Raw genomic sequence first — 144,179 nt, 5'->3', positions numbered from 1 at the left:
GTTTTGGGGTTTCTGTGGCCTTATTATGATTTTAGGCAGCCTCTCTGCTAATGGGTGGGGTTGTGTTCCTGTCTTGCTAGTTGTTTGGCATAGGGTGTGCAGCACTGTAGCTTGCTGGTCATTGAGTGGAGCTGGGTCTTGGCATTGAGATGGAGATCTCTGGGAGATTTTTCACTGTTTGATATTACATGTAACTGGGAGGTCTCTTGTGGACCAGTGTCCTGAACTTGGCTCTCCCACCTCAGAGGCACAGCCCTGGCGCCTGGCTGGAGCACTAAGAGTCTGTCATCTGCATGGCTCAGAATAAAAGGGAGAAAAAAAAGAAAAAAAGAAAGAAGAAGATTAAATTAAAAAGTTATTAAAATAAAAAATAATTATTAAAATTTTTTTGAAAAGTAATTTAAAAAAAGAGAAAGAAAAAAGAAGAGAGCAACCAAACCAAAAAAAATAATCCACCAATGATAATAAGCACTAAAAACTGTACTAAAAAACAAAAAGCAAATGGACAGACAGAACGCTAGGACAAATGGTAAAAGCAAAGCTATACAGACAAAATCACACACAGAAGCATATACATACACACTCACAAAAAGAGAAAAAGGGAAAAAAAGTATATATTCCAAAGTCCACCTCCTCAATTTGGGATGATTCGTTGTCTATTGAGGTATTCCACAGATGCAGGGTACATCAAGTTGATTGTGGAGATTTAATCCGCTGCTCCTGAGGCTGCTGGGAGAAATTTCCCTTTTCCTTCTTTGTTCGCACAGCTCCTGGGATTCAGCTTTCGATTTGGCCCTGCCTCTTACGTGTAGGTCACCTGAGGCCATCTGTTCCCACCCAGCCAGGATGGGGTTAAAGAAGCAGCTGATTTGGGGGCTCTGGCTCACTCAGGCTGGGGGCAGGGAGGGGTACGGAATGCGGGGTGAGCCTGCGGTGGCACAGCCCGGCGTGCCGTTGCACCAGCCTGCGGCATGCCGTGTGTTCTCCCGGAGAGGTTGTCCCTGGATCATGGGACCCTGGCAGTGGCGGGCTGCACAGGCTCCTGGGAGGCAAGGTGTGGATAGTGACTGGTGCTTGCACACAGGCTTCTTGGTGGCTGCAGGAGCAGCCTTAGTGTCTCATTACCCTCTCTGGGGTCCGCGCTGATAGCTGCGGCTCGTGCCCATCTCTGGAGCTCCTTTAAGCAGTGCTCTGAATCCCCTCTCCTCGTGCACCAGGAAACAAAGAGGCAAGAAAAAGTCTCTTGCCTCTTCGGCAGCTCCAGACTTTTTCCCGGACTCCCTCCCAGCTAGCCGTGGGGCACTAGCCCTCTTCAGGCTGTGTTCACGCAGGAATCCCAGTCCTCTCTCTGGGATCCGACCTCCGAAGACCGAGCTTCAGCTTCCAGCCCCCACCCATCCTGGCGGGTGAGCAGACAAGCCTCTCGGGCTGGTGAGTGCTGGTCGGCACCAATCCTCTGTGCGGGAGTCTCCCCGCTTTGCCCTCTGCACCCCTGTTGCTGCACTCTCCTCCGCAGCTCTGAAGCTTCCTCCCTCTGCCACCCACAGTCTCCACCTAAGAAGGGGCTTCCTAGTGTGTGGAAACCTTTCCTCCTTCACAGCTCCCTCCCACTGGTGCAGGCCTCGTCCCTATTCTTTTGTCTCTGTTTTTTCTTTTTTCTTTTGCCCTACCCAGGTACATGGGGAGTTTCTTGCTTTTGGGAGGTCTGAGGCCAGCGTTCAGTAGGTGTTCTGTAGGAGTTGTTCCATATGTAGATTATTTCTGATGTATTTGTGGGGAGGAAGGTGATCTCCACGTCTTACTCTTCTGCCATCTTGAAGCTGTCTCCCCATGAATTCTTGAAAAATATTTATCCTCTGTTGATGGGGTACAGAGTTAAAAATATACATATATATGTAACAATTAAACTTTAAAAACTGTGCTGTTCAGATACCATATAAACTTATTAATGTTTTACCAACTCAACATATCAAACACTAATAGAATTTTTATTGTCTATTTTATAGTTGTTTATACATTTTGATGATAGGTTATATACACAACCACTTATGTCTGTTATAGAGTTATCCTTTATAAAAACAAAATAATCAATCTTTCCCTCTTTAGTGCTCTTTCCTTACCTTGGGTTCTACTCTGACCAGCATTAATAATATAATATCTGCTTTTGTTTTTCTTTTGTCCTTTTTTTTTTTTTTTACTTTGTCTGACATAGTATTATTTTACTTTAAAACATTCTTATTTTGTTTGACAGTGTGACTCCTTGTAAAGAGCACATAATTGACTTTGTATTTTGACTCAATCTGAGAATATTTATGTATTTTAGTTGAAAATTTTAACCCATTTGATTGTTACCATCATAGCTGACATCTTTGTACATGTTAACATGTCATTTTGATTTTTTTTTTTTTGCGGTACGCGGGCCTCTCACTGTTGTGGCCTCTCCCGTTGTGGGGCACAGGCTCCGGATGCGCAGGCTCAGCGGCCATGGCTCATGGGCCCAGCTGCTCCGCGGCATGTGGGATCTTCCCAGACTGGGGCACGAACCCGTGTCCCCTGCATTGGCAGGGGACACGGGTTCTGATCTTTGATCTTTCTGATCTTTGATATTTCTATTGATTCTTAGTTTTATCTTATGAAAACTAAAATATACCTAATTATTCTAGCAATGTTGATAATACCCATTTTTATCATTCTACTAATGATTACCATCATATTAAATAAATAAATTCATATTTCCTTATTGATTACTGTACCAAAGAAAGTATAATGTGTAATACAAAGAAATTAATACCCTATCCACCCAACGTCCGGGTTATTCTTAAATGTTTTTATACTATACGTCCTTTTTTAAAAGTGATCTTTGCTTCTTGTTTTGAAATCATTTAAAAAACTTTTCATTAATTCTATATTTCATTGTCTCTGATGTTTACAACTAATCCTTCAATGCCATTATTAAGTTTTATATTTGCCTTATCTCTCATTTAGCTGAAATATGTCTTTTATTTTTTTATCAGTTTATTTGTTTATTTTATCTCAGTTTATTTAAGGAGAACAGATGAGTGGCATATGTCCTAAGGCCTTTCATAACTGAGACGTATTTCTACTGCCTTCACACACAAATTTGTTTTTGTATGAAATTCTTGAGCCTCAGTCTTTTTTTCTTCCTGAAAACTGTGGATGGTGTTCTGTTTTGCTCTAGTTTATTACGAGATGTTTATTTTGTTTATTATAAGGTGTCTAAGACAAGCTCAATTCTTATTCTAGGATAGGAAATCTGTTTTATTTTTCCTAAAGCCTTTAGGATCTTTCCTCTTGCTTGCAATTCCCTACCTAATGTCATGGGAGTATATTTAAAGAGGAGTCTCTTTTTATCATGATGTCTTTTCATTAAGATGAGACTGCTCAGTCTATATATATCAGTCTTTCTTCTGACCAGAAATTTTCTTCTATTAGGTCTGAAGTGTCACTTCTCTTTCATTTGTCCTCTGCATTCTATTTCTATGATCTTCTCTTTCATAGTTCAATTTTTCCTTTTTTTTAATTATAGTAGTTACCCTGGTATAGCTTCCTTATTGCCAGAACTTTTTTCTAAATCTGCAATTTATTACTTATGACAATGTCTTCAATTCTGCAGATACATTTTTTTGTTTCTTTCTGATCTTTCACTTTGTTCCCAGCCAACTCCCCTTTTATCCCAGTCTGTTGTCTCATCTTTTACTTCCTGATTCATAGAAGCTATATCTTCCTGGATTTGGGGAAATACAGGGAAAAGCTTTAAAAAATTTCCTGTAGTAAATGTTCTTCAAAACTGTGCTGTCTATTTGTATCATAAAAGTGATATTTGAATTTGACACTGCAGAAAATTTTCATAGGCCTCATTTTTATTTCTATGCATTTATAAATTAGGAAAAATCTATCTAGTCCAGTCTTCTCCTCATTGTCTATCTGGTTGTTCTTGGATCCATTGTCTTAAATATTAAGTTGGAGGGCTGGCTGATGTGTATAATTTTTATCCAACTTTCTGGATATTTAAAGTCTCTTTACTAATGTGGATCTGCTGGTCAAAGAAATACCTTGATCCTGCTGCCTGAGTATCTTACTATGATAAATGTGGTTTATGCTTGGGTAATATGAGGCAACTATGTGTTATTCTCTTGCCATGACTCTTCCTGGTTGACCTCCTCTTTAACATATCCAGATATAAATTGACACCCACTTTAAACTTCTGAGCCGTCTCAACTCTTCTTTTGGAGTTCCTATCAAGTTAAATAGAGAGATGAGTCTTCAGGAATGGGTGTGGGAGAAGTGGAGCTTGAGGAGGTTGCAAATAGAACTGTCCTCCCTAGAAAGCACCTTCTGCCCAGTGTGAAGGGGGTTTGCTTTTTGATGGTTGATGTGGACCTCTTGTCTTTAAGGTAGGGAAACACACCACAGGTGATATATGGAAATCTCCCACTATTTTTCACCCAGAGCCTGACCTGGCACTATAGCATCCTGTGCCCACATTTTAGAAAATGAAAATTTCCATTATTCTTGCTCCACTGTATTGCCTTTGCTCATTTGTCAAAGATAAGTTGACTGCATTTATGAGGTCTATTTCTGGGCTATCTATTCTTTTCCATTGATCTATTTACCTATTATTTGGCTAATACCACACTGATTTGATTACTGTAGCTTTATATAAAATCTTGAAATTGGGTAGTGTCAGTCTTCCAATTTTGTTCTTCTTCAATATTATATTAGCTATCCTGGGTCTTTTGCCTCTCCATATAAACTTTAGAATCAGTTTGTCGATATCCATATAACAACTTGCTGGGATTTTGATTGGGATGGCATTGAATCTATTGATCAAGCTGGGAAGAACTGATATCTTGATAATATTGAGTCTCCCTTTCCATGAACATGAAATACCTCACCATTTATTTAGTTCTTTGAATTCATTCATCAGAGTTTTGTAGTTTTTCTCACATAGCTCTTGTTCGTATCTTGTTAGATTTATACTTAAGTATTTCATTTTGGAGGATGCTAATGTAAATTGTATTGTGCTTTTAATTTCAAATTCCACTTGTTCATTGTTGGTATATAAAAAAGTAACTGACTTTTGTTTCTTAACCTTGTATCTGGACAACTTGCTATAATATTAGTTCTAGGAATATTTTTGTCAGTTCTTTTGGATAGACAATCATGTCACACATTACACAAAAATTAATTCAAAATGGATCACAAAACCAAATGTAAAATGTAAAACTATAAAGCTTTTACAAAAAAAAAAACAGGAGAAAAGCTCTGGGACACAAGGACCAGGCAAAGAATTCTTAGGCTTGATACCAAAAACATGATTCATAAAAGAAAGGACTGATAACTTGATTTGATAAAAGTTTTAAACTTTTGGTCAGTAAAAGACTCTGTTAAGAGGATGATAAGAGAAGCTACAGAGTAGGAGAAAATATTTGAAACCACATATCTGACAAAAGATAGGTGTATCTTCGACAAAATATATTCTGCATCCAGGATATATAAAGACCTCTCAAGACCAACAGTAAAAAGGCAAGAATCCAGTCAGAGCATGGGAATGGTAAAAGACATGAAGAAACAGTTCATCAGAGAAGATATACAGATGGTAGATGAACACATGTAAAGATGCTCAGCATCATTAGCCATTAGGGAAATGTAAAAAAACATAATTAATATCACTAAACACCTACCAGCATGGCTTAAAAAAATAGTGACACCACCGAATGTTGGTGAGAATGAGGAGAATCTAGATAACTCATACACTGCTGGTAGAAATGTAAAATAAACATTAGTGGTACAGCCATTTTGGAAAATAGTTAATTAGTTTAAAAATAATAAAATAATTTAATAGTGGTCTTAAAAATCTAAACATGCAGATATTTTCCAGCCTAACAAATATACTCTTGGGGATTTATCCCAGAGGACTGAAGACATAAATTCACACAAAAACCTGTAAATGAATATTTATAGTAGCTTTATTTGTAGTAGCCAAAAACTAGAAAAAAAAACAAAAACAGATGTCCTTTAGCAGGTCTATGACACGACAAAATGGTACACCTATACCATGGAACACTACTCAGCAATAAAAAGCAGCAAACTATTGATTCACTCAATAACCTGGAATAATATCACCAGAGAATTATGCTGAGTGAAAAAAGCCAATGACCAAAGTTTGCATATCTATGATTTCATTTACATGACATACTTGAAATGATGAAATGATAAAAATAGAGAACAAATTAGTGATTGCTAGGAATTGAGGAAGGGCTTGGGGTAGGTGGGAAGTGGGTGTGGTTATAAATGGGCAAAAGAGGGCTCCTTGTGTTGATGGAAATGTTTTGTATCTTGACTGTATCAATGTCAATATTCTGGTTGTGATATTGTGCTATATTATACCATATTGTACTAGTATCATGTTACTATTGGGGGAAACTGGGTGGGTAAAGGGTTACTTGGTGTCTGTATTATTACTTACAACTGCATGTGTATCTACAATTACGTCATAGCAAAAGCTTTAATTTTAAAATAAAATGTTTTATAAAAAGGATATTTGAACATTTACCAAGAAACCACAAGAGTGGCAAAATGGAAGGATTTTTAAATGGAGGTGGGGAGGGAGCATAGAAGCTGGAGAGGGAAGAGAGCCTTCCAAAAATAAAGAAACGCTCATAGGCAATATTCATGCTTACACTAATGTACATAAGTACAGTCAAGTACTTGCTCAGGCGAAATGAACTGACTCAGGTCCTCCGGTTGTGACCTACTAAAAGATTTTGTCCTGAGAGAAGGAAGGATAGAAAGTGAATCTCAAATTGATAAGCACTCTTTCTCCAGGGCATGGTTTACTTACCTCAATATGACACCTTTGGAAAAAGACCCCATCTGAACCTTCTAGGATTTAACTTGACTGAAATGCCATCTGATTTGCTTAGAGGTTATTTATTTTGCAGTTCTAAGCATATTAACTGAAAATTGCTGTGAGTCGGGAATCCTGTGTTTTTCACCTCCTATTTAGCTGGTGCTAAACAACTGTAAAAAAGCAGAATTTTCTGCAATTATTCATATAGCTTAACGGAGAAATTGATGGCTTTTTCTTCTCTGGCCTCTGCTACCACCTTTCTACATTTCACGTTATTTAATATCCGCTTCACCATTAAATTGCTACAGCCCTAATGTGATAGTTCTAATATGATAATAATGGCTAATCTTTACTGAGAACTTACTACATGCCAGACATATGCCAGGCACTATTTAAATACTTTACATTTATTAAACTCATTTAATCTTCCTAACAATCCTATGGGTTAGATTTTGTTATTATCACCATTTTACAGGTGAAGTAGAGAGAGGTGAATTAATTTATCCTAGGTAACACTGGTGCTACAAATAGTGAAGCCAGGAAACAAATCCAAGTGATTTTAACTCAAGAGTTCATACATTCAACCACTGTGCTTTATTGCCTTCTGTGAAACTGTACTACATAGTGAAGTATGACAGTCCTCTAATAACTGTATGATACAAACATAAGATGTGACAGTTCCTGACTAGTTGTATCTTGCATTTTGGTGTACCTGGGTGACTGAATTTTGTTAATGGTATGTGGGCAGAAGTGATACACATCATTTCCAGGACTGACCGTAAAACCTTCTGACCATGATTTTTCCATGTGCTTTCCTCATCTTTTGGCTGAAGGGTAAGGAGTTCAAGGACCTAGAGGGGGGCAAAGCCACAAGCTAAAAGGAGCCTGAATCCTTACATTGCTGCTGACGAAAGAACTGCTACACAAAAATATCCATGTTGAACTCTTGCATGAGTGAGAAATAATTTTTTATTGTTTTAACCATTTAAATTTGGCATTGTTTCTTGTTAGCCAATCTTGAAGAAATATAAGATGTTATTGGTAGTATTACCATCTGAGTTCTCTTCTGTCTTTAGCTCTTTTTTTTTCTTTTGTATCAAACCAAACCCTTAATTCCCCAAGATTTTGTTCTCAGCCCTCATCTTTAGTCTCTTTACTCACTCACCTGCCCAGTAATTTCATGCTTCAATGGTTAGTTCGTATGAATCCCAAGTTTCTCTCTTCTCCCATTCCTCTCACGTAGAGGGTATCTTTTGGTTACCTCTATCTAGATGTCCTCCTCCTAGCCCTTCAGATTTGTAATGCCTAAAACCTACCTTGTCTTCTTCACTAACTTGGATACTGCTGTAACCGAGCAGGACCCTATGGGGCCATCCCAGAACAGATCCTCCCACCATGTCTTCTGCCTGCCTCTTGTCTGTAGAACAACTTTAGCCTCCTAGGCCTTCCCCAAGTTCCAAAGAATAAATTTAATCAGAGAAGTGAGAAAATGCAGAAAGAAAGGAAAACAGTCAAGCAAGACAAAATAATAATAGCTTAGCCATTAAACAAAGTTAAGGACCTTTAGTTCCTCCTCAAGGGCTTTAGATAATATTCTGAGCCATATCTTAGAGCTACTGAAACCCACAGCAGGTGGAAGGAGTTAATTATATGCTGCCCACAAGCACTAGACCCCAGATGGATTGAAACCAGAAGGTCGATGATGTTGACTCCCAGTTACCTCACCACCAACCGGTCAGAGGAATGTCCACAAGCTGATCACACATCCCACACCCCCCTCTCTCACCCTGTCTTTAAAAACCTTTCCCTGAAATCCTTCAGGGAATTTGGACATTTTAAGCACTGGATACCTGGATTCCTTGCTTGTTGCCCTGCAATAAATGCTGCATTCCTCCACCACAACCTGCTGTCACTAGATTGGCTTTACTGCGTGCAGGCAAGCAGATCCAAGTTTGGTTTGGTAACACTACCAACCTGGCTTCACTGCACCCAGACTGGAAACAAAATTTAAAATTCATCTTTGACTATCTCTGTTCTTTGTCTCTCTCCTCACGATTCAATCAATTGTCCTAATATTCTCCCTCTAGAGCTCATCTCTTTCCTGGACTTTCTATTCTATGTCTACTGTCACTATTCTTTTCTGGATTACATAGCCTTCTCCTGAACTTTGTAATATCCTTCTAACTGGAATTTGGATTCATATCTGCTTCACTCCAGCCTCTTTATTTCCTGCATAATCAAAACTTTTAATCAAATCATAGCGAAGTCACCAACGGATATTAACTGCTGTAATAATTTTAAATGTCACAATTTAATATTCAAAGTCATTGAGACAATAATAAAAATAATTTTTAGTTTTATATCATTCTCCTATACCCCAGTATATACCTTATGCTTTAGCTAAGCAGTATAACATGAATCTAATCAGCCCAGGGTTTTTCCAACTACATGTCAGGATCTTGCTATGTCTACCCACACTCCTTGGTTTATGGAATAGTGCCCTTTTGTCAAAGTCTATCCTCAAATACCACTTCATTCATGAAGCCATTTTAAGAAGCACTTTTTATTATGAAAAAAATAAATGGACAAAAGGACAAAAATAATGTAATGAAGTCCCATGTACCCATTAGAATAGCTCAATAATTATCAATTCATGCCCAGTCTTTTTTCATCTCTACCCCTACCCAACCTCTTATCAGATCCCAAGCTGAACATAATCACTCCATCCTCTTTGTTTCTCTCTTGTAGCACTAACGTTGCGTGTGAGCATTTAATAACTATTGGCAGGGCTTCCCTAGTGGCACAGTGGTTGAGAGTCCACCTGCCGATGCAGGGGACACAGGTTCGTGCCCCGGTCCAGGAAGATCCCACATGCCGCGGAGCGGCTGGGCCCGTGAGCCATGGCCGCTGAGCCTGCACGTCCGGAGCCTGTGCTCCGCAGTGGGAGAGGCCACAACAGTGAGAGGCCCGCGTACCTCAAAAAAAACAATAACTATTGGCATACATTTTATACTCTCTCCTAGATTTAAAGTCTCTTGAATGTAAGGTCTGCATGTTGCTGCCCTTCAGCACCTATCCAGCACAACATAGTACCCTGAGTCTAAAAGGAAAAACAACAAAAATTTTAATTTGAATTGAAATATCTAACGCTATTTTAAAAGAAATTATTTTCCCCAGAGTTAATAATTGTATCTTTTAACAAAATTATCTCTATACAAAGCCAACATGAGCACCAATCCTATTTTTAAATTTTCTGAGAAGGAGATCCATGTGCTTCTTTAGTAATCCAATGCCCTGTTTGGATTATCTCAATAATCACTCAATTCTATGCTGAGCCTCAGTTCAGGGTGACATTGGATAAATCATGTGGAATTAGCATAGTGAATATATTCTCTTTGCCTGTTTCTTTATTAGCAAATTGCATCTTCCCATTCTAGCTCACAAGAGAATTATGAGATTAAATAGGGTAGTCACCTATTGATTATACAAGTTATGAACCATTCAGAATTTTTTTGCCCTTTTTAGATCTGTCGTCCAATTTTGTGTTTTTATTATTCACTAGCTCTCCCCTCAAAGGATGATGCAAAGGGAGAAATGGCATATTAAGCTTAAATTATTTAGCAGTGGGGTCAGTTAAAAATTTGGTAGGGTGGAAAATTACAGCCATTAACTAAAATGAAGATCATCTGCCCTTCATTAACATGAATGATAAAGAATCATCTGTGAAGCATTTTGAATTCCTTAGAGAAAATCTTTGTTAGTTTTTTTTTTTTTTTTGCATCTGAGTGTATGTGTATTTTTATCATGGACATCCTTAAGTTTTCAATTTTGATATTTCACTAATACAAAAATTTCATCATACCTTAAAAGTACATATAGAATTGGAACATGAACTTCACAAAATCATTCACTATGTTTCCATAATTTGTAATGCTGAAAATGAAATTGTGGGTTGTATTTAGTTTCTGTTATGCTTATGCACACTTTGAAATGAAATACTAAATCCAACATTAAGTCAAAACTGGGATTATATAAAAAATTATGCAAAAAACTCTTCCTGAACAGCTACATTATGCTAAGTTGATGTGACGGAACAAGTTACATAGGTAACAATGAGCCTAGGGAATTATCCAGCATTGTCATTTCAGGATGTTTCTGTAGTTTTCTGCTTATTTTATGTGCAGTAACTCTGATAAAATTATGCTATACTGGGTGAGAGGGAGTGTATGATCAGGCCACTCAAGATGGCTGTTCTCTTGCCCTCCTCCTCCGTACATCCCTTGTTCGACCAGTACCTGCTTCACCTACACCCTCCTCACAAGACTGACCTTCCTACATACTTGCCCCAGGCCCCAGCTGGTGATTGTTCTAATCTTTAGATCAGAACATCCTCACCTTGAGAGCTTATCAAAGGGGCGGTGAGGGGAGTGCCCTTCTGCTAGTTTCCCTGGTAACAGATGAGCCAAACTGACGTCATTTCCCCTACTACTGGTAACCTCCCCCTCCTGCAAAGACTGTGGCCCTTGTGCCACACACAGTGGGGTGTCACTCAGGACCTTGCTTCAGACATGTAAGATCCCCCCCGCCATCCATTAAACCACTGATGTCTCTGTTGCTGATTCCAGGCTCTTTCTTCAGTCTTGAAGCTGGGCAAGTACAGGGCTTGCAGGCCTGCTTGGAGTGCAGCCTAACAGGGAGTTAGTGGGAATAATTACATATTTCGGTGGTATTGGTTAATTTGGAGATTTGCAACAATCTAAGGACACACCTTTATAAAGGCCAGGGTGCTTTATCATTGATGAGGGAATATGGAGTAAGGCCCTAAAATTGTTCAGGGAAGCTTGGGGGCCATACTGAGACATGTTGGGTGCCCCATCCCCATGTCAACCAAAGCAGTTCTGCTTTCATTGGTCTTAGTGAAACGTTGTACATGGTTGCTTCTTTTTTATTTTTAAATTTAAATGCTCACTACTAAAAATACTTGAAAACTACTTATCACCACCACCCCCACTCGCCTCTAAGATTTCACTTGAACTTAAAGACTCTCTGACGTATCAGTTAGTATCCCATTCTGAAGTCCAATTATAGATTGTATGATTATTATTAGTACATGCCTGAGTTAGATACTGTCTTTCAAATTCTTCATTCTGAATTCTTTTAGTTACCAGTTCTTTACACTAGGTAAATTATTGAGTTCCTTTCCTAAGAATTTATTTTTTAATTATAACCCTCCCCCTATTTGCCTCTTAATCTTCAGTTGTTCTTCACTGCTTGACAAATTATGGGCAATCTCTGTATTCTGATATTTAAAGTCCTCAATCACATGGCACCTGAGCTATCTACCACTGCACACCACCACACACCTTGGAGTGCAGCAGAGTTAAAGGGCCAGGGCAAGGTCTCACGCATGCAGGGTTGAATGAAATCTCTTAGCAATAATATCAAGCAACCATATCTCTGTTATTGTCTCTGTTAATGCTTCCCATTATTAGCCCCAAGTAACTAATCTTTAAAAAAAAAAACTCTAATTGAGGGAGAAGAAAAATGTTTTATTTTTCTTCTCCCTCAAAAAAAAATGCTTCTTAAGTTTATGACTAACCTATTTCTTAGTTCTGTATTTCTTCTGTCTTTGAAGAACTCCCCATTTAAAAAAATTTTTCAGGATATACAAGCAATATATTTAACATTAAGTCTGATGTATCATTATAAGGTTAATAAATGCTTAATAAAATCACCAGTTTGTTTACTTTCTGAAATCACATAAGGAAATAAAAATATAATTCCTTTTTATGTGTATAAATGTAGTACTTCTGAAAGATGCCAAATGAAGGATTGAAATCCTTCATTTATGACCCAGATAAATAAAATAAAGGAATAAAACACAGAACTCTATCATAGTTATTTAAGCTATTAAGTATTTATGCTGTTAAGTTTTATTTTAGGAATAATTTAGAGGAGGCATTGTTCACATTTACCACCAGGAAATTTTAAATCAAAAGTTTAAAAACCATGTGGTACATTTTAGTTTAATATTAACTATAATTATGCAGACAATTAGACTTACCTGTTTTCTGTTTACTTCTATTCCTAGAATACTTCTAATACAGTCTTAGTGACCAATTTTCTAGACATAGCTTGCAGTTTATCAGCTTGCTTCTACTTAGTAATCATTAGAGCATTCAGATGCATTAAATACAAATATGAGGTATACCAGATTTTGATAATATATACAATTTATGTGGTGTGTGGTGATTGCCTAGTGACTGTATTTATGCATAATATATCTTTATATATATCATATATAAATACATATATATTTTAGAAACTATATTATAGAATGAGTGAATGTTATATGTCTTCTATTATAGTATATATTTTTCTTTTTCCTTGAATGGCTCTTTTCAGTTTATTGTATGAATCAGCTACTAATCACAGCTAAAAACTAGCATTGCTTTCACATTGCTTGTGTGTATGGGGGAAGTGGCAGAAGGGAGGGAGGTTGCAGGTTCTGGGAGCATACAGAATGGTGAGGAATCTCAGTGGCTGGGTCCAATAGTTTCTTTAGAAACCATAATCCAATCCAGTTCTCCTAGGCTTTGAATTTGCAATTATTGGAGGTTAGTAAATATTGTCTTTTGTTTAACGTAGTAACTTCTTTTTCCCAAGTTCATGTCCTCCTATGAATGTATTATCATAAAAAGAAATATATAAAAAGAAATAATTTGCTATTGCTGCTTTCTCTGGAGTACCATACCTAGAGTTGCCCATGTGGGAAGCAGCCAATTGCAAATCATCCACTGCTTGGAATCACTGTCTCTTAGAAACCATTGCTTATTTACTCCCTTCCATTTGCATCCTGTTGCCTGTGGCTTGTCTATCCCATTGAATAGTCACATGGGCCCCTTATTGTGCTTCAGTTTCAGCTGCCCTGAGGGATTATCACATTTTCGAATCTTTAGTTTCACTCAAGTCATCCCAAACATAATCTCAAATCTGGTGAAAATCAGTTCTTTTTTTTTTTTAAATAAATTTATTTACTTTATTTTTGGCTGCATTGGGTCTTCGTTGCTGCACACGTACTTTCTCCAGTTGTGGGGGCTACTCTTCGTTGTGGTGCGCGGGCTTCTCATGTTGTGGAGCACAGGCTCTAGGCACACGGGCTTCAGTAGTTGTGGCACGCGGGCTCAGTAGTTGTGGCTCGCAGGTTGTAGAGTGCAAGCTCAGTAGTAGTGGTGCATGGGCTTAGTTGCTCCACGCCATGTGGGATCTTCCCGGACCAGGGCTCAAACCTGTGTCCCCTGCACTGGCAGGCAGATTCTTGACCACTGTGCCTCCAGGGAAGTCGCGAAAATCAGTTCTTAAATGCTGTGCTATTTGTCACAAAATGGAAATGTTTTATTTATGTTATATCATTTTTATTTATTTATTTATTTATTTATTTATTTATTTATTTATTTATTTATTTATGGCTGTGTTCAGTCTTCGTTTCTGTGCGAGGGCTTTCTCTAGTTGTGGCGAGCGGGGGCTACTCTTAATCGCGGTGCGCGGGCCTCTCATTGTCGTGGCCTCTCTTGTTGCGGAGCACAGGCTCCAGACGCGCAGGCTCAGTAGTTGTGGCTCACGGGCCTAGTTGCTCCGTGGCATGTGGGATCTTCCCAGACCAGGGCTCAAACCTGTGCCCCCTGCATTGGCAGAAAGATTCTCAACCACTGTGCCACCAGGGAAGCCCTATGTTACATCATTTTATTTACTTTACTTATTCCTCAGTACAACCCTATGAGGAAGGTATTCTTATTATTCCGATTTTACATATGAAGAAACTGAAGCTTACAGAGGTTAATAATTTGTGAAGGCCACATGAATAAGAGAAGCTAGGAATCACACCTGCTGTATCAACCTTCAGAGGTCAGGCTTTTAAGCAATGCATAGTATTTATCCAGCCCTGGAGGTACTGAAAAATCTAATTAAGAGAGAAAGAAACAAAAAATGAGAGAATTTGGAACAAGTTAGTAAACAATTATACCCCATAGCATAAAACTGTTACATGGTAATAACTCGCTTTTCTAGTTCATAATCTGGACTATTATTTTAAAAAATTATATACACTAGGGAAGTAGAGCACATCTAACCATATCTTAAGAGAAGAAAAGTAACTGTAACCTCTAAATGTGGGTTTCCTCTGTAACTGAATACCTGAAAGTTACCTTGATGTCAATTAATTAACAATTTATTTTATTTTATTTTAAATTTGTATTTTATTTATTTATTTGGCTGCATTGGGTCTTAGTTGCAGCACACAGGATCTTTGTTGTGGCATGCGGGGACTTTCGTTGTGGTGCGCAGGCTCTTCTTTGCAGTGCGTGGGCTTCTCTCTAGTTGTGGTGTGCGGGCTCCAGAGCACACAGGCTCAGTAATTGTGGCATGCGGGCTTAGTTGCCGCATGGCATGTGGGATTTTAGTTCCCTGACCAGGGATTGAACCTGTGTCCCCTGCATTGGAAGGCAGATTCTTAACCACTGGACCACCAGGGAAGTCCCAATAATTAATTTTAAATGCTACCATGAGTTTGCTCTCGTATATCCACTGAACCTTATTCTCTGTCTCCCCAGGGAATTGCCTTTCTCCTCCTAGTCTCACTGCTTTAGGTACCCCCCATCATTCAGATTAGCACTCATTCTCCTTCAGTTCATTAGAGATCCCATCCATTCAACTCTAATTACTAAGCAGATGATCCTCTATTAGATTCAATGTGACAGTCTTCAAGAGAGAACAAGAGTTGAAGTTACTACTCCTTCCTTAGTTTTTTTTCTTCTTTCTCATTCTTTTTATCTTAAGCTGACCCCTGGTAAACTCTATCTCATAGACCTTTGCTATTCTACACTCCAGAGAAGTCTTATCTGGAGAGAAAATCTATGCTCAGTACAAGAGTCCATACTCTTATGCCTTTGGATATCATCTGGCAACTGCATAGTCCACTTTCCTTATTTCCATTCATCCAGTTCCTGAACTTGACTTGGAATGCCTTTTCCCTGACCATTTGCAGGTTCTCACCTCAGACTGCTCTTAGGCCATTATATTCTCTGTGATCTGTTTTTCCCCTGAGTCTCTCAGTTTAGTTTTCCTGTGTTTGCCTGGTTACATTTTAAATCAACTGAAAAAGAACCATATTCCGCTTTACTTCTGTTCATAACCCTGCATTGGTTTTCAGATTGTTGAACCTGGATTCTAGCTAATGAGAGATGCTCCAGGGGGAATCACACCTTTAAAGGAAAGTGCTTCTTAATTTTGGTATCAGTTTTATAGTTTTGTATAGGGTTAACCACTGGAGGAAAAAGAGATATTTTGAACGAGTAATCCCATTTTTACAAAAGAATTTATTTTATAATTTCCTAGGTAGGCAAAGTTACTTAAATAAAGTTAAGAATTGAAGACTAGACACCAAGTGTCCTGCTTCTCTTTTACTTTAAGGCAAATATCCCAGTTGCTGGATTCATTTTGGCATCACATCTGTGCAATAAGTATTGCATACACTGAACATGAAGTAGGGCATATGCTTAAAACAGGCTTTTTATACTACAAACTGTAAAATTTGCAGCCAAAATAATGATAGAGAAAACAATGACAGGCATTAGTATCAAGCTTTGCTATTTTAAATATGTATCTACTTAAAATTACTATTCTGAGAAAGACCAATTAAAGTCAAATACAATCAAAAGTGAAAAGATAGTAGCATCTCTCTTTGAAGTGAAAAAAATTCCCTTGGTCCAACTAGGAAGTGCTGATTTGGAAAAATTGGTAGTTTGACACTGTGAAAGAAATAAAATTGTCATGAACAAAGGTGAAAAGGGATTGTATTTGTCAAGAAGAGGCTCCTACTGGATGAACTCTCTGAGGGCTGTGGCATGTCACATCTTGTCTTGGAGAGTTAATGACTGGTAATGTTGAAGGAATAGGTCTTTTGTCAGATCATTACAGCAGTCCTGGTTACAACTGCCTCAAGTGTAGTGACTGGTTCAAATAAGGGGCCAAAATACTTCATGTGAAACATGACTTAATCCAATCACCTTCTCCTGATTAGGAGAGGGAATCCAAGGCAGTTTTACCTAGAAAGCACTGAGGGTAAGTCCTAGGGCACGAACATAGGAGCTGCTTTTGGTCCTCAGGAAATGAGGGCTGAAGTTTGCTTGGTCTCTGATTCTGCCCATGTAGTACATTGCTACATGTACTACATGTGTAGTACCTGTACAATGTGCAATATATTGTTCAGCCTTGCTCTATTATGACTATACTCTTATTGCTTAATCATTCTGAAAGAATGAGAAGAAAAAATTAAACTGGTAAATTGAATGAGGCTGGATGAAAGGTGTTATTGCTCCTGAATTAAATGAAACATTTTATTGCTCCTTAGAAGAAAAGACAAGATCCCACATAGTTTAGGTAACTCAAGAATATCAGGAAGACACAGGGAAATTGTCCCTTTCCAAGGTTACCAGAGGTTAAATTTAATGCCTGGGGATATTGAAGGAGCATTGGTTTTTCTCACCCATACTGCATATCAGATATTAATGTGTATCTAGAGCTTGCTGACTAATGTTAACCTGGGCAGGACACAGAAAGGCTCCTATTGAAAAACAAACAACCAACCAAGAGACATCATTATGATGAAAAATAAATATACTTTTAAACCACACTTTAACAGTTAACTAAAAAAATATTTTCCTCTGGTTTAAAAAATATCTAAAAAGTTTTAAATGGGATAGTGCCTAGTGCACTACCCAGCTCATGGTAGGTACTCAGCAGATGTTAGTGCTCTTTCATTCCCTTTAGTAAAAAAGAACTAATATCTTCATTTCAGTTATAAAGCAGTTCAATTACAGAGATTTGGAAAATTCTAAAAAAACATGAAGGAGAAAACAAATCATCTTATAATTCCACTATCGAAAGGTGAACACTTAAAATATTGCTTATTCATTTTCTTACCAACATTCTAAATACTTCACAAACACAAAAATCACCTAGCAAGCTTTTCTTCATGATTCCACCAACAGTAGATTTCAGAGCTAGCAGTGATCCATTCATATGCCTCTACTAGTTAATTATTTCAGGAAACCATAGCTACAAACTGGTGGATGTCACTTAAACACCTAGATTCATCAGACACCGTATAAGTGAGGGGCATTGTAACAGTTGTTATAAGCTTTAAAAATTAGCCTCCATCTCTGGCAAAAGGAGAGTAGCTACTATTGAGCAAACTGTTCCACAGGTAACAGTGATAAAATATGGACAGTATCTGAAAAACAACTATCTAAAGGCATGGGAATATGACCAAAAGTAATAAAAAACAGGAGTGAATCAGAAAAATTAATTGATAAAGTGAATGACACTAAGTGAACTTCCTGTTTTTATGGGGTTTTTGGCCATCTGGTGCCATGCTGGGTGACTAAAAACCAGATAAAAACTTGCAATCTTATAGGCCTAAAGAACTAATGTTCAGTTAGCCTAAAAATTGTGGATAAATAGACAAAGAAGAGCAAAAAGCTAATGGGACAAACAGAAAGCAAACAGTAAAGTGGTAAGAATAGAGACAGAATAATAGTTACATTAGATATACATTAGTTAAAAACTCCAGCTAAAAGGTAGAAAATTTCAGAATGGATAATAAAAAAGCAAGACCCAACTACATGTTCTGTAAAAAAAATAATTTACTTTAAATACATGGCTAGGTTGAAAGGAAAAAGATGGAACATTATATAAACCATGCAAACAATCAAAGAAGGCTGAAGTGGCTATGTTAATATCAGATGAAACAGACTTCAAGGCAAAGGAAATTAACAAAGATAGGGATAATTCATAATAACAAAAGGATCAATTCACTAAGAAGACATAATAAAAGACCTTTAAAGCACATGAAGTAAAAATTGACAATTAAGTGAAGAAATAGACAAATCTAATCATGGAATATTTAACACCCCTCTCCCAGCAATTCACAGAACAGCCAGAAAAAAATCAGTAAAGATGTAGATCTGAATACTACCAATTTCCTAACTGACATTTATAGAATACTATATACAACGACTGATAGAATATCCATTCTTTTCATGTGCACATGGTATGCTCACTGAAATAGATCATATGCTGAGCATATGATAAAACAAGTCTTAATAAATTTTAAAAGACTGAAGTCTTGAAAAGTATCTTCTGTAATCACAATGAAATTAAATTAAAAATCAATAATAATAAGATATATTTCCCCAAATGCAAATATTTGAAATTCACATTACATGCTTAATTAGTCCAGTGGGTTAAAAATGGAAATCACAATGGAAATTAGAAAATATTTCAAACTGAATGATACTGAAAATATAACATATCAAAATTTATGAGATGCAGCTAAAACAGTGCTAGGAGAAAGTTACAGTTCTAAATGCATATGTTAGAAAATAAATTATAAAAGTGGTAACATAAGTTTCCAAGTTAAAAAGTTAGACAAAGAAAAGCAAAGTAAACTCAAAATAAATGGGAAAAGAGAAATAATAAAAATAAGAACAGGAAGTAATGAAACAGGAAACTACAGAAAAAATTAACAAAGCCAAAAAAACAGCTCTTTGAAAAGATTAATAAAAGTGATAAATTCCTAGCTAGACTGATGAAGACAAAAAAAAGAGAACACAAGTTATCAGTGTGAAGAATAAAAGAGGGTGTATCAGTACAGATCTTAAAGAATTAAATGGATAATAAGGAAATATGATGAATATCTTTATGCCAATGAATTCAACAATTTATATGACATAGACCAATTCTCTGAAAAATATAACTTACTCGACTGACAAAAAATGAAGCAGAAAATCTGAATAGCGCTTTACTTGAAGAAATTGAATTTTTCACTGAAAAACCTTCTGGCAGAGAAAGCTCTAGGCCCAGATGATTTTATTGGTGAGTGCTATCAAACACTTAAACAAATAACCCTTGTCAGGTACAAACTCTTTTAGGAAATGTACCAGGAGGGAACACTTCCTAAAAAAATAAAATAAATGGTAGCCATTTTTAAAGTAGAGCAATATAATTCTAAACAGAGAAAGCATTAAACATTTGAGCCTAAAACAAAGAAAGAAAATATCCGTCTTAGTCCATTTGAGCTGCTACAACAAAATGTCACAAACTGGGGAGCTATAAACAACACAAATTTATTTCTCACAGTTCTGGGGGCTGGGAAATCCAAAATCAAGGTGCCAGGATGGTCACATTCTGATGAAGGCCTTTTTTGGCTCATAGCTGGTGACTTCTCTCTGTGTCCTCACGGAAGAGGGTAAGCAGCTGCATGGGGTCTCTTTTATAAAAACACTAATCCCATTCATAAGGATTCCACACTCATGACCTAAGCAACCTCCCCAAAACCCCATCTCCTAATACCATCATCTCTCGGCGTTAGGATTTCAACATACAGATTTCGGGGGGACCCGAACATTCAAACCATAGCAGTAACTTTTTCAGTTTACAGGTAAACAGCAGGAAAAGGTATAAGGAGAGTTAGCTGCATGGCTTAATGCTTTATGCTCTTGGTCCATCCATATTGTTGTAAATGACAAGATTTCATTTTTTATATGGTTGAGTAGTATTCCATTGTACAAAATACTACATCTTCTTTATCCATTCATCTATTGATGGGCACTTAGGTTGCTACAATATCTTGGCTATTGTAAATAATGCTCCAAAGAACATTGGGGTGCATGAATCTTTTCTAATTAGTGTTTTTGTTTTCTTCAGAAAAATACCCAGAAGTGGAATCACTAGATCGTATAGTAGTTCCATTTTTAATTTTTTGAGGAATTGCCATAGTGTTTTCCATAGCGGTCATACCAATATATTCCCACCAATAGTGCATGAGGGTTCCCTTTTCTCCACATCCTTGCCAACGTTTGTTATTTGTTGTCTTTTTGATAATAGCCATTCTCACATGTGTGATGTGATAATTCATTGCGGTTTTGATTTGCATTTCCCTGATGGTTAGTGATGTTGAGCATCTTTTCATGTGTCTGTTGTCCATCTGCATGTCTTCTTTGGAAAAATGTCTACTCAGGTCCTCTGCCCATTTTTGAATTGGGTTGCTTGCTTTTTTGATGTTGAGTTGCATGAATTCTTTGTACATTTTGGATATTAACCCCTTATCAGATGTACTATTTGCAAATATCTTCTCCCATTCAGGAGGCTGCCTTTTTGTTTTGTTGATAGTTTCCTTCTCTGTGCAAATGCTTTTTAGTTTGATGTAGTCCCATTTGTTTTTTGCTTTAATTTCTCTTGCCTGAGAAGACAGATTAAAAAAAAAACATTTTGCTATGCCTGATGTCAAAGAGCACTCTGCCAATGTTTTCTTCTAGAGTTTTATGGTTTCAGGTCTTATATTTAAGCCTTTAATCTATTTGAGTTTATTTTTGTATATGGTGTGAGAAAGTAGTCCTGTTTGATTCTATTGCATGTAGCTGTCCTGTTTTCCCGACACCATTTATTGAAGAGGCTGTCTTTTCCCATTGTGTATTTGTGCCTCCTTTGTCAAAGATTAACTGATAATAAAAGTGTGGGTTTATTTCTAGGCTCTCTATTCTGTTCCATTGAATGATGGGCCTGTTTTTATGCTAGTACCATACTGCTTTGGTTACTGTAGCTTTGTAGTATAGCTTGAAATCAGGAAGCATAATATCTCCAGTTTTCTTCTTTCTCAAGATTGTTTTGGCTAGTCAGGTCTTTTGTGTATCCATACAAATTTTAGAATTTTTTGTTCTAGTTCTGTGAAAAATGCCATTGGTATTTTGATAGGGATTGTATTGAATCTGTAGATTGCTGGGGAGTATGGTAATTTTAACAATATTAATTCTTCCAATCTATGAGTATGACACATCTTTCCATTTGTTTGTGTCATCTTCAGTTTCCTTCATCAATGTCTTATAGTTTCCAAGTACAAGTCTTATGTCCTTGCTTAGATTTAGCCTAGGTATTTTATTCTTTTTGATGCAGTTGTAAATTGGATTGTTTTCCTAATCTCTCTGTCTGATAATTCATTGTTAGTGTATAGAAATGCAACAGATTTCTGTATATTAATTTTGTATCCTGCAACTTTACTGAATTCATTTATTAGTTCAAATAGTTTTTTGGTGGTATCTTTAGGATTTTCCATATATAGCATCACATCATGTCATCTGCAAACAATGACAGTTTTACTTCCTCTTTTCCAATTTGGATTCCTTTTATTTCTTTATCTTGTCTGATTGCTGTGACTATGACTTCCAATACCATATTGAATAATATGATGAGAGTGGGCATCCTTGTCTTGTTCCTTATCTTAGAGAAAATACTTTCAGCTTTTCACTGTTGAGTATGATGTTAGTTGTGGGCTTATCATATATGACCTTTATGATGTTGATGTATGCTCCCTCTATACCCACTTTGTTGAGAGTTTTTATCCTTAATCGATGTTGGACTTTGTCAAAAGTTTTTTCTGCATCTATTGAGATGATCATATGATTTATATGCCTATCCTTTTAAAATCCTTAAAATATAAAATAGTTGAAAATATTTAAGTATTTTATTTGCTAAAATAATCATTTGATCACTTCTTGTTTCTTCTCTCAATTCCTCTCTGTTATACTTTTAAAGACAGATGGTATTGCATAGCTATGGATATTTGGGGGATTTGGACAGGGGGAGGTTGAGTTGAGAAAATCATTTAATTTGGATTTAGGGGAATATATTTAGGTGGTTCACTGTCAATTTGTGAACCGTTAACTTTTCTTCCATAGTGCCCCCAATGTAGGAAAGATCTTAGGAATCCTGCTTCCAACTTTGCTGACTCACCTGGCAAAGCTACAGAGCCTAGGGATGTATCATGATGTAAGTGTGTCCCATGGTACCCAGCACTGGAAGTTATGTAGACAGTGAGGGGGACAGAGGGATCAAGCATGAAAGATACACAGCTAGAATACAATTTGCTTCTATTAGCTTCCAATAATCAGAAATGCAAAATTATAAGAGAAAATGTAGGGAAAAAAGTATTATAGAAGTGTCCCAGACAGTTAATAAAAATATTGTTATTTTCTGGATTCTGTTATGTTTGTGGAACTATCATTTTTTAAAGATTTGTAAAATTTAAAAAATTATATTTTGTTCTGATTTCTTTTCTCATTCTAAATAAACATTCACTTTCTTACCCAATTTTTAAATTTAGAATTTCAAATTATTTTAAAGAGGATCCCCCAAATTGTATAAGCTTTGGACTGTACAAAAATTGGATCTTCCCCTATTTGAGTTGTAGGAGAAAGTGGGGGAGAAGGGCAGGATCAGGGCAGGATACAGATGCTACTTAATTCTACACTTTAAGAGCAAATATATATAACATGGAGATTAAAATTTAAATATGTAGGAGCAGAATATAAAATAAGACGTATACTTTCTAAACTACTAAAATAAGAAAAAAATCAAGCTTGATTAGTTCCACAAAAGGCAGAAAAGAAAAAAAAGTAGTAAATAATATAAATAAAATGGCAGGAATAAATACAGTCACAATAAATATAAGTAACTTGAATCCCCCTAATAAAATAAAGTCTTAATCTAATTGGGCTTTAAAAAAAAATCCAGTCATATGCTTTTTAAAAGAGTAAAGGAAAATAGACTTTTAAATTATGTTGGAACAAACTCGTATCAGAACCACCTAGAAACTTAATATCAGAATCACCTAGAGAAGTCATTATATTAGAATCAGGGGGTGGACTTTGGGATAAAGGGCTTTCTCTATTCAGGACCCTAGAAAGTTAAGCAGAGTTGTTGGCATATCTGGGCACTGACACTTGTCATTGCTTCTGGAGAAAGAGTACAGACGAACAGAATAGAAGGTACATTTATTTCTGCTCTTCACCATTTGCATTTTTGTACCTTTTTGAATTTAGTTTCTTCATTAATTTGTTTTGATTTTCTTACCAATTGAATGTATTGTTCACTCAAATAATACATTTAATAGAATAGTTAGGGAAAATCATCACACATTAAGAATTATGTGATTTATGACAAAGGTGCAAGTCAGTGGAGGAAAGGATAATCTTTTGAATAAACTGTTCTGGATCAATTGAATATTTATATGGAAAAAATTTAACCTGACCCCTTCCTCACATTATACATAATATTAACTCAAAATAGATCAAAGATCTAATGTAAAGGGTAAAACAATGAAACTTCTAGAAGAAAACATAGGGAAATACCTTCATGACCTTAAGATAGGCAATGTTTTCTTAAATACAAAAGCACAAACCATGAAAAAAGAGACTGATAAAATAGACTTCATTAAATTAAGAACTTTCATTTATCAAAAGACATTTTTAAGAGAATGAGAAAACGATACACAGAGTAGGAAAAGAAAAATATAAAATGACTATTGACAAAAAACTTACAACCAAGATATATAAGGCACCATTATAAATCAATAAGACAACTCAATTTTTTTGAAAAACGGGCAAAAGATTTGAATATGTATTTCATAAATCTAGATATCTAAATGATCAACAAGCATATGAAAAAAGATTCAGTATCATTATTTATGAGGGAAATGTAAATTAAAACCATAATCAGGTACCACTACATACTAAAATTTTCAGAATCAGATACTACTACTCTTGTACATTGCTGGTGGAGTGTAAATTGGGACAACTCCTTTGCTCCTACTGTTTCCATCTTCCCTATACCCACCAGCAAATTCTCATCCTGCCAAAAACTTCTTTGCTCATCACAAGGTGATAGATTTTTCTCACACACAGTTTTTCCTTTCCAGCTCAACTGGCAAATATTGAGCACATAATAATAGTTAATTGTATAAATCTGTACCAGCCTCCTTCCTTATCTATTCATCTTACCTTTACTTTTTGTATGTTCCTTGGTTCCTTGTTGCAAGACAAAGGGACCTGTGTTTCCTCACTTTTTAATGGATGGGGTCTCAATCTGTCACATTCAGTTTAATAGGTAAACAGTTTATGCATTGATGAGTGAATTACTGGAGAGAGGACATATGGAGAGCTTCTCAGAAACAGAAAACTTAAAAATTTTGTCTTACTCTCAAGATGCTCAATATATACTAATTACTCTACAAGTAAGGAATGAATTTAGCATGATTATGGTCATAAAAAAGCTAATGACCAGGATATTTAAGAAAGTTGAGTTGCTCTCACATTCTAGGCATGACTCTCCTGTTTTGTCTGTGTCATTTTCATTGTATCTCATCATATAGTAATATATTTTCTTTCTTCTATTGTAGATGCCCAGAGCAACAAATCAAAAAAGAAATCCACTTCTTTTTTCTCTTTCTCCTCACAGTCATCACACATTATAATCACTGTTTTCTATGGCCACAGATTTCCCTCTAGCTTCTCTTCAAACGTAACCTGTACTCTTCCAACCTTTTCTCTCCATAGCAGTCCTACAGTCAAATCAGAGTTTTCAGGAGTTAGTGTTACCTCTTGGTCTCAGTGCTTTCAAAATTCACTTTCAGGAAAAATAATTGATAGAGAATTCACTTTTTTCCACAGGTAACTGCTTTAAGGAATTACTGTTTAAAATGCAAACAAATGAATTTCTAATGGTGGAATTTTAAGTTCTGACAAGGTGGTAGAGGACTGGGGGTTGGTTTTTTAGGTTAGTAACCCCTCTAACCTTTCCTCTGTTCCTTATAACTATAACACATAATCTCTTTTCCAGTAAAGCTAGCTCTGTTTTCAACAGACTACAAAGTATAGCTATCTGATCTGCCCTTAGCCCCATGTATCTTTGATCTATTTTCTTTCAGAGGTATCGCCTTCTCAAAAAGCGAGGAGGAACTGGCAAGGAGTTGAAAAGAATTCTTTTTTTTCCCCTCCCAAACGAAAATGACCTAAGTTGCAAGGACTGGGTGATCTCAGTTTCTCTGGAAAGTACAGTGTTGTTTTTCATGGTTGGTAGTAAACAAAGAACAGAACACATCATTTGCAATACTTACCTAAAACAACCCTTCAGTTTATGACCTATTGTCCAAATTAATGGCAGCTTACAAGAGACCTATCTGTAGGTGGGGACCCTGAATATAATAAAGTGCAAGCATTCACAACTTCTATAAGAAGCATTAGCAGCTAAACAAGATCCAACCATTGCTGCCTTTGCACTAAGCATGAACATTTCCACTGTCAAGTAGGGAGACATCATTTCAACAGTTTATAACATATGGTGTTCAAAAGTTACAAACCTGTAGCTTTAACATTTTAAAGTCAGTGCCTCAAAGTATAGAAGGTCTATAATCCAAAGAGATCAATAGTATTACATATTATGTTAATATCTTGCCATTATTTGAACTACAAGTAGGTAACCAATGCAAAAAACTCAGAGAGATGGGGGGCTCAATTCTTTTTGGTGCGTGAACTGTGCCCTAGTAAAAGACAGCTATAGAACTCTTTGAAATTCTCATTTAAGCACTGCTTTGTCTTTTTGTATAAATAGGAAATTACCAAAGAAACACCAGTGATAAGGGGGTTAATATTAGTATCCTTATACCTAAGTCAAAACTGGACAGCTCAAAAAGATTTATAAGCTCTGCCCTCAGTTTGTGTCTTTTACATAGCTTCTTGTTTTTACATAGACACTTGGAATTTGTTATCTGTAAGAAAAGAATGAACTTATCCAAGGAACTGGTAGCCATGGCCTAAGGAACTAGCATGACGAAATGACTAAGCATGTTGATAACAATAATAATAATAATTGCACTTGCCATACATAGCACTTAATGTGTTGGGAATGGCTTTAAGCCCTCAATGTATATTAACTCATTTATTCCCTGCAATACCCTATAAGGTAATTATTATTCCCAATTTACAGAGGACAAATCTAAAGATCAGTGAGGTAAAATCTTTTTAACATTACATAGTTAGGAACTGCCAGAATTTGAACGTAGGCACTCTGGCTCTGAAGCAACATTTATACCCACCTGAGTTCATTCAATTAGTTAATCAGTTATTAAGTCTTTAATCAAATATTTATCAAATATGCAGTATGTTCTTGGGCTCCAGGGCATACATAAATGAGTTAAACTATATATGGTACCTGCTCTTAGAGAATGTATAGCAGTAAACACAAACATTAATCAAATAATTACACAAACAAATGTAAAATTGCAATGTGACAGGTACACAAAGGAGGGAATGTATGAGAGTCAATCAGGGAGATTGGGGGAAGTTTTGCTGAAGAACTGACATATGCACTAGATATGAAGGATAGGCAGACTTGAACTAGACAAAGAGGAAAAGGAAGAGATTTCAAGGCAGAGGAAACACCACATACAAATTCTCTGTTGTGATTAGGAACAGGAAAAGTACTAGTAATTGAAAGAAGGCCAGTGACGGGCAATCAAAGAGAGCAAGAGTGAGAAGAGTTCAAGACAACACTCAAAGGGTTGGCAGGACCAGATCGGGCAGGAGTTTGGTAGGCTATGTTAGGCTATGTCTTTGCCTTATGATCTTCTCTGAGTCCTAAAAGGTTTTAAATAAGGGCAGGGGTGGTGGTGGATTTACTTGAATAGATTTGTGTTTTAAAAGGATCACTTTAACTTTAATATTGACGGTGGGATGGAAGAGGATCAATGGGTATGACTAGATGAGTGAGAAGATTGTTATAGTGGTCCAGGGTGAGACATGAAGGTAGTCTGGACTGGACTGATGGTGGTGATAAAGAGAAATGGATAGAGCCAAGCTGTAGTAGGCAGAAAAATCAATAGGCCTGTCTTGCAAAATTAGCTAGGTCAATTTGGTCACGCACAACTATTTTGTTCTTTTTGACAGATAAAAGTAGCCACCAATTTTTGACATAAGTGAAGGGGGTGGTTCCTCTGACATAGCTTTTTTACTAAGTCACAGTGCAAGCAAGTATTAGACCAAATTCCATCATATAAACAGACATTTTAAAAAGTAATTAATAAGGAGGCTTACATGCAACAGTTCATACAATCTCTTTTATAAGTTCAATTAAGTTCCAGCTCTCTGTCCTTTTATGTACTATGATGTATTAGCTATCTATTGCTACATAACAAATTACCTCAAAACCTAGTGACTTAAAGTAACAATAAATATTTATTACCTCATAGTTTCTGTAGATTAGGGATAAATCAAATTGGCTGGGTAGTTTTTGTTCGGGGTCTCTCATGAGTCAAGATGTTGGCTGGGGCTGTTGTTACCCAAAGGCTTGACTAGGCCTGGAGAATCTACTTCTAAGACGAGTCAATCACAAAGCTGGCAAGTTAGTTGACTACCAGCAGGAGACCTGAGTTCCTCCCCACATGGATCTCTCCGTAACAGCTTCACAGCATGGTGGCTGACTTCCTCCAGAATAGATAATCCAAGAGAGAAAAATGCAGGGTCTGCAATATCTTTTAAGACTTATCCTTGGATGGCACTGTCTTCATTTCCAGAATATCTTATTCACACAGGTCATCTCTATTCAGTGTGGGGGAACTACAGAAAGGGATAAATACTAAGAATCATTGGTATTAAGGGCATTAAGGATCAGTTTGAAGACTGGCTACCATCTATGACTACAACATGCATGAAAGGTTCACTTAAGGTAGATGCAGTAATGTTTAGAGACAGGATACAGGCAACCAGAGTCCAATGAAACAATAGCTGCATACAGGACATTTTAGGGATCAAATATTGGTACCTTTCCTAAAGATACAGATTATGGTGCTTGCTAGATTTTTATACCCTATTCAGCAAAAGTGGAATGTCTAAAATATATTAGCCAATCCATATAACTTGAACAACACTAATTTCACCAATGAAAACTGATTGCTAATATTTATTATGCTAATTAGCAAAATTCTGGTGTTGGTCAAGATAAGGATGACTAAAGCACTTGTCGTAGCTTCCTCTGGAGTGTGGCCTTATGGCTAAATATCAGCTGACCATACCTGGGAGTGTGAGCTCCTAATTAGGGCAAGCAACAGCACTTATGATGTAGCCTAAATTAACACACATATATATTCACACATAATATCACATTATCCATGCTCAATTTTTTTAAAAGTAAATTAGAGACATCATAATGCCATCATGATTTAGAAGATGCAGCCCATGAAAAGAGTAACTATCTTGGCCAATGACAGTTACTGAATGGGACTGCTCATATTAGATAGAGTAACTTACAATGGAAATTACTGAATGGTCATTAGCAAAGCATTTCTGGGATTGGGGCATGTTGCAGAAAACACCTATATTGATTTTCATTTTTTTTTTTTTTTTTGGCGGTACGCGGGCCTCTCACTGTTGTGGCCTATCCCGTTGCAGAGCACAGGCTCCGGACACACAGGCTCAGCGGCCATGGCTCACGGGCCCAGCCACTCCGCGGCATGTGGGATCTTCCCGGACCGGGGCACGAACCCGTGTCCCCTGCATCGGCAGGTGGACTCTCAACCACTGCGCCACCAGAGAAGCCCTGATTTTCATTTTTGAAGGCAAAGCATTTAAGATTATATTATAGGGTTATTTTGGGAATTACATGAGTTGATAATTTCAGAGCACTTAAGACGTGCCTGGCACATAGTAAAATTGTCTGTAAATATGATAGTGATGATGGTGGTGGTGATCATCCAACAGATAGATAATGCCTCATCATGATTATCAGGTGTACTGGACACTGGGGTAGATTCCACTGACACCACATTCCTCTTCAGGACTTGTTTGTCCAGCTGCTGGGAATGCTGTGGCTCACAGCTGTCAAGATGTCAGCTCCATCCAGAAATTGCCTTACCCAAGGTCACACCTACTTCCTGGGAGCAGTCTTTATCCAATGACTGATCACTGATGGGTATACAAGGGCCCAGTACCCTTGTCTCAACTTGGAACACTTCTGAAGGGCCACCCTAGCTTCAGAGCCACCCTTAGGGTAGGGTTGGTTTAGGCTTTGTTATAACTATTTCACAGCCCAGCTTCTCCTCTATCTAATCCTGCATTTCACCACAAGTATTAATTCCAAGACAACCCCCTAATAAGTTTTCCTGCATGCAAATCTCTATCTCAGGGTCTGCTTCCCAGGGAACATGACTAGAAACATCAATGGTTATTTAATGAATTAAAATACTGCATAAACAAATGTATCCTTCTTTATTGGTTGGTAATGATTAGCACAGGGTGTAAGTTTGAGATATAGGTATATATAATTTAAAATATTGTTCATTTAGATTCAAAATTTGAGATCTTAAGTTGGTGGTAGAGACTAATAGAATAGGTTATTAATTAAAATGCTAATTATATTAAATATTATTGGAAAAGCTGTAACATATAACTATCATCTGACTATGGAAAACACAAAAGGCCATGAAAACCTTTAACATAGGCAAAGTTAGTATACAGATTCTATTTGTCAGGTTAGGCTAGGGAATGCTGCAGTAATAAACTATGCCAAAATTTCAGAGGCTTATCACATAAAAGTTTCTTACTCAGGCCAATCTGCTAAGAGTCCAGGAGTTTCTCCAGGGCAGCCCTTCATGTAGTGGCTCAACATTCCAGATTGCTTCCTTCTTCTGGTAACTCCATCTGAATGATACCTCAGGGTTCTCTGTGCCAGGAAAGACAGCATGGTGAATCATGCACAGACTTGTAAATGCTTTGGTCTGGAAGTAACACGTCAGCTCGGGTCACTGTTCATTAGTAGAACTAGTTACACAGTGCTGCTTAACTTGTAGAGCTAAGAAATGTAAGCTTTTGCATATCCAGAGAAAAAAAGAGAATTGAAAATATTGAGCATTGGTAATGTTAGCCACAAGAACAGTATTATACTGTCTGAGAGACACTAATATTTTAGTATTTGTAAGGATCAACTTATAAGAGAAATTCACTTTTGAGACAAACTCTGTGTAGATCTTATCCTAGGATAGGAATTAATTTTAAGCTTCTGTGTTTATTATGCAATTTGATTGGACGTAAATTTAGTTCAGTATAAATAGAATCAGCAGCTAAAGTAGAACCTGGCAAGGTGTGGACAATCTCTTAAGTCATATGATAAATAAAATATAGATCACATTTGAGTGAGCTGTGAAAATTTATATAAAAATATTTTCCAGGGGCTTCCTTAAAAATGGGATAGTAAAATTTAAAAATAAGAATAAAATATCAATAAAAGTGAGCTTTACCTGAATTTACTTTCACATTTGACCATTTATTCCTTTAAAGAAAAAGAATAAAATTACTGTTAAGTAAATACACCTTACACCCTATTTCTACAGCACTCTTCAATAAAAAAGTTTCATATGAAAAACATTCTATATTATTGATTATAAGACAGTCCAAAGCTAAACATAAAAAGTCAATGTAAACAAAAAAGTGAATAATGAAAATTTTCTTGCTTTCCAGAACCTTGAAGATAAATGTAATTTTTTTTGGTGTATAGTTCTATAAAATTTTATCTCATGTAATAGATTAATGTAGTGATCACCACAATTAGGATATGAAATTATTAATTATTCCATTACCCCAAAGTAACTTCCTCATGTTACCCTTTTATAGTCATACCCTCCCCCCAACCCTAACTCCTTGCACCACTTATTTTTTCTCTATCACTATAATTTTGCCATTTTGAGAATGTTATGTAAATGGAATCATACCATATGTAACTTTTTGAGATTAGTTTCTCATCAACACAGTGGCCTTGAGATCCATGCAAATTGTTGCATGTATCAAATTCGTTCCTTTTTATTGCTGAGTAGTATTCCATGTTATGGATGTACTACAGTTTATTCATTCATCCATTGGAGGGTATTGGGTTGTTCCATTTTTGGCTATCACAGATAAACCTGATTTGAACATTTATGTACAGATTTTTGAGTGAATGTAAGTTTTCATTTCTCTAGAGTAAATATCCAGTAGATGGATATCTGGGTTTTACAATAAGTATATATTTAACTTTATAAAAAACTACCAACTGTTTTCTAGAGTGGCTGTCCCATTTTACATTTTCCTCAGCAAAGTATGAGAGATACAGTTGCTCCGTATCTTTTCAGCACTTGGTATTATCAGTATTTTTTTATTTTAGCCATTCTAATAGGTGTGTAGTGGTATTTCATTGTGGTGTTAATTTGCATTTTCCTAATGTCCAATGATTTTGAACTATAACAAAATCTTACATAAAGTTTTGCATTTTTACAAATACTTTTTTAAACATCTAAATTAATTCTCACAAGTATAGTGTGATGTATTTCAAGTGATAAGAGGCTGATATCAAGTAAATCTGGAAAAATCAGCCAAACGTAATTACACCAATGCAGAATCAAAACAATTTAAAACTCAAAAGGAACATGGAGGTAATTTAGTCAAACTTCCCCATTTTAGAGAACTGTGTCCCAGAAAGGTTAAATGACTTCTCACACAGCTGGAATCATACCAAAAGTCATACTTCTGATGCTTGAATCTCTTCTATGTCCAGTCAAGTAGGTGACAATTTATGCTTGAATTCTTCAAGTGACTGGAAATTCACTCATTCCTTGCCCCATTCCATTAGAAAGTGTTTCCTGACATTGAGCTGAAATGGCCTATAAACAAATAAACAAGTCTGTAAATGTTTTGACATTGAACTGAAATGGCTTACTATAGCTCTTGCCAGTGGGTCTAGTTTCATCCTCTGAGACTTTCCTGAGGAAGTATGGACCCTTTTCCATACGACAGTACTTCAGATACTTGAAGACAGCCATCATGCTCTCACACATATACTCCAGGCCAAACATTCACATTTTCCTCCAATCATTCTTAGATGAGCTTGTTTACCATCCTTCTTGCTTGTATGTAAACTGGTCCTAGGTTTCTTATGGTGAAAAATACCAAACAAAATATTTTTTGTAACACAACCAGAATTATATACATTCTCCAGTTATATGAATTCACTACAGGAAATAATAAAATTTTCTTTTCCCTTAGTGTATTTCCTTACATCGTTAGGCAATATTTGTAAGTGTATTTTTAAAATTTTATGCTGAATACTTTTATTTTTAAATTGCGTTTCTTTTTTGGATGTATTGCAATGCAAATGGCACAAAACTCAAACCATTTAAGAAGGTTAACAGTGAAAAGTCGTGATCCCTAGACTTCTAGTTGAATAATAATATAATAAATATAATATATATAATGCAATGTAATATAATATTGCAGATACCCTCTTTTTAAGCACATAATTCTGATTATACATTCCATCATATGGTTGTACATTTAAAAAAATTATTCATCTTAATTTTTTATTAGTATTATTAAAACTTTTGTTATGGATTGCCTTATGTATATTTTAGATTATTTCTTAAAGTAGACTCCTAGAAGAAAATAGCTGCATTGCATAGTATGACTTGTCTTACTATAACTTTCCACAGTTACCATTTAATACACATAAAATGTTTATTAATATACACCGGCAGTTTATGCGTCCATTTCACCACACCTCTGCAAGCATGGAATACTACTATTTATTGATTTTTTTTTCAAATTTGTTCTCCTGATTTGCTTATAATTGAGAATGAATTTTAAAATACGTTTTTATATCTCTATTGGTTATTTGTATTTCCTCCTTAGGGTGTTTAAGTCCTTGTTAATTTTTAGAAGATCGATTTGTATGAGCTAGAATATCAGCCCACTCTCAATATTCTTAACAAATATTATTTTGTTCAGCTTACCAAACTCTTAAAGGCGTTTTACATATGCTAATGCCAGTCCATCCCAAACAATTAAATGTAGTTAATTAAAAAATTTTTTTGCTAAATACAAGGCCTTACAATGAACATTTATATTGTAATATATCTTATCTCTTTACAAGTCTGTTTCACCTACCATATTTTAAACTAGTGCAATTCAAGGACAATACCTTAATCATCTTTCTGAAGCTTAACATAGACATTTACAGAGAATAGATGTTCCCTAAATTTATGATATATAAATGAGTGAATAAACTTAAAAATCCCTATTAGTTTGTTGGATTCTGCTTGTATGTTTACAGATTCCCCCAATTTTTTGAATTCTAATTATGGCTATCTAGGATTTAGCCCAGAGTCAACATTAAGCTGTTCTAAGGTTTGTTAAACCCCCTACCCTTTCCAACTTCGAATCAGGTAAAAATTTGATAAATATGGGTTTTCTCAAGTCAGTGAAATACAGTGTTGACCCATATAGGGACCGTTGTTCTACCCTAAAAACCACTGGAGAGGATGACTGCCCTCCAGGAGTCAGTACCCTTTGGGTATTAAGTCATTGCCTGAAGGTACTATCATCTAGCCTTTTTTCCTCCCCAATTTACTTGTAAGTAAATGATGAAAAGTGTCACTAATGCCTGTTGGGCACAGATAAATATTGTCTACTGCATTTTATTGGCATACTGGTCTAGTATCCCTGTCAGGAAGAAAATAAAATTAGACAGATTCTGGTTGGTAAACCCATACTGTATTTGATTGATTACTGCTTTCTCTTATAGATGCTCCCAGAGCATCCTTTTAATAATTCCTTTTAGATTCTTGCCTAAAATCAAAGTAGTCCTGGTGGAGGGTTAGAGGTGTAATGGACTCTCAATTGAATGATTAAAGTCCCAATCAAGTAAAGATTGAAGGGAAGGTTTCCAAATGATATGGATTTCCATTCTATATCACTGGAACCCCTTTAGTTGTCCATGATCTTTTCTCTGATTCTGAGTGTTTGAGACTGCCAGGGACTAATGAAAAAGTACCTTTTCCTATGGGTAGTTTGGATAGGATTGCAAAAACTATTGGCATACAGACAGCTGTTACTCCTGCTACAGATCAAGGGAGTGGGGAGTGAAAAGCATTTGTCAGTCAAACAGAAACTCTTTTTGATGATATGAAATACTCTTTGAGGGAACTCTGAATATTAGATTGGCTGCCACATGGCTTTCTGGTTCTGGCAGTGCATGGTAACCCTGTCAGGTGTCTTCTAAACTCTAACAATCTCTGTCAAAGCAAAGACTGTGGGGTCTGTAATTTGCTAACTCCACCCTGGTTCACATATTTCCTCCAAGGAGTCCCTCAGACCTTCTTCACCCTCCACCATCCATTTCACAATCCCCCATTCCCTCCAACCCAGGGAAGTCTAATCTTGAAATTCTCTTTAAAATCTGTGTATTAACTTCATAGGGCTGCTGTAACAAATTACCACACACTGGTGGTTTAAAACAACAGAAATGTATTCTCTTACAGTTCTGAGGCCAGAAGTCTGAAATTAAGGTGTCAGCAGGGCCACAGTTTTGGAGGACCTAGGGGAGAATCTGATTTTTGTTTCCCCCAGAGTCTGGTAGAGCTGGTCAGTATTCCTTCACTTGTGGCTGTATTACTCCAATCTTAGCCTCGTTGTCACACTGCTTCCTCTTCTCTGTCTTCTCCTCAGTCTGTCACATAAAGATACTTGTCATTGGATTTATGGCTGAGCAGACAATCCAGGGTGGTTGATCTCTTCACCTCCAGATCCTTAACTTAATTACATCTGCAAAGACCCTTTTTCCAAATAAGGTAACATTCACACATTCCAGGGATTGAGACATAGACATATCTTTTTGGGTGCTACTATTCAACCCACTACATTTTGCTTAAGGATACCATTTTTTTCCTTCTTCTTTTAAGCTTTACCTCTTGAAGCTTTGAGGAAATTCAAGAAAACTCTTCTTTCTTCATCACCTTAGCTTTCAAGGCTGCGTCTTCACATTGAGCACTTTGGAAAATTCAATCTACTCCTTTGTTTCAGTTGCTTTTTTTTTTCTGGAATTTCCCCTTCCCTGGGCAAATGAATATTACACCAGTGGGAGGAAACATCCCAAATAATTCCAGGTTTTATATTTCCACTTTTCACCTTGAAGGCAGACATTTGCCCATGTTTAGTGTTCTAGCACCTATTCTGTTTCCCATAATTCCTCAAAGATGGGAACAGCTATTCTCAGGTTTCATTTGTACTCCCTTCCCCTCCACTGCCAAAAGCCTGTGATATAAGCCATTCATATCAGATGATGGATTCTAAATTGGAACCGTTAGGTACTTCTTAGAATTCCTTCTTCTATTTGGGAAGAGTATTGCTTCTTGTCACTATTTATATTACTCTTTTGAGTAATATTAATAAGTTCCTATTTACTGAGTCACTACTATGAGCCTGGCTCAGTGTTTTGAATGTGTTACTTCCACTACTCAGAACAATCCTATGAGAAAGATATACTTATCTCCATTTTACAGATGGGGAAAAGGAGACCCAGGGTAATATAACTATTAAGTGTTGAAACAGAGAATTAAATCCAAGTTTGCCTGACCCCACAAATACACATAGTTCTTTCTACTATGTCAAGCTGCTTCTCAAGTTTCCTTTGTAGAGAATGAAGAAAATAATATTTAGGGACTCTGTTTTCTCTCTCAGATCTAACCTTATACCAGCAGCTGTAAGTGGGCTATTCCCTTCCTTCATCATCTGCCTTTGAAGAGAATTTTAAAAAGCCCGTTCTTTGTCCTCTCAGCATTTTTTACAAGTCTCACCTCATTTGGGAGCTTCAGATTTCTTGACTATGCTTTAAGGCCCATGTTACCTTCTTATAATTATCCTTGGTATGTGGTTGTTTTCTCTCAAGGTTTCTGTCACTTCCAATTAGCCAAGCAATTCCTCCTTGTTGGTCAGAATTAGGTTCCCTAGTTGCTCTGCTGGGACATCAAATCATGAGAAAGGCAAATCAAAAACTTGTCAGATGTTTTGCTTTTAGCCCAATGAAACTTTTAGGAGGTGTCCAGCTATTTGAATTTTCTTTTTTGATTGTTGCATTGCTACATGTATTGACAAATAGTATACTGTAGGGTATTGTGGTATCAATAATGAATTCTTTTATGAATAATTGCATGTGACAGTACATGTTTGGAACCAGTTTTAAACCTCTTAAATAAAACACTCTAAAGCAGTTCCAAGCTTCCCATTGTCTGTGTGTACACCTAGTCATTCTAACACATTCCTGTTTCTCATTCCCCACTCAAGTCTATCACATGGAGAAATATTTTTTATTTCTAGTAAACTAGTTTGTGTATCTCATTTTGAGCATAATCCCAAACCAGAAAGTGGAAGATAGGCTGGGGAATATGACCTCTCTGAAGTAAAACATATGTTAGGAAGTCTATGAATTAAGGTCACAAAACAGAGGGCAGTGAATTTCTATGAAAAAAATATTATAACCTAATTTTTGCTAACCTCTAAGTGAAATTTAGCATTTCTTTCAATTGTGAACATAGGCAACAAACCAGTGTTACTGAAGTACTGCTGACTTTTTCACCAATAAAAATCACAAATATTTTCCCATCACATTACTATAGTTGTAGAAATCTCAAGATATAATTAGTGTTCACTACTTTAAAATTATAGATATTATTCGACCCTCTGCTAGATTTTGTTTTTCAACGCATTAATAAAGAAGCACATGTACAGCACACTTTTGTTGAATAACTTGATTACTGTATTTTAGTATAATTGGTTTCATTCATGATCCTATGCATATTTTATGCATTTAAAAATATGATTCTAAAAAGGGCTTTATAGGCTTCACCAGACTGCCAAAGGGATCCGTAGCACAAAAAATGATTAAGAATATCTATTATGGATTCTGGCATTGCGTTAAGAGCATGTAGTCTGGTGTCACATTGCTTAGGTTCAAATTCTGCTCTGTCATGGTATGACTTTGGCTACGTTTTGTGCCTCAGATTCTTCATGTGTAAAATGGAGATAATATTATAATACCTACCCCAAAATCTTGCTATGAAGATGAAGTAATATCTGTAAATGGCTTAACACAATGCCAGGCATATAGTATGTTATTTATCTCTACATATACCCAGATGATAAGGGTTTCATTCAAATCCTATTTACATTTATTCTACATACAGATTTTCTTTTTTTTAACCATGTTGTCACTGTCTAAAATTTAAAATTACATTATAAAATATTGGCTATTTTCAAATGGATATTTGTAAAATACACGTGTGATGTAAGGAAGAATTATACAGTGAAGATCCATAGGCCTTCCATCCTGTTAAAGGGAAAAAAGATACTTTAAAAAGGATGAACATATAATTTACTATCCAAACTAGGACACTTTTGAGAGTGAAAGAGAGTGCTATTAGTTATTACACCAGGGATATAGGCAAACCAGGACTGTTCTGACTAAATTAACACGTATAATCACACTACTTTTATGTTTCTTGTGTTCCCCTGCCTTAGTCCATTCCCTTCTTTCTGCAGCTAGAGAAGATCACTATCTTGATTTTGTGGTTACAATCCTGTTGCTTTATAGATTTACTTCTTATGTTTGGTCTCTTAAACAAAATATTGTTTACTTTTACTGGTTCTTTAATTTATAGAAGTGAAATCCTACTGTACTGTTCTTTTGTGAATTGCTTTTCTGCTCAGTGTTGTTAGAGATTCATCCATGTCCATGGATTTGTGATTCATTTTTCCCACTGTTGTATTCTACTGTATGAGTATACGTAATATATTTAACCACTCTACTGTTGATAGAGAGTTGGGTTGTTTCCAATTTTTACTGTTATGAATAATACTATTAGGAATTTTCTTTCTCATATATCCTGATACACATTTCTCCTGGGCCATAAGAGACATGCAACTTCAAGTTTACTAGATAATGCCAAATTGTTTTCCAAATGGATATATCAGTTTATACTCCAACCAGTAACGTATAAGTGTTCTGGTGATATTGTCAGACTTAAAAATTTTTGCTTATGTGGTGGGTGTGAAATGATATTCAGCATGTGGTTGAACATCTCTTCGGGTTTCCTCCTTTATGAATTATGAATTACCTATTACCTATGAATTACCTATTTATAGGTAATAGGTAATTATGAATTACCTATTTATAGTGTGGTAGTTAAGAGCATTATCTATTTTAAAAAATATTTAAATTGTAGTAATTCTTTACACAATTATTATTACAAGTATTAATCCCTTTGCCAATAATATGGGTTGTAAAGATCTCCCAGTTTGTATCTTGTCTTCTACTCTCCTTATGATGTCTTTTTTTCTTTTTTTTACTTTTTATTATGGAAAATTTTAAACATACATTAAAGTATAAAAATATGCAGAATAGAATAATGAGCTCTGATTTACCTATCAGCCAGCTTCAGGATTATCAACTCATAACCAATTCAGCTTCATTTATACTACCACTCACTTTCTCCATCTCTTAGTATTTTAAAGTATATCCCAGACATTATATCATTACATCTCTAAATATTTCAATATGCATCTCGAAAAAATAGGGATCTTTAAAAATTACTATTATAAACACACAAAAAAATTTACAATACTTCCCCAATATCATCAAATATTCAATAAGCATCCAAATTTCCAATCATCTTAAGCGTGTGTGTGTGTTTTAAAGTTTGAATCATGATCCAGATAAAGTCTTGTGGTAGCAGGCCTCCAAAATGGTACCCAATGATTCCTACTCCCTGGTATGTACACGCTTGTGTAATCTCCTATGTGTGATCAACCTGTGGGTCACATATCTGTGTAATGGTATGTCACCTTTTTTTAAATGTTTTTTTTGATATTCACATTGTTGATAACAAATCATATCAAGCATTTTTTTAAACTTTTAATTTTATATTGGAGTATAGCTGATTAACAATGTTGTGATAGTTTCAGGTGCACAGCAAAGTGACTCAACCATATATATACATGCACCCATTCTCCCCCAGACTCCCCTCCCATCCAGGATGCCACATAACATTGAGCAGAGTTCCCTGTGCTATACAGTAGATCCTTGCTGGTTATCCTTTTTATTTTTTTTTCTTTATATATTTTTTGAATTTTATTTACTTTTTTATACAGCAGGTTCTTATTAGTTATCCATTTTATACATATTAGTGTATACATGTCAATCCCAATCTCCCAATTCATCCCACCACTACCACCACCCCTGCCACTTTCCCCGCTTTGTGTCCATACATTTGTTCTCTACATCTGTGTCTCTATTTCTGCCCTGCAAACTGGTTCATCTGTACCATTTTTCTAGGTTCCACATATATGTGTTAATATATGCTATTTGTTTATCTCTTTCCGACTTATTTTACTCTGTATGACAGTCTCTAGATCCATCCACGTCTCTACAAATGACCCAATTTCATTCCTTTTTACGGCTGAGTAATATTCCATTATATATATGTACCACATCTTCTTTATCCATTCGTCTGTCGATGGGCATTAAGGTTGCTTCTGTGTCCTGGCTATTGTAAGTAGTGCTGCAATGAACATTGGGGTGCATGTGTTTTTTTGAATTATGGTTTTCTCTGGGTATATGCCTAGTAGTGGGATTGCTGGGTCATATGGTAATTCTACTTTTAGCTTTTTAAGGAACCTCCATACTGTTCTCCATAGTGACTGTATCAATTTACATTCCCACCAACAGTGCAAGAGGGTTCCCTTTACTCCACACCCTCTCCAGCATTTGTTGTTTGTAGACTTTCTGATGATACCCATTCTAACTGGTGTGAGGTGATACCTCATTGTAGTTCTGATTTGCATTTCTCTAATAATTAGTTATGTTGAGCAGCTTCTCATGTGCTTCTTGCCCATCTGTATATCTTCTTTGGAGAAATGTCTATTAGGTCTTCTGCCCATTTTTGGATTGGGTTGTTTGTTTTTTTAGTATTGAGCTGCATGAGCTGTTTACATATTTTGGAGATTAATCCTTTGTCCATTGATTCGTTTGCAAATATTTTCTCCCATTCTGAGGGTTGTCTTTTCGTCTTGTTTGTAGTTTCCTTTGCTGTGCAAAAGCTTTTAAGTTTCATTAGGTCTCATTTGTTTATTTTTGTTTTTATTTCCATTTCTCTAGGAGGTGGATCAAAAAAGATCTTGCTGTGATTTATGTCAAAGAGTGTTCTTCCTGTGTTAACCTCTAAGAGTTTGATAGTGTCTGGTCTTACATTTAGGTCTCTAATCCATTTTGAGTTTATTTTTGTGTATGGTGTTAGGGAGTGTCCTACTTTCATTCTTTTACATGTAGCTGTCCAGTTTTCCTAGCACCACTTATTGAAGAGACTGTCTTTTCTCCATTGTATATCCTTGCCTCCTTTGTCATAGGTTAGTTGACCATATGTGTGTGGGTTTATCTCTGGGCTTTCTATCCTTTTCCATTGATCTATATTTCTGTTTGCATGCCAGTACAATATTGTCTTGATTACTATAGCTTTGTAGTATAGTCTGAAGTCCGGGAACCTGATTCCTCCAGCTCTGTTTTTTTTCCCTCAAGACTGCTTTGGCTATTCGGGGTCTTTTGTGTCTCCATAGAAATTTTAAGAGTTTTTGTTCTAGTTCTGTAAAAAATGCCATTGGTAATTTGATAGGGATTGCATTGAATCTTTAGATTGCTTTGGGTAGTATAGTCATTTTCACAATATTGATTCTTCCAATCCAAGAACATAGTATATCTCTTCATCTGTTTGTATCATCTTTAATTTCTTTCATCAGTGTTTTAGAGTTTTCTGCATACATGTCTTTTGTCTCCCTAGGTAGGGTTATCCCTAGGTATTTTATTCTTTTTGTTGCAATGGTAAATGGGAGTGTTTCCTTAATTTCTCTTTCAGATTTTTCATCATTAGTGTATAGGAATGGAAGAGATTTCTGTGCATTAATTTTGTATCCTGCAACTTTACCCCATTCATTGATTAGCTCTAGTAGTTTTCTGGTGGTATCTTTAGGATTCTCTATGTATAGTATCATGCCATCTGCAAACAGTGACAGTTTTACTTCTTTTCCAATTTGTATTCCTTTTATTTCTTTTTCTTCTTGGATTGCCGTGGCCAGGACTTTGAAAACTATGTTGAATAATAGTGGTGAGAGTGGACATTCTTGTCTTCTTCCTGATCTTAGAGGAAATGCTTTCAGTTTTTCACCATTGAGAATGATGTTTGCTGTGGGTTTGTCATATATGACCTTTAGGTAGGTTCCCTCTATGCCCACTTTCTGGAGAGTTTTTATCATAAATCGGTGTTGAATTTTGTCAAAAGCTTTTTCTGCCTCTATTGAGATGATCATATGGTTTTTATTCTTCAATTTGTTAATATGGTGTATCACATTGATTGATATGCATATACTGAAGAATCCTTGCATCCCTGGGATAAATCCCACTTAATCATGGTGTATGATCCTTTTAATGTGTTGTTGGATTCTGTTTGCTAGTATTTTGTTGAGGAATTTTTTTTTTTTTCGGTACACGGGCCTCTCACTGTTGTGGCCTCTCCCATTGCGGAGCATAGGCTCCGGACGTGCAGGCTCAGCGGCCATGGCTCATGGGCCTAGCAGCTCCGTGGCATGTGGGATCTTCCTGGACTGGGGCGCAAACCCATGTCCCCTGCATCGGCAGGCGGACTCTCAACCACTGCGCCACCAAGGAAGCCTTTGTTGAGGATATTTGCAACTATATTCATGAGTGAGATGGGTCTGTAATTTTCTTTTTTTGTGATATCTTTGTCTGGTTTTAGTATCAGGGTGATGGTGGCCTCAGAGAATGAGTTTGGGAGTGTTCCTGCCTCTGCAATTTTTTGGAAGAGTTTGAGAAGGATGGGTGTTAGCTCTTCTCTAAATGTTTGATAGAATTCACCTGTGAAGCCATCTGGTCCTGGACTTTTGTTTGTTGGAAGATTTAACATCACAGTTTCAATTTCATTACTTGTGATTGGTCTGTTCTTATTTTCTATTTCTTCCTGGTTCAGTCTTGGTAAGAATTTGTCCATTTCTTCCAGGTTGTTCATTTTATTGGCATAGAGTTGCTTGTAGTAGTCTCTTAGGATGCTTTGTATTTCTGTGGTGTCTGTTGTAACTACTCCTTTTTCACTTCTAATTTTATTGATTTGAGTCCTCTCCCTCTTTTTCTTGATGAGTCTGGCTAATGTTTTATCAATATTGTTTATCTTCTCATAGAACCAGCTTTTAGTTTTATTGATCTTTGCAACTGTTTTCTTTGTTTCTATTTCATTTACATCTGCTCTGATCTTTATGATTTCTTTCATTCTACTAACTTTGGGTTTTGTGTTTTCTTCTTTCTCTAGTTCCTTTAGGTGTAAGGTTAGATTGTTTATTTGAGATTTTTCTTGTTTCTTGAGGTAGGATTGTACTGCTATAAACTTCCCTCTTAGAACTGCTTTTGCTGCATCCCATAGATTTTGGATCGTCATGTTTTCATTGTCATTTGTCTCTAGGTATTTTTTTATTTCCTCTTTGATTTCTTCAGTGATCTCTTGGTTATTTAGTAATGTATTGTTTAGCCTCCATGTGTTTGTGTTTTTTACATTTTTTTCCCTGTAATTGATTTCTAATCTCATAGCATTGTGGTCAGAAAAGATGCTTGATATGATTTCAATTTTCTTAAATTTACTGAGGCTTGATTTGTGACCCAAGATGTGATCTATCCTGGAGAATGTTCCCTGCACACTTGAGAAGAAAGTGTAATCTGCTGTTTTTGCATGGAATGTCCTATAAATATCAATTAAATCTATCTGGTCTATTGTGTCATTTAAAGCTTGTCTTTCCTTATTAATTTTCTGTTTGGATGATCTGTCCATTCATGTAAGTGAGGTGTTAAAGTCCCCCACTATTATTGTGTTACTCTCGATTTCCTCTTTTAGAGCTGTTAGCATTTGCCTTATGTATTGAGGTGCTCCTATGTTGGGTGCATATATATTTATAATTGTTATATCTTCTTCTTGGATTGATCCCTTGATCATTATGTAGTGTCCTTCCTTGTCTCTTGTAACATTCTTTATTTCAAAGTCTATTTTATCTGATATGAGTATTGCTACTCAAGCTTTCTTTTGATTTCCATTTTCATGGTATATCTTTTTCCATCCCCTCACTTGCAGTGTGTGTGTGTCCCTAGGTCTGAAGTGGGTCTCTTGTAGCAGCATATATATGGGTCTTGTTTCTGTGTCCATTCAGTGAGCCTGTGTCTTTTGGTTGGAGCATTTAATCCATTCACATTTAAGGTAATTATTGATATGTATGTTCTTATTACCATTTTCTTAATTGTTTTGGGTATGTTTTTGTAGGTCCTTTTCTTCTCTTGTGTTTCCCACTTAGAGAAGTTCCTTTAGCATCTGTTGTAGCACTGGTTTGGTGGTGCTGAATTCTCTTAGCTTTTGCTTGTCTGTAAAGCTTTTGATTTCTCCATCAAATCTGAATGAGATCCTTGCTGGGTAGCATAATCTTTGTTGTATATTCTTTCATCACTTTAAATATGTCATGCCCCTCCTTTCTGGCTTGTAGTGTTTCTGCTGAGACATCAGCTGTTAACCTATGGGAGTTCCCTTGTATGTTATTTGTCATTTTTCCCTTGCTGCTTTCAATAATTTTTTCTTTATCTTTAATTTTTCCCAATTTGATTACTATATGTCTTGGCGTGTTTCTCCTTGGGTGTATCCTGTATGGGACTCTTTGCTCTTCCTGGACTTGGGTGGCTATTTCGTTTCCCATGTTAGGGAAGTTTTCAACTATAATCTCTTCAAATATTTTCTTTGGTCCTTTCTCTCTCTCCTCCTTCTGGGACCCCTATAATGCGAATGTTGTTGCGTTTAATGTTGTCCCAGGGGCCTCTTAGGCTGTCTTCATTTCTTTTCATTCTTTTTTATTTCCTCTGTTCCACAGCAGTGAATTCCACCATTCTGTCTTCTGGGTCACTTATCCATTCTTCTGCCTCAGTTATTCTGCTATTGATTCCCTCTAGTGTATTTTTCATTTCAGTTATTTTATTGTTCATCTCTGCTTGTTTTTTCTTTAATTCTTCTAGGTCTTTGTTAAATATTTCTTGCATCTTCCCCATCTTTGCCTCCATTCTTTTTCTGAGGTCCTGGATCATCTTCACTGTCATTATTCTGAATTCTTTTTCTGGAAGCTTGCCTATCTCCACTTCATTTAGTTGTTTTTCTGGGGTTTTATCTTGTTCCTTCATCTGGTATATAGCCCTCTGCCTTTCATCTTGTCTATCTTTCTGTGAATGTGGTTTTTGTTCCACAGGCTGCAGGATTGTAGTTCTTCTTGCTTCTGCTGTCTGCCCTGTGGTGGATGAGGCTATCTCTGGTTATCCTTTTTAAATATAGCAGTGTGTACATGTCAATCCCAAACTTCCTAACTATTGCTTCTCTCTACCCTTCACCCCCAGGTAACCATAAATCCATACTCTAAGTCTGTGAGTCTGTTTCTGTTTTGTAAATTCATTTGTATTTCTTTTCAGGTTCTGCACAGAAGCGATATCACATGATATTTCTCTTTATCTATCTGACTTAATTCACTCAGTATGACAATCTCTAGGTCCATCCATGTTGCTGAAAATGGCATTATTTCATTTTTTTTATGGCTGAGTAATATCCCATTGTATATATATATATACCACATCTTCTTTATCCATTCCTCTGTCGATGGACATTTAGGTTGCTTCCATGTCTTGGCTATTGTAAACAGTGCTGCAATGAACACTGGGGTGTATGTGCCCTCTCGGACCATGCTTTTCTCCGGATATACCTGTGATCAACCTGTGGGTCACATATCTGTGTAATGTATGCCACTTTTGAGGGTAGATCAAAAAAGACATAAAAGGCATGGTAGCTTCTGTCTCTTTCTCTTGGATTACTTGCTTAAGGGGGAGGTAGGCAGCTCTCTGGAGAGGCATATGGTGAGAAACTGAGGTATTGTGCCAGATAGCTAATGAAGAACTGAGGCATCCTGCCAATGTGTGTAAGCCATCTTGGAAGTGGATCCTCTAGCACTAGTTAAGTCATTAAATTATTGTTGCCCCAGCTGACAGCTTTGACTGTTACTTCACAGGAGACCGTGAGCCAGAACTACTCAGCTAATCTACTCCTCGATTTCTGACCCTCAGATACTGCATGAGTTAGAAATGTTTGTTATTTTAAAAATTATGTTTTGGGGGTAGTTAGTTATAAAGCAATATAAAACTAATAAAGATTTTGGCACCTGGAAGTGGGGTGCTGACATAACAAAAACCTAAAACTTAAGAGCAACTGGGACTTCCCTGGTGGTCCAGCGGTTAAGACTCTGCGTTTCTACTGTAAGGGGTGCGGGTTCAATCCTTGGTTGGGGGAGCTAAGATCCTGCATGCTGCACAGTGCCGCCAAAAAAAAAAAAAAAGTGCAGTGGGCAGAAGCTGGAAGGACTTGGAGGAGAATGTTTGTAGATGCATGATAACCTTGAGGAGGCTGCAGATGAGGTCTTACAGATTTAAAGTCTTATTGGAAATTAGAGGAAAGTGGCAATAGTTTAGCAAATTTGTCACCTGAAGTTATGTGCAAAGTAGAGAATATGCCTAATGAACTAACTGGGTGATCTAGTTAAGGCAATGTCCAGCCAGAAAAATGTTAAAGATGTTTCTTTAACATCACCTGGTTTCTCATTGTTGCTTATAGTAAAATGTGAGAGGGAAGAGATGTTAAAGCAAGAACTGTTAAACAAAAAGGAGACAGAACTTTTGGGATTTGAAGATTCCCAGTCTCTCTAGGTGACAGATGATGTTAAAATTAGTAAATGGCTCAGAACAAGAACAAATACAGGGAGTTCACTGATGGCGCGGTGGTTAAGAATCTGCCTGCCAATGCAGGGGATAGAGGTTCGAGCCCTGGTCTGGGAAGATCCCACATGCTGCGGAGCAAGTAAGCCTGTGCGCCATAACTACTGAGCCTGTGCTCTAGAGCCCACGAGCCACAACTACTGAAGCCCACACACCTAGAGCCCGTGCTCTGCAACAAGAGAAGCCACTGAAATGAGAAGCCCGTGCACCACAACAAAAAGTAGCTCCCGCTCGCCGCAACTAAAGAAAGCCCATGCACAGCAACAGACACAATGCAGCCAAAAATAAATAAATAAATAAATTTATTTTAAAAAGCAAGAACAAATGCAAAGCACTAACAGGAAAATATGAAGTTGAGGATGTAGTTTTAAAGCCCTTTAAGACCTCAGAAAGCTCTAGCATGGTGCTTCAGAGTAATTTTATTCAGACATAAAGGATGTACCTGATGAAACTTCTCAAGTGATAGGTTCTAAGAATTTTAAGGGTGTGCTGCATCAAAAGCCCAATGTAGAGAAGGGTTTATATGGAAGATATTTATGGGTATTGCTTTGTCTAATGGCGTGAACTCAAATAAAATTCAGAGGAGATCCACAAAGTTTATAAAAGAATTATATGAGCAGAATATAATGTTTTAAAAGAGACTTTTAAAAGAGGATTATATTAGTATGTTGTTTGCCCGCCAGAATTGAAAGGGACAGAGCACCAAATCAAAAGAGGCTTTTGGATATCTAAGCTTCTATAGGCAGAGACAAGTACCTAGCTGTAAATGTGGAAAATGAAGGATGACTCAGTGGGTGGATCCAAGTGACTAAAGTAGAGTTAGACCTGGAGATTTACTCTCAGGCCTTGAATCTTAATGAAGAAACTGCCAACCTGTTCCTAGGTAGATTTCAGAATTTCTGTGAACATGTGTACCTCATTTCCCTCCTTTTAAACACACATCCATAGTGGTTGCCCTATTTTAAATTAAGTGTGTGGAGGCAGATACTGTGTGTCTTCAGTATACAGCTCTTCAGATCAAGAGGAACTCTATTTAAAGACCTGTGCCTAAGGAAGTACACACACAAGTCCTCATCTACACCTAGAATTGATTTACATTTCTAGACTTTGAGTTAATGCTGTAATGACATGAACGTTTGGGGGTGCTCAGGTGGAGGATGAGTATATTTGGCATACTGGAAGAATGTGACTCTTTGGAGGTCAAATTGTGGTAGCCAGGTTCCTGATATTAATGCTTTTGCATAATTTCCTCCCACACTCTTATCAGGGATGATCTGTGGGATTAAGAGAATACAGGACAAGTAATGCATCACTTTGAGTAATTTTAGCTTGTCTCTTTCTTGGATCAATTTCTCTGGGGAAGGCCAGGTGCCATGTTGTGAGGACATGCAGGTAGCCCTGTGAATGAACCATCTTGGAGGTGAATCCTCTCTGACCAGGTCAAGTGTTCAGAAGACTGCAGTCCAGCCAATAGCTTGACTGCAAACTCCTGAGACCCTGGGCCATGAGACCTAGCTGAACCACTCCTGGATTCTGACCCTCAGGAACTGTAAGAGGTAAGTATTTTTAGTTTTAAGCTGTTAAATTAAGTCTTGGGGCAATTTGTTATACAGCAATAAATAACTAATACAAGTTCACACATTGCTTCATGTGTCTTTTAGGTGAGTCTCTTTTTAATCTACATTTGTTTCCATCTTCTCTCCCTCCTGCAACATATTTGTTGAAGTTAATTTGTCCCATGATTTCCATAGATGAAAAATTTCTGATTGTACAGCCACTGTGTTTAACACATTCTCTGTATTTCCTAATATCAGGTTCAGTTTTTTTGGCACAAGTTTTTAATAGGTGATGGTGTGTTTTTCCATTAAGAGGCATATAAAGTTTCCTTATTTGTCATGTTAGCAGCTGTTGAGATACAATGAATAAACCTATTTATTCATTAGGAATCTTAAAATTTTCTAATTTTATCATTCATTCTTCATTTATTAATACATTTGTATAAAAAACTTCCCCTCATTTACTTACCTGTGGTACAGTTCATATAGGAAAGACAGGACAAATAATTACCTTTTTAAAAACTGGTTTTCAAAATAATGATTCCAGAACATCCTTCAGTGTTGATCAATTAGATGCTTTTTGTTAGTTTTATTATCATTAAGAACTCATGAATATAAGGACATTTGATAATTTCAGATGTTCCAATCCATTGCATATGGTATGTCCCAGTTTGTGCTCAAGGGGATTTCAGAATTTCTGTGAACCTGTGTGTCCTTATTGATACTCAAAGTGTTCCATCTTTGGCCAGAGGAATGCTTTTCAGTTGGCTCCTGACTCCATTTGACATGATCCTAGTAGCCTATGACAGCTTCCTTGCTAAACTGCACAACAAAATGTTCCAGGCTCATTGTGTACATTTCCTGTACCTAAATGAAATCAACTATTACTCCAAGGGCTTATGATATCTTTTGAACAGATTTTAAAAATGTATTTGAATGTAATTCTTTCTTTTTATAGGTTTTACCTACTATAAGAGCATAAAGATATCTCACTATCTTGTCTTCTGAAGTTTTAATAGGTTTTCCTTTCACATTTAAATCTTTAATTCACCTGGAACTGACTTTTCTGTATGGTGTTAACTAGGGAGGTCCAATTTAATTTTCTCCATATGGATATCCAGTACCATTTATTGAAATGCTCTTGCTTTTCCCATTGGCCTACAATGTCATCTGTCTTAAATCAATATCCTTTATAAGAGTGAATCCATTTCTAAATCTGTATTTCAGTACAGACATACTTCATTTTATTGTGCTTCACTTTATTGTGCTTCACAGATATTGTGTTTTTTACAAATTGAAAGTTTGTGGCAATGCGGCATTGAGCAAGTCTATTGGCACCATTTTTCCAAAAGCATTTGCTCACTTCATGTCTCTGTGTCACATTTGGTAATTCTCAAAGTATTTCAAACCCTCCACCAGATAAAAGATTACAACTCACTGAAGGCTCAGATGAAGGTTAGCATTTTTTAGCAATAGACTATTTTTAAATTAAGGAGTGTACTTTTTTTTAGACAATGCTATTTCACACTTAATAGAATACAGTACAGTGTAAACATAACTTTTAAATCACTGGGAAAAAAAAATTTATGTGACTCATTGTGATATTTGCTTTCTTGCAGTGGTCTGGAACTGAACCCACAAAACCTCCAAGGTATGCCTGTACTCCTTCTTCCGAGAACTAGAAAAGCTAGACAAAATATAAAACAAACATCTGAAGGCATCAGAGAGAGCCAAGAGGCAGTAGAAAATCCAGAAGAAGAAAAACGCAGAGTTGTTGAACCCAGCATTTACTATAGCTTTTTTCTGGGGTTACCTGATGATTCCTGAGAAGAAGATAGCTGAGAAGCTGAACAGACCATCTGATTAACTCAGTGAGTCAAAAAGACAAAAACTGGAGTTCAGAGCCTGCCTTTGTTAACTCTACAAGCTTCAAGTTGAGATCTCAAAGGTCTATACCTTAGGAAAAAGTTTGAACTAGAAGTAGAACTTCCAGTCTTCTCAGCCACTGACCAGATTAAGGTGATTTTGGATTACTAGTGCCCAGAGCCCCTGCCAGGAGACATAAATCCTTTCTATCATCATTTTAGACCTCAAAGTATAATTTCATATACCAGTTCTGGCATTCAATCAAAAATAACATAACATAAATTAACAAAAATTTTATAAATAAAAATAATATAAACAAAAAACTCATAAAAGTAAGATAATATGATAAGCAACAAACACAACAAAGAAACAAGGAAGCTTCAGACAACAGCAGACCCCACAGCTACTAGACACTTTTTTTTTTTCTTTTGCGGTACGCGGGCCTCTCACTGTTGTGGCCTCTCCCGATGCGGAGCACAGGCTCCGGACGCGCAGGCTCAGCGGCCATGGCTCATGGGCCCAGCCGCTCCGCGGCATGTGGGATCTTCCCGGACTGGGGCACGAACCCGCGTCCCCTACATTGGCAGGTGGACTCTCAACCACTGCGCCACCAGGGAAGCCCCTAGACACGAGTTTTAAAGTAGTTATGCTTAATATGTTTGAAAAGATAAAAGATCAGAATGAGACAGATAACTGGATAGCTAACTGGAAACTATAAAACAGAACCAAACAGAAATGCTTGAACTGATAACAACCAAAAACATAACTGAAATAAATGCTTCAACAGATAAGTTTCACAGGAGATTAGAGACTATTAAAGAGAAGACAGTGAACTGAAAGGTAAGAATTATCCAGAATGAACAGAGACAAATAAATGGAACATAAGGGATAAATTGAAATGACTGAATATTCATTTAAGTGGTGTACCAGGAGAGGAGAGGGCAGAGAGTGGGGCAGAAACAATAACTGATAAGAGCTGAGAACTTTCCAAAACAGAGTAAGACATGAGATCCCAGATGCAAGAAGCATTACAAACCTCAAAAAGAAAACAAATTAAAAAAACCCCAAAGAAAACAAGGTTTAGTTACATCATAATAAAACTGCTTCAATTTTACTATGGACATCTTATAAACAGCCAAAGGAAAAAACAGATCACTTTAAGGGGACAAAAATAAAACCAACATTTTTTCTCAAAAAAAATTGGAAGCCAAAAGCAATGGAATGTATCTTCAGAATGATAAAATACAATAGCTGCTAATTTAGCAAAAATGTTCTTTGAAAATGAAGGTAAAATAAGTAGTTTCAGGATACAAAAACTGAATTTGTTACCAGCAGCCATCTACAAAGGAAATACTGGAGCATGTTCTTCAGGAAGAAGAAATAAGATCCCAGATAGAAGCTTAGAAACTCAAGGAATTATAAAGTACAACAGACAAAGTAAATGTTTGAGTAAATATAAACACACATTAATTGTATAAAAATAATAATGTCTTAAGGAATTAGGAAGTATATATTAAGTAAACACAATATATATAACATGCAGTGGGGCAGTAAATTAAGTTGATGTGTTCTCAGGTCCTTACATTGTCCAGGAAGAGTATAATATAAATTTCTAAATAATACATAACTGTCAAGCTTATGGGGTAGAAGAAATGGATTAAAAATAATCAATCTAAAAGAAGGCAAAAAAGGAGAAACTGAACATAGGAGAGATGGGACAAACAGCAAATACAGTAAGTCCCCTACATATGAACGAGTTCTGTTCCGAGAGCACATTCCTAAGTCCAATTTATTCATTAAATCCAATAAAGTTAGCCTGGGTGCCCAATGAACACAATTGTCTATACATTACTGTACTGTAATAGATTTATAATACTTTTCACACAAATAATACATAAAAAACAAACACAAAAAATAAAGAAAACATTTTTAATCTTACAGTATAGTACCTTGAAAAGTCCAGTAGTACAGTACAACAGCGGCATACAGGGGCTGGCATTGAGTGAACAGGCAAGAAGAGTTACTGACTGGAGGAGGGAGAAGAGGTGGGAGATGGTAGAGCTAAAGGATCATTGGCAATAGGAGACAGAGGGCAAGCTGCAATTTCACTCATGCCTGACGTTGATGGCACAGTTCTGGTTCATTGCTAGACTCAATTCTATCGTTTTTTCTCTTGAAAAAACAATCCAGTGATGTCTGGGTAGCTATATAGTACTGTACAGTAAAGTACACAAAAGCACAACCACTTGTAGAGGATGCACGCACATGACAATGTAAGCCAGACACGTGAACTAACACGTGACTGGACATGTGAATGCATGGTCACATCTTTGAAAGTTCACAACTTGAAGGTTTGTATGTAGGGGACTTACTGTAATATGATAGATATATGTCCATGTATATTAGTAATTGTGTTACATGTGAGTCAACTAAACATTTCAATTACAAAAATATCATTAAAGTAGATTTTAAAAATATATTCTTGCCTATAACTCCTCAGGTTAAAATGCTTTTTCCACCACACTTAGAATAAAATCTAAACCCTTTCCTGGCTTTCAATGCAACCATAATTTAGCTCTTTCCTACCCCCAAACTTACTCTTCTTGTAGTCACTATGCTCCAACAAGGCAGGCCTTTTTTTCGTTCCCAAAATATTCCAAGATAGTTCATGCCTCAGGGTTTTGCATTTTTGTCCCCTCTGCAAGCAACGGTTTCCCCAATTTCTGCAAAGCTGGATTCTCCTGTCAAATAGCAGTTTAAATAAAAACACTCTTTTAGAAGTTTTCCTTAGTGACCTAATCTAAAATATTCATCTACGTTAATTCTCTGCCTAGCACTATTACTAACTTATATTTTTCTTGTTTATTTATTTATGGTCTGTTATCACTAAAATGTAGTAGGGACCATGTCTGCTCTATTTATCACAGTTTCCCCAAGTATAGAACAGTGACTAGGACAGAGTAGATACTCAAATACTTAAAGAATGAATAAAGCTAACTTAGGTTTTAAACTTTTCTAACGGTTTTATTGCTCTCCGTGGTGGCTGTTTAAAGACCTTCCTGATACCAAAAGGTATCAAATGATATCAAGATCTCATTTATGTACGTTAGTAATCCTTGAAAATGTGCACTGTATAATTTGTGTAAAATTTGCAGGAGTTTTTCTACCAGTCAGATATGTAGTACAGTCCTAGATATAACTATAATAACAATAGAGAAAAGTTTCAGAGGGAGGCTACTGAACTATCAAAAAGTTGCAATACACTTCTGAAAAACATGTGTGTTTGTATGTTTTTCCCAAATTAGAAAGGTGAGAGTAATATAGGTGGATGTTACAGAGCATAATTTTTTTGGGGGAAAAAAAGCTCCTTTCCTCTACTCCTAAGTAAAAAAAATAAAATAAAAAATTACCCCCTTACAGAAAGGTTGTTTTAGAGTGGTAATTCCAGTAACGATGATTGATATATTTTTGTTACTTCCTTTTTTACTCTTTGTTTATACTTAGTTTTTTCACGTCAAAGCAATCGTACTGGTCACATTTTCCATTAGAAAGACCAGTTTAATGGCTTTTAAAAAATAGCTAGATAATATTCCACTAAGTATATATGATAGAATTTGACCAATCTCTAATTGTTAAAGATTTTTCCTAATTTTTTATGATGATAAGTATTCCTACGGCTAACATTTTTGTCCATAAATTATTTTAAGGGCAGTTTAACTGAAGTGATTTTTGTCCACAACATTCCTTTAAATGGTATTTCTCAAGGGGAAGAGGGTGGGCAACACAAGAAGGTCCCAGGCATTTATGTCTAATTAGGAAAACAATATACATTGTGCAGAGGTGGGGGGATTACAAAGGCACTGCACAAGAAAGCGTAAGTTATTATATTTACTAAAGTAAGAAAAAGCAGTGGAAATTTATTAGGGGAGCTAATCTGGAAAACATTTTGCAAAGAATATGGAGCTAGACTTCAAAAAAGTGATAGGTCTTAATGGTTGAAAACGTTCCAGATAGGTGGAGGTCCTGAAGGACGAGGTAACTATTTGTTAGCGTTCTTAAGTACTAGGGAACAGTTCTCACTCAGGACAACTCATCTCAAAGCCTGAATAGTGAGCAACCAAGATTTTTTTAAATCAAAGATTCGACTCCTAACTCCCTTGACAAAAACAACCAAATTTCTTCTTAATCTCCATCATCCACATCTTTTCCCCCCTTTCATTAGTTTCCCCTTTTTTTGTACCTTTGTCTAAGACTCTCATCTATTTTAAGTAATGGAAATAGGTAAATTCCTCTACTTCAAGGCATGTAACCTTACACAACATTATAATTACTCTGTGGGATTAAAAAAAAGACTGGGAGGTTGCAGCTTTAAAACATGCATGCATTTTAATCTTAAAAAAATTACTTATAACAGATTTTTCATACTGTAACAGAAACATTAAAGGATATTAACCAAGAATTATTTATCAACTTGCCATATACCAAGTAAGGAACATAGAACCCCATGATCTATTTAAAATGATCAGCAGATAACAAACACTGTGCTTTCCTTTCGTTTACTCTGGCAGGAATGGATTCCAACCTAATAATTTCAGTCTTACTGCCACATAGGAGATGCTTTGTGAACCTCAATGAGGCTGCCAGGTCTAGGGCAGATGTAAGACCCACAGTGTCAGAAAGGAGAGTAAGACTTAGCAGGATGTGTTGTCACTGACAGACTTATAGCCACTTTCCTTCTCCACTTTTTCTTCCTCAAGGATCGCAGCTGCTTTCCACAGACACACCTGCCGACAGACTCCAATTCCTCTCTCCCAGTTACCATCTGCAGTGCCCTGGGGCTTGTCAATTTCCAACCTTGTTCCATACAGCAGAAGTGGAACGAACCCTCAGCGAAGTTCTGGATTCAACCGCAGCAGGATCTGTTTCACAAAATATTTCCCAGCCCCACTCCACCTCCAGCTGTTTCCAGTGTTAGTACTTATGATACTTACATCTTTTTTAACTGTCACACTATGCATCTCCCAATAAAATTTAAAGTGAAAACTAATATAGAGTAACTGCCCTATGCATGCTTCTTTTAGATGGCTGGGAACTCTGATTCTCAGGATCTTTCGACCATTTATAGCTTGGGTATCTGTGCTCTTCAGGTACTTTGGTAAGGAAGGTAAAACTTAACATCTCTAACCACCCCTGCCAACCCAATTTTCTTAAGTTCTTCTGAAGCTTCCTAGTCTTCCATTCCAATTCCAGCTTTACGACAAAACTAGACCCTATGGCAAAAAGAGATCCCACAGATGAAATTGCAGATACAGTTGAGACTTAAGCAAGGATCCCTAAATTGTGAGATGAATTTCTGGGTTAAAGGTACTCTGTATAATGCACTTCAAGCCTGCCATTAGTACTATGCATAACCAAATAGAGAGTTTATAGGTACAGAAAACAACACATTTTGAGGGTATATGGGAGTTGTCTTTTGGAAAAAAAAAAACAAAAACAGCACAACATTAGAAGGTATACGGGAGTTTGACTTTTTTCCATCTGATGACATATACTTTTTAATCTAAATGGAAACCCTCCATACTGGAATGTATTAAATAGGCAGAATTCTCTTGCCGGTTTCTCTGCTCTTGGTAGATGTCCTTCTGGCTTTAGCTGGTACCTGTAATGAAGAAACTTCTCACGAACAAATTCCACTGCCCTGAGGAAGGATAGAGCTGGAAGAGCCACTAAAGCAGGGAGCAGAGACGACAGAGGGACAGGTCTGTAAGGAAAGTCTCCAAGAAAAGGCAGCTAGAAAAACGAGAAGGTAAAAAGAGAAAGGGCGTGGCTGAGCTGAGGCAATTTCAGTGTTGTCTCAGCAAGAGCGGGGCTTAACTGTGGTTTTCTCCCGCAAGAAATCCGCTGGATCTTGAGTCGGCTCCCACCTCATTCACCAACCTTTACCTCTATCACCTTGTAGAGAGAGGGTGCGCTCTTGCCAATACCACCCAACCCACCTCTGGATCCTCACAGGCGCAACAGCGGCACGCCTCCCGCCCACCTACCTACCTGTGCTGCGCCTGCGCCTCCCGCGTGCGCTCTCAAGGTCAGCACCTCCCCCAGCCTCTAACCTAGCGCTCACGGAAGTGGCAATGAAGGACGTCTTGCGTAGCCTCACCTCTGCGTGGCGTGGGGTCGCCGGCGTTCAGCAGAGGGGAGGGACTTCCTGTCCCGCTCAGGCTGAACTTCCGGCAGAGCCGGAAGATCTTCTCTCTCGCGGTGTCGAGTGGATCCCGGCTGTAGAGTGGTGAGGGTAGGTCCTGGACGGCCCCGGCGACTCCTGGGCGTCTGTTCCACGACCTGTCCTTGGCGCCATGGTGAGTCTTCCTGTGAGGGCTGGAATAACAACAGTCGGGAGGAAGGGGCCGGGAGGTCAGTCCTGTGAAGGGAGCCGGTCGGGTGCCCAGCTGAGGATGGAGCGGGCGGGAGCAATGGGGTGAGCGGTAGGACAGGACCTACCACCTGCCTCGGGGCGCCGGGGCCCTAGAGGAAGCAGCATATGTCCTGCCCAACCGCGAGATCTGTTCAGGAGTACGAAATAGGTAGTCAGAATGTTCATGGCCCATTTACTGTGTATGGCCGTGGGCCAGGTGGTCCCAGAGTTGACCTTGCCTCGTTGATGATCTCCTCCCTTTACTGTCAGCTGTAGGGCAGTGGCCAAGAAGTTCATATCTTATAAATGCCTATAGGCTTTCCAGGTGGACACAGTACATTCCCTTCTTGTAAAGGATTAGCACCTGTCACTTAGAGAAGGGGCAAAGTAAAGAAACGGCAAAGTCAGTTTGTCTTTCAAACTCAGCCTTTGTGGAGTTGGAAAAGGTGTCAAATAAAAAATCTGGACTTAATAAGCAGGGTCTATATTCGAAAGGAATAGCAAGGGTGTGGGCGAGGGAACTATTGGAGTGGGGAGAGTGCCCTGACCATAAGATCTGCTAGAGTCTCAAAGATTAGGAAAAAGAGCTTCTCTTTTAAAAAGGGCAGGAGGAAACAAGGCTAGAAAGAACTGGGTGTGGGGAAGTGAGATGAAAGGGTAGTACGATTGGACTGTAAATCAGAGAAAGTTTTACCCCCACGCAAACCTGTTCTGAGGAAAAACTGTTGGGGGGTTATATCCTGTTTCAGACTGAGGGTGGGCCAAAGTTCAGGAACCTAGGGGAAGAGATCTTGGAATTTGGGTAATATTTTGTTCCGGTTGCTCTATGGGGACAAGCAGTTCAACTAGTCAGTTTTGAAGCAAAGAATGGGAATTTGCAGGTGCTATGTCTGCCCTTGTTATAGGTAAACAAGGTGGGTGGGTAATTCCTGAGTCTTGCTCACCTAAGTCCTATGGGGACTGTTGGTTCTTTGCAGTAAGCCATTTCCAGATCACAGAAGGGTGGCAATGGGAGGATTTCTTAACCTTTGCTGTTTCCCAATATCACAGGGATTTGGTAATGTTCAAAATTGTCAGTTACTTGACTATATAAAAGATTTCAAATCCTCATCTGAAGACATTCTGTCTTGGAATTTGGAGTTTGCCATATTTTTTCAGGATCAAATGTTGACATTGTTCAGCTGCTGTGTATGGTGATTCACGTTTGAATGATTTATAGAAACTTAACTGACTGTGAAACAAAAGAATTTCAAAATAATGTGGTTCCTGGTGCTCTCTACCAGCTAACCTCTGACTCTTTCGGGCACCGGTGTGTGTGTGTGTGTGTGTGTGTGTGTGTGTGTGTGTGTTTGTTTCTTTAAACCTCAGTGAATGGTACAATTTGTAATCGTTAACAGTTTTTTTTCCCTCCTTTTGTATCAATGAAATTAGACAAAGATAAGGAACAGTAGAACTGGAAGGCACCAAAGATAATAACTACCGTAACCACCTTCCCCCCTTCCCCCAACCCCAATTTAATAGAGGGAAGGATCTGACTTCTAGAAATAGGCAGTGATTTACTTAAAGTAGTGATAGTTTGGCACAGTCTGGACTATAACCCAAATCTCCAGTTCTTAAATTTCAGCTTAGTATTTGATATCTTGGTCTGAAAAGTTGAAGATAGGGTGTAATTAAAAACTTTAAATTGTCACAAAGAAGCTGAATGTGAACTTGTCAGTATTCTGTAGTAATAGAAGTAGAACCCCTCTCCCCCGCCAGCTCAAAAAAAGGTAGTTTTGTTTTAAGCTAAGGTAAACTCATGATGTTTATCAAAATGCCACTTAAGAGAATGTCACCTGGAGAATGTCACCAGGAGCCAGATAGTTTACTCTCCATTTTGTTATTGCTTATAGTTCTGAGTTAATTACTAAGCTTGCAGCTTTACCTTCCCCAACTATGAAATTGATAATGTCTGTATATGCAAGTGTGGTCATTGCCTGGAATCCTTCAAAGGAAAGGGTTTAGCTATTATATGAAGTGAACAAGGGTTGAATTTGTTTAGGATTCAGCTTAGTTGAATTGAGGTCTTGTGCACTGCTTGGTCCTAATATAATGAAAAGGGCACAGAAGTCAGAAAACCCAGATTCTGCCCATTATTATATGAATTGGGCAAAATCACTCAACATAGATAAGAATTCCAATTTCCTTCTAGATAAGAGAAGTGGAACTTGATAGGAATTAAAACACCTTTTAACTCTAATATTTATGATTTTGTGACTTCACCCAGGACTTTTTTTCAGAATTTTCAGAAAGTTTCTGATTAAGTAAAATTTAGTCTGATTTCCACTGTCCTGTCCCCCCATCCTCAAGTTTGATTTTCTTTTTTTTTAAATCATTCACCTTTTCATTTTTTAATATATCAGGTTGGTAATACTTGGAATCTTTGTCAATATGTTTGATCAAGTAATTTACTACTGTTTTAAATACAATTATGGAATGGAAAGCAAAGTCTTTTTTATTTTACACCTTGATTTTATTTTTGTTTTAGTCGATATAAACTCATGATCCAGACCAAGAATACTGAGTATTCACTCTTAATTTTTTTGCTTTCATGTTGTGAGAATGGATAGTCCATAGAAAATTTACTAAAGGAATAAAACTATTATCTTTTTGAAAGTTATAGACCAACTTTAATCAAATAGATCTTTACACCATTTAGGCTGATTTGTGGGAGAAAAGTAGATTAGAGCTAAGTCCTGGAATTGTAGGAATCGCATGGCTTATTTTATCTATGTAACATCCTCTAGTAACTTTTACTGTGGGATTGTGCTGTGGTGTGTTAGTTGTGAAAAAAAGGTTGTGAACCTCTGCCTTAATCAGAGTTAATGAGAAAGTTTTCTTTTTGGGGAATGGGGAGAGTGTTGGGAAGAGATAATGTTGTATAAGTTACAAGAGAAATACATGTAATGTGTTCAAAGAATAGTACAGAGAAAAGAAATTAATTCTAATGGGGGGGAGTCATGTAATAGGTGACTTCAACTGAGTTTTGAAAAGTGTATTAGGACACTAGTTCTCAACTTAAGTTCACATAGGATTCACCTGTGATGCTTGATAAAAATGCTTATCTGGTCTCCATTATTGGGGGGTGGAGTCTGAGAATTTAATTTTTAATGAGTTTTACAGTTAAGTCTGAAACTCGTGGTCCTTAAAGCACTTTGAAGGAACTCTAATGCAGACATTAGAAACTTTGATAGAGATATTGAAGTTTTTGTGCTGAGTGATAATCAGATGTGTGGTTTGTTGATGTGGTGGATTACTTTAATTGATTTTTGAGTGTTGAACTAGCCTCAAATACCTGGAATAAATTCCAGTTTGTTGTGGTGTATAATTCTTATACACTGTTGAATTTGATTTGCTGGTATTTTGTTTAGGCTTTTTGCATCTATGTTCATGACAGATACTGGTCTGTAGTTTTTGTTTTTCTTGTAATGCCTTTGCCTGGTTTTGGTAGTAGGGTAATGCTGTCCTCATAGAATGAGTTAGGAAGTATTCCCTCTGCTTCTGTCCTCTGAAAGAGATTGTAGAGACTTGGTATAATTTCTTCCTTAAATGTTTGGTAGAATTCACCAGTCCACCCTACTGGGCCTGGTGCTTTTTGTTTTGGAAGGTTATTAATTATTGGCTCAATTTCTTTAGTAGATATAGGCCTATTCAGATTGTCTATTTCTTGTGTCAGTTTTGGCAAATTGTATTTTTCAGAAATTGGTTAATTTCATCCAGGTTATAAAATCTATGGGCATAAACTTGTTCATAGTGCTTCTTTATTATCCTTTTAATGTCCATGGATCTGTAGTGATATCTCCTCTGTCATTTCTGATATTAGTAATTTGTGTCCTCTCTTTTTTTCTTACTTGGCTTGTCTAGAGGCTTATTGATTTTATTGATCTTTTCAAAGAACCAGCTTTTGGTTTTATTGATTTTTTCTCTGTTGGTTTCCTCTTTTCAATTTCATTAAAAATAATTCACATTATTTCTTTGCTTTTGCTTACTTTGGATTTAGTTTGCTCTTTTTCTTGTTTTGTAAGGTGGAGCCTTAGGTGATTGATTTAAGATCTCTTCTAATATATGCATTCAATGCTGTAAATTTCCCTCTAATCACTGCTTTTGCTGTATCCCATAAAATTTGATTAGTTGTGTTTTCATTTTCATTTAGTTCATAGAAATTAATGTTTTTAATTTCTCTTGAGATTTCCTCTCTGACCCCTGTGTTATTTAGTCTCCATGTATTTTGGGATATTCCAATTATTTTCTGTTACTGATTTCTAGTTTAATCCCATTGTGATCTGAGGGCAGACAATGTATGTTTTCTATCCTTTTAATTAGTTAAATGTTTTATGGCCCAGAATGTACAGTTTGAAGGATGGGTTCTGGTCAGGTTTCATTAGTTTGCCACTTAGTGGCAGAGATTTGGGCCTCTTCTCAGTTCTCTGACTTTTCTTCCTCTTTACTAATTCTTTCCAAAAGAGGCTTAGTTCAAATAATCATAGAGACTGTTCTCTTGGTTAGCATTTGGTTGATTCAAGGTTGATTCTGTTTTTTTTTTTTTGCGGTACGCGGGCCTCTCACTATTGTGGCCTCTCCTGTTGCGAAACACAGGCTCCGGACGCGCAGGCTCAGCGGCCTTGGTTCACGTGCCCAGCCGCTCCGTGGCATATGGTATCTTCCCGGACCAGGGCACGAACCCGCGTCCTCTGCATCAGCAGGCGGACTCTCAACCACTGTGCCACCAGGGAAGCCCCAAGGTTGATTCTTAAGACTGGTTTATACTTTGGGCTCTGTCCACTTTTTAGATAATTAATTCGTTTGTTTGCTCTGGGATAGAAGCTTAAAGCAAATACAGTTGATTTTAGAAAATCAGAACATATTCTAAAGTGTTCATTTTTTAAGAGAGAATTTATTATTTTCTTACTATTGTGCCATGGTTTTCCCATGTTACTAAGTCAAGAATGAACACCAACTTGCCCCAAAGGAACTTTGAAGAAATAAACCCGTTTTGTACACTGCCCTCCTACTCTTTCTGTACCACCTACCCTTGAGTTACAGAAAAAAAAATTTTTTTTAAGGTCCTGGTGAGATGAACATTCTCTTGTTTTTAACTGAAATGATTATGTCTTTTGTTTCACCAAACACTTAAAAATCATGCTCTTACTTCAAAAGTATTTGTTCAATCATTCATTCATTGTCTGTTAAGCAGTATCTGTATGTCATGTACTGTTCTCGGCAACAGAAATATAACTGTTTATAAAACAGAGACATTCCTGTCTTTATGGACCTTATGTTTTATTGAGAGAGTCTGACAATAATCAAATGAGACATAATATTTTTTAGTCTTGGTAAATACAATAAGGAAAGGTAGAACAGAGTTAAGGAAATGATTGGGGTGGTTATTTTAGATAGGGCATTCAGGAAAAGCCACAATGAGGAGGTGACATTGAAATAGATTTGAGTTCATATATGTATTCAGCCTGTATACCTGGTATCTTTGAATATGTGTTTATGAACTGCACCCTAAAAAAGTGTTATAGTGTCAGGCACAAAGCTCATAGTTTCTTTAACTATAGTGGGAATCTTTCAATAAAGCCATGTATTATCATCTTTCCATGCAGTGAACAGAAAAATAATAGAAATGTGTGTTTTAAAATCGTATATTAGTAGATGATATTATATTTTACTGAATAGATTACATTTTTTATGACACATATTTTTAGTCTTTTAAGTTATTACAGATCTTGGGAGAATATAACTTATTCACTCAAAGTATTCTGATTTTACATTGTATCTTTACTTACATTAAACAGACTTAGTAATTCTTTTGTTAAAGTAAATTAAATATCTTTTGTGTTTTGACCATAAACAAAGATTTAGGAAAACCTGAAATAATTTCACCTTTGATACTTTGATGTTGAAGCTCAGGATTTTAATATCTGACTATAGTGTTTTATTTATTTTTTAAAAATTGTAAGATGTTACAAAAACCAACTGCTCAAACATGCGTATCTTTAAAAATGACTTTGGGAAGAATACAATAAATATATGATATTGAAAGTCTGCTTGAACCAGAACTAGATGACCTCCATAGTTTGTTTCAAGGTTCTGTGATTCTGGATGTGTGATTTTGTGAATATTATTGATGTACTTTTAGTTAAATGTACATTGAGGGAACAAAGGAGGGAATATTCAATTTGTATGGAGTTTAAGAAGGATTTCACAAATGACTAGGTCTTTAAGCGTAAGTGGAAATATGTCAGGTAGATAAGAAATTGAGTGTTACTTTTCCTCAATAGCAATAATAGCTGCATTTATTTAAAGTTAATATTTATCTACTCTACTTATATTAACTTAACTAAATACTTTTAAAGTTATTCAGTCTTGGGTTTTTTTTAACTTCCTACTATTTTTTTTTTTAATCTCCGTATTTTACCTCCTTTTTTTTTTTTAACCTCTGTTTTACAGATGTAGAAATGGAGGCACAGCGACATTAGAGTAGTTCATCCAAAATCACATCTATTGGTGGTGGAATTTGACTTCTAAATCAGGCTGTTTGGCCACTGTACTGTTGTGCCAATCTTATTGTTTATCTTTGATAAGTTTTAACTTATGAAAGGATTGAATTTCAAAAACATTTTCCTATAGAAGTAATATTATAATTAGTGATTATATTTCTAGAAAATCCTTCCCAACTTAGTTACTACCTAGTATCACATCTCATGGTATTAGAGAAATTAATTATTACTGTCATGTGTAGCGCTAATGATTGGCATTTCTAACTCAGATGCTAAATACATCTGACACTGCTGCAGTAAGTCACAATAAGGATTCTGTCATATTCCTTTTACCTTAACTGGCACTCCTTCACGCCAAAGCATTAATTTCCCTTAGGCCTGGGGTTGAACTAGTAACACTGATGAAGTGTGGAGCAATTAGAGAACTGGGGATGAGGACCTGTGGTGAATTGGAATTTCTTATCAGCTTAAGCATGTAGTGTGTCACATTTGTTCCAAGCCTGTCTCACAGCCCATTTCTTTTCCTGAGGGCTCTCAGGATTGGCTTGCTTCTTTTCTTTTCACTTGGATTACCTATTGCTTGCAACTAGAACTTTGTTCCCTCCCTGAGTTGCAAAGAAGAATGTGGTCTTGTAGAGTATTTTGCCTTCCCTCCCAGACATTCAGCACTCTAGTAAAGGTTTTTACTGCTAGAAGAATTTGTAAAAGTTATCTCCCCATGTAACTTCTGACAGACCATGAACTAATTATCTATCTATCTAGCTAGATATTTATTATAAAGATCCTTTAGGGAAAAAAATAGAAGTGCTAGATGATAATGATGAATCTTTGCAATAAATTTTTGGAAGTAGAGAGGTTTGGATTGTGAAGAAGAGATGAGATGGAAATACTAAGGGACATTGGTTAGAGAAAGGGAGACTTTTCTCCAACAGTAGAAATTACTTAGGAAGTAGGAACTTCAACAAGCTCCATATTATAGATATATGATAGTAGACTGCCATCAGTTAATGTCACAGATAAGGCACTGCTAAGGCTATGGCCATTTTTCTTTCTTTTTCTTTTTTTTTTTTTTTTTTTTGCGGTACGCGGGCCTCTCACCGCTGCAGCCTCTCCCGTTGCGGAGCACAGGCCCCGGACGCGCAGGCCCAGCAGCCATGGCTCACGGACCCAGCCGCTCTGCGGCATGTGGGATCTTCCCGGACTGGGGCACGAACCCGTGTCCCCCACATCGGCAGGCGAACTCTCAACCACTGCTCCACCAGGGAAGCCCTTCCTAGTCCAATTTTAAGCCAAAAATGAATTTGAAAAGAATCTGGATAACTGCAATTAGAATTGCCAACGAAATATATATTCCAGTCAGGAGGGACAGATAAGAAAGCTTCGGTAAAATTCATTGTAGTGTAAATAGTAACTTTAACTGAGACATTAATTCTTTAAAACTATTTTTTAATTTGATTTCGGCTAACATTTATTGAGTACTTATTCTTGACTTCAGTAGTTTCTCAATCATTACTGTCAGAAGTAGTTATGGTCATCATAGTTCTTTCTCTTGATAGTCACTAAAATTTTTTTCAAATCATAAAGAAAATGAATCATTTAATAAGAGAATTGGCCAAGTAGCTAAGTTTAAAAAAAAAAAAAAGGACTGTAGAACCTCTGGCGTTCACAAATCTAAGAGAAATTCCTGCAAAACACTATTTGAGGTAAGAATGCTGGGCAGTGGGCTAGGTGTACTCCTTTACATTAACTTGGAGCTCTGATTTCTATGTAGGTCTCCTATAAATATTAGCTCATTTAATTCTTATGAGGAAGTGATAATTATTCATTCCCATTAGCAATAACCACATATCACAGGCTTTGATGGTGGCTTAAGAAATGGTAAATATGTGAATGCCAACAATCTGTTGTTTATTTAATTAAAGTATTACAGTCATCATCAGTAGGCTTTTTTAAGATTTTGGAGATCATTTGCCAACTCCTGTCATTTTGTAGATAAGGAATGAGTCCTAGAGAGGGCTTCTCTGATTGCTGTACTAATGCTAGTTAGTGACAGAACTACCTCGATTCTAGTGTTTGATTATCCAACATATTAAAATATTAACAGTGAATGAATTTTTCTAACAGTTAATATTAGGGGTGCACATAAGTTTTCTTGGCTTTTGTATTTGGCTTAAAATTTAGAGGTAAGCTGAAATTTTTATTTTGAATTGTTTAATAAAGCTTTATTAGCACACTTACCAAAGTTTGAAAGTATTTGCAATATTTACTGCATTAAATTGAGAGGATTATCTTGTAAAAATAGCTACAACTCTTTGCGGTTTTTTTTTTTAACATCTTTATTGGAGTATAATTGCTTTACAATGGTGTGTTAGTTTCTGCTTTATAACAAAGTGATTCAGCTATACATATACATATATCCCCATATCTCTTTCCTCTTGCTTCTCCCTCCCTCCCACCCTCTCTATCCCACCCCTAAAATAGCTACAGCTCTTAACTCTGAGGTATGCAGAGTGCATGATATATTGTCTTTCAGTCTTAAAGTGAATTATTTTCTTCTTTATTGTGAATAAAGTTCAGTGTTTGGCATGTATAGGAAACTGAATATAGTGAAGAACAGTGGGCAAATTTATGTTTTATCCTTTTATTTCATCTAAAAAGTAAATATTCGACTTGTAATGAAAGCCTGTCTTGCAAGGCACTTTCCTGGGAATGGGGTTGGGGCTAAGAAATGAGTTAAGTACAGTTCTAGTGGGGGAGAGACCCTTAAATTACAGCTCAGCATGATAAAGTCTGTTTTGGAGTTATGCATATATTTTTTAGTAGCCAGGAAGGTTTTATAGAGGAAATGAATGTTGAGGAATGAGGAGGAATTGGTTAGAACAAGCAAGATGATTTGTAAATGTCAAATATAAATTTATTAGTTTTGACTAATAGCTTTTTTGAGTATAGATATGTAGGGACATTTTTTATATTGTCAGAAAATACTCTTACAGTTAAGGAAGAGTGGCAGAATTTAGGGATGTCTTACATTAAACCTTTTGTATTTTACTTATCAGTATTATAATAAAACATTTATGCCTGTTTTGCTTAGAGATAAAGTAGCTTGTTAACATCTTTAAAAATATTTAAGTTTTCATCATTTTAATGACTGTATGGTATTGCTTCACATGAGATATTGCATAATTTATTCAACCTACTGTAACTGGAAAGTTATCTTTTACAATAAACAACTAGGGACTTCCCTGGTGGCACAGTGGCTAAGAATCTGCCTGCCAATGCAGGGGACACAGATTCGAACCCTGGTCTGGGAAGATCCCACGTGCCGCGGAGCAACTAAGCCCGCGAGCCACAACTACTGAGCCTACGCTCTAGAGCTCGTAAGCCACAACTACTGAGCCCACGTGCCACAAGTACTGAAGCCGGTGCGCCTAGAGCCCGTGCTCCGCAACAAGAGAAGCCACCACAATGAAAAGCCTGCGTGCTGCAGAGAAGAGTAGCCCCTGCTCAATGCAACTAGAGAAAGCCGCTTGCAGCAATGAAGACCCAATGCAGGCCAAAATAAATAAATTTATAAAAAAATAAAATAAACAACTATTAATTTCAACACATATGATGTTGAAATTAATAAAATGGTTTATGAATTATATTTAATTAGAGTGTCCCGTATTCTTGGGAAAAAGCATCTTGATCCTTGCACTCTATTCCCCCCCCCCCCCCCCCCCCCGTTATGTGGGCCTCTCACTGTTGTGGCCTCTCCTGTTGCGGAGCACAGGCTCCGGACGCACAGGCTCAGCGGCCATGGCTCACGGGCCTAGCTGCTCTGCGGCATGTGGGATCTTCCCGGACCGGGGCACGAACCCTTGTCCCCTGCATCGGCAGGCGGACTCTCAACCACTGCGCCACCAGGGAAGCCCCTTTGCACTCTATTTCTTGTTGGTCTCCTACTTTGCCTTATCAATTTATATCATAAGAAAAATATCTAAAGTTTTTTCCAGAGGTTAATCAAATTCTGAAAAACGGCTTTCTATCATCATCTTCAGCAGAAAATCTGGACTGCTATTACTGAATATAGTTATGTCAAATTCATGCATTCTACTATGTTGTAGGTCTAATTAAGATATTTAGGGTGAACCAAGGCATTTTATTGAAGGTTTGTGGTTTTGGACCTTAGTTTTAAAGTACATTAAATTTCTTATTCTGAATTCGGAAACAATAAAAATTTCTGCTTGTACTTTTTACTCTAAAGAAATTAAATTTTGTGGTGCAAAACATCGATGTTGGCAAACCAGACTAATTCTGTAAACATTTAAATTTGAAAACCCATGTCGTTTGAGTTCAAATCATAGTTGTTGGTGATTGTGTTTTCCAATTCCCTTTCTGTCAATTTACCTTCTATATATTATGTGTATATAATTATGTTTGTAGTAACAATTTGAACCATATGAAATTGCTGTTTTGTAGGTCAAAACAAATATCTGATTTCATATGATTCAATCAATATGTCTGTTAAATATCAATAGGTGACTTTATTCATATTCGTTAACTGCTTTCCTACCAAAACCTTTTATTTTCATTTCATTTGTTTAGCAAAGGCCTCCTTATTTTCAGATCTGTTTACTGTGTCTGTAAGGGCTGGAGCTATGATATAAAACCAGATAAAGGCCATTGATAGCCTGTATAATGAACCCTGGGATTCTAGGGATGGTCTGCGGGGAGGAATTCTCCCTGCCTATTCATGATTGTTGTATGCTTTTATCTGCTTTGGCATTATGTGGAAGAATTTCTCTTCTGGGTGAAATTTAGATAGCCCTCAATTCTATTAAAGAACTTACTGGAAGTAATTGTTTTTAAAAATGCAGCTTGGGTTTGTCAGTCATCTACATGTGTAAGTTCATCAGACCTTTCTTAAGTTTCTGGACATCCTCTCAGTCACATTGCCAAGATCTTGACCTGGATGCGGTTATTTTTCAAGATCTCTCAAACTTTGTCCACTTTGGTCATTTCTTTGGCTCTCTTGACCAGCTACTTAATTATCCTGCAGATTTAACCTTTAACTCCACATCTTTCATTTCTCTGATGTTGTACCTGAGTTACTGAGTCATGCAGACTTGTAGTTGCTTGGCAATTATTCATTCAATTCTTCCGTTAACTTTTATGTCAAAATTCTCACGACTTGCTGCCCCTCCCCTCTTTTGGTTTACAGATCAACTCCCCACCCCATCATGGTTTTTAGGGAATGATCTGAGGACTTTGAAATGATATGTAATGAGTTTTCCAAAATGACTATGTCCAGTGGAAAGCAGGGCATCAAAAGTCTTGACCTAGTTTTTCCTTATCCCACCCCAGCCAAGTTATGTAACCTTTGAAGACCTCAGTTTTTCACTTTAATACATCTCTATACCTTTTGTGCTTCTGTTCAGTAGAACAAGGTCTCATAAAGTTTTACTTTCAACTTAGGCCTTCAGTCTCATCTCTTTCTGATTCATAAGCAATACCCACAGTTAACTCCTTTTTAGAATATTTAGCAGCCCCCTTATATTGGTTCCTTCCCTTTTGCCTTAAGTATGTATACTTTCCCCCTTACAAATGTATATTTTTATATGTGAACCTTTCTAGTAACTGTCGTATTTTCCTCTTACTGCTTAATTTTTCCAAGGAATAATTATGGCCATTATTCTCATTTTATCTTTACATAATCACTTAAGTTTAATCTTTACCTATTGATACTTTTCTTGCAGAGATAATTATTAACCTCATGCCTAATTCCTCTTTTTTCCTCTAAAAAAATGTTCTTAATTTTGCTCTTGTTTTTGAAGCTGTTTTAGTTTAGGCTTTTATGGTGTTGGTTGGACTATTTCAGCAGATATCTAATCTAGCTCTTTGCTTCCAATTACTTTTACCCTCCCTCCACTTGATTTTTCCACTGTAGTGGCAGAGTTATCCTTCCAAAATATATTTGGTTTAGTTACTTCCAGGCTTAGGATCCTTGACTTATTTCTGAGTACCTGCAGAAGAGTCCATTTTGGGCAACCCATACCAAAATCTAGCTGTGTGGAACTGCTCATTATTTCAGCTCATGCCATTTACATTCTTGGTACAAATAAGTGTATCTGTCTAAACTTGTATTCTTTTCCTGTCTGACATTGGGATACTACTTTAACCTTGTGACATTGGTTTAGATGTCACCTCTGTGAACAAGTCTTTCCCAGTTCTCTAATGTAGATTTAATCACTCCCTTTCTTGGAATGCTCCCATGACACTGGGCACTGACCTCTACCATACCACTTATCACATGTTATTTGTAGGTGGCATGAGGGGTGGTTAACATTTTAAGAGTTTGATAAAATCAACACGTGATGGAAGAAATAAGTTGTCCTCTCACCTTGATCTTAGATGTGGATTGTTTGCAAGACCTAAGGTAGACTAGATTGTAGCCAAATCAATGGTATTTGCATGTCAAAAGATAGAGAAAATTTTAGATAGGTTTTCGCCTGAAGAAATAGGATTGGAAAGTAGTTTTGTCGTTTGAAAGTCTAGAAAAGCAGTTTAAATAGCCAGAATTGGACATACTTATCCAGAACTATTTAGCGTTGGAGTATTTTATACTCTAGAGGGCTGTTTTGTGTATTTCTTCAGACTTCATTGCTACGTGAATGAAATATCCCTCAATGATGCCTTTTGCTCTGAATCACTACGTACCAAGCAGCCTGTTTATAATTTGACTTCCAGTGTATCATTAAGACAGTAATGGAGTGGAGCACTTAGTGAACTTGAGCATCTGATTCACTTGATAGCTTATGTTTCACTGTATATTAGTTGTTAGAACTCTTACAAATCTGATTATTGCCAGTCTGTCTGATGTAGAATTGGTTGCACCAGAGAAACATGTTCTGTGTGTGTTCTGAATGGCTGAGGATACAGCCAAGGTGGGAGGCCTGTGGTAGGGTTGTTAGTCCACTTTCTTGAGTTCCCTTCAGCCTACAACTTTTCTGTCAGTGGCTTTAGGATTCTGCCAGTCACTGAAACTAAAACATCCTGAAATAACCTTTGAGACATTCCTGTTTTATTCTATAGTTGTTTTCCTTCGTGGTCAGTCACACTCAAAAGTCTGATTGGTTTTCTACTGACCAAGTTTTAGTTTTGTTCTTTCCTTCCTAGTTTCAACTGTTTCTACCTTAGTCTTAGGTTTTCTCTTTAATTGCTCAATATATTGCTGTGTCTAATTTTCCTTATATGTTACTTGTATTATTTTATTCTCCTACCCCTGACTGTTTAAAAAGCCTTCCAAGGTGATCTTTATAGACACCTCAGCTCGATGCCTCCTCTTGGTTTTTAAGACTCTTAACAATCTGAAATTCTGTCTTCATCTGATTTCTCACAATTCTTTGTCATATATTAAAGTCTGCTTTGGTTGAGTTAAGCTTTTTGCTGTCCCATGGTTACTCTGTTCACATTTGTCATTTAGCCTGGAAGTCCCTTCCTTGATTTCAGTTTACTCATCCACTCTATGAAACTTTTGTATTTAATTTTTTGAATTTTTGTAACTGTTGTTCATAATACTATGCAGTTTTGTGCTCCAACATTGTCTTAATAATATTTGTTGTTACCTAATATGATAATCTTGGATTTTAAGTTCTGTTAAGACAGATTGTTTTGTAGTAGTGTCATTCATTCTTTCAACCCTACTATGTACGTTGAATTATTCTAAATGTCATTGCTCTGAGTATTTGGGTTATAATAGTCAGTGAAACACAGAAGTCCTTTGCCAAGTTTCTAATAATAGCCAGTAAGATATTGGATGTATGTTAGGCAGACAGCCTATATTTGTTAATTAAATTTTTGTTTGCTTTTCTCATTTATAGATATAAATAAATAATTTCTGTAGTGACATAATTTGAATTTATAGATTTTTAACATTGTTTGGCCAAGACCCTAACTCATTTGTCACTATAATATATAGTGATTCTATAGTTCTTATCACCAACGTAAGAGAGGCTGCACCTCTCCTTCCTGCAGTACTGCTACTACCTTTAGTGCAGTTCCTCCTTTCATACCTGGGCAGTTGTCTTAGTGCTGCTGGGTTATCCCTCATCCAGTCTTTACATGGTATCCAGAGCAACTTTTCTTAAATACTGATCTGGTTATATTACTTTTCATGGGTTTCCTTATTGTTTCCAGGCTAAATTCTAAACCTGTAAGTTTTGTGCTTTAGTATCTGGTTTTGGACTACTGTCATCCTATGGGAAGCAGATATCACTGATGGTTCATCAAGCTGATTCCACCGAGTCTTGACTCATGCTTTACTTTCCACAATCCCCTTTCACAGCTTTTTGCCCTCAGTACTCTCTCTCTCTCTTCTCTCTTGCTGTGTTCTCATAGAATCCTCTACCTGTTGTCTCATAACTTTGTATTGTAAGGGTCCATTTACTCTGTTAGTGGACTGGTTGCTCATTGATGTCAGGGACTGTGCTGTTTCTCCCTATTGTGTGCAGGTGGTTCAGTGCCTGAAGTGTGTTACTTGATAAATGTTCATTGAATGCACTGAAATGACTTAGTGCATTCGGTTGGAAATTACGGGTCTGGGTTCTGGATAAGTCTGTGACTGAGTAGTTCTGTGGTCTTCGCTATTTGGACCCTGACTTCTTCATTTGTAAATTGTACAGAGATGGTTTGCTTAACTGCTCAGTGTGTGAATTCTCAGTTTTATGTGAATCTAGATTGAAATAACAAAGTTCGCCCCTTCTTTACAGTATAAATCATTTGAGCATCTCTAAGAAGTCTGTTTCAACATGTCTAGCTATCACTAAAATATGTAAAAAGTTAAGAAACCGAAAATAGCAACATCATTGGGTAACAGCCTCTTTCTTTTTTTTTCCCTTCTTACTTATTCAAGGGGGGTGATAATTAAAACCCTTTGGGTGGTGTGAGTCCCAAGTATGTATGCTGATTTGCCTTCTGATGCTAAACAATGTATACTTTGTTTCAGTCTGTTGTCAACAGCAGAGCTAGTTTAATGAAACAAAACAAAATGTCAACTCCGCCGAGGTTGACATAATATTGTTCCAAGTTTGAATTTTAAAATTGCTGGGACTTCTGTGTTTGATCCCTGGTCGGAGAGCTAAGATCCCACATGTCTTGCGGCCAAAAATCCAAAACATAAAACAGAAGCAATATTGTAACAAATTCAATAAAGACTTTAAAAATGGTCCACATCAAAAAAAAATCTTAAAAAATAAATTGCAAGATGTTTGTTTTTAAGTTTGGGGAGTTTTATTGTCAAGCAAGGTAAAATACTGCTGTTTGATATATTTTATTTCTTGGAGAATTGTTTAATTTTCCTTGGTAAGAATTTTTTTAACCTACCCAGAAACGATTACTAACAAAAATTGAAATGATCATTCTTCTGTAGACTAAAGGCAAATAACTTTTTCTTGCTCTTCATGGCCTCAGGTTAATAGATGTGGAAAGGTTGAAACCTAAGTTGCCCCAGTGTTTCACCCTTCTTGGGTGCTTATGAGCTATTTCATAATTGACTTTCCCCAGTTCCGGTTATCAAGAGAATTGGGGCCTAGGGGCAATGAATCCAGACAGAAACCATCTCTTTGGTCAAGTTATTGTTTTGAGGCCCTAATAAAACCATTAAGGCCACTTGGGTCAATGACCCATATGGTTGTGTGTTTGAGAGTTCAGCCATGATGGACTTTATCGTTTCAGCGCATATCTACCCAGTTTAATAGTTTTTTCTTATGAAATTTATGTTTGTTTATGCTTAAATTTACTTAAGCATTATCTTTTTGTTGTTGTTGTTGTTGTTGTTGTTGCGGTACGCGGGCCTGTCACTGTTGTGGCCTCTCCCGTTGTGGAGCACAGGCTCCGGACGCACAGGCTCAGCAGCCATGGCTCACGGGCCCAGCCGCTCCGCGGCATGTGGGATCTTCCCAGACCGGGGCACGAACCTGTGTCCCCTGCATCGGCAGGCGGACACTCAACCACTGCGCCACCAGGGAAGCCCCTAAGCATTATCTTTTAATTAAAAATAATGAAAAATATTCAGGAAATTTGGTTTTTAAACATTTCAAAAATTCTGTTTTGTATAAACTTAGACATACATAGACATTTAAATTGGTCAGTGAAGGCAGGTTATTTAAATGACTTGTTTTTAAATTTCAAATGATTGTGTCTCTTAGTTAATGAATTGAGTACTTTATATTTTAATATGTTAATCCCTGGCATGAACACTGTAATTGTCAATTGTATAGTAATGTCTCAAAAATTGATCTAAGTTTAGTATTAATAATATATTAAATTGATAACATATAATTCTATAAAATGGTTGCCATTTTGAAAATATATTCCGAGGACTCTTTTCTAAATATGTATGAAAAGGAATAACTTTGGGGACATATATTCCATATAATTTAAAAATTACTTCTCCAAAAAATTAGGTAGATTCTTGTATTGGGAAAAAAGCAACATATTTTCTTTCAGTACCACATATATAGTCACCTAACAGCTGATTCATTCTCAGAAAGATTTATTGACTTCTATTAGAAAGTTGGAAGAAAACTTCTATTATACAATATATTTAACCCAGTATGTAGATGAGGTTTTGAGAAAGTATTTTCATTTAAAAAGATGGAAATGGCATAGTAAGGTAAATGAATGGAGTGAAGTTACACTTTTCCATTGAATGTTTTTTAGTCAAACATTAACTACAACATTGAGAATGAGTTTGCCTTTCTTGGGGTTGATCTCTTTAGTTCCTCCTTTGCCTCAATGTACCATCAGTCTCTGAATTCTTCAACAATATCCTTAAAATGCATTTTTCTTCTGAGTACCAGAGATAACCACAGTAATTTAAAGCGTCATCATTTCTGGTCTGGATCATTGCAGAAGCCTAGTTGCTATTCTTAATTCTAGTCAGTCCAATTTGCTGATTTTTGATTGTTTTTGCCTTCACATGGTTTACATTCTTCAGTAGTGGGTTTATCAGCAGTTTATGCTTAGTGATTTGGAGTAAGAGGAGAGAGTTTGGCAAGATGCCTCTTTTTCCCAGTTCATCACAGTCCATCATATATATATATCTTCCAGATCAGTCTTTCTGAAATGCCATTTAATACCTGTAACATTTATTAGGTGTGACTAAGATATGATTTCTGCTATTAAGGAGTTTACACTTTAATAAATTGTTATATATGTTTATGAGAGATTGTACTAGATGACCTTGAAGATACTGTGATACTATCACATTTCTTTCAAGGCTAGATTGAGGTTCTAGTTTTGTCCACAAAACTTTCCCTGGCTAAAAAATTATCTTTTGCTTTTAAGTCTATAATCTCAAATAGACTAACCTTCTGACCTACTTGCTAATGTATTTCTTGGCCTTGTTCTGCCTGAAAGAGTTCTTTGTAGCGGCATTCATTGTATGGAGATTGCAGAACTTCTATCACAATCTACATAGAAAATAGGATAGTAAATTCAAGTGATAGGAAATGTGAAAGAAAAAAGGTAAAAATGTAACCTTTGATGTTAGGTGAATGTAAAAATGGTCTGAATCTTAACCCAATTGATAGAATTTAAGGCATTAAAATATGCACAGTGAAACCAGAGTTGAGGCAGGTTTCAAAGGCATTTTAAAAACAGTCCTGTTTAAGAGCCATTTTACTTTTTTAAAGAACAGTAAGTACATTTTTGTTCTCTTTTTAAATTAGGCATTTGTTCTTTTACTAATTGATTTATAAGAACTCTATATAATATCTAACAAGTGGATTATCCCTTTGTGATATGATTTACATATACCTTTTCCCAGTTAGTCTTTTGACATTGTTTATATTGTTTCTCTGTGAATAAATTTGATTTGATTTTTCTTAAAATCTCATATTGTTGGAGCAGTTTTAGGTTTGTAGCAGAACTGATCAGAAGGTATAGGGGGTTCCGTATCCCCTGTCCTGGCATGTGTGCAACCTCCCCCAGTATCAACATCCCACATCATGATAGTGCATTTGTTACAGTGGTGTACAACCTATTGAACAGTTGATGAAACCTGATGTTTGCAAAATTTTTTTGTGTTTTTTTATCACTTAGGAGACATGTCATTTTTTATGGTATGATTCCATTTATTTTGTTTTTTAAATTCATTTTTTATAGAAGTAACATTGGTTATTTTTTGCAAAGTCTCTTGTATTCTTGAAATTAAAAAAAATTATCCCACAATAGTAGTGATAATAATGACAGTAGTACTAATTCATATTGACTGCTTACTCTGTAACAGGCACAATTAGTAACCACAGCTTGATTAGTAGGTAGGTTGAATTATTAGCTTCATTTTATAGAAGAGGAAATAGAGGTACAGAATGTTTGAATAACCTGTCCAGAAGGCATGCAGCCAGTAGATGGCAGATTCTGTCCCAGGCAGTTTGGGTCCAGAGTCCATGCTCTTAAACCAGATAAACTATACTACTTTTTAAAAAACATTTTAACATTTTTTTAAATGCACTTGTTTGGCATTGAGGAAGGAATTCAACTTTATTTTTGGACTGCTTAGATAGAGGAAGAGCCAACAAAGAGGAGTATAAAGAAATGGTCATCTAGGTGGGAGTAAAGCAAGGGATTTGGTAGACCTTGTTGGGATTCTGCTGAGATTTAAGATAAGGAAGGATAATTTGGCAAGGTGAAGTGATTGTGATTGTAGGTGTTTTAATGGAATGGGCTGAAGCAGAAGTCAGATGGGAACTGTGTGGGCATATGAGAACATAGAAACAGTGAAAACAAGTCTTTTGCAAAGTGGCTACGTATTTGAAGAAGGGAAGGGCTGTAGAATAAGAGAAAATTATTGGTATTTTTTAGAAAGGTGAAAGGTGTTAAAATGCTGATAGGAAGGATTTAAATAGAGAAGAGATTAAGGAAGATACTGGAGGGAAGCTATTCATTGATTAAGTTTCCTGAAAATCAATGAGAGGATTTGCTCTGAAGCATAGATAGAGGGATTTGCTTTATACTGAAGATGCTCTGTTATTTCTAGAGGGTGTGGAAGAAGAAGGGTGCAGATGCAAGTGATTGTGAGCTTGTCCATGGCAAGTGAGAGTTCTCATTTGATGCTGTTGTTTTTCTCTCTGTGAACTGGAAGATGTTCTCTACTGAGTAGAGAGTTAGAAGTTTGGGGGGGCGGATAAATTAGGAGTTAGGGATTAGCAGATACAAGTTACTATATATAAAATAGGTAAATAACAAGGTCCTATTGTATAGCACAGGGAACTATATTCAATATCTTGAAATAACCTATAATGGAAAAGAATATGAAAAAGAATATACGTGTGTGTATATATGTATGTATGTATAACGGAATCACTTTGCTGTGATTGTAAATCAACTATACTTCAATAAAAAGAATTTTTTAAAAAAGTTTGAGGGAAGTTGGAGGTGTGAGGAGATGGGAGAAGGTTTGAATTAGGTATTACGGAGAACAAGAGAGGGATTGATGAGAGCAAACTACGGGCATTTTTGGACCTTGTTGATGGCCCACCCACTGGAAGTTGGTGATGACAGTATTAATTAAAATTTTTTTTCTAGTGACTTTCAGGCCAGTTCTTCCATCACACTTACTATAGTTAATGCTCTTTAGTCATTCACTACCACCCTAGAATTTAAAAAAATGCATACTGCTTTTAGACCTAGCCAAGGTAGTGTTTTAAGTGTGTTGAATAGAGTAACTTTGGAGAAGGATGAAAAAAACAAAATCACCATTTTTCACTTCATTTTGGTACACTTAAGTAATGGAGAACGTTTCTTGGGAATAGATTTTGAATGTGTATGCTACTTTAACTTGTAGAGGATTATGAGAGGGGATCATGTATTTTAAATTTAAACATATGTGGTCTTGAATACCTAAATGGCAGAATAATATGTATTTTGGTAGTAAATCCATCTTTCTTAAAGTATAATTTTCAAAATGTATAGAAAGCTTTTCAGCAGTGTCCTCAAATCTAAATTCGTTCATTGTTAAACTTGTTTGTTTGTTTCTTTACACAGGGTGTGATAGGTATACAGCTGGTTGTTACCATGGTGATGGCCAGTGTCATGCAGAAGATTATACCTCACTATTCTCTTGCTCGATGGCTACTCTGTAATGGCAGGTAAGGCAAGGATAGGCTGATTCTGACTGGCACTTTCAAATCTTTGTTTAGTTTACCAGGCTGATTAACTTCCTAGAAGTTAAGTGCTAATTCCAATTTTCTAAAAACATGAAAAAAGAAAATAATGAGGAAAATCTAGCTTCCTATTTCTCTTACTTGAGATATTAGTAGTTTATCTGTTTAGTACAAAGGTAATTGGGTCATGGTCAAGAATTTAGTCCCTTCCTTCTCTATCCCTTTCTGTCCATGGCCACTGGAACTATCACATGACTTTTCTAGTTACCTTTAACAAAAGTTGGTCAACAAGAGGAAGAGACTATAAATCGAAGTGCTTAAATATTTTTACCATTGTTGGAAAAAGTGATTCAAAGCACATATCCTATTATTGGTGACTTACTTGAGAGTTATGAGAATTAGGGGCCCTTTTTTTACTGAAAATAATTTTAAACTTTAATTTAGTAAGGAGGCGATGAAGTTGTTTTGTAGGATTTTAATTTTGTTTACTGCACTTTAAGCTTACTACTGTCCCCTCCTTCTGCAGAGGAGGTAAGTTACCTTGCTGAAATTTGTACAATAAAAGAATAAAATCAAAAGTAAAGAAGTTAAATATAGGAGGTGTAGTGAGGCAAAAGCCATAAAACTCTGCATACAGAAATACATGCCACAATCTTGTATAATTATGAAAGGTAAATTATAGATTTGGTACCATGACTATAGTTTTACTCCAATTATTTGTCTCTAATAAATAACCAAATTCTATTATTGATTTGTATATCAGTTTTCTTTTGTTTATTAGACCGTTTGAAGTTAGAAAGCAATGGATAGCTATTATCCTCGTAATGATTTCATATATTGCAAGACCAATAATAAGCAATTCTATCCATAAAGCTTAAATTTATTTTCTAGTTTCAAGTATATTCTTTTTCTCTAATGCTTTATACTTTTTCCATATCAGTGTTTAAATAGGAAAATATTATTTAGACTGCTTAAAAAGTTTTTTTGAATACTGATAGGCACACACGTGTGTGGAATGCGTGAGAGAACAGCAGTTTAAAAATGTGTATTTTATTAGCAAAGTAAATAATGACTAAAGTTTTAGTAAAGTTAAATAAAAGCTTCATCAAAGCTATTTATAAGTGAAAAAAGTAAATCATCTGTGACTAGTTTTTAACTGTGTACGTTTATGCCCTGTGCAATCTTGCTTCCTTTTTTTGCTTAGCAAAAACCCTTTTTCGTAGATCATGAAAGAGGGTGAACATCTGCTGGAAAATACCATTAATTCTAAATAAAAGGAATCTGAATTAATAAACTAAGTAAAATACATATTAAGGTAGCTTGTTTTCTACTAAGAATTGCACACTTGTAGATTTTGTTTATGATGAGTCTCCAGGGAGACTTCCAGGTCTCTTTCAGCTTTAAAGATCTTTGCAGTCATGTGCCTTTTTAGTCTATAGGCAACTTCTACTTTCTCACATAATCTGCATTGCATTTGTTTCTATAAAACTAAAACTTCAGAGCTTGAAAACTGATTCTCTTTGTTAATATTGGAACAATATATTTAAAATCTTTACTCATTTGACAAGTATGTGTCATAAGTATATATATTGCTAATTTGAAGAGGTGCTCAACCTTCAAAAATAAACGTGAAGTTGATGTTTTTCGTGATCTTGATTTGCTTTTATAAATAGATTAACTTTAGTGGTAATTAATGCTGTCTCTAATTCCAAATCAGGTTCCAAGGATGCCAATCAGGATTTTCTAGTAATAGTTACTCTTCTGCTGTAGTTAGTTTCATTTCCTTTCTGTTTTTGTTTGTTTTGCTCTGTGTTCTTAAGATCATCTGTTTTTCTTTAATATTAATTCTGAGATTTTTAGGTCATGAAGCTATATTGCTCCATGTTGTTGCCTAACTCTGTTGAATAACAATATTGATTTTATCATTTTGGGATAATTATTGTTTTGCCAACCTTTTGTGATATGAAATGATACTGTTTTAATACTAAGAAAATCTAAAATCTCTGCTAAATTGCTTATGTAAAAATATTATTGATCAGAAACGACAGTTTGCATTTTAAACCATATGATGTGGCTGAGTTGAAGGAGAAAGATCTGAGGGCCTTCTGAGATTATCGGCTCTAAAATACTTGAAGAAATTTAAAGGGAGAGGCTTATGAGGACTTTTAAAATTATGAATAGTGTAGGATGGTTTGGGAGTGACTATATTGAATAGCTATTTAATAGAACTATTCAAGTGAATAGATGTGTAGATACCACGATAGGTTAATCATGGGTATGACAGAAGAAACTTCTTTTTAGTTTCGGTATCTGTCGACTTAATATTTATTCCACTAGTATATCTTCAAATTGTAAGTATTCATATTTTCCTTAAAAGTTATGGCTTCTCTTTTTATCATGTAAATTAGTTTCTGTCCATATCTCTCATCAACCTCTGTCTCTTTTAGAATGGAAGGTGTGAAGTGGCACCTGTTTGACTTATGTTGACTTAATGAGTAAGCCTGCCAATTTCCTGAAGAAGTCAGTACCTTGAAGGAATTAGCAGTTTTTGCTTATAAATTAACCTGCTGATTTTTTATGTTAAAAATTGAGTAGTTTTCTAGCTCTTGTTAAATAACATTTATATATTGTAATTAGTATTGTAGATATCTAGTTTTCAAAAAAATAATGCATAGTCTTTAGCCTGGTTTAATTCCATTAATATTACCTTTACAGTGTTATAGAACTTTGTACTGATAAAATTTTTATTTCTGTTATCTCATTTGGATCTCTACACGCTGAACTTGGAAGAAGGAGATGTATTGGGATATGTTATGACCTCAGAAATCTTGGTGTCTGAACTTAATAAAAGTTTCTCACTCAGTTCCTCAGACAGGAATCAGGGTCAAATGGGGGTACCTGAGAGGGGTCAGTCAGGCAGCTCTCTGTGTAGATCCTTCACAAAATGATGATTCAAGGATTCAGCTATCCTTCAGGTGGTTACTTACGGATTCTAGGCTTCTTCTGTCTTGTGGCTCCTTTGTTCCTTCTGCTGCTTGGAGTCCTTCTATTAGATGCTATGCCGGTTGGCAAGTAGAGAGAGAGTGGGCTATGGATTTTTCAGGAGATTCTAGGGGCCAAGCTTAGAAGTAGATATATCATTTTTGCCCACATTACATAGTCTGGAGCCCTATGACTGGTTAAGGCCAAAGTGCACAACAGGTTGGGAAATACACTTTTCATTGTACCTAGGAAGTAAAAGCAGGATTGGTAAGTGCCTAGTCCTTCTTTGCTGTAGGTGATATTGTCTCCACTTTTTTTTTTTTTTTTTTGCGGTACGCGGGCCTCCCACTGTTATGGCCTCTCCCGTTGCAGAGCACAGGCTCCAGACGCGCAGGCTCAGCGGCCATGGCTCACGGGCCCAGCCGCTCCACGGCATGTGGGATCTTCCTGGACCGGGGAACAAACCCATGTCCCCTGCATCGGCAAGCGGACTCTCAACCACTGCGCCACCAGGGAAGCCCATGTCGCCATTTTTACAGATGAGAAAATTTTACTCCTGTTTACATACTGAAAAATGAAACAGATCCAGGCCTTTTACCCTGGAAGTCTGATTCATAGTCTAGTAATTATTTGATTTATGGCTGCTCATCAAATTCCAGACCCTTGTCCTGGAACAGACATACTTGAACCAAGGTTTGAATTTGGTGGAGTTGAACTTTTCTACAACCACTGTGACTTCTGCTGGCAGTTTATAGAGTAATTTATTGAGGGTGTTCTTTTCTACCTTTTTTCCCTAGCTGTGCTTAGCCTTCTAGAAGATATCCTCAGGTTATAAGCAGTATATGGTTTCTCTTTACTTACTTACTCTTTACTTATTCTTCTGGCTTCTCTAGGATTACAGTCACCTTTTATTCTAAGTTAAAAGGCACATCAGCATTTTTCTGATTACCAAAATCATGCTAAGTGTGAAGAAGAGTTTAAGAAATATCATCTGTTACAATTATACCTCTCCTCACCATTTGAGATTAAATTTATTCCACATTACTAAATTATAATTATTTTGTATTGCATTCTTCCAGTTTTTTTAATAGACAAATGTTTTTCTTCTAGAAAATGTTATTAGTTCTCCTTGTTTTACATGCCTTTTTATATAGCTATCAGACTGTTGAGCCATTCCTGCTTTAACAAGAATTTAAGTAGCAAAATTTTTCTTGCCATAACCTGTGAGCAAGTATTACCGACCTTGAAAAACTCAGGTGCAAAGAGTCTAGTGCTCTTAGGTTGCTCTACTCTCTCCTTCCTCCCCAAAGGAAAGAAAAATTGTGGAAAGTTGGTTTCTCTTTACCTTTACTGTGAATTGCTTTCCCTAACGCAAGGAACATTCGTTCTAACCATTGCTCAGGTTGCCTAAAGACGTTAGCTCTTTATCATGTCCAGCATACCACTGATTTGTAGCCAAAGTATTCTCTACTTTCTAATGTAATTAAAGTTCGTTTTTGTTTTGAAGTTTGCTTGGCCCCTCTTTTCATGGAGAGGTAAGTGATAGGTTACATTCTTTGTACATTTGAATAGTGGGTTTTGCATGAGGAGTAGGATTTTGCTTTTTCTCCCTTATAGCTTCCTTGCTGAACCTGCTTTCCATTTTCCTGATTGTTCAGCTCAAACCTTATGCATTTTTCTCTACCCCTTTATTCCCCTAGGCTCTCACTTTGGTCAGCTACTTCCCTTCATATGTCCCTGACTCAAAATATATTACGGTTGGATTTATTCTGATTTTGTCTCATCCTATATTGGGTAAAGAAGGTGTGAAAACACCCTATTCAATTGCTCTTAACTCTTTTTGCCTGTTGCCTGATCCAAGAATTTACAAATTTCCTTTGGTGAGAGAAACCTACTATTCAAATGCACAGTAAGTGGGACCTATGACCTAAGGGAAAGGTTTAAACCTTAAGCTACTACCCTTATGGAATGCCTGAGTCCTTGCTTTCCTCCCTTAGCTGTCTTAACTTCCAGCTCCAGAATGTCATGATATTCTAGTAAAGTTTCCAATAAATAACAAGAGAATGTATATGTATAATAAATGATACTTTAGTTACTTGTACTGAAAGGTTTTCTAGGTTTTAGGTGGTGTTTGTTTTCCCTTAGTGTTTTTTTTTTTTCACTTCTAAATTATTATTTAGAGATTTAGAATGGAGACTAAAACTATGTTGTGGCCTATGTTGTGAAAGAGTTTTGTATGATTATTTATGTGTTAAAGTTTTTTTAGCTTTCTCTCAATACTAAGCTTTTCCATATTTGTTCATGTTCAGATTTTCATTTTAAATTTCTGAAATTTTTACTTCTGAAAAATTTTTAAGTAGTTTGCTTGAAATGGCATCGCTGCTTAAATTTTTTTTAAAGAATCTAGGTCAGTACATTCTGTATTTTCTGGTATATGTTTTTTCAGTGCTCTTGAACTGCCTTAGTAAGAAAGGTTGTAGCCTGATATTACTTTGTGTAAAAGGTTTATGCAAGAAAATTATTGAAAAATTATTTCAGTGATTTAGTGGAGTATAACACCAAGTTGGCTTTGTTATCTGAGACACTGCTGACAGTCTGAATATAAGTGAAAATAGCCAAAGCAAATGTCATAAAACACAATTTAACTTAAATGTAAGAGGTTCAGTTTTGTAGTGAGATTCTATTAATACTTACTGTTTTTAAATTTTTTTCTATTACTAACACAATACATGCCTATGATGTAGAAAAAGATGGTAAATTGATGAAAAATAAGAGGCAGCAAACTATATTCCTCTCAGCTAAAGACAATCTCTGTGTAAATTTTGTTGTATTTCCGTCTAATTTTTTCTATTCATATTTTCCCCTCATGGATGTGATTATTTCATGTGTAATTTTACATCATGCTTCTTTTGCTTAACATAAAGCATTTTTCTCTAATTGTGGTTTTGTAACCATTATTTAACATCGAATCTAAGGCTGATAAACTTTTATATCTGTCTTCTAAGCCCATATTTGAAAGGCCTAGTGCATCAGGGGCAAGCAGATTGCAGTCATTTTGCAAAGGAAAAGACCAAAAATTGAGACCAGAACTTAAAGTATAGTAGATGGGAATCATATGATATGAAATCAAACTGTGTATGAAGCATTGACTGTTGAAGAAAATTGTGCAACTGTACCTTTAGGTTTCACTTTGAATTCATGTCCTTAGATGGCTACTACATGCTACCTGGCAGTCTTTGTGTGTTCCACTTCTCAGACAGCTTTCTCAACCCAAATCCTCTCTTCATTTATACATGCCTGCCTCAGCCTCACTCTAAGCTCTTGAAACTGGAGCCTGTTGCTCTCATCTTCATGCCATCAAACCCACAACCCTTGTTACACGTGCAGCCTCTCTTTGTTTTTTTTTTTTAATGTTTATATATTTTAATTTTGGCCTATGGAGGAGGTATCCTGCTATCAAGACCTAACTCCAGCATTTGTGATCTATATCCCATTCCCTCTAACCTTCACCCTGACTTTTTTTCTTTGGCCCTTTCCTCTCTTCTTTGCCATTAATTGCTTCCTTTCTGTTGGATTATTCCTGTTAGCACACTTTTTTTTTTAAGGTCTCCCATTAAAAATAATAGCAACAACAAATAAGAGTCACAACTCTGCCTCCCTTCCTTCTTAAAAAACAAAGCCCCTCCCATATCTATTCCTTAGTTTGGGGCCTATTTCCCTGTTTTCCATCAACGCTGAATTTGTTACATACTTGTCATGAACTGGATTTTCCCACTTCCTTAGTAACTATTTAGCCTTCTACCATGTTTCATTTTCCCCTTAGGTGACCTTATTCATGCCTGTGGATTTAAATACCACAATTATGTAATAGCCCCAGGTTATCTGTGAGCTCTTGATTCTAATATACAGTAGCCCTCTTGATATTTTCACTTCATGTCTCATAGGTACTTAAAAACTCAGCATGTTTAAATTCTTGATTTCTTCCTGCTCTACTCCATGTCAGAAAATGTGCCACCATCTTCCTCAAATCAGAAGTGTAAATATTATCCTTCATTCCATCCTTTCTTTCCATTCCTTACCTTACAAGAACTGTTGATTCTGAAATATATTTCCGTGCTATTCTTGCCTTGTTCTAATTCACAGAGCAGTAGAAGAAATCTTAAAATGTAAATCAAGTTATTTCTCTTGCTTTGAAACCATTATTTTAGCATAAGATCTACACTCCGTATGGACCCAAGAGGCTTTGCATGACCTGTTCCCTGTTATCTCTTCAGCCTTCCTCATGTGTTTCTCCTTGTACATGGTGCTACTGCCTCCTTGCCCTTTTGGTTACTGCATTGTTCTGAGTTTCATGCTTTTGTGCTTTTGGACATACTCTTCTCTGCCTGGAATGCTCTCACACTCCATTCTTATTCTTTAGTTTGCTGGGCAAATGTCATCTCAGAGAGGTTTTGTAACCTAATACCTTAAGGCTTGTCTCTCATTCTCACTAAGTATATGATTCTTTTGTGTAGTATCCAGTATATATGATGTTTGTCTTTTTAAATATTGGTTAAATTCTGCCCCAACTGAAATATAAACATCAAGAAATCAAGGACTTTGGATTTGTTATGGGTGATTATATCTCCGTTGCCTGGCAGAGTACTTGACCGTAGTGGGCTCCATAAATGTCTGATAGATCAATGGGTGGATGGATGAATGGGTAGATGGATAGATAGATGAGTAACAGACTGGAAGTGTCCCCGAGATCACTCAGTACTTTTAGATTCTAGCTTTGAACAGTAATTGTTACTAATGAAGATGACCTGAACATAATAAATGCAATTCATTTTAGGAAAATGGATTCACAAAATAAGATTAAACAAGTTTGAGAATATTTTAAAAGAAAGTGGGTCCTAGAAAATGTAAGGGTCTTATAATATTTTATTATTACAGGACTCTAAATGTAACTTAAGTTTTCCTATAGTACTAAGAGTCTTTCACTGATAATTATTTCTCAAAGAAATAAACAACTAATTTTAGTCTTTATAAATGAGTTACTGCTTATGTGTTCTCCTAAATGTTATACAGTCAATCCTCATTATTTGTAGATTCTCTACTTGTGATTTGCCTACTTGCTAAAATTTATTTGTAACCCCAAAACCCATACTTGTGGTGCTTTCAAGGTCATTTATAGACATATGCAGAGTGGTAAAAAATTTGAGTGGCCTGTTCCCAGCTGAGGCCCAGGTTCCTAGCTGAGGCCTTCTTGTTGTACCTCTCATGTTGTAAACACGTATCCTTTTTGTGGTCTATTTAGTGCCATGTTTTTCATCTTTTTGCTTTTTGTTTGTGACTTTGCTGTTTAAAATGGCCCCCACATGTAGTGCTGAAGTGCTTGATATCTAGTGTTCCTAAGCACAAGAAGGCTGTGATGTGCCTTATAGAGAAAATTCACTAGAAATATTCACAGAAATCAGGAAAATACTATACTTATGATTACAGTTATTAGAAAAGCTTTGCTCACACATGAGTTTTATTACTGTTGGCCATGAATTTAGTATTAGTGATTCAACAGTATATATTAAATAAGGTACTTTAAACAGAAACACACATAAAACAAGGGTGTGTATTGATTGATTGATGAAGATGTTGTGACCAGAGGCTCGTGGGAACCTAACCCTGTATTTCCCCTAGGAACAATGGTTCAGTGTTCGCGGCGACTTTATAGAACATAACTACCGCGAATAACAAGAATCGACTGTAAGTTAAAATTCTGGACTTCAATCGAAATTTCAGGAAGTGCCTCCTTACCCGTGTTAAGTATAGTTTAGGGAATTTTGGGTTGGGATATATATATTTTATTTTAAAACCCTTAAACTAAGAGAAGAACTGAATTCATTCATTGATCCTTTTTGAGCACTTACTATATGCCAGTCACTGTACTAGTTTTGAAGTATACAAAAACAAGTAAGTCATAAAATCTTCACTCCAAGAATCTGTCAGCTAGGGGAATATTCCATTTTAACCTAACCGGTCTGATACCAATTGCAAATCAATTTTGACACTAACTACCTGGAGTTAGCACAGATCCCACAGGTTAAAGGCAAAGTCCTCCATAAGAATGCCAGCTGCTTCAGATGCCAGCTGCAAGTTCTTTGGATCCCTGGGCCATACTCTGACAACCAGCTACTGGCTACCAATTAGGGCATTCCCATGACCCCCTCAGGTTCAATAATTCTGTATAACAACTAGAACTCAGGAAAGTGCAGTGATTACAGTTTTATTATAAAGATTACACATCGGATGGCGTTTGGGAAGGAGCAGTTTCCATGTCCTGTCCCTGTGCAATCAGGGCATGTCACCCTTCAGGCACTTTAGTGTGTTTAACAGCTAGGAAGCTCCTCTGAGCTTCTGTGTCCAGAGATTTTATGGAGTTTCATTACATAGGCATGATTTTTAATCAATGGCCACGTGATTGAACTTAATCTTCAACCCCCTTCCTCTTCTTGGAGGTCAGCTGGCTGAGAGTTCCAACTCTAATCATGTGGTTGGTATTTCTGGTGACCTGCCTCCCTTCCAGAAGCTATCTAGAGGTCGCCCCTGAGTCCCCACATTAGCATAACAAAGACTCCTTTATCAGTCAGAAAATTTCAAGGGCTTTTTAAACTCTGTGCCAAGAAATGGGGACAATGACCAGGTATATTCTTTATTATACCACAGAGAGACTGCCTTATAAACCATCAAAGGTAAATTAGGAGTTTGCCAGTAGTAGCATAGGTGTTCACAAGCAGAGAGAAGAATATATGCAGAAATGCCAAGGGATGAAAGAATTTGTGGAATAAAGGTCATTTAGTCTAGGTAGAATGTCATGTACAAAAGGAGAATTCTTAAAGGTGAGTCTGGTGAAGCAGACAGTAGTCAGATTGTAAAAGGCTGTGAAAATAGGAGGTCACAAACTCTATATTTGGCCTTGTAATGTGTGTTTTAGCTTTAATGCAAACGTTTAAAAGTATACAACGAATATAGACAGAATAATATCATGAATATATAACAAATATAATAAGCTCCTGTGTATTCATCACAATAGCTGGTAGCCAGTTTGTTTCATCTATGCTCCCCTTCATCTCTGCTTTCCCCAACATTATTTTGTAGCAAATATTATTATTATTTCATTTGTAGATATTTCAGTGTATATCTCTAAAATATATGAGCTTTTTAAAAATTACTGTAATCCCATTATTAACAGCAAAAATTTTTTAACAATAATTTCTTTACATCATTAAATATCCAGTTATTACTCAAATTGCCAGTTCAGCAGTATTTTTAAAACAGCAAATCAGCAGTAGCATTTTTTAAAAATTGGGGTATTTCACTTTAAAAATCTAGATTTTTGTGGTTGAAAACTTGAAAGATCTATCAATACTAGGTGTCTTGTTTCTTTTTAGTAACAGCAGGACCTTGGTCAGAGTCCTTGCCTAACTGCCTTACTCACTGCTTTACTCTGAGGAGTCTTGGAAAGGATTTGCGCTGGCATATATACCTTGATAGGATTTGCATTATGAAAAAATAAATAAAGGTGGGATCAGAATGCCTTTAGTCCAGGGGAAAGGAAGGGGAGGTTTGCCATAGTCAGAGGTAGAGAGGAAGATACGCTGAACTAAGGTCCTTTCAGGGAAGTAGGCAAGTTTAGAATTTTAAGAGTTAAAAGAACCAAATTAATGATAGTATGTGGAAAGGGCATATTGAAGGTAAAACCCAAATATCAAATTTAGGTGGCTGGCAGAAAGTTCACGTGAGACAGGAAATTGAGAATGACCAGGTGGGGGCTTGGGAAGGAATAACAACGACTTGTTTGGCTGTTTTGACTGGCTGGTGGGGGTAATAAATACAGTCAGTTGTTTTTGGAGCCCTAACTGAAGAGGATTAGCTATAGCCAAGAGTAAAGGGTTTTGTAAATACAGCAATTCACTTGAATCCTTATACACATAAAGTTCGCGAATTCTCCAACTAAATTAAAGGGAGGAAAGAAAGAAAAGGAAAGCAAAGACTACTTTGTAGTTTTGAGGGCATTCAAAGGACTCTCTTTTTAATACAAGTAACAATTCCTTCCGTGTAATGGGTGGAGAATTCTAATGTGCTTCTGTCAGCTTGCCTGCAGGGTTTGTTAAAGTAAGCCAGTATGATCTTAATATATATTAATACACTGTCAGTTGTAAGAAAAATACCTACAAACAACGTTGCAGGGTCTGGCATCTAGTAAGTGCTGGTAAGTGGTTGCTGGATTTGAATCTAAACCTTTTAAGACTTAAGCAGTAGTATCTGCTTCAGATTAGAGTTTTTCACCTGATATTTCCCTGCAGTGTCTTCACAATTAGGAAACTCAAATATTTGTAGAATAAGTGAATAATTCTGGTGATCTTAATTCTTTATTTAAAAGAATTACTTTTTTCTTAGTTTGCGATGGTATCAACATCCTACAGAAGAAGAATTAAGAATTCTTGCAGGAAAGCAGCAAAAAGGGAAAAGCAGGAAAGATAGGTAAGTTATACTGTCAAGCTTGTAAGGTGTCAAATATTTAATAGAATTTATGTAAATATATTTTGATACTTTGGTTAAAGGAACATTTACACATTATGCTATAAACAGTTGGTAAATCTGAGATCAAAATCCATGATCTAAAATAATATTGAATCACCCTTTAAGAGCACCCAATGTGTATTAATCTAATATATAAGCAAAAAAGTGACTATTTTACTTAAGAATTGTTAGTGGGGGATTGAATAGGGGAGACCTGTAACCCATGTCTTTACAACTCATTTAAAGATACCAGTTGGTCTGGGTTCTTTTCCAGATTTTGCTACCACTCAGATACTGGGCAAATTCATTTGCTTTTTACCTCTGTTTTCTCATTTTTTAAATAAAAGGGGTAGACAATATTAACTTCTTAGGTCCCATTAGGCTCTTGAATATTATACTTAAAGTTTCTGAAGAAAACTGCCTGCTAATAAACCTCACTGAATAGACCACAGCAGCCTAATCTGTGAAGTAGAAGGACCAAACATAGTAGCTGTGAAAGATTCTTCCAGCTTTAAAATTTTGTATCCCTATTTATATTGAATTTTCAAGGAAAGTGCATGTTCGTTAGCCTCTCTAAATGGGCCTTAGTTTCCTTAGCTGGGGAGGACTTCTTAGGCTCTGATTCTGTGATTCTAATATATTATAAAATGTCAGTGACAACATATTGTCACCAAATTCCTCATGTATATCATAAAAATTCTATTAATGTGGGCTAATGGATTTATGGATGCTAAAAAAAATTCTTTGAAGATTAATGATTATTTGACATGAAATTGGAAGTTTGAAAAGGCTGTCTTTTCTGATCTTGCTACCATTTTCTTTTTCACTTATCATTACAAATATACCTTGAAGCTCATTGGAATATTAAGTGCAAATCCTCCTTCTCTGTATTCCAGTGGTTATGTTCTTTAATAAAGTATTTCTGCCTAATATTATAATTTTCAAAACACTTTTACACAGTCTTATTTAATCCACACAGTAACCCTAAATAGTCACTGTAATTTAATTTATGTTTTACTAATGAGGAAGCTGTTGATCAAAGAAATTAAATGAGTTGTTCAAGTTCACTTAACTATTAGGAGTCAGGATTTTAATCCAGGTCAGTTTTTAGTTTCTGTGTTTCTTTTTAACTATTCCACATTTGCCTTTTCACAGCTACCATAGTCAACATTTGTAAAACTTAGTTATGTAGTACAGTATTTATTCTATAAACATTTAAATTCTTATTATATGCCTTGTCAATAATTTTGTTATTTTTACAATAATTTTTATATGTTGAAAATGCTTTACGTTTACAGAAAGATGCACTAACAACACTATTCTGTTTTAGTAGCAATAATTATTATTTGATTTATTGACGTGAATTAAAATTTTTACTGAGGTTTTCCCAGTTTATACTTAATCAAGAACAAATGCGAAATTGTTTCTTGTTATTATAATTATTGTTACTGAAAGCTTATTGCTTTTGATTTATGTTTGATTGTGTTTAAAAATTAAATTTGGAAATAATACACACGCACCTGAAGAATTCTGTTGTTTTCCTCCATCCATGATTCTTAGTAAAAGCAACTCTGAGCTAGCCTTTCATATTTCAGGATTTCTCATGCACATAAATCTTAATATATTTTTTCAGCTCTGACTTGTTTATACCTACGGGTCTGTTTATATGTATATGTGTGTATACGTGTATAATTTCAAAGTGAAATGCATTTTGTCTTCATTTCCTTTTACTCTTGTGCCTAAGGAAAGAGATGTTAGGGCTGTCTTTAAATCTACAGAAGAGAGAGCAGAAAAAATGGGGTGCAGTGCTAAGCTAGCAGTCAAGGTTTTGTTTCTGTCACTAGTTGAGGTAACTCTTTCATTGGTAATCTGTATATTCTCATAATAATTTACATCCATATTTTGTAGTTCCCCTTTTAAAAACTACTTTTGAGTGCCTTACGTCCTTTTTGATGAAATATTAGAAGTTCTTTTTCACTGTGAAATTTATAACCTCATTTGTAGTTAGTTTGATACAAACACTTGAATAACAGTGAGGGTAACTTGTTTTCTGTGTCACTTGTCTGATTTTTATAGGAAATATAATGGTCACATTGAAAGTAAGCCACTAACCATTCCAAAGGATATTGATCTCCATCTAGAAACAAAGTCAGTTACAGAAGTGGATACTTTAGGTAAGGGAAATCTGGGTAAAGTGTTCTGTAAATCTCAGTTTTATATTATGCTAGTGAAAGTACTTTATCTATTGTTGTTAGATTTTTTTGTTTGTTTTCCTAATCATTAAGTCCATTATATAGACTGAAATCTTTCTCAGAGCTTTAGAAGCTCAGAATGACTTCATCTGAATTGAATTTGTCTTTCTATCCACCTAACTTGTAGTAAGCCTTATTTTTCCCATTTTTTAGAAGAGGCTGTCTTACACAAGTTTGTTACACAGTTTTTGTTTATGTTGAGATTACAGTCAGTTTTCAGTATCTCAAATTCTATTCTAAATTGTCATCTATACCAGTTTATTTGTTTTATAGTGTTGCTTGCAGAAATGCATTTGTATGTTTGTATTAAACTACCAGTATTTACAACAGTTCAACTTTATGCTGCATTTAGTGGAAAGGAAAGTGGTTTTAGTATGATGAATTAGATTAGGAATTAGGAATAGAAAACTTTATTCAAGATTTATTTTTACCCATTGGATATCTCTGAATAAGTCATTCAATTTTTTTCCTGTATATCAGTGTTTATAATTGTATAATAACTATGATGACTTTAAATTTAAAATGAAATTTATATGAAATTATCCAGATCCTAGAAGAGAAAGGCATCTAAGGTGATATTGTTTAGAACACTAGTTTTCAAACCTGGCTGAATGTCAGAATCACCTAAGCAGTTCTTTAAAAATAAAGATACCCCCATACCTACCCTTGGAGATTCAGTAAATCTAGATTGGCTTCTGGGAATTTGTATTTTTTAAAATGTTCCACGTGGTTCTGATTTTTTTTGACCAGGTTTGAGAACTAATGGTTTACATGATAAGTGAGGAATTAAAATAACACATTTAAAAAAGTAATTTTGGTAATGTTGTGTAACGTATCATTATGTAATTTGGTCCTTCTTGGGTTAAATGATACCACCTCAGAAAAACCTTAATAGATTCATTTAAGCATCTCATAAAGAATTATTTTGTGATACAAGGTGGCTTCAATACATTTGAAAGTCGATTCTACATTTACAAAGATTGTATGTATATATATGGAAAGGGTGTCCTAGAAAATGTCAGTGAGGAACAATATAAATCAGTTGTCTGGTGTCATTCAGACTGTTGAGACTGGTTATGTCATCCTCTTTTTTCTTTTTAACTATTTTTCATGCAAAATTTAAAACATGTAAAAGCACTTGAACTTTCTGATTAGTTGTCCCATTTGTTTTATTAATCCTATATGTGTGCTTACTTGTACAAGAATACTTATACACGTTTCCTGATTTCTAAGACAATTTTTTGTTATTTTTACTAATTAATGTTTATTGAATAGTTATCAGCTAATTAACCTTAATAATAGTTTAAATTGAGTACTTATCAGACATTGTTATAAGTACTTTATTTGTATAAACTTGCCCTCACAGTTCTATGAGGTATGTAACTGTTATTGACTTTTTTTTTTTAGCTCATTAGTTAGAGGAGTTAAATAACTTGACCAGGGTTACACACTGAATGTGGTAGAGCCATTTAGTGAGAATTAGGCTATTTAAATAAACTTAAAAAATTGAAGTTAGGGGTAATGTGGTTTCAGCTTATTCAGTATTTTGTTTTACTTTTACAATTTTGAGAACTAACTGCAAATGGTACTAGTTAAACAACTGATCACATAACATTAAGATCATTGTAGTTAATCAGAATAACAGCGAGATTTTTATTTATATTTATGTAATCATCCATGATTGCATGCTCTGTGTCTGTGTTTAGGTAAAAGTAGAAGGTTTTCTGCCTGAACTTTAGGGACTCTCAGAAGGTTAGTGCAAACCACTGGGATTGATGAACTCTCAGTTTTTTTTGTATTCCAATATTCTATGAGAAGCATGTATATAATTACATTATTGAATACAGAAAGAAGAATATAATACTTGAGTTAAATGTATAGCCAAGAATATATAATTTGTTCTTTTGTTGAATGTATATATTATTGATATCTGAATAACTATCTTATAGTCTCTCAATTTGTATTAGCTCTCTATTACAAGAACCTCTTAAAGAATGTAAGAACATTTGAATGTCACTTGGCTGTTTGCTGTGAATGAGTTCCCTGAGGGAAGCCTGTGTGAGTGCGGGCAGGCATGGAGAATTAGAACATTTACTTTAACTTTTGTTAATAAAAACTGAAAACTTTTAGTTAAACAGATATTTGTCTGTCTGTTCCATCCATTTCTCTGCTATCCTTCCAGAAAGTTATTTAAAAAGCTCCACTGAGTGACTTTAGAGGGGAGGAGGGAGGTCTACAGAGTAGGAATTTGCAACCACTGTAGGGTAAATCTTTCAGAGTGATGTTCAGAAGCTATTAGGTGTAATACAGCAAAAAAGCTAAAGCAGTTAAAATAACTTGAAGGCAAATTAAGTGTTGTTAAATTAAGTTGAAGCAAACAAATAATTTACCCAATTATAAAAGGATTTGGAATTTTTGCTGTCACCTCATAGAAATGTAAGTTTGGTTAGTTTGTTTTGATATTTTAAATAAGTCTTATTTTGAGTGGTATTTTATTTTTAAAACATTTTTTCTGTAAATTCTGATTTCAAAATATCCTCAGGTGTTACATTTTACAACTAAAATTTTTCCAAAGCAATGTAGATCATTTTATTATGTGCCAGTGAGAATGTAGGAAATGCTATTTTAGTATGTGATATATTTCCACATTTTTAGGAGGCCTTCTACAAAATGATGTTGATATTTTAGACTGCTCCCTGGCAGAAGTAAACCAGCATATCTGAGAAGAAAAGGGGATGGAATTATACTTACTTTCAGACAATGCTAATTTTAATGTCAGTGAATAGTTTGTTGAAGTAGTATGGCTATATGGAAAATTGACAGGCATTTCATCAGCTTTTCTTGTAGGAGTAGAAGAGAGAATAAAATGTACATTTATTTAATTTATTATTTTAATCTGCAGTAACTCACAAAATTACTAATCCTCCGTTAGTATGGTTAATAAATGTGACATAATGTTCAACTCTCTTGCTTCACAGAAATGAATATAAATAAACCTGTAGTGTTCTACATCAAGTTGTATTCTAAAGCTAAAATATTATAGCTCAGATTCTTTTAAAAAAATCGTGATTTATAATTTCTGTAGAAGCTGAGTAGTTAAAAAATACCAACTCATTTTTCAATCATTTATTTTTAACAACAATTTAAATAATTTTTGGTAATCATTTCAGGTTTATTTTAATTATTTAATTTATGAGGTATTAAAATTTAGTTTTGGATGCCAACATTCTTGATCTATTTCCTGCATTTTTAGATTCTCGTATTTGCAAACCTTACATTGCAAATCATCAAACAGAATAAAATCTAACATGTTTGAAGTTAATTATAGATAAATCCTCCTAAGCTGTTTATGAAAGGTTAAGTAAAGCTTTCTTTCTTACACCTTTATTTTTCAGCATTGCATTACTTTCCAGAATATCAGTGGCTGGTGGATTTCACAGTGGCTGCTACAGTTGTGTATCTAGTAACTGAAGTCTACTACAATTTTATGAAGCCCACACAGGAAATGAATATCAGCTTAGTCTGGTGCCTGCTTGTTTTGTCTTTTGCAATGTATCCTTCAAAACATCATTAATATTAATTTATGAATTTGTTTTCCTTTTACAGCTAACACCATTAGATCTCTTAGAGAATTTTTCTTTGTTGAAATTCTCTTTATTTAGTTGAAAAAAATTTTCAAAATAGAGGTAAATAGTTTCAAAAGTGAAATACAAGGAAAGATACCAGTTCCCTGCCTTCCCTTTCCTGTCTGACTCATGTCACAGAGGAGCCACTTTTACCTCTTTTAGGTATTTCTTTTGAGATTTCCTTCCATATGTTTAAATCTTACGTGATAATGGTATTTCCTTAATTTTAGGTATTATTGCATCTTTCTCCCCCTTCCTTTTCCTTTCCTTCTTTTCTTTCCAAATACTAAGGAGACAGCTTTTTACTTAAATCAGTAGTTGGTTTTAGTTACACCTATGAAAATATTATTGATAGTTAAGCATTGTAGTATCATTACCCTCCTTGAACAATTTTCTATTCTTCTTGTATCGAAGCTAAACTCTCCTACAGAATTCTAAACCTCAGTAGTTCAGATACATCATTTCTTTCTTTTTTTTTAAATTGAGGTATAGTAGATCTACAGTATTCTATTAGTTTCAGATGTACAGCATTTTTTACAGGTTATACTCCATTCCTGTGCTATACAGTATATGCTTATTGCTTATCTATTTTATACATAGTAGTTTGTATTTCTTAATCCCATACCTGTAATTTGCTCCTCCTCCCTTCCTTCTCCCCTTTGGTAACCACTAGTTTTCTATATGTGTGAGTCTGTTTCTGTTTTACATAATACATTCATTGGTTTTTGTTTTTGTTTTTTTGGTCATGCTGCTCGACATGCAGGATCTTAGTTCCCCGACCAGGGATCGAACCCACACCCCCTGCAGTGGAAACTCGGAGTCCTAACCACTGGACCGCCAGGGAATTCCCTTTTTGTATTATTTTTTAGATTCCACATATACGTGATGTCATACAGTATTTGTCTTTCTCTGTCTAACTCATTTCACTAAGCATAATACTCTTTAGGTCCGTCCACAGTGCTGCAAATGTCAGAGTTTCATTCTTTTTTTGACCAAGTAATGCTCCATTTTGTGTGTGTGTATATGTATATGTATGTATATATGTATACTACCTCTTCTTTATCCATTTGTCTGTTGATAGGCATTTGGATTGCTTCCATATCTCGGCTACTGTAGATAGTGCTGCTATGAACAGTGGGATGTACTTATCTTTTTGAATTAGTGTCTTTGTTTTTTCTGGATGTATATCCAGGAGTAGAATTACTGGTTCATATGGTAGTTCTAGTTTTCTGAGGAACCTCCATACTGTTTTCCATAGTGACTGCCAGATAGCATCATTTCTATTCTGTTTTTCCATGGAAATATCCTCCTAGAGCCCTCAGTTCTCTCAGCTTCCTGTGTATCTGTTATCCTGGGATTTCCTTCACTATCTTCCCAAGAATTCCCTGTGCCCCTTTTTGGATAACATCATCTCCTCTTTGGTTTACTCTCTTGTTTTGGCAGAGTGCATTCTCCTATAGTGTCTTTAGAAAGTGTGGTATATTTATTATTTTTGGAAATCTTGCATGCCTGAGTTATCTTTATTTTTTTTCCTATATTCAGTTTATATTTTGGCTCAGTACAAATTCTAAGAAAGAAATAGTTTTTCCTCAGAGTTTTGAAGGCTCTTGAGCAATTGGATGCCGTCTTGCTCTTGGCATATGCCTCCCCTCCCCCCCACTCACATTCACCCTCCAGAAGCTTTTTCTCTTTCACCGGAATCCTTACGGTATTCTGAAACTTCATCATTAATTGTGTTAAGTTCTAGGTTTAGCTTTTCAACTGGAAACTCATTTCCTTTAATACTGGGTAATATTTTTGTTATATTTAAAAAAATTTTTTATTGAAATTAAACATTCTCTCTTAAGTTTCCACCTGTCTGGAGGCAACTTTTTCTAGCTCCTTTCTGTTTGATGTTTATATCCATATTTCCATATGCATACAAGGCCACTGCCTGATTTTAATTTTAGGCTTTAAATATTGTCATTTCACTCTGGAAATGAGGACTTAGAACATCTGCCTGGGTTGTCACCTACCATTGATCATTTCCCATTCACCTTATCTTCTGACTATAGTAATGTCATATTTTAAGGAAATATTCATTATTTATGTTATGATCATGTAAATGCTATTCACAGATAAATACTTGCCTTTTCATTTGCATTGTTTTCTTTGTACATATTGTTAATTCAACTGCAAGCTCAGTATGTTCAGAAGCATCAGGTGGTATGTCAGTTTCATCTTCCTGGAGAGAGTTCTTCGGGAGCCCTCAGATAGGCCCTGTGCTGGATTGGTTAAGTTTCCCAACTGATGCACAGCTATTCCCCTGGAAGCACCAGTTTTTATCTTCTTAGGGATTCTCTTTACATGTCTCAGACTGGGACTCCTTTTCTTATATTCCATGTCTGCCTCTTACTTGGTTTACTTTCTCACTTTGGTGGAGCGTATCCTTCAGTATTATCTTCAGAAAGGTTGTGTGGGAAATGCATTTTTTGTGACTTCGCGCACCTGAAAATATTTTTACCCTGCCTGAAAATTAATCGATCCTTTGATTGAGAATGCAATTCCAGGTTTACATCATTCTCTTTATAGTTTTGAAGACATTATTTTTCTGTCTTTGAAGTTCCATTCTTGCTCTTCAAGGATTCCAGTTGCCTTTCTGATTTTTCATATGTCCAATATTTTCCCCCTCTATGGAATCTTTACTGTTTTTTCTTTGACTGCCTGGTATGTTGAAATTTTATGAAGATACGCCTTCTGTTGAGGATCTGTTTTGATCCATTGTGCTGGGACTTCACCAATCTGGAAACTCATATTCTTGACTTCTAGAAATTTTTCTAGAATTATTTTATTTGTGATTTCCTTTTCTTCATTTTCTCTGTTTCTGAATGCTTATTGTTCAGATATTAGATTTCCTAGACTTGTTCTCTAAGGTGCTTATCTTCTGTCTCTCAAAAAGTGTTTATATTTTTATATTTTAATTTTCTAGGAGTTTTTTCCAACCTTTCCAACCCTTTAATTGAATTTTTGTTTTTAATTTCTGCTATAATTTTTAATTTTCAAGTCTTCTTTTTCTTCCGTTTCTATCCCCCACCCCTCACGGGATCATACTTTTAAAAAAAAAAAATTAATTTATTTATTTTTGGTTGTGTTGGGTCTTCACTGCTGCGTGCGGGCTTTTTCTAGTTGCGGCGAGTAGGGGCTACTCTTTGTTGTGGTGCACAGACTTCTCATTGCAGTGGCTTCTCTTGTTGCGGAGCACAGGCTCTAGGCGTGCGGGCTTCAGTAGTTGTGGCATGTGGGCTCAGTAGTTCTGGCTCACGGGCTCTAGAGTGCAGGCTCAGTAGTTGTGGCACATGGGCTTTGTTACTCCGCGGCATGTGGGATATTCCTGGACCAGGGCTTTAACCTGTGTCCCCTGCATTGGCAGGTGGATTCTTAACCACTGCACCATCAGGGAAGTCCCATACTTGTTTTAAGATTACATTATCTTCTCATGTATATTTGAGATATTGTTAGATTTTGTAAAAGTTTTCCTTCTACCAAGTATCTTTTTGCTCTGAGTTGATTTAGTTTCTTTGGTTTGGTCACTGTCTTTCATATTAAAGACTTAGAGAGATCTGGTGATCGATATTTGCCTGTTTATATTTAAGTGTGAGGCACTAAAAGGATGAATGGAAGCTCTGAGCATATGGTGAGGCAAGTTGTTGGATAATCTTGATAGGCCAGAGATCATCTTTTTTAACCTCTCCAAAGCATAAATCTCCAGTCTTCTTTTAGGAGGGGACAGTTTGAACTGGTTACTTTTTAAAAGTACTTCCTTCTAGTAAGTACTTAGTTTTACTATCCCTTTAGTAGGTACTTAGTTTTACTATCTCCTGTTCCAACACACATATTCGCACTTTCACCCCAATGTAGATAATTACTTGGTATCTGACCAGTTCTTTATCCTTTCTCAGAGTTCTGCAGGTTGCATTCTTGACTTTCTGATTGAGCTTCCTAATTCTCTTTAGTCATTTACCACTTATCTGCCTGCTTTTTGCTTCAGATTTTTACTGCTTTTTCTCTTCCTATTCACTGTATTTCTGTACTTAAAAACAAATTCCTTTACTGTCATTTTGGTGGGAATTAGGGAGAGGCAAATATTAAGTGGATATGCTCAATATGCTATTTCTATTCAGAAGTATTATAGTATCTCTTTGGTAAGATTCTCTGTTTTTTATCTTTGTTTTTAGGAACTCTGGTTAGTGAGATGTTGGATATCTTTGAATGATTCTTTAATTTTTATCTCCCCTTTCCATTTATTTTGCACTATTTTCTTGATTTTTCTCAGTTTTCTCTTTTAAGCCTTCTGTTGAATTTTTATGTCATTTTTTAAAAGACTTTTTCTTTTAAAAGTTCCATTTTCATAGCACTCTTGTATCATGGATGTGTAATATCTTTTTATTTTTAAGAATATTAATGGGGGCTTCCCTGGTGGCACAGTTGTTGAGAGTCTGCCTGCCAATGCAGGGGACACGGGTTCGTGCCCTGGTCTGGGAGGATCCCACGTGCCGCGGAGCGGCTGTGCCCGTGAGCTGTGGCCGCTGGGCCTGCGCGTCCGGAGCCTGTGCTCTGCAGCGGGAGAGGCCACGGCAGTGAGAGGCCCGTGTACCACAAAAAAAAAAAAAAAAAAAGAATATTAATGGCTTTTAAGTTTAAATTTGCACCTTGCATTGTTTATTTTCTGAGTCTCCCTCCTCCCCCTTTTTTGTTTCAATCTCTACTGTATTAAAGATTGTTCTTGAATGTCTTGTGGTCTTTGAGTATCTGTTTATATTCAAGAAGGAGGGGTTAAAAACTGGAAGTTTTGTGCATGTGGCTGGAGCTTGTTGATTGGTAGACTTTTTAGTGGATGATTGAATAGAGACCTGGAAGTATTCTTCGGGAACCTCTAAATATCAGCGTCTGCTGGTTGTTGGGCCTATCGTTTTCTCCAGAGAAGAATTGTCCATTCTCCCATCTGTGGGATCTAACAGTGTTAAGAGAGCTGATTGGGGAAGAAGGCTCTGAGACTCAACATTCATTGTGCAGGCGTTAATTTAACTGCATGTCTGAGTCCTCCCCCTACCATTTGTTTTCAGCTCTTCATTGTCACCCTAAGTTTTACATAACACCCCCAAGCCCAATCTTCTCTGGTTTAATATCTTTAAAAATTAATTCTTCTGGGTTTTGCCAGAATTGGGGAAAAGCCATCATCAAATCTCTATAATTAGGCAAGACAGAAGATCTGGGAAGTCTAATCACACTAATACAGACATTCAGCCAATCATCTTGTTTTCATACATTTTGCAACCCTACCTTCAGAGGTACCTGCTGTCTGACTTTTGCAATTCCTGACTTTTGTTTGTATCATGTGTTATGAATTAATTGGCTTTCTTCTCACTGGGTTCCTCACCTTGTAGATCCAGCATAGTAGAGAAAACTGAAACCTAAATCAATTACTGCTTGTCCATCTATTTCATGTCTTCCAAAATTTGTTGAAAATTTTTTTCTACTGTCATCTCTTTTCCTATTCTTTGTTTTGAGGAGTTTTACTTTCCTTCCTGTGTAGTTTATTTAGTCAGATTTTGGGAGTAAGCAGAATTAATACATATCTTATATCTTTTATTTTCAACCAGAGACTGCTGAACAGTCTTTTAAAGCTGTTAGTGGGGCTTCCCTGGTGGCGCAGTGGTTGAGAGTCCGCCTGCCGATGCAGGGAACACGGGTTCGTGCCCCGGTCTGGGAAGATCCCACATGCCGCGGAGCGGCTGGGCCCGTGAGCCATGGCCGCTGAGCCTGCGCTTCCGGAGCCTGTGCTCCGCAACAGGAGAGGCCACAACAGTGAGAGGCCCGCGTACCACAAAAAAAAAAAAAAAAAAAAAAAGCTGTTAGTGGATACCATTTAAAATACATGATATGATTTGACATTTGACACCACTGTGCTATCTCTCTACTGATTTTTTTGGATTGATTTAGGTATAATTTAGAGTAGAAGAGCCAGAACAAAGCCTTAAGAGTTGATGTCTTCACAAGGTTTATATTGTACTGGGTAGAAATACTGATCATGCGTGTCAGTTGAGAAATATCCCCAGATATTCAGTGTTGTACTTATTCAAGAGCAGATTAAAGAGCAGATTAAATTCAAATATTTAAAATATTACTATTTAGTTCTATAGTATTAAATATATGAAAATATCAGTCAGAATAAAGACCATCCCTAGACATCATCATATGAAACACACTAAAAATATTTTAACTTGATAATTAGCACTAGCTGAATGTATGTCTTGCTACTTTTTTCATACTTTGAGTGTTTATGTTCTCTGAAATATTGTTTATTATGGAATATTCTCATTTTTGCTTCATTCTCTTCATGGTTTGTAGCTATGATGTATTTGTGTAGAAACGTGTATCTTGATACCCAGTTTTATTTAATGTGATACAGCCCTTAATACCTACTTACCAGAGAAATTAGAAAAACGTACTTCTTAATAACTACTCAAATTATTGTTTATGTGAATAAATTTTTATCTTTCATTTCACTCAGTAATGCCTAATAATATGAGAGCAGAGGTCCCAAACAGTCTTCAGCACTGAACTGGCTCTGCTTAGTTTTAAGTAGCACACTCGTGAAAGGCACCAAACAATAGCATCCCTGCGGGAATCTAGTAGCTGGCTGTCTCTCCATCCCAGAGAAGACAGAAACTGGTGAAGGGCTTTATAATCCAAGCTATTTTCTGCCAACTTTGACCCTCCACAAAGGGGGTAGAGAAGAAGAAGGAAAGTAGAATTGTGTGTATGATTTTCTTTCGAACTTGTAGCATGTGAGAAAATGACCTGCTGCCTTCAGTGGCGTGCAGGAAACCAGAATTAAATGCCAGATATCCAGATGAACACCAAGGAAGAGTCTGTTAATAGCCTATCTTTTATCTTAGTTATAACATATCTGGTATGCCTTTCACACCCTATGAACAGTCTAGGTGCAGTGACCTCTGTCTGGCTTCTCTTTATTTTCTTATTGTATGTGCCTACTTATTAGTCAAACACATGTCTCCATTGATTACATAGGACAATGGCTCCACTTAATTCCAGAGTCACACATACATCAGTTGACTCAAATTCTCTGCAGTTGTTACTGATGAAATGTCCTTTGTTAAAGTGGTCCCCAAATTAGACACATATAACGTAAATAATTGGTTCACTTCAAAGTGAGGAAGAAAATGGTTTTATTTTTGTGGTCATTTTCCCCATCAGTTTTATTTGACATTCTTGTGTCGGACAACAGTTATAATTTTTACATAATCTTGAAAGTTTTAAAAGCACAAGAATGATTTTTTAAAACATGTGACACTAAAATCTTGAACCCTGGAACCTAAAACTGACCCATCATCCCTTGTCATCAGCTCTGCTTTCTGCTTCAACTGAGTTGTACATGCATCTAAGCTATGACTCCTGCTTCCAGTCTTACTCCTAAACCCATAAAAATTCTCAGCTCTACTCCCTTGCCCATTTGTAATTCTAACCACCTATTTGTCCAAGTCTGTGTGTTCCGGTTCCACTTATGCCAAGTTACATGGTACGTGGTATGTAGAAGGTAAGGGGTAAAGAAAGCCTTATAATGAGGATGGAGAGGTTGTAGTAATTGTCTTTCCTGTATGATGGCCCATAACATCTTAGAGTCACTGGAGAAATGTCTACTGATTTCCTAATATGAAGCATGTAATTTTCATTTATGAATAAAGAAAAGTAAAAAGGTAAAAACGGTGCTTGCAAAAAATCCAGAGGTCCTTTGGTGGAAGTAAAACTTTTAAAAATTAAAATACTCTACAATTGATGGATTTCTTTTAAAAAAGAACCTTTTCTTATGAATAAGCTGTATCGTAGAGTAATATTGAGTCAATTACGTGAATTTGAGTGAGAAGAAAGCTATTCTACAAAGAATGATAAAGTTTCTCAGTAGTCCTATTATATTTGCTTAAAGGACTGGATCATTAGTCACATTTCCACAGTGCTTGTATTTTACAATGTGGATGGTTTAAGGTACAAAACCCTATTATGTATGTTTTTAAGGCTATGTTTTAAAATTTTAATTTGTCTTGGTTGCCAGACATGCAAATTTTATACAAAGCAAAAAGTTGTGAATGGTTTAAATTGAAATAAATTCTTAGGTTTTCTGTGTTAAACATTCAGTTCTATATGTAGATTTGTAAATTAAAGGTCTACAAATTAAATGCTGTATTTGTTTGCTCTAAGAAATAGACAACTACAGCAAAGTAGTACAACTTAGTCACCTCTTCTGAATTCCTTAAACGATTCTAAATTACTGTATTCTTTACAAAAATGTTCTGCTTTAGATTAATAAGAAAAATGAAACACTAAACCCTGAAGTGAACTGCATAACATATCATGTTTCCTAGTGAGAAGGGAACAGAGTCAAAGCTATTGAATTTGAGCCAAGGTACTTTTTTTGTCTTGGAAATTTGTACATAGCGTGTTGTGTCAAAACTTGATTCTTTAACAAACTTTTGGAGATCTTCTGTGACATTAGTGCTGTCAGATTATTCACCTTTCAGGTCAGAAACCTAGCGTTACATAGAGAACTTACATGGGAGATAGGACTTTTTCTGTTTGTTAATATATAGTTAAGTATGACTTTTTTTTTTAGCTAGGAAATGATAATTTTCCTTCTGAATCTAAAAATGTAAGTGTAAGTTTGATCGTTTTGCTCTATTTTAATCAGAAGATTAATTAATAGTTTTTTGTTTGTTTGCTTTTATTTTTTAATAAAGCCTTTGTTTTTATGCTTTCAAAAATCTTTGGCCATCATTTCTTTCCATAATTTGGTTAGGTTGAGGCTGGCTGTAAGCTGTTTTGTGGGATGGATTTTAAAGTTGCATAGTAGTTTTTGGCTTATATCTGGGAGAATTTTAACTAAAATAAAGTAATCGAGCCTTCACCTCCAAGAAAACATGAAAAAATGTTTTAGTTAAAAATCACCCAAATTTTGTTTTTTTAACATTTGAAGACAGGATCAGATTATTTTGACAAGGATTTTATTTGGTAACTCATAAGAATTACTTTATTGTTAGTTTTTAATGTCCATTCTGTAGCAGATTCTTGGTATAGTTTCTAGGTTTCTCTTCAGCAAACTTTAAGAATGCAAAGTTTAATGTTTTGAGTATTTCATTTGCCTTTTCTTATGGAAAACTAGATGTGTTAGGTTTAATCATTTGAATAGGAAAAAAGTTAGGGTTTTATTTTTTTTGTTAGTGGTCACAAAAACAATATAATTTTTAACATATTAGAAAACTTGCAGTTTACATGGAAATTGCTTAGTTGAGTGGAAACGTGATCTATTTTAAAAAGGTAATTATACATTTTGTGAAAAAATTTTGAAAAACATCTGTGAATCCTCTGTTTATTCCTTAGGTTACTATACACTAGATATGTATATTGGCAAAAAAATTGGGAACATTTCTTATCAGAATACGATTTCTTTGTATTTCTTTCCTTCTCAAAAGAGTATTTATAAAATATCTTTGAATAATTTCAAGATGTTACAGTGTAGAAGACATTTTCTTAATATGAAAATTGGGTCTTTAAAGCAATGTAAGTATAAATTATGTTAAAACATCGTAGTGCTTTGACACGTATATGTTATTAAAGTTGTTATCCTAGTTGAGGGAAACTTGCCATTTTTAGAACTAAAAATTAAGCCTGTTCACTATTTCAAAGCTCTTATCTCCAGCTCAAAGATAAATATATTTAAAATACTTCCTACCGTGTAAATCTTCCTACCTGTCCTTGATTTTTCTTTTCTGTTGTAATTTTTGTATCTATAAATTTTGGGCTAATTCCAGTTGTGAAATACATTGACATTAAATTAGAACATTAAAAATGTCAGCCACATGGCAGAAAAAAATATATTCCCTCCCTAACATTCTCTTTATTTCAGGGGTTGAGATTTTATAATATAAAGCAAAATAAGCTAGCACCAAAGTAGGTGGCCCGTTTAGCTAGGACTGAGGGGTTAATTAACAAGGGGGAAAATTATTAACGGAAAAGAAAATGACTATTTGCATCAATGGTTTTGCATTTATAGTTTTGAATATTTACTAATATATTCTTTATGAAAGTCTAATGTACAGGATGATCTATGAAAGTAATAATAGCAAGATAAAAGTAAGGAGAAGCATTTACTCAAGTGAAGGTACTTGGCCATTATTTCCATTGTCATAAGTAAATAAATGTTATATTTTTACCTAGTACGTGTTTTTTGTTATACATGTACTGATAGAAGCCTAATTTTGGTATTATAATGTTATTTACATTATTGAGTTGTATTTGTGTACAAAAGGGTTAAAAATAACTATATCTAATTTGCTTGTAAATTGTGGACAATTAGTGAAGAAAGATCAGATCAAAGGAAATAGCTCTTAGAGAAATTTTATTTTGAAAGCCGTTTCTATAGTATTTCATGTGTAGTTTATTATTTATTTTTCTATATGAATAACTTATTGTTAATAAGCATACTCATGGGATTAGAGAATAAAAGGATGTTTCTTCCTATTTAGAAACAATCTGTTATATAAGTATTCGAGAAATTTGATAAGTATCTCAACCAGAAACTTTGTTAACCTCTTAGCTAGTACAGAAAGTCTCTATAAGTGATCTCAAAAGAAAGTTACCACAGTTGTTAGTGAGGAACTAAATGTGGTACCATAATGTAGTTATTTCTCCTGTCTCTTTAAAAAAAAAAAAGCCAGATTTATATTCTGATATGTCTAATGCTAACAAAAGTCTGCTTTTTAGGAGATTTTTGTTTAGTCTACTACCATGTACTACTGTTTGGGTCTGTTATGTATTAATTGAATAAAATACACATTGCTCTAAAAATTTGGTAGGATAAGCAGTTGAGTTTTGAATTGAAACATAATGAAGCATCTACAAAATAAAATCCGAGAATAGACTTCAGTTGGTTCAGCAAATCTTTGTGTAACTCTTGGCCAGTTTCTTCTTGACCAGGAATGAACTGTTAAGGGCTGTTGCTGGAAAATACTCAGATTTTTTTCTTATTTTGTAGGGAATGTATAGCTGTTAGAAAAGCTGCCTATTTACTTCTCTATAAAATAGATCAAATACTTGTTGTGTTCTGTCCTGGGTGTATGTATGTCACATCTTTGCCAGTGAAAGACTTAGACTGTATTGAAATCTTAAGGTTTTTATGATCATAGTGTTTAACAAGCATGGGAAACTTTTCTAACAGTTGGTTAATGTTAATCATCATTAACATTTTACTATTTTAATTCATAGGACATGGAAATAATCTCAGTGCATATGTGTTTTACACTGTGAATTTGTGTGTAGTTTAGGTTCTGTTAAACTCTAGGACATAATGTACTTTCTTCCAGAGTGGGGGTACATTGTAGATCAAGATTTTATTAAAATCTAGATTGAATCTTCCAAAATGTTAACTTTTATTAAATACTATATATACATTGTTTATAGAGACAAAAAGTTCTAAAAGTGTTGTATTAAAAACCAAGAGTCCCTTACCTTCTTGCCACTTCTTCTGGTCCTGTTTTAGCTGTTTATTCAGGCTTTAAAATTTTTTTCATATTTCTACATATAATGCTTATACTACTGACACTTAATTCATCACTTGTAATAGTTGAGGATTTTTCTTAAACTGTCATCCTCTGTGTTTTCTCTTTTTTATGTTCTTAATATAGTTACTTTACAATTTTTGCTGAAATCAGTTCAGTGATTTTTAAAAATTTATTTATTTTATTTATCTTGGCTGCATTGGGTCTTCGTTGCTGCTTCTTTTTCTAGTTGCGGCACATGGGGGCTACTCTGTTGCGGTGCACGGGCTTCTCATTGCGGTGGCTTCTCTTATTGCGGAGCACGGGCTCTAGGTGCTCGGGCTTCAGTAATTGTGGCGCACAGGCTCTAGAGCGCAGGCTCTAGAGCACAGGCTCAGTAGTTGTGGCGCACGGGCTTAGTTGCTCCGCGCCATGTGGGATGTTCCCGGGCCAGGGCTCGAACCCGTGTCCCCTGCATTGGCAGGCAGATTCTTAACCACTGCGCCACCAGGGAAGTCCTCTGATTATTATACCTATATAAATATTGTTCATATGTGAGCATTATAAGGTATTATATCTTCTTTTGCAGTTTTTTTCATTAATTTTTTAAAATTCACTTTTCTGTGTGTTTATTATTAATTCCACTAGCTTTTCAATATAGTTATTTCACAACGTCACTTATAATTTGTATTAGTTCCTCTTCCGTCCCACCCCCCACCCCCATAGAGAAACCCTTCCCAAAGACCTCTGTTCTCTGGCTTTTATCTGAACTGGTTGAACTTTTGGCTTGCTACACAACTGTCATCCTGGGACTTATTTTTGTTGTCATCCTAGGAATTCCCTTTGCCTTTCTCCCAAGTTTAATTTGCCATTTCTAGGAATCAGTGTTTTTCTCTTTCTTGGTTTGTTCGAATGTTTTGGTGGAGCTTTTTGCGCATGTGAGGTAACCAGTTTTAGACTTTGCAGTTTTGGAAGTGTCTTAATTCTCTGCTCTCATTTATTTAATTGATATTTTGGTTGAATAGTGAATTCTGGGTTTCAGTATTTTTCTTCGTAATTTTGCAGACATTGCTCCATTGTCCTCAGTGTCAAAAGTTGCTGTTAATAAGTACAGTGTCATGATGTTTAATCTTTTGCATATGACTTGTTTTGCTTTATTTTTCTTTTCAGAAGGTTTTTACAGTCTTCTCTTTATTTGTCTGGTTTTTGAAGGTTTATGATCATGTGCCTTTTTGAGAATCTTTTTTCATTATTTGTGCTGGGCTTTTGGTAGGCTCTTTGAATTTGGAAACTTCAAGTTTGGAAATTATCTTGTACTATGTCTCTGATAGTTTTTTCCCTTCTGTAATCCTCCCATCCCCTGTTCTGTTTCTCCCTCTCACTTTTGTTAGTCGGATATTGTGCCTCCTGGATTGATCATTTCATCACCCTTTCTGCTTTCTTATATCTGTGTCACACTACAGTTCAAGGTAGCTTGTATACTTGGCAAGTGAGTTATAGTAGTAAGTGCTGCGAGTTCAAAAGAGGAAGGGAATGGTCTGGGCAGAAGAGGTAAATGGTAAGCTTCGTGAAGGATGTGGAGCTTGAGCTGAGCCTTTGATTAGCTAGAGGGAAGGGAAGAGGGTAGTTCAGGTAATAAGTTATGATCCAAGACAGTATAACTGTTACATTTAGGCAACGGTAAATACGCTGTTCTGATTTAAGTGGAGGTTTGGGGACTATTGAATGAAAGCTTGAACATATGGGCGTAGTTAGATCATAGTATTACATATCAGAATATTGTTTGTGTGTTTACACTGTGGGTTATGGGAAGGTTTTGTTCCAACATAGAGCTCAATAAGTAGTTGGTTTTAAGATTTATCTACTCTTTAGTATGAATTCAAGATGTAGGCATTATAACCTGGGTTTGGTTGCATCTAATTTTGGTTTTTTTTTTCCTTTAGTGTTGACATATTTTGTAATTTATTTAATAAATCTGTGGTAACAAAATTTGGCAGTAGGTATAATCTTTGAAAAATTTCATTTTGGTCATTTGATACCACTTTTGGCTAAAGGTGTTATTTTGCTTTTTAGTGTAAGTGAAGGAGTTGGAAATTGTATCTTTATAGACGCTAGTATCCATTTTCAGTAAAAAGAAGCACTGTTTTTCCAACCTGGGCTTGGGGCCCTCAGGCAATGAGAGAGATCATAGCTAAATCTCAAAAGCATTTCATTTGTGGTTTTGGAGTTTTTATGTTTTGTTTTTAAATCTTTTTCCTTTTTCCTTGTTATCTCCTAATATGTAAGCTCTTCGTTAGAATGCCAAGAAAGAGATGGACCTGTAGTGTTTGATAGTAGTAAAATGAACTACTAGCTTTGTTTCTTTTATTTTTAAGTTTCAGAGAAGAGATAGATGAGTAAGGAGCATGGGATTCAGAATATCCTGGAGAGAAAAGTTTGAGCATCTGTATTCTAGAATCTTATCACCACTCTTAAAACAGTGTTTCGTGTTTCATAAAACTGCATCGTGAGTGTTGAAAGTTAGATGAAGTTTCTTTTAAGACTTGTAATATTGTTCTTAACTTGCTGTCTTAGAAAACTTGGTACTCTACTTCATTATAAGAAAAGCTACTATTTGCATGGGGAAAAGCTCCAGTAGTCCTCTTTATTTAAAAATCAGATTTTTTTCTGTTATTTGCTTTTGTATTGTTTACACTTAACCTGGCTTAACTCTTACTGAAGTGATTAATATCACTTATTAATCATAAATATAATTAGGTTATGCTTTTAAAATTACATAATTTTAAAAATAATTGTATTATAGACCCTTATAATGCTGTTCTCTCCTATAAGGAGTTCAGAAGATTAACCAGGGAAGTCTTAACTTTGTAGTTTTTCTTTATTAATTGAACTACTAAAAAAATTATTCATAATGTAAATTTAAACTACAATGTGTTTATTACTTTGGTTAATTAGAAAACTCTTCCAAGAGCTTAGTTTATGCAAGATGGTTTAGAGTTATGCTTTGTAACCTTTTTTTTTTTTTTTTCCTACCTGCACACACAGTTGACTCCTCTCAGAGGCATCTTTCATTACAAACAATATATCTTCACCCAGGTTAATGGGATGGGTGTGTGCTGATGGTGGGGCAGGTCCTGCCTTTATCTCCCCTAGCTGGAGCCTGTTGATTACTGTCAGAGTTCTGACCTGGATACATAGTCTTCTCAGTTTTTTTTCCCTGTAAAGTCTTTTTACTTTAAGCAACTGTAGACTACCAGTGTCTTTGATGTGAGAGCATAAATGCAAAAAGTCTGAAGTAAATGATATTCTTACAGAGAAGGAGGAGAAAATAGTGGTAGGATATATGCAATGATAAAGTTATAGAAAAGTTTAAAAAATTCACATCACATCTTAAAATGACATGGAAACTAAATGTGCTTTGTTAAACCCCCATCAATCATTTTAATTGAAATTGACATCCTATCAATTTGACAGCCCTACTTAAGCTTAATATAACAAAATCATGCCAACTTCTGCAGTGATGTAGTGTAGTCTTATTGCTTATAAATGATTTAGTAGTTGTTAGCCAAAATAGGAAGAGGATTGACAACTATGTTTAGGGAAAACTTGAACAATAATGTTAGGTGATTTTAGAAAGAATTTCGAAGGAATAAGACATGGAAATACCACAAAATTCTTCATTACAAAGTAAGAACTGGAGTGTAAATATCACTCTTTAAATTCTTACTATAATTTGCAAAGATTGTTGGTTTTACAGATATATAAGAATTGAGGATTTATTTCCCTTGTTGTAAAATAATTTAGCTTCCCTTTTCCCCTGATGTTCAATATCATAGAAAAACTGACATCTATTATTATGTGGATTAGCTCTTTTACTTCAGTAGAGTTTCAGATATCTGCGTATTGCAGTACTCTATAACCAGAGTACTGCAGAGTTAAATTGAGCAAGATAACCTTGTGTCAGGGTGCTGAATATTTGGTGGAGGAAATAATGTAAACCAGTGGCATTTCCATGTTTATTAGTTTTAATTTTTACATTAGAGCAGTAATTTGTTAATAAGAACATACTGCATAGCACAGGGAACTCTATTCAGTACTCTGTAATGACCTATATGGGAATAGAATCTAAAAAAGAGTGGATATATGTATATGTATAACTCACTTTGCTGTACACCTGAAAGACACATTGTAAATCAACTATACTCCAATAAAAAAATTAATTAAAAAAGAAGTAATTTGTTCCAATACTTGACTGTGTAACCTGAGTTATGGTAAATATAAGAAGACATTCATTTTTATTTTTTTCAACTATATAGATTTTTTAAAAATTTAATTTATTTTTGGCTGTATTGGGTCTTCGTTGCTGTGCGCGGGCTTTCTCTGGTTGCAGCGAGCGGGGGCTACTCTTCGTTGTGGTGCGCAGGCTTCTCATTGTGGGGGCTTCTCTTGTTGAGGAGCATGGGCTCTAGGCTCGTGGGCTCAGTAGTTGTGGCTTGTGGGCTCTAGAGCACAGGCTCAGTAGTTGTGGCGCATGGTCTTAGTTGCTCCATGGCATGTGGGATCTTCCCGGGCCAGGGCTCGAACTCGTGTCCCCTGCATTGGCAGGTGGATTCTTAACCACTGTGTCACCAGGGAAGCCCCAACTATATGGATTTTTAATTTCCATATCTCTTAAAAAAGATAGTTCTCTCTAAACGTAATAACAAAGGTATTGATTTTTAAAAAATTTTCATGGGAGTATAGTTGATTTAAGAAGACATTTAGAATGAAAGTAACATGCCTGGTAAATGTCTTCAGGTGTATGCCTAAGTTCTATAGTATTTCTGGTTATATGGATTCTAAAGCATGTATTTGTTATAGAAAATATGAAAACATGCAGAGGTCTTTTTAATCAAAAACTTAATAGGGTATCATCTAGCTTTTCATGATCTGGTTTTGTTTGTCTTAAAAGGAAATCAGGTACTTAATTTATAGAATGTAGCATTATAAGTAATATTATAGTAGTCTGTAAAGAAATATATTAAGAAGTTGAAATAAATTCCTAATACAGCAATTTTTAGATTGTACCTTCACCTTGCATGTAGATTGTATTCTGAAATGCTTGGAAATAAAATAATCTTCTTTTTAGAGAAATAATGCTATAAATGGCATCTCCTTTCAGATTAGCCCATGAAAGTTCATTTGATCTATAATTAGCACACAAGACCACATATTTTTCCAAAGAAAATAATTCTATTGCTAGTAAGTAATTAGGAAAATAAATTTTAGCGAGTATTTATCTTGAATCATGGAATTTGAGAAAGAGCAGAGAGGTTTGTGTGAAAGGGAGATTAGCTAGAGTGGGATTAATTGAGGTGAGAACAGTGAAAGTCAGGAAGGGGGATGATACTCATTGAAAAATGAGGTGCTTGACTAAAGGAGGTTAATAAAGACACTTCCCATCACACACTTCTGAGGGCCTCGTTGCCCCAGGAATAGGTGGATAAAAATGAGCTATTCTTATACTTCATTTTATTTTTTGACATTTAAAAGAGGGAACTATCTTCTAAATAAGCCTTAAGAAAACAAAGCCTAAGCCTTTATAAAACTTAGAACATCCTTTAAATTTATAACCCTGAGTGGTAAATAATTTTTATTTTTGTTATTACCACTGATAAAAACAGATCTTAGATTAAAACTTTTTCTATATTATTTTTTTACTTTGAGTATCTTATCCCAGAGAAAGAATTGTTTTTATCTCATTCTTCAAAAGGTCTATTTACCGTTAAAGCATAGAATTAATAGTTTCAGGTTACCTAAACTACCATGTAAAACATTATTTCTATGGCAAAATTTGTTCACTGATTGTTTGAGTACCTACTATGTGCCAGGCACTTCTTTTGGTGCTCTAACTAGTGTGCAAGAGACAAGAATCCTTGATATGGAGTTTACATTCTAGTAGAGATTTATTTCAAGTTGCATTTGAAAGATGCAAGAAAGTCATCTGTCTGTATTACCTTCATGTTGGCTTACTTAGGGTAGGTGCCCGTAAGCTTTAGAGCAGCTGGGACTCTACATTAATATCCAGTATCCTAGGTAGGATCTTAATAGAGACTGGGTAATAACTATATTAGCATATTTTAAATAGGCAGCAAAGGACATCTTCCTTTTAAAGAGCAAGGACGAGCGTCCTTATCCTTGCCCATCCATTCCTTAATAAGAATACCTCTGGGCTTCCCTGGTGGCGCAGTGGTTGAGAGTCCACCTGCCGCTGCAGGGGACACGGGTTCGTGCCCCGGTCCGGGAAGATCCCACATGCCGCGGAGCGGCTGCGCCGGTGAGCCATGGCCGCTGAGCCTGCGCGTCCGGAGCCTGTTGCTCCGCAACGGGAGACGCCACAACCGTGGGAGGCCCGCGTACCGCAAAAAAAAAAAAAAAAAAAAAAAAGAATACTTCTGATTGTGAGGATGTTTGAACTATTTACTTCTGTCAAGGCAGCTCTATTTTGAAAATGATTTCATGTGTTGCTGCTAACTACCACATAGCTTAGGTGCTGTATACAGTATCTTAGAGGCAGTATACTAAGTTGTTAGCTGAACATACTCTGGATCCAGAGTGCCTAGATTTAAATCCCAACTGCCTCTGATCTAGCTGTGTGATCTTGAGCAAGCTATTTAACCTATCTGTGCCATAGTTTTTTAAAGTTTGGAAAAGTAATGATAATAGTTGGCTAATGTAAGGATGAAATGAGTTAATTGGTAATGCTTAGCACTTGGCAAGTACTAAATGACAGCTGCTGTTACTTCCTATGCTTGATATATAATTAATGTAAAAGTTGCTTTTCTAGATTTTTTTGGCCAAGCACCTTATTTTGGTTGGTGGGTTTATGCTTTCAAGGAGAACAATTTGGTATAATGGAAATCTGGATTCTAGCTATGGATCATCCACTGATTTGCTCTTGATTTGATTAATTACTAAGGGGGGAAAGGCTCAGATAAAATAGTCTCTTTAGTACTTTCATATAAAATTTAAATATTTAAAAATAGGTGAGCATGTTGAGCCTTTGGTTGTTTTTGAGTACTCAACAGGAACTTGTTTAAAGTATTTTGTTTTATCATACTGTGAAATGCTGATCCTAGATGCTTATTTAGTTTTTGTGCCACAGCTTACACATTGGCTATTAGTAATTCTCAAATTTTGAATTAGTGGATGATTTACAGATGATTCCTATGATGTGTGTTTAATTCTAAATATAAACTACTTGACAAATATACCCAATAAAAGGTAGTTCCCTAAGATAACTGGTACCTTGGCTTTTCTGAGAACTATTTCATAATAGTTTCACTGAGAACCTATTTCATAAAATTATTGTAATAACCTCCTAGTAAATTTGAGTTAGATAAAGTAGAAATACATTCTTTCCCTAATTACAGCTTAGTATATGTATGTACACTTTTTATTAATTTAAAAATGTTATAAACTTCACTTAGATTTGCTTTGTTTTTATGTCTTATTTTCTGGAAGACTATTCAGATTTTCATTAGTTTTTCACTTACTTCCAAACGGCACTTTGTAGATAAGCATGTTGTAGCATCAAAATGAACGTTGTAGTCAAATTTTATTGGAGTTCAGGCCCTGTAAAGATGGTTGTGTTTAAGTTCCACAAAGTTATTTGTGGTTTTTCCTGAACTTTTCCTTCTGCAGCAAAGTTCTATTTTCATTAACTACACACTATTTTAAAGTAGAAGATGGTGGTGAAAGATCAGTCTGTGTTACCTTTGGATTTTTTTTCTTTGTGAAAGCAATGGCAGTCTTGATTGTAACAGAAAACTATCTGGAATTTGGACTCGAAACAGGTAATAATTTCATATCTGTTAAGTTTTTAAAATTAGGTTTGAGGCGTATGTTCTGTAATGTTCTAAATAATTAACCTTTATTATTCTTAAGATCTTTTTTTTGTTTATTTTTTTAGCTAAGCTTTTGCTACCTTTTTCCAAAAATGCTGTTCCCTCCCCATTTTTTCCTTAAAGTTAAATAAGTTTCACCAATGCTAATGTTAGATAAAGATGCACACAGATAAAGATGCAAATTTTATGCATACTCATGGAATGTACAAATATCAAAGGGATGTTTTCAAAGACTATTTCTCCTAATAACTAAATTTTATTGCATTATGACATACTAATTAGCACATGAAAGAGCTATGCTCATCATTTCAAAATTTAAGATGTTCTGTTTTCTAGCATTTTATTTCCAAAGATTCTGTGTTACCCCTATGATAAGAGTAAATTTTTCCCCCTACAGGGTTTACAAATTTTTCAGACAGTGCGATGCAGTTTCTCGAAAAGCAAGGTTTAGAATCTCAGTAAGTTTTTAATTATTATTCGGATTTAATTTTTTCCATTTTTGGTAAAATAGCATTTACTATAAGTGGTTCTTTGTTTTTAATCAGTGAAAGGAGTTCTTTTTTAAGTAGGACTGTCTCTTTTTTAGCAATATTCTTACTCATGTTTTTTACATTTGTATAAAGTATCTTTTATAGAATTCTCATTTGAATTTGCTCTTATTTAACTTAATTCCTCTTCTACTAGAGATTAAATGAAATTTATGAATCGCATGTTATTTTCTATGTTGAACATGTAGGTTAGATTGTTAAAACTGTGGCTTAAGAGATGTCTGATTTACTTTATACTTCATCAAAATCCTTTATGGATGATTGAATAAGAGCAGTCTTTTTGTAGGAGTTTACTTTGTTTGTATTACTGTTATTATTGTGGTTTGTAAAGTAATTGATTAGAAGAATGGAAATTTCTAGAAAGTTAACTTCAAAAGTTTATCAGCTTTTTTAAAAATTTTATTTTTAGGGGTCCTGTTTCAAAACTTACTTTCAAATTTTTCCTGGCTATTTTCTGTTCGCTCATTGGGGCTTTTTTGACATTTCCTGGATTACGGCTGGCTCAAATGCATCTGGATGCCCTGAATTTGGCAACAGAAAAAATTACACAGTAAGCGGAAAATGTACATAAGCACATGCAGATAAATATATGTTTTTCATCTTAATGAAGGTATATTATTGTAATGAAATCATAAATTATTGTATTGAAAATTAATAATCATTTGATGTCACACTTCTTCCTCTTTCTACTATAAGCAAGCTTCTTTCATTCACTTCTAAATTTTAAGTCCTATGTAAAAAAACCCCACTAAATTATTAAATTTCTCTTTTATCTGTTAAAATGGAAATATCAGTATTTATGTTAGTTCTTTTGAACTCAGAGATGAATGTTTATGATATTATAATCTCTGCCACTAATCTAAGGATCTATGGAAATTTCTTTAAATCAGAATTTTTAAGTTAAAAATACTTATTTAAATTTCATATAATTTTATTTAAATAATTTAATATTTTTTATTTAAAGTATTCTATTTAAAAATGTTTTGAAAGTAAATCTGTATACATAAGGAATGTTTGTTTTCCTTATATTATTGATCTGTTTGCAAGATTATTTTAGTTCGGGATGGCTAATACCGTACAGTGTTAAATATCATAGATTACTATTTTAGTTTTCAAATGGAGAAATCGTATTCGAATCTCTGCATATTGTTCAGAGCCCATTTACTATCTTATTTGTGGTTGTCACAGATTTTTTGTTGTTGGTGGTGTGGACACCTTGGCAGAGTGACAGATTTTTATCTTCATTTCATATCCAGATCCAAATTTCCAAGTCCTCTTTTTGTTTTGCAGTAGAAGCCTAAGTTGAGAATATTCCATTTTGATATATGTATTTATAGTCATTAAGTTTCTCTGAGTAATCATATTTCCTAACATTTCTGCTCTTTAAAAGCCGATATTTAATGATGCTGATTCTCTAGTCTTTTCACATTCTTATCTCTTACCTATGTCATTTTCCTTTAATTTTGAAAGTTTTTTGTGTTTTTCCTTACCTCCATTTTTCTTTATTTGCTTTGTGTGTGTATTTATTTATTCTCACCTCCCAGTACACACTCCTTCATCCCTTTTTTCCACTCCTTTTACTCAGCATGCTGTTGGCTACATCCTGCCTTTCTCCCACCATCCGTCTCTCTAATGGCTCCTTTTAAAACAAAACCTGATTCTCCCCCTCCTCTCTACACACACACTTCAGTCCACTAACCCCAGTGTTATGATTTAAATAAGCTGAAAGAGTGGGTGGAGGGGAGCCCTTCACCAGCTACTGAAACCGCTGTGGGCTGCTCCTTGATACTAGAGTGTTCCCTAGCAACACTGCATACCTAATACTGCTGCTTTCTTCCCCTGCACCCGATGGTTTACCCAGGCTGTGGGATGAAAGAATCACTTTATAAAAACATTTAAAGCATTTAGTGGTGGTTTGGGGTTGGGGATGGGGGCACATTTTAGTTTCCTTCTCAGTAAAATGTGGCTTCTTAAGATTTTTCCCTTTGGGAATTTGGAGTTTTATTTTCAGTGTATTGCAAACTCCCCAACCCCACGCCCCCCCGCCCCCCACACACACACACCTGCCCGGATGCAGTGTATTGCAAACTCCCCAACCCCACGCCCCCCTGCCACACACACACACACACACACACACACCTGCCCGGATACAGGGTGTGGGAAGCTAGTTTTGTTGTGAGAGCAGCATGACTGGCACAAAGAGCAGCATTCTCTTTACCCCCATGGCCAGGCAGTAGTACTTGTTTTAGTGCCAGAGCTTAGAACCAGAGTTCCACCTCTCCCTGTCAGGTGTTCATGGTTTCCTGATCTGGCCATTTGCTCACATAAATCACTTGCACTGTAGTGGTATTTTAATATGTGTGTGTGTGTGTGTGTGTGTGTGTGTGTGTGTGTGTGTGTATTTTAAACCCTCCAGTTTAGCTCCCCCAGCATGGTTGGTAATAAAAGCAGTACATGGTAATAAAATAGTCTGAAGAATTTTGTCTTTCTGAAATAAGGACAGTCTTTACCAGTCATCTATCTCTGTAGGATACAAACTTGGGACGACAATTAACAATGACATTACATCTCACACCTGAAACCTTTTGCTGTATTGGGTATTTTGCCTTGTAGGAGAAATATAAATTTCCTTGGTTTTTATAGGATAGGGAAATTAATTTCAGGTATGTTCATAATGCTTCAGGAAGAAATAAAAATGTGAGTCATTTATGATTTTAACAATGTAATTAAGACCTTTTACATGTTCATTACATATTGAAAGTTTCCTCATTTATAAGTAAGTTGCTGCAGTAGCTTCCGTCTGCCATATGCCTTCTAGTGTTATGGACCTTGCTAATCACTGTCTCTTGCTTGTAAATAATGAGAAGGCACTTTGTTTTAGCTGGACTGAAAAGTATCAAAAGATGACTCCTATACTGAAAATCCATTGGATTCATTGATTGTGCAAAGTTAGAGAATCATTTAAGTACCAGTGTATTAAATCAGGGATACAGTAGGAGATTGTTAAAGAACACTAGAATAGGAGTGAACAGATTTAGATTTTAGTGCTAGATCTCCTTCTAACCTGTAATATTGCCATGAGCAAGTCATTTAACTTTCCTCAATCTGAATGTTCTCTTCTGAACAATTAAAATAATGAGGTATTTTTACAAGGGCTCAAATCAGTGTTAAGTAGTAGTGATAAATATAAAATAATGGTGACAATAGTACCTTAATATAGAATACTGAAAATAAGTTCCTACCTTCATTTTTTAAGTCCCAAGGTTCTGTAGTTTATTAGTGTATTTTGTTTCTGGATTTTTATGTTTATTTCTTAAATACTTTCAGAACATTACTTCATATCAACTTCTTGGCACCTTTATTTATGGTTCTGCTCTGGGTAAAACCAATCACCAAAGACTACATTATGAACCCACCATTGGGTAAAGAAAGTGTCCCTTTGTAAGTATGGGTATTTGGGGGCTAATTTTTATTTCATTATATAATCAAAACTTTTCTAAAATGTTATTTACTGTGTTCACATTTTTTAATGATAATATTAGGACACTATTTTTAAAACATTAATAGAAATGTTTAAAAATATATTATAAAATAGAAACTATAAGTCATCATTTTACCTTTTGTGATCTTCATGAATGGTTTTGGATGATTATTACTCTGCACTAATATTATCTTGTACAGTTGTAAGTTTTTCTGCTTTTTTTAAGACACTACATTTCTCCTACTGTTTTCTTAATTGTGAAAATTATGGAGGAAAAAATGAGTAGTATAAATGGAAATTCATATATTTAGCCCCTTAAGAGTTGTTAACATTTTCCATATTTGCTTCACTGTTTTTTGCTTTGTTTTTTGATGAAGTAGTTTTGCAAGTAAATTAGAGGCATAACATTTTTACCCCTAAGAACTTTAGTATGCATCTCTAAAAAATAAGGATATTTTTCTACATGACAATATTATCATCATAGCTATTAAAATTAAAAATAAAACCTTAACATTTTAATCAAATATTAGGTCGTATTTCCCCAATTAGACAACTGTATTTTAACAGAAGAAGGTAACATAGAAACAATTTATTAAAAGGCATTAATAACTATACTTGATATGTTAACTCATTAGCCTTATGGAACTATGTTAGAGTAATAAAAAGATTCAGGCAGAGCTGGTTCAAACCCCAGTTCTGATCCTCACTAAAACTGTCATTTGAGGGAGATTATTTTACTTCACTGGACCTCTGTTTCCCCATCTGGAAAATGAAGATAATAGTATCCACCTCACAAGGTTATCATTGGAATTAAATGAAAGAACACATGTAATGCAACCAGCTGGAAGTAAGTGCTTAATAAATGTTCCTTTCACTGCTTTGCCTCATCAAAATTAAAATAGAAAATCTTGACTAGTCAATGATTCCACAGTATGCATTTTATATTATGTATTTCTTTTAGATCCTGGTACAAATTTGTCTTGAAGTGTAGAATCGGTGATGACCATGATTTTTTTTTTAACACCTAATCTTATTGAACTAAGAAAGTATACATTGAAGTCATAACATTTTTTCCCCCACACAAGTAAGCTTTAATGGTAATTTTAACTTGACAGGTTCACTGAGTATTTAAAAGTAATCCCAAGGATCGTAGGGTTCCAGACCAAATCTCAGATAAACTTTTAACCCACATCTTTGATGCTGAAAGCATTCCTAGTCCTTCCTTGAAGTGTGATCATGGAAGTTGGATTTTATACTTCTGTAATTATGTTTTCTGATTTTATATTTGCCTTAGTTTAATTAAGAAAACAAGGAAACTAGCATTTGTGACATACACCAGTTATTATGCTGGGTATTGATATTTTACATATTTTATCTCATTCATTCTTACAGTAATTCTCTATTTATGATCGCTGTTCTCATTCCATTTTATAGATGAAATAACAAACTCAGAGGTTAAATAATTTGGCTAAGGCTATTCAGCCAGATCTGGTGTATGTAAAGCATTTAGTAGTTATACCAATATTCATTTCCCCACTTGTAGCCTACAAAACTATGTACAGATTAGTAGTGAATACTATGCTTAAAGGAAGTAGGAAGAAGGAATTTTCCCCTTGGTATGTTAAATTAACAGGAAAAATTTTGTTGCACATGAAGACCTAGAGTCCTCTTCCTATAGCTTTATTTCCTTTGTCCCATTCCCTTTTCTGACCTTCATAAATGAAACAGAATTACAGTCATATCTCTGCTCCATTTTATTCTTTTTTTATTTGTCAGATCATTACATTAAGTGATTAGACAGGTGATTTTTAATTTTTGTTTAAACTCCAAAGTCCATGTTAGAAATGGCTGCCCGTCATCCCAGGTTGTTCGTCTGTCATGTGGATTAAATGGTTTGTCAAAGGCCTTTATTTGTAGTCAGAAGCAAAAATGGATAGAATGCAGTTTCAATCTGGAAATATATTTAAACTCATCCACCCATGTGTTCTGCTTCGGCATCAAAAAATAAAATGTGAGCAAGCAGAGTCCATATGTGTGTAACCTTGTGAGAAGAAAACCAGAAGAGAACATATGTGGTGAACCCTAGAATGGCTTCAGGAATTTGGAGAAATTTCTTCTGCCTGTTCTTTACCTGTATATTTTGTCCCAGCTCAGACTCTTTCTTGAGATACCCCATCATTTCAACTTACCAAATCCTTATGAAGTTGGTTAAATAATCTGAGTTAGCAGTACTATTTAATTAGGGACTGTTATCTAAATCCTGAACTCCTCATAAACAGAGCAGATATGTTTTGATTCACTGCCTTATACCATTCACTTCATTCCTGTTATCTGTCTCCCTCAAAGCATGCGTAATAGCTGTCTTCAGAATACTGCCAGTCAAGCCTCCTGGTTGTACCACACCAGGGAGCACAGTATTGTCTGTAAGCCCCTGGAAAGGTTCAAGGCTGTGGATGGTCTTGACTTTTGTGTACTGTCAGTCTCACATGACTGATACCTTAATCTCATTGTTCATTACAGTGTAAATGTATTGATAAAAAGTTATGCCTTGGGCTTCCCTGGTGGCGCAGTGGTTGAGAGTCCACCTGCCGATGCAGGGGACACGGGTTCGTGCCCCGGTCCGGGAAGGTCCCACATGCCACGGAGCGGCTGGGCCCGTGAGCCATGGCCGCTGAGCCTGTGCGTCCGGAGCCTGTGCTCTGCAACGGGAGAGGCCACAACAGTGAGAGGCCCGCGTACCGCAAAAAAAAAAAAAAAAAAAAAAAAAAAGTTATGCCTTTATGCTTCCTAACCAACAGTACATCTCTATTGGAGCTTTATGTCCATGTTCACTCATGACCTTGTAAAAAGGAAACCAAAAGAGAACATACATAATAAAGCCTTTGTTCCATCCCTATTTTCCCTCCACTTCATAAATAGTTCAAACCAAACTATACACTTTCACATCTTCTCTGCCTTTTCTGTTTCCTGTACTGTTCTTCAACTTTATTTCCACAGGCAACTTCTATATTGTAGTTTTAGTCCCTTTCCTAGGTGCTTACACTGGACAGAAGGAAGGGGTGATAATGGAGCCTATTTTGGAGCAAAGTGTTGTAAGGTTTTTTATCTTTTTCCACTTGGTCTTCTTTATAGCCATCCATACTACCCTCATGGTCTTAAGAATTTGGGGGAGACGCCTATAAATTCCAGATCCTGTCTGGCAGATCACACATTTCACACATTTCAACAGTCACATATTAAGCGCCTGATGTGTGCTAGAGCTTTGAATAGAGTCAGGCATGGGGTAGGCATTATTTTCAAATTACAATGTTATCTTTTATCAAAGCAGAAACTGTGGACCCCAAAAGGACATCAGAATTTACCTCTTCTTTCTAAAGTCCTTTAGGGAACATCTGATTTTGTCAGTATATCAGAATTCTTGATCCCAGTCAGGAATTCAGCAGAGTGAAAGATCCTACTCAGGTATTTATATAACCAAACAAAACTCTAGCCAGAAATAGATGGGTTGATAACTTGATAGTTCTGCAAGCTCCTCTGGTTTCCTTCCTTCTTTCTCATAGTCTCCAGTTTAAGAGCACCCAACTTCCCTTTTCGTTTTATAGCCGTTTTTCCCCCCCATGGAGGAGCGTAGTTAGAGAAAAGAATCCCAAGTGTTGCTCTACTTTGTTCTGCTAGATTTATCTCGTACTGTTTTATTTCATGATACATTTATCTGTTAAGCAAGTGAAAGTATCATGCAGGTAAGTCTGTGGTAGAGTGGGATACTTTTTATATCTCCATCTGTAGCTAAGTCTAGATTTCCCTATATCTTAAATGATGAACATTAACACATATAACTAGCATGCTAGCATATTTTGGTCTTTGAGAGCACCATATCAACTTTTTGATCTGTAGAATGACAGAAGCTACATTCGATACTCTGCGACTCTGGTTAATAATCCTGCTGTGTGCTTTGCGGTTGGCCATGATGCGTAGTCACCTGCAAGCTTACTTAAACTTAGCCCAGAAATGTGTGGATCAGATGAAGAAAGAAGCAGGGCGAATAAGCACGGTTGAGCTTCAGAAAATGGTAAGTTTTATATTGCAGTCAAAATGAAAAATAGCAAATACTGAGTTGTAAATGACTATAAATAGATGGGATAATCTTAAACTGACATGTCAGAGACTTTGATCTGATTTTGGTGCTAGGTGAAGAAAGGATTTCAATTCCCTTCTTGCCTTAAGTACATTAAGTATCATACAGTTTGGGTTGCAAAGCTGTGGTATATCTACTTTGGTAAATGGGACTCCCCTAATTGATTTGAAAGACATCACAATATATTGTATAGCCTTTATGACTTAAAGAGTAGGAAATATTAGTTTTAGTGACTAAATGTATTCCTTTTAACATTATTCCAAGTACTTGAACATGAAGCATAAAATTTAACTTAATGGGAATTCCAGAGAAGGAAGGTGCTAGGAATCCATCCACCATTATAATGGACTGGACCTATAACCTGATCGTGTCTTTTTGAAGAAATGTGGTGTTGGGTCCTCTGTTTTTTAATCTCGAAATTTCATTGTAAGAAGTATCTATCAAGATTCAAACAACTTTTTTTATGTTTTACCTTTCATGTATTTTCATACTTTGTAGTTTTACCTCAGTCGAATATAAATGGGGATTAATGTTTTTATTTATGCTCATATATGAGTGTTATTGTTATTTAGTTTGATATTTTAGGTGTCTGTCTTTAGAGATTTTAGCATTTTGTTTTATATGTGAAATAGTAAGTGAATATAAGCAATTTGAATTTTAGTGGTTTTGTTTCTCCAATTTGTATTAATCACTTAAGAAATATTTTTAAGGAATTTATTTTAATATTTTCACATTTTAAAGAACCTTCGAACTGAGCCTTTCTGAAGTCAGTCTGGTGGCATTTATAATGAAGTACAAATTTATTACCATTTAGCTTTCTTCTCATGAAAGGATTATTCATCTCTTAAGCAATTCAGTTTGCCAATTATATGAAAGTTTAATTCATTCATAACATGTCAACCGTGTTAGAAACTTAAGAATGTTGTTGGTTGCAGGTCGCTCGAGTCTTTTATTACCTTTGTGTCATTGCACTGCAGTATGTGGCTCCTCTGGTCATGCTGCTTCACACAACCCTGCTTTTGAAAACTCTAGGTAGGCATACCCTGACAACTGGGAAACTTGTTGCTTTACTTTCTACCTACAGTTAATAATGCTTTTTGTTACCTACAAAGAAATAATCCTCTTAAAATTGTTTTTCTCTTTAAAAATTTTAAGAGGAAACATACGAAATTTTAAGCTGTGGAAGTTGATTCATTGATTGATCATCTTGATTTTGAAAATTCAGGCCCATATCGTTTTATAATGTTAAAAGAATTGTTTGCTAAAGGTTAATTCTGAGTAACTGGAGTGAGCACTTTTTGTCTTAATATTTTATGTTGTAAGAGAGTGATTTAAGATTTTGTTAGTGCATAACATTTAAATTATTACAAGGTACTTGTAAACTTATGAATTACAGAACCCTTTGGTGAGTTCTGCTTCAGATAACTTACGTTGATAGAGTAAAGATTTCTCAGTGGCAGAACAAAGTTCTTCTGTAAGTCTGTTCACTAAGCAATCCAGCCCATCTGTGGTGTTACTCAAGAATCTATTGTTGTATTGATCATTTCTTTGCTTAGGTCAGGCAGTCTGCCAGTGTTGGGGGTTTAGAAGCCAAAGGAACTAAAAGCATTATTGGGTGGGCTTATAGATGCTTTAGTAGAACTGTGATAGATGTAAATGTCCTTCAGGACTCTATGGAACATAAAAGAGTAGCTCAGTTGTAAATTCTGTGACACATCTTCTATCCAAAATAGGAAAGTATATGATAAAAATATTTCTGGAAGCTATTAATAATCTCTCACATTGACATCAGAGAGAGTTTCTGAGAAAGAATTTATTCTGATATTCTAGAGGTAGAAAAGATTCTAAGAAGTTATAGAGTCTGTCCCTGTCACTCCATTAGAGGTAGTTGATTCATAGATTATACAAGAAAAAAAAATGTTTTTGTTATTTTACCAGATTTTAGTGCAGTTAATTAAAAGTAAATTAGATTTTAGCTTTTATGTGCACCTCTACTGATAAGGTTAGATTATAATCTGGTCAAGTTAAGTGAATTTTCCCCAGGTGTGTAGAAAGATTATTATTTTACTTTATTTTCAACATTGAATAATTTGTTGTGCCACTAAACTTTTTGTTCTTAATTTTAAATATAAGTTAAAGAATTTATTTTTTCTAGATAACGAGCTTTGGAATTACTTTTCACGTTTTATTTGCGTCTTGAATTTTCTAGGTAATCATTCCTGGGGGATTTATCCAGAATCTATCTCTACCTTGCCAGTGGATAATAGTCCACCCTCCAATTCTGTTTACTCTGAATTACCATCTGCTGATGGGAAGATGAAGGTAACTGTTACACAAATAACAGTGGCACTGAGCAGCTTAAAAAACATTTTCACTCCTCTGCTTTTTCGAGGACTTCTGTCTTTTCTGACCTGGTGGATTGCTGCTTGTCTCTTTTCTACAAGCCTTTTTGGGCTTTTCTATCACCAGTATCTCACTGTGGCGTGAATCTCAGTTAACAAAAAAGGATATCGAAGTCACACTCTGAATTCAGATACTCGTACCTTGAAGGTCTGAGAAAAACCAGAAGAAAGCAAATGCAAAGGAAGGAAAACCATATCAGAATATCTTGTTTCAAATACTTCCTCTGTATTCTCAGGGTGGATTAATGGTATTAATATTTAAAATTATAGAATAGATTGTTAACTGCTATACTGTGGCGTTGGAATTTTAACTCCTTGTATTAATGGATGTGAGAGAGCGATCTACAAGTGTAATACTTCTGATGACCTTGGTTTACAGAAACCTCCATCAGTCTTTGAAACTTCTCATATGACTCCAGTTATTGATTGGTTGCTCTTAATGGTATTAAGGTACTGTTAATATTCATAATGGCTGCCTATAGAACAATCTTCAAACTGAGCCATGCTTTAGAGGAGGGAAAGGAGCTAAAGTCACTTCTGTTGGTACTATGCGAGTCACTCTTCAAACAGCAACAACAGCAAAATCCAACAGAAAGGAATAGCTACTGTATATTACAGTAAAGAAAGCTGCATAGTAATTTTAAATTTAATGGAGTTGTACATGCTTAATATCTACAAGTACTGCTGCTTGAGAGTAGCAAGAATATTGTTTTAAAATGCATTCTAGCCAACTTGAGGGATCTTTTAAAATAATTGGCTACATGAACATTTGCAGTCTTGCTATTAGGTTTGGACTGCCCATATTTTATTTTATTCTATGATCCTAAATATAGTTCTTTTTAATAGTCTAAAGATATTTATCAATATTGATCAAACTTTTAAAAAATTACTTTGTAATCCTGCTGACTACCTGTATGTATTGTACATATATATTATATATTAAATATATAATATATTGAGATTATAAAAGATGAACATATTGGGTTCTTATAATATTTTAAATTGCTGAATGTATTTTAAAATGTGACTGAATGAGATGTATTTGTATCTAGAAATTTTCTTTCTTTCTGGAACGAGATTAAAATACATTTTGAAAATTCATCTGAGCAAGCGATTTATTTGTATTGCCTATGTGTGAGAGTACTTCCGATTTTATAAATACTTAGGTGGTTGCTGCCAAATTAAAATTCTTTTTCTGTCATTTAAAAATAATTAGAACCTTTTGACAGATTTACCAGTATTATTTAAACCTATGTTAAATAGGACTTGTTTTAATTTGTAGTGTTTGTATTTTATTTTTTATTTATTTTATTTGTAGTGTTTTTACTTTACAGGGCAGAAATTAAAGTAATTCGAATGAAAAATTCAAATGAAATGGGGAAAAAAAGTAAATTTGGGGGATGCTTTTTTCCATAGGGAATGAATATAAGAGATAAACAGTTTTGTTGGTTTTTTTCCCAAATGAATAGAATTTACTGGTAAATATTCTTTCATATAACTGTCTTGAGAGGCTATGTATTATGTTTCAGTGCTACTGTCACTATTGAAAGCAATTTTGAAACTCTTCTTTTGGAATTACTTTGAAGGCTTGTGGTTCATATTCATTTGAATAATCTCAGTACAGCAAATTCTTGTCTTTTGGTGTAGGTTAAATATTTTGAAAATAGATGATATTTTAAATAAGACTGAGTGATAAAGTAAAAGCTTAAGTTGGATAAAACTCTGGTTGAAATGAATTGTGAATATAATATAGAATGATAGTTCATGTGTATTTCCAAAAGCAGCATTCCAAATATATCTTGAGATATCAGCATCACTAAAATAAGTATAACAAGATTACAGTGAAGTGTGACATTTATTTTGTTTATGAAAGTTCTTACATGTTGGAGTTGCAAAAAATCTCACCTGGTATTTATAACCATTCTTATTAAAAAGCTATACTGTGAAAGTTATAATTAAAGTTATTATTTTGATTTTCAGTGATTGTATAGTGGAGTAATATGGAGGGAAAGGAATAGAATTCATTATTGGATAGAATAACGTATTTTTGAAATACTGTTGATTGACTCTTTTTAAACTTGAATTCTCCCTAAGTATATTATGAACTTACACAAACTGCTTGTTAACTGAAGTGATGAGTTGGTTTAGGTTTTTTTAGCCTTTTAAAGCAAATTTTGAGAGAATGATAGTTACAACTACTAACTGTTTTATTTAAGCATGTTGTGTTTGTACCAAGAATTATGTTAAGTGCAAAAGGGTTTGTACTTTATGTAAACCAAGTAATATTTTTTTAAATTGAGATATAATTGATATATAATGTTGTATTAGCTTTAGGTGTACAACATAATGATTTTTGATACATGTATATGTTGCAAAATGATTGCAAATAATATTTTTGAATACCCCAAATTAGGCCAGTAGAAATCTTTTGTTTTTTATATTGGACTTTAGTCAGTATAAATGCTTCAGAAGTCAGTTATTTTTATTTTATATTTTTGCCAAGTCAAGTAGGAACCCGTAAAATCTTGCTTTTACTATGATCTGTAGAATATTGCTTGACAATTTGTTGGTTCCAGCCCTCGCCACCCCCCACCCCCACCCCCGCCCATTGCACTATAAAAATTAGAGCTTATTCTCCTTCCTACTCCCATTGATTTGTCTGAAATGAAAAGCATATAATTTTATCTTAATACCGCATGCATTTTGATTATCTTTGGTATTTTCCCCAGAATTTCAATTGTTATGCATAAATGACCAGTGCATCCATGCAGTGTGGGCTCATTGTCTTACTGTTTCTAATATAAATATCATTGGTAAAATAGTGACATTTCTTCTTGAGTTTTGATTCAGAAGAGATATTCATCTATTAATGGAATTGATAGGTCCAGGAAGCAATAAGTAGAATTCATTATGAAATCTGTAATTGGAACTTCACTGGATAGATTTATTCTTTCAAATGAAAGATTAACTTCTCAGTATTATAAAGCATGGAGTCTCAACATTCTCTGAATTCATACACACTTTCTGAGCCATCACATAATTGAAAATGGTCTGTCGTGGTATATGGCTCTATTCAGCAAAATAAAACTAAGTGATTTTTGAATGTGGATCATCCTTTGTCTTCACAGAGCTTTAGGTGGCTTAAAGAATCAGATTATGATCCTAGAGCTTGAACTCAGTGTCTCAAATAGTCATACAATCTCATCTTTTAATTCCCATTTGTCGCGTTATGTCTATACCCTGAGTTTATAGATGAGCTGGTTATACGCCCTGAAAACTCTGACATGGGCATTAAGGATGATCAAAGAGCTAATGTCAACCTTTCCCTTCTTTTTTAAAATTTTCATTGGAGTATAGTTGATTTACAATGTTGTGTTAGTAACCTTTCCCTTCTTTAAAATGGTAAACACTTTACTTATTTTGTACCTAAGAAAAAGGAAAACCAGATATAGCCTGTTCATATTTTGTTACCATTGAACTCCTTTTTAGCTACAGAAGATTACATTGGAAGGGCCTATCTTTAATGATTCAGAGAGTTTGTATTTTTCTATCCTATTGTTGTTTTTTTTGTTTTTTTCTTTTTTCCTTTTCCTTATAACTCCCTGTACGTAGCTACTCCCCTCCTTTCTCCCATTTGGCAAAAGGCTACCCATTTTATAAATGAAGTAGCAGCACAATTTTCTGGCAAGAATGTTGATCTAAGAATCAGGAAGCATTTCTTCTCATCCCATTTCTTCCTGCAATTAGCTGTTTTTTTGCACTTACTAGGCGTTAACTGATACTAATTAAACAAAACTGAATTACCATCACTATTGACCTCAGGTTTATCACATGTAAAATAAAATAAATAGTTTACATTAAATGTACGGCTATACATTTCCAAATCTGATATTTATTTCTGTTTATGTTAGCATGAGAAAAATGAATAGCTGTTTTTGGCTTCAGGAATGGTTACAGATCATGTTAGTTAGAGGACATTTATTTATTGTTAGTTGAGAATGACTTTACAAAGAACATTTTCTCCGGGAGTATTTTGGTTTGTACTCAATTATTTGTTTAATAAACATGTATTGAGTGCCTATAATATTCCAGAAACTGCCCTACACACAGCAGTAACAACATATCAAAATCCCTGCTCTCCAGGAGCTTAGAGTCTAGTGGGCAAATGCAGGCACTAAGCAATGATGAATATGAATCACATGTGGGATAGGTTAGATAGTGATAAGATCTAATAGGCAGGGGATGGGGGGGGCATTAGGGAAGGGGGAAAATGAAGTTGGAGGGTAGGGATAAAATTTTAAATGGAGCATTGAGGGAAAGCCTCACTGAGAAGATGATTTCTGAATAATGTTTTGAAGAAAATGAGTACCATCATAGGGTTTCTTCTAATATCACCGTGGTTCGTTGGTCAGCAAAACACCCTGATTACTTGGACTTTGCTAAGTGTGAGGTCACTAAAGAAATGTTTTAAGAAATGGACAATATTGTATATTCCCCTTTTCAGTTGGTGCATTGTATAGGAAGGATTATAGCCATTGAATTAAATGCTGCTTGTTTACTAATGAACTAAAATATGCAATAAGTATAATCTCTTGAGTCTCCTTTTTATAGCTTTTCTGTCGAGTGCTTTTTAACTTAATTTGGACATTTTTACATTTTATTTCAGTAGAACTTTTAAAGACTCAAAGTGTTGCAAAAGAGTTGAAGATATGTCCATTTGGCAGACAATATGATATGTATATGGCAGACAGATTTTACCCATAGTTCTTTATCTGTCAGATAATCTGTTACACAAATGTAATTATGCAAAGGGTAGCATAGCTGAGGACGAATTTGGATTAATAACATCTTATCAAAAATTTAAATATATATATAGCACAGTTTGAATATATTAAGTACCCATTGCTGAAGTATTAAATATGAGGGAGATATATATTTCTAAAATAGTGCTCTATACAAAAATTAGCTTTAAAATCTATTTAGTTTGTTTGGAATGTATTTTCTTTCTGTAATTCTACAGTGAAACAATTTGTACTTATGAATAGGAAATTCCAAAAGACTAATAAACAAATGAAACTGTGTTAGTAGGGCTACTTTGAGTAAGTAGCAAAGATAAGATATAGGAATTATTGTAATAGTGTTTTGTTTACCCTATATGTGTAAGCTCATTCTGTCTTTTCTATTTTTAACAATTCCTTAGAGCATGAAATGTAATTTTTTTCCACGTATTTAAATTTCCATCATTATAGGAGATGGTCTGTGTACCTGTTTTGGATAAGTGGCTGATGTCTAAAGTTGATAGTCTGTCAACTTAATTGTCTGTTGAAACGGAATAGCTACATCAGAGAAAGAATTGAATTATAGAAAAAAACAAAATTTTATTTAAAAAATTTTAATAGTTTTTTAAATTTAATAGTAAAATCTTAAAAGAGCAACATTGCAACAGTGGGGAAAACAGTCATTTCAACTATTGGCACTAGAGTAATCGGGCATCCACATTTAGAAAAATGAACCTCAATCCCTATCTCATACTACACACAAAAATTAATTCAAGAGGGACCATATTTTTCATTGTAAAAGCTAAAACTATGAAGTTTTTAGAGGAAGTCATAAGAGAATAGTTTGATACTTTTAGGGGTAGGCAAAAGTTTCTTAGGACACAAACAATTTTAACCAGAAAGTTTATTTTAGTGCTATTGGGGCTGGCCAAAAAGTTTGTTCGGGTTTTCTGTAAGATATTAATGGAAAAACCGAAACAAATTTTTGGCCAGCCCAAATAAAATTTCAAAGAAATTAAAAGTTTCTGCTCATCAAAAAACCTGTTAAGAAAATAAACATGTCATAGTTTGATAAAATATTTGCAAAATGTGAGACAATGGACTAATGTTCAAGGTAAATGAAGAACGACTTAAAAAAAAACAAAACAAAGGATGGGCAAGAAATATAGATACTTCACAGTTAACAAAAAAGCACATGGAAAAGTGCTTAATCTCTAGCAATTTTAATATGATAGTCCTTATTACAGTTTCTTATATTTATTGCACTGAGTTCATTGAGGTTCTTAGATCACTAGGTTTTTATCTCAGGTCAAGTTAAAGACTGACTAATTTTTCCATCCTGAGGAAAGAAGTAGAAACACAGTTGCAATGCACTGTTGGATTTTACAATAATTTTTTTGATAGCTTTTTCTGCAGAAGAAAGTGTTCAAAGAAAAGAGTGTTAGATCTTTAAAAGTTAGGATGGTTACATAAAATATTACTAGTACTACCTGGGTCAGCCACAAAAGGCTTTTCAATTATATGGTCAGACATATGCAGTAAATTTGATAATAGTTTTCTTTGCCTTTTAAAGTATTGATTCTGCTTGAGAATATTAAAGTTCTTGGCAGAAGTAGTAGATTTCAGTGTTAGCATTTTAATGGAAGACCACTCTCTCTTGTCACTTTACTTGAGAATTTGGAAGTATGGTGTTTGTACTTACTTAACTGGCTTGCAGAACAATAAAAATTTTTTTGTCTGTTATTAAAAAAAAGTTGAATTTGTCCCACAACTCATTGATACCCTGTTCATTTTTTTCTAGTTCTTTTTCCCCCTCTGTTTCATTTTGGATAGTTTTTATTGCTATGTCTTGAAGTTTACTACTTTTTTTTTTCTTTTTTTCAGTGTCTAATATGGTATTTAACTCATCCAGTGTATTTTTTATCTCTAGAGGTTCAATTTGGGTCATTTTTATTTTCTCCATGTCTCTCCTTAACATGTTTATACTGTACTTTCTTGAACATATAGAATATATTTATAACAGTTAACTCAGTGTCTGTGTCTACTAATGTCATCTTCTGTATCACTTTGAACCTTGTGCCTGTTGATTGATTTTTCTTCTCATTGTGGTTCATATTTTCTTGCTTGTTTGCATTCCTGAAAATCTTGGACTAGAAGCCAGGCACTGAAATTTGCCTTGTTGGGTACTGGATATTTTTGTATTTCTTTAAATATTTCTGAGCTTTGTTCTGGAATGTGGCTAAGTTACTTGGAAACCTAGGAGACAGTTTTGACTCTTTGAGGCTTGCTTTTAAAATGAGAGCAGCTTTTAATTTAGTGTTAATTTTTACCCGTTACTGAGGAAATACTCTTCTGAGTATTCCACCAATGCCCCATGTGTTGCAAAGTTTTCTCACTTTGGCTGGTGGGAACAGGAACTATCCCTACCCCTCTTTGAGTCCTAAGGATTTTTGTGCCTGTTCCTTTCTGGTGATTCTTCCCCCAACATTGCCTGATTTCCTCAAATGCATCTATTGATCAGAACTCAGCTGAAGATGTAAAGGAACTGCCAATCTCTAGAGCTCATTCTCTTTACAGCTCTCCTTTCTGATACTCTTCTATGATTTCTAGTTGCCTCACCGGGTTCTCACAACTCAGGGAGACAGCTGGGCTCAGTTTAAGGTTTTGTTTTGGTTTTTTTCCCCCCAGAGCTGTGGCTTGAACGCTTCAGTCAGTAAGCTGGAGCAGAATTCACCTCGTAATTTTTTTTTCCCTCAGGAATCACTGTCCTGTGCTCCCTGTTCAGTATCTGAAAACTGTTGTTTCATGTATTTTGTTCAGTTTTTTCTGTAAAATTAAAAAGTGCATCTGCTCTCTATTAACTTCACCTTGGCTGGAAGTGAAAGGCCCCAGCTTCTAAGTTTTAGTTTTTTACTGGGGACTTTTTCTACCCCACCAAGAGTCTGTTCAGAGACAGCCTTCCATTCATATATTATTTTAAAAGATGTGTCACTCAACATCACTTGTCATTAGGGAAATGCTAATTAAAAAACCACGAGATACCAGAATGTATCCACTGAAATGATTAAAATTTAAAACTCTGACACCACTAAATGGGCACAAGAATATGAAGCAACTGGAACTTTCATATTGATACTTTGTGGTGCAGCCACATTGGAAGTGATACAACCACTTTATAAAAAGTTCTGGTAGTGTTTTATAAAACTAAAAACACAGCTACCCAGCAGCCCAGCAATTCTACACTTAAGTGTTTATCCGAGAGAAATAAAAACACACTCACAAAAAAACTTGATAAGAAAATTCATAGCGGCTTTAATCATAATAGCCCCAACGAGAAACAGCCCAGGTATCCATCAATAGTAGAATAGATAAACACATTGGTATATTTGTACAATGCAATACTACTCAGCAGAGTAATGAGTAGTAATACATGCAAAGTGATTTCCTTACAAAGACTACTGTATGGAAAGGGGAAAAAAGCTAACTTGTCAGTGGAGAAACCAGATAAACATCACCTTAGCCTAGTGATCAAGGTTAGCATCAACAATAAGTTAGTAGTATGTATCCTTAATGTGTTGAGAATGGCATGTATACCTCTTGGCATTTCTCCCTAAAATCCCTAACATTAGTCTAATCATGAGAAGAACATCACAAAAATCCCAAATGAGGATTCTTCTGCAAAATACCTAACCATTATGTCTCAGAACTTTCAAGAATATCAAAACCAAGGGAATTCTGAGAAACTGTTAGAGCCAAGAGAAGACTAAAGAGACATAACGAATAAATGAAATGTGGTATCCTAGTTGGTATCCTGGAAAAGAAAAAGGACGTTAGGTAAAAACTAAGAAAATCTGAACAAAGTCTAGACTTTTAGGTAATAACAGTGTATGGTATTGATTCATTAATTGTGAGAAATGTACCATACTAATGTAAGATGTTAATAATAGGAGCAACTGGTTATAAGGTATGTAGAGCTCTCTGTACTATCTTTGAAATGTTTCTGTAAATCTAAAATTGCTCTAAAATTTAAATGTTTTAAAATACGTAAATATTAGACTCCAGTAATGCCAAGTGGGTAAGCACAGAGCTCGTAGTTGGGTTTCTGAATGTAATGGACGATGTAATCTGTTTTTCATGAAGCTAAGTTGATACAATTTAAAGGACTATTATTTATTTTAAGATTGTTTCTAGAGTTTGAGATGTTAAAATATCTTTTGCTTTGAAATGATACTGATAGCAGATTTGGTCTACTATTATACTACCACAATAAAAAGTTTATTAGTCCCTGAAATAAGAGTCTGAGAGCCATAGACTTTACCAGTTCAGTTCCTGAAAACTCTTACAGAAGTTTGCTCCTCCTCCTGAGTAGAGCAGCCAAAATACTATTGCTTTATGGTGTTTATCTTACATCTACCCCTACATATTTTTAAGAGTCTATATAGGTTTCTGATACTTTCTGGTGCTCTTGAGCAAAGGAAATAAAAGCAGAAGAACCAAATAAAAGCAAAGAGTTCCTGCAACCTCATCTGGCATTCGGCAGTGAAAGGAAATGCCAGGATCTTCCAAAGTTCAGAATCCAAGAAAAGAGCTCTTATCAACTCATCAGTGAGGTAGGAAATGAAGGCCCTAGAGAGTGTGGCATCTCGGGGCAATGGATTCAGAAGGTGAGTGCTAGAAAACTCTCCATAATGAAACCCAAAAAATGTTAATCATGGGTTTTTAGTCTGGATTTTAGGATGTAGTGAGCTAGGGTTTTTTTTCTTCTTAGATTACAAGAGTTGGAAGTTCCGCTGACTAATATTTTGAGGTTATCTGATAATAATTTAAACCTCCATCAACTACTACAACTGCTATTACCTTGTGTGGCAATAGCAAATTAAAAAAGCAAGGCAAGATTTCAGGTGTTCTCACTGATAGTCATACCTCTATAAACTAAGTGTATGTTTTAGTGATGTGTATCCTTCAGTCAGATGTGCATTAGTTTACCGAGCAAACATTTAGTGGTTACTGTTTGCCACTGTAATGTGTGATGTGCAGGTAAATGTGAACAAGACATTCTTTGCCTTGAAGTGGCTCCTAATCTAGTTGAGAGACATGATTGCCATATAGGATGGTAAGTGTTTTGTTAAGGATTAATGTAAGTTTGGTGAAAACTTCATGAAGGACAAAAGCTGCTTTGAAAGTTGGAGTTTGTGTGGCTAAATTGCTAAATATTAAGAAAATCAAGATGTTAAGAATTACCAATACTCTTAATGTTAAGAGCAATCAAGGCAGAAGCCTCAAACTTAGCAATTGGCATAATATTGAAAGGAAAAGATATATTCTAGAATCACAGATGGGGATAACAATATGAAATACTGTTTAAACTATTTTAGAAGTCTGGGAATATGAATTATCAATTTGCTTTGAGCAGAAATGCTTATGAATGAAGAGGAAAGAAGAGATGGTCTATCTCAGAATCCCTCTCCTAAAACTCCTTTTTTTCCCTAATTTATCAATTTTATTTATTTTATTTTTATTTATTTTTAAATTGAGGTAACATTGGTTTATAACATTATGTAAGTTTCATTTGTACAACATTTTATTTCAACTTCTGTATATACTACAGCATGCTCATCACTGAAAGTTTAGTTTCCATCTGTCACCATACAGTGGACCCCCTTTAACCATTTCACTCTCCCCTGACACCCTTTCCCTGCTGGTAATCACTACTCTGTTCTCTGTATCTGTGTTTATTTTTGGTTTTTTTTGGTTTGTTTATTTTTTATTATTAGTCCACATATGAGTGAATTAATACAGTGTTTGTCTTACTCTGTCTGACTTGTTTTACTTAGCACAATACCCTCAAGTTTCAGGCATGTTGTCATGAATGGCAAGATTTCATCTTTTCTTATGGCTGAGTAGTACCCCATATTTATATACCACATCTTCTTTATTCACCCATCAATGGGCACTTAGGCTTGTCCATATCTTGGCTGTTGTAAATAACACTGTGATGATCATAGGGGTGTATATATCTTTCAAATTAGTGTTTTTGTATTCTTTGGTTAAAAACCCAGAAGTGGAATAGCTGGATTATACGGTAGTTATATTCTTAATTTCTTGAGGAATCTCCATACTGTTTTCCATAGTAGCTGCACCAATTTACATTCCCACCAACAGTGTATGTTGGTTTCCTCTTCTCCACATCCTCTCCAACGCTTGTTGTTTCTTGCTTTTTTGATAATAGTCATCTAACTGGTGTGAGGTGATATCTCCTTGTGGTTTTGATTTTCATTTCTCTGATGATGATGAACATCTTTTCATGTATGTGTTTGGCCATTTGTATGTCTTCTCTGGAAAAATGTCTCTTCAGATCCTCTGGCCATGTTTTAATTGGGTGGTTTGTTTTTTGTTGTTGAGTTATATCAGTTCTGTATATATTTTGGATATTAAGCTCTTATCAGATACATGATTTGCAAGTATCTTCTCATTCAGTAAGTTGTTTTTCACTTTGTTCATGGTTTCCTTTGCTTTGCCGAACCTTTTTAATTTGATGTAGTCCCATATGTTTATTTTTGCTTTTGTTTCCCTTGCCTGAGGAGACATATACAAATAGATATTGCTGAGACTGATATCAAAGAGCATACTGCCTATGTTTTAGTCTAGTATTTTTATGGTTTCAGGTCTTAGACCATTTTGAGTTAATTTTAGTGTGTGGTGTAAGATAGTGGTGTAGTTTCATTCTTTTTTATGTGGCTGTCCAGTTTTTCCATTACCATTTATTGAAGAGACTATCCTTTCTCCATTGTATCTTCTTTGCTCTTTTGTCCTAAATTAATGGACTGTATATGTGTGGGTTTATTTCTGGCTCTCAATTTTGTTCCATTGATCTGTGTGTCCATCTTTCTGCCAATACCATGCTGTTTTGTTGAAATCAAGGAGTATGATACCTCCAGCTTTATGGTGTGGTCCCAGTGGTTAAGACTCCACACTTCCACTGCAGGGGGCGCAGGTTCCTTCCCAGGTCGGGGAAGTAAGATTCCCCCGCATGCTGTGCCGTGTAGCCAAAAAGAAAAAAAAAAAAAGAGTCCTGTGGTTCCATATAAATTTTAGGATTTTTGGTTCTATTTCCATGAGAAAAGTCAATAAATCTCTTTATCTTTGTAGTTGCTAATGAAAAAGCAGAAAACACTAAATGTATAGGGCATACATTTGTCCAGAGACAAAGATAATGGAGCCTAGGTTTGGGATTCAGATTAGGGACAGTAGGGAAAGGGATGACTTCTGTCCTGCAGAGGAGAGAGGGGCAATCTAACAGCAGAGTGTCTTTCTACATTCATTGCCAAGGCAAAGGTCATGTGATGGTCTGAAATGAAGACAATTATTTTCTAATAGACAAAATTCAAGTTGTAGCAGCTTGTTTTCCTGTATTTCTTCCAAAGTTAAACATTCTCTGCAAAATATGCAGTTGTTTAAGATGGTTGGCTCAAACTCAGACTTCCCCTTGTTACACTGTTCCTGAGGTTGGATGGTGTTGGAGTGTCTGGGACATCCATTAAAGGGGGAGCTGAATTACAGATACGTGTCCTTCAGGTTTAGTGGGGTATGTTTATGTGGCTTTCTGTCACTTCCATGTATAATTATTGCTGGCCATCAAAGTATAGGGCTGACTTCTAGAATATGCCTAACTCCCACTATGCTGACTCATCCAGCATCATGTCATGAGATGGGCCAGAGGTATGTCACCTAATAAAAATATTATGTTATTTTTCTGGATTTTTTGACATTTGTGTTATTTTCAAGGTTGTAATAATTGTGATTTGATGTGATTTTTCATTCCCAGTAACTTCACTTTTTAACCTAATTTTTTATACATAATTATGTATTTTTCTTAAAGAAAGTCCCCCAAATTGTTTATGCTTCAGGATCCACAAAACCTGAATCTACCCATGTTAAATTCATTTATGGGACTTCAGCTCATTCACTCTTCTGCTCTAGTAGTCAGTCAATCAAACAACAATAATTTGTCTCTCTGCCTGTTAAAGCACAGAAGTACAAGAAGGTAACATTTTTATTTCACATTTACACATGCAAATTTTTAAAAAGTAACTGCCTGGTTGAAGTAGTGTTTTCACCTACTTGAGTTTCAGTTATGTGTAGCCAATTATTCCAGAATGCTGCCTGAGTGCCATATAGTTCCTTCTTTGTTTAATACTGAGAGAGGATGAGAGGTGCAGGAATGGTCCTAGAGATGAGGGCACTTTGTCACCAAGGAGATTAACAGGTCAGAAGGTGGAGGCTGAGTACTTAGAAAGCCAAGCCAAGCCATATCTCTAGTTATCGTCAGCATGGTAGTTATAAATAGAAGCTGTGGACAAAGGAACCTTCCTCACTGGGCAGCTTTTAAAACTAGCTTCCCGGGACCCTAGAAGTTAGACTGGTTTTTAGGAAGCAGCCTCCAGAGACCACGTAGCATGAGGATAACCATTAAAATAATAATTCTGTAAACTTCTTGAGAGGTTTGGCAGCTTTCCTAGACTTGATTTTTCTCAGATGAGTGGCAAAATGGTTAAAATATTTGGCATGCGGAGGAAGCTTATTGTATGGGTGAAGGCTGAATGTAAGACTTTAGATTTAGTTGGGTGAGTTTTGAGGCCTATTTTGTAGGTAAGAATATGTAGGTGAAAGGACCTAGGGAAGGAAAGACACATTGATTCCAGTTCCAGCTATACAGCTTCATATGGCCCAGTTTCCTCTTCTGTATTATGAGGATAACAATACCTTCCATGCAGGGTTGTCACGAAAATAAAGTTGAAATAATCAGTGACTGACACATGATCTGAGGTACATGAATGACCTTGAGAAGGGAGAATGCTCAGCAAACTCCTTAAAATTTCATGCAAATGTTTCTGTGTGTGAACATTTTGAGGAGAAAGTAGTTCATAACTTTTGTCAAATTCTCAAAGAAATCTGTGGCTAAAAATAGGTTAAGAATCATTGAAGAAGGAGCTCATTTCTGTTTGAGAATGAGTTGCAAAGGGAAAAGTCTGAAATTCTCTAGAATAGTCATCAAAAAGAAAAGAGCTGGGACAGAAGAGAGTGAGGCTTATAGTGGAGAAAATAATCAAATTGACATTGATTAAAATAATTCTATATTTGTACTGAGTACTCAGCACTATTCTTAGTTTGTAAATATATTTGGTTCTATGATGAAAAGTATAAAATATTTTCTTCTTTTTTATGCCATGATAATATGGCTAATATATTTTCAATGCAAGTAATTTAAAAAAGCATTAGAGTAGGAGTTTAAAAATTAAGGACATAGTCCTTGCCCTACAACTGATAAATGATATGAATTTGAGAAAGTCATTTGCCTCAGTTTCCCCAAGTGTAAAATAGTATAGATAAACCACTCCCTAACAATAATGCTTAAAATTTGACTAATAAGTGAAAATATGTTGAATTCCTTTGAGGGCAGGAGCTATTTAAAATCAAGATGTTATAGCATATTTTTCTTTTAAAATTTAATCTACTCTTTACACATTATTGTTACATTATTGTTAAACAATAATCGTATCTCAAATTCATTTTAATCATTTATTGAAGAGCTTAAATTATTGGTTTCTACACTTTAAAGTCCTTTGGTATTGATGGTGAACATTGTAAATAATCAGTTTCACTGCATGTCTGGTGATTTTTACACAGCTATATCATACCAGTGATACCTGTTGCCAAAGTCCAAAATTTTCATGCCCCACAGTACACATTTCACCCATCACCCAGCTAATCCTGTACATCATTATATCCTTAGCATAAAGATCACCTTCTTAGGGGGGACCTTCCTTCAGTCTCTACAGTTGAACAGCTTCCTCTCTTGAACTTATAATTACTTGTTCAACTCTTGCTTTCCCTGCCAGACTATAAGCACTAAGTGGCGGGAACTGAGGGTTTTTTTCCTGCTCCTGTATTATTCCTAGGACTTAGCAAATAGCCTGATTTATAACAAACCCTTTAAAAAAGAAAGGTTATTGTTACTGTTAGTTATTTTGAGACTCTTAAATTTACATCACAGTTTTGAGTACAGAACAAAGGGCATGTTTTGTTTTGTTTTTTCTTAATTTGCTGAACTATTTCGTAGTAAATTGCTCACAAAATGCCCCTTCACTCACTAATACTTTAGTGTGTTTCTTTGCCAAAGACATTCTCCTATATAACAATACAACCATCAGAATCAGGAATTTGATATTGATATGTGACTTCTATCTAAACTTTAGACCACAGTCAGTTTTGCCCCTTGTCCCAATGATGTCCTGTATGTAATCCAGTGCAGAATCATCCACTGAGTTTAGTTGTCATCCCTTTAGTCTGAAATAGCTCCTTAATCTTTTCTTAGCTTTCATGGCCTTAACCATTTTGAAGATCATTCGCCAGTTAGGTTATATAAGGACCTTCAGTTTGGATTTGTCTGATGTTTCCTTATGAGTAAATTCAGGTTATTCAACTTCGGCAGGATTATGAGAAAAGTGGAGTCTTGCCTATCAGCTGACACATAGTTCCTGATGATTTTCTCTGTAATCCCTTAAGGTGATATCTGCCACTGTAAAGATGTTTTTATCCTTTTGTAATTAATAAGTATTTTGTGGAGAGGTACCTTGAAACATTATAAATATCCTGGTCCTCACCAAACTTATAATTCATTAATTATTTAAATCATATAGACTCATGTTTATTAAGTGAGCCACTCATTATCTGTTACATATTTTGATACTCATTGTCCCAGATGTTGCCAGTGAAATTTTCTTCAAGCTAGCTTCTCTGACCTTTGACACGTCCGCATCATTCTTTGAGCTCCCTTACACTCTGGCGCAGGAAGATATACCAGACTCATACTTTCCCTACTCTGGTATCAATCATTTCTCTAAGAAATCCTGGTTTATTTTGGTGGGGAATGGTATTTAGAAACCATGAGATGAGCATTTAGTTGTGTTTATTGCTGTTGGATTGTCGTCGTTCCCAAGCCCTCTCAGTGGACAATGGATAGAGCTATGGAATATAGGAGTATGAGTGCGCGCGCACACACACAGACACGAAAACGTATATACACAAATGCAATTATATTTATTTTCATTTATTTTTGATATATACTGACAATGGCAGAGCCCCGTCTTCCCAGCATGGATGTCTGTCTTGCTCAGCCCACCTAATGCTTCACATTCGAGAAGAGGAGGGGATCAAAGATTACTTTTTAAATGTCTGAATAAAAACTAACTTAAGATGTTATTAACTTTTGTCTCACATTTCTCCAATCTCTTGATGCGTTTTATCTTTTTCGAGACTAATCTGCATTTCTCTGGGTATGTGATAGGGAGAGTTCTGCTTCATTGGAAGAAGAATATAAAAGAGTCCATGCTTGATTTCTTTTATCCTAAGTTTTTGCATTTGTTTAGCTCAGTATTTTTGGCAGGAAATGCTTTATTGTAGGACTGTCCACACACTGCAAGATATTTGGTATCCCTGACTCCCCACTCACTATTGCCACTGAAGGTCCCCTGCTAAAAAAAAAAACTTGGGATAACTGAAGAGCAAAAAACAAAGAACTTCTATATGTTTCTAGCTGCCTCCTAGGAAGGCACCCTTCCCGTAGTTGAGAACCCCTGGAGCTCTTTGCAACTTGTATAGTAGCTGTTTCCCACTACATTCTTAGGTTCACACTAATTCACATGAAAACTCACTTACATGGAACAGTTTTACTACATCAGTCTGTTCTACTCAAGTGTGTTAGCCTTGTCAAATCAATGTTATTTTTTGATCAAAAAAAATTACATGCTTTTGGGTTGGTAAATGTCGGCTGTTGGTTTTTTGGGGGGTTCGGAGGCCCAAATCCAAACGCTGCTTTGAAAAGAGGTTTTCTTCTGTTGTTGAAATGTCTCTTAAATTAATTGAAATATGTCAAGTCATAAATACAAAGCTGTCTGAAGCAACTGGGTTATTAGTTTAAATTAAGGCCCCAATACTGTATGTATAATATGTGTTATTGGCTTGTTAGCTATATATTTTCATAGCAGTGGTAGATTACTTGGGTTTGGGCAAATCAACTTCTAGTTAAGAGCCAGAGCTATACTCAGTAGGCTTGTAAATAGAGAAGGTTTGAGGGCCCTCTTTCCTTGGTGGCCCAAGCCTGTCATACCTGCTGATGTGCTGAAGGCAGTACTCTTTCCCTGATTAGACAAGGAAGGGTCATGTTCTCTCAGGCTCCACAGGCTGTGGAAGAAGTTCATCGCCCTTTCTTACCACTGGTGTGAACACCAGCCGACGTGCAGTGGGAAGAGGCCAGACCCTTCAGCTAGAGATCTGTTTCTTTCCCACTGTGTCTTAGTTTGTTTGGGCTGCTATAACAGAATGCCATAGACTGGGTGGCCATATATAAACAACAGAAATTTATTTCTCATGGTTCTGGAGGCTGGTAGTCTGAGATCAGAATGCCCACATTGTGTTGCAAACAGCTGTCTTTGAGTTGTGTCCTAGCACACACTTGGGAGGAAATGGACAAGAGAGCTCTCTGGGATCTTTTTTATAAGGGCAGTAATCCCATTCATGAGGGTTCCACTCTCAGGACCTAATCACCACCTCCCGAAAGCCTCACCTCCTATCACATTGGGGGTTAGGATTTCTACATAAAATTGGGGAAGGACATAGTTAGTCCATTGCACACTGGGACTCAAAAGAATAAAAGTTGCTTGTGTTTTGCCCTTAATGAATTTGAGCTCTTGTTTAGATGAGAAAGAATCTGCTCCTAGTTCCACCAACTATATAAATAAAGGAAGGAAAAATAAGGTTCAACAAATGTTATGTTTGGAAAAAAAAAAAAAAGGTCATCTTAGACTTGAGAGTAAGCTCTGTATAAAAACTTGGTATGATTTTAAAAATTAGTAGGGTACATCTGCTCTGTTTTGGGTAGAACCCATGGCAGAGATATTTACTGCTTCTCAACTATGTAAGTGCTCTCCCATACTTCCCAGCTCTCTGGCAGTTAGGCAGGGCCATGTGACTCGTTCTGCCAACTAGGGTGAGCTAGAGTAGTGAGCAGAAGTGATGTGTCACTGCAACCTCATATTTGTAAGGATATGTTCATTTTAATACATGCTTTCAAGTGAACTAAATTTGAGTTGTGCTGAAACTGGACATAGAATGTTTCTAAGATAATTTCTAGCTGTCCCAGGAAATGGAAGACATTATTACACTAGTCTGGTGCAACACCTTCACTTAGAAAGTAATGTGTGGATTTACTTGGTTTGGTAGTGAACAAGTTTGAACCAGGGCTGATATAATCCATTATCTAGAAGGACGTAATCTGAATGGGATCAATTCAATAATTTAAAGACAAAAGCAAACTAGAAAATTGCATCAACATGAGTTTTAGTGTTCTTCAGTTGGTGGTTTAAGCCATAGGAAATTTATTTTAACTCAAGAAGAAACTCATACACTATAAAGTGCATAATCCATTTCCTTTGTCATCCCACCTCTTACTTTCCCTGACAAATGGAGCATGTTATTTCAAGGGCATTCCCCAAAACTTGCATCAACAGTCTTCTTTGTACCTGTGAATTGCCTCTTTCTGTTCATTTAGGATCCTGGACAGATATAATTCTCTCTCTGTCTCTCTTTCTCCCCCCTTAGGGATCTTACCTAAAATTGAATATTTCTTAATCTGAGAACTTCTTAGAATTTTGATTACTTGGTGCTGTTGAAAAATGGAGATTTTTTACATTGTGTCCTTATGACCATTTTTTTTTTCTTTTGGCACTTGGTGAACAACGAAAACAAGGAGAAAAAACATAGAACAATTTCACACCTAAAATTGAAGGAGTTGATTACTGTCATTTTGATGATGTGCCTTTCATAAGCTTGCAATGGTTAAGAAAGACTTTATGGTTTGGAGCATGAGCACTTTAAAGTGATTCAAAATTATTGAAGAGCTACAAATTTTATAAAGTGCTTCAATTTGTTGCTGACTGCAGCTGCAGTGGAACAATTCGGCAGAGCTTTTAGTACTATGCACAGCCTCCAAATGCTCTCATAATCTTCCCAGGTGTAGCTCCTTTACACTTGGGGGCTCTGAGTGTTCCCCCCAGAGATACTGCATTGCTAACAGCAGCAGAGCCTCTGTTCTGGAGACTTGCATGCCACAAAAGAAGAGCTCACACATGGGTGTCATTTTGGCAGTGCTGCAAACTCCAGAGCAGCCTTCTGTTGTTTTATGGCTTTGCCAGAATTATAAACTGTTGGTCTAAAAAACTACTGGAATACTAGTGTCTGAATGGGTGTAGGTATATGTGGAGTGGAAAATAAGCGGGATAAGAGTGGGCAAGGTGGCTGAGACACTGAAAGATGAGAAGATGACCTTTTTAGTCCCTTTGAGACGCATGGAGACTAATGTTTAAATAGTTGGTACTTTTGAGAGAGTCAGTAACTTTGTAATAGCAGGTTTTAATGATAATTTTCTGCTTTGCCATTAGCTTACACTATTTTGCTGGACTTTGATTTACATGCTTAGAGCAACAGTAAGCCCTGCTTATGTAAAATAGGAAAAATAGGCATAATCTTTGAAATTTAAAATGACCAGGTGCTTTAGATGTTGACTTGTAATGTGGGGTTCCGCTAAAGCACGTGTATAATTCTGCCTTTTAAAATGGATTTACACAGCTGAGGTGTCCTGAAAAGTACATGACTTCTCCATGTGATGGCTGTAAATGGGACAACATTTAATTTATTTAGAGCTAGAACTCAGCTAGTTCATTAAGGAGAAGGTAAGCTTAAATCAGGAAAAACTAAATGCAGAGAAGTCAGTTCCAAGGCATAACCAGTTCAGCAGTGGGATGGGGGGAGGGTGGCCTTTAGTAGCTGTCTAGTATGTGAGTAGTTGGTAA

The 144,179-nt window shown here is 35.7% G+C and overlaps 1 protein-coding gene across 5 annotated transcripts; it reads left to right on the top strand.

Moving 5' to 3' along the window:
- The first annotated feature begins 56,156 nt into the window (after positions 1-56,156).
- TMEM161B (transmembrane protein 161B) lies at positions 56,157-125,524 on the top strand. Of its 5 annotated transcripts, XM_060146152.1 has the most exons (14): positions 56,253-56,288; positions 76,915-77,018; positions 85,692-85,757; positions 88,452-88,535; positions 90,651-90,748; positions 92,533-92,578; positions 94,222-94,378; positions 113,724-113,875; positions 114,324-114,384; positions 114,884-115,024; positions 117,802-117,915; positions 121,850-122,024; positions 123,026-123,122; positions 124,300-125,524. In XM_060146152.1, the coding sequence occupies exons 7-14, from the start codon at positions 94,314-94,316 to the stop codon at positions 124,575-124,577; spliced, it is 1,083 nt and encodes a 360-aa protein (XP_060002135.1). In that variant the 5' UTR covers positions 56,253-56,288; positions 76,915-77,018; positions 85,692-85,757; positions 88,452-88,535; positions 90,651-90,748; positions 92,533-92,578; positions 94,222-94,313; the 3' UTR covers positions 124,578-125,524. The 5 variants fall into 5 exon arrangements, with proteins under 5 accessions (XP_060002132.1, XP_060002133.1, XP_060002135.1 ...); XM_060146151.1 differs by lacking the exon at positions 92,533-92,578; XM_060146149.1 differs by lacking the exons at positions 85,692-85,757; positions 92,533-92,578 and having other exon boundaries at positions 56,157-56,288.
- Positions 125,525-144,179: the final 18,655 nt, after the last annotated feature.

The sequence above is a fragment of the Lagenorhynchus albirostris genome, chromosome 3 (assembly GCF_949774975.1).
Source record: "Lagenorhynchus albirostris chromosome 3, mLagAlb1.1, whole genome shotgun sequence".
Classification (NCBI taxonomy): domain Eukaryota; kingdom Metazoa; phylum Chordata; class Mammalia; order Artiodactyla; family Delphinidae; genus Lagenorhynchus; species Lagenorhynchus albirostris.
This window is presented reverse-complemented; position numbering and strand designations above follow the sequence as displayed.

Coding starts and splice junctions, on each gene's coding strand:
- TMEM161B (XM_060146149.1), top strand. Junction 117,916..121,849: donor GGTAAAGAAAGTGTCCCTTT/GTAAGTATGGGT, acceptor TTTGATCTGTAG/AATGACAGAAGCTACATTCG. Junction 123,123..124,299: donor CCTGCTTTTGAAAACTCTAG/GTAGGCATACCC, acceptor TGAATTTTCTAG/GTAATCATTCCTGGGGGATT.